At 36.0% G+C, this 144,179-nt stretch overlaps 3 protein-coding genes across 5 annotated transcripts; 2 read left to right on the top strand and 1 right to left on the bottom strand.

Moving 5' to 3' along the window:
- The first annotated feature begins 35,946 nt into the window (after window positions 1-35,946).
- On the top strand, window positions 35,947-66,364 carry GNPDA2 (glucosamine-6-phosphate deaminase 2). Its single transcript, XM_047091429.1, has 7 exons — window positions 35,947-36,024; window positions 39,086-39,247; window positions 45,698-45,799; window positions 47,291-47,473; window positions 53,350-53,534; window positions 59,464-59,638; window positions 65,349-66,364. Exons 2-7 carry the CDS (start codon window positions 39,124-39,126, stop codon window positions 65,408-65,410), a joined length of 831 nt encoding a protein of 276 aa, XP_046947385.1. The 5' UTR covers window positions 35,947-36,024; window positions 39,086-39,123; the 3' UTR covers window positions 65,411-66,364.
- Window positions 66,365-69,483: 3,119 nt separating this feature from the next.
- Window positions 69,484-91,424, bottom strand: GUF1 (GTP binding elongation factor GUF1). Of its 3 annotated transcripts, none has more exons than XM_047091961.1 (17): window positions 91,113-91,424; window positions 89,536-89,647; window positions 89,046-89,194; window positions 88,694-88,774; window positions 87,749-87,826; window positions 86,623-86,706; window positions 84,732-84,796; window positions 83,510-83,713; window positions 81,301-81,440; window positions 79,645-79,768; window positions 79,158-79,290; window positions 78,181-78,324; window positions 76,921-77,054; window positions 73,820-73,921; window positions 72,296-72,415; window positions 70,667-70,703; window positions 69,484-69,661 (listed from the first exon to the last, which is right to left on the bottom strand). In XM_047091961.1, exons 1-17 carry the CDS (start codon window positions 91,275-91,277, stop codon window positions 69,524-69,526), a joined length of 2,010 nt encoding a protein of 669 aa, XP_046947917.1. In that variant the 5' UTR covers window positions 91,278-91,424; the 3' UTR covers window positions 69,484-69,523. The 3 variants fall into 3 exon arrangements, with proteins under 3 accessions (XP_046947917.1, XP_046947919.1, XP_046947918.1); XM_047091963.1 differs by lacking the exon at window positions 91,113-91,424 and adding an exon at window positions 90,971-91,088; XM_047091962.1 differs by lacking the exon at window positions 91,113-91,424 and adding an exon at window positions 90,890-90,978.
- A 21,798-nt stretch (window positions 91,425-113,222) lies between these two features.
- Window positions 113,223-139,181, top strand: YIPF7 (Yip1 domain family member 7). The gene is made up of 5 exons (XM_047090489.1): window positions 113,223-113,338; window positions 123,270-123,428; window positions 131,189-131,336; window positions 135,698-135,879; window positions 139,019-139,181. Exons 1-5 carry the CDS (start codon window positions 113,223-113,225, stop codon window positions 139,179-139,181), a joined length of 768 nt encoding a protein of 255 aa, XP_046946445.1.
- Window positions 139,182-144,179: the final 4,998 nt, after the last annotated feature.

The raw sequence follows: 144,179 nt of genomic DNA, 5'->3' as shown, positions 1-144,179 counted from the left end.
CAAGGTCTACAATGGGCTAGTTGACTTATACTCAATAGAAGAAAGTATAACATGTCTAGAACATAGAATTACAAGTTTTCACAAGTTATGGCAAGTACTAGTTCCATGTGCTGAGACATGGCTTCCAAAAGGATTTTGACAGAAAGGGGGGTGTAGGTACTTCAGGCAAACAATAGGTATCAGAGATCTATTAGGTTTGTTAACAGAGTAAGGGAGGAAAAAAACCAAAGGTTTTTGCCAAGAATGTCTTGGCAGGTAACTGGATTTTATCCGATGCAGTTCAGGACTATGACTGGATCCAATAAAATAGTCTATGGGGGAGGGGGAACCTAACTTCCACTATTATATTATATTATATTATATTATATTATATTATATTATGTTATATATATAGCATATTACATATTACATATATATATAGCATATAATATAATATAGCATATGCTATACATATATTTATGTATATATACATATATATTCAAATATATATACATATATATTATTTAATCATATCATTTGAGACAACATGATGGACCTCAAGGGCATTATGATAAGGGAAATAAATCAGACAGAGAAAGACAAACACATGATCTCTCTTATATATCAAATCTAAAAACAACAAAAACAAGCTTATAGATACAGAAAACAGATTGGTGGTTATAAGAGATGGGGGGTGGAGGATGGGAGAAATGTGTGAAATATTTTTTTTTTAGTTTAAATAAAATGAATACTTTTTTTTAAGTTTTTTAACGTTTATTTATTTTTGAGACAGAGAGAGACAGAGCATGAACAGGGGAGGGTCAGAGAGAGGGAGACACAGAATCTGAAACAGGCTCCAGGCTCTGAGCTGTCAGCACAGAGCCCGATGCGGAGCTTGAACTCACAAACTGTGAGATCATGACCTGAGCCAAAGTCGGCCGCTTAACCAACTGAGCCACCCAGGCGCCCCTAAAGTGAATACTTTTTTTAAAACATCTCCTTCTCAGTACTCCCATGATTCTCTGTGCATCTCCTATGAAAGCTCAGCACATCCACCTTACAATATTAGCTGTTTACTTCGCTCTCCCCCCAGATCACCACTATAAGTACACATAACACTAGACTATGAGGGCCTTGAAAACATGGACTATACTTTTTATGTATGTATCCCAAAAATCAACACAGTGCTGGATACTAAGTCATTGTGGACAATGGATAGATGGATGGATGGATGGATGGATGGATGGATGGTATCCTAATCAGCTAGGGCCCCTATAACAAAATACCACTGTCTGGGTGGCTGAAACAATAGAACTTAATTTTCTCACCATTTTAGAGGCTAGAAATCCAAGTTAAGGTGTCAGCAGGTTTGTTTTCTTCTCAGACCTTTTTCCTTGGCTTGCAGGTGGTCACTTTCTCTCTTTGTCCTCACTTAGTTTGTCCCCTGTGCATGAACATTTAGACATGTGCCCAAATTTCCTCTTCCTATAAAGAAACCAGGCAAATTGGGTTAGGGCTTATCCTAATAGACTCATTTTAACTTAATCATCTGTTTAAGAGCCTCATCTATAAATACAGTCACATTTTAAGGTACTGAGGGTTCAGGCTTTAACACATGAATTTTGTGGACACACACTTCAGCCCATAATGAATGGCACAGAAAGATGGTCTACTTGTCCAGAGTCTCAAAAACAAAGAAACATGCCAGAACAGAGAGCTGTGAACTGAACTTTAGTATAAAAGAGAATCTGGGTCTCGAAAAAGAAAGAAAAGGGAATATGAAATTCGGAAACTAAAGATCTGGGTTCAAGTAGGAGTTAGCTTACAAACTGGACAAATCATATGGATAAATTATCTATTGCTTCTGGATCCTGATTTCCTGACCTTGGGGTTCAGGGGTTGGTAATACTACTTGCTTCATTTCACAGGGTTGTTATGAAAATAAAATGTGTGAAATTCTTTATAGAATGTACCACAAACACTAGTTATTTTTTGTATTATTAAAAGATCTGAGGCACAAGATCAGGGGATACCTGGCTTAGAACTAAGGCTAGACACTGAAACAACACCAAGCCTGAAGATGACAGGTAAAGGGTCAGTGAATTTGAGAGTGAATCTTCCGCCAAAGGCTGGAAAAGAAAAAGAATCCAGCAGCTCCTGAGCCAGGAATCTCTATTCCTTTGGATCAATAAGTTGGAAAAATAGGCATTAATAACATAAATGCATTCATTAAGCAAAACTGATCAAAAGCATGTTAACCTGACCAAAAACGTGATAAAACTTTCCAGGGTGTAGCTTCCCCTTTGTACTTTACAGTGATCTGAAAGAAGAACTTCTAGAAACATTTAATTCATCCTGCTGTCATAAAATGTTTGATACAACAACAAAAAAAATCACACTTTTTTTGGTTGTTGCTCTCTTTGTCTATCATGGAGATAAAAGAGTAAAAATAGTTTAATTCCCTTTTGTCCAAAAACTTTAAAATCAGACAGATACTGACAAGTATTCTTAAAAAGACAGGACCAGGGGTGTCTGGGTGGCTCAGTCACCTAAGCATCTGACTTCAGCTCAGGTCATGATCTCACAGTTTGTGAGTTCTGCCAGGCATTAGGCTCTCTGCTATCAGCACAAAGCTTCAGATCCTCTGTCTCCCTCTCCCTGCCTTGCCCCCACTTGAGCTCTCTCTCAATCTTTCTCTCTTAAAAATAAATAAACATCAAAAAGACAGGACCAGGAGGGACTACGGAAATCATGGACACTGTCACCCTCACATTACAAAGGAAAAAACTGAGAGACTGGACCAGGTCCCTAGGGAGGGAGGGACAGGGCCAGAGTGGAACCTTGGCCTTCCTTCCTAAGTCCTCAGGCACATTTGTCCATTTCCTTGTACCATGTCTACTCCATTATTCTCGGGGGCCTTGGAAAGCATCCAGTCCAAAACTGCCTCAAATTGGCAAAGCCTTTTTAACTCACCTAAAATACATATATGGCTACTTTGAACATAATTACTATTTAGTTATCTCTGAATAAAATTTTTAGAAAAATCATTGGCTTGGTGGAATCACTTAATTTATCAAGGATGCTAGTTTAATCTGTAGGAAACTGTCTAAATTTAGACTTCCTGCAGAGATGTTTCTTTAAAATGTAAACCACGAACTGTAAGTTATTCAGTTACATCACTTTACCTTTAAGCAACTGATTTTGCAAAATATAGATAAATACTGACCCCCAGTGGCAAAACTTGTTAGTACCTACAAGCTGAAGAACTGAAATAAAATGAGATGCTATTCATAAGAAAGTTGATTAATAGTCACATGGTAGTATCCAGTAAACCCATAACTTAATTAAAATACAAAAGAGACCAAAAGGTTTTCTCTTGAATTTTAATGACCTATCTCTAATAAGAAGTGGGATGTTCTTGTTTCATTATTGTGCTATTAAACAGTGTCATTTAATTCTAATGTGACATATTTTCACTTTGACTATATTCTAAAAAATAATCAAATTGAAAATTGACTTAAAGTTTTGGCTATGAACATAAAGTTTTAAACTATGAATATAGATTGTTTTAAGAATAGCTGACTGTAAACTATATTTTAATGTTAGTGCTACTTCAGTAAAACCCAGGCAAAACACAATCCATGTTGTAAGCATTCAGTGAGCAAGAGACCAATAGTGACTTGTAAGCATTTTGACTTGTAAGCATTCAGTGAGCAAGAGACCAATAGTGAGTGCAATGATTGTATCTTTGCTAAATAAATATTGCCATGTAGGCTGGGGCTATGAAGACTCCTCAAATTCTTAAATATAACACCTATATTTTCCTTCATAATGTATGATAAATAATTATAAACATCTAGCGTCTTTTCACCCTTCGGGATTTTATAAAATAGCTCTAATTTTTTTCACTTACAAAGCTATAGAAATTAATTCTCCCTGGAGCACTTACTGAAATAATATCATGATTCACATTTTCACATTTCTATATAAAACATGTGGTGGACTTGCTCATGACATAACAGCCAAGCCACCACCGAATTTGACTACCTTGTCTTAATTTATACCAAGTTTCTATTTTCTAAGAAGTCATTTTGTAAGATTCTTTACTTGGTCATTATTGTCATCATTAACAAAAACCTTCATTTCCTTTTCAGGTCTATTTTCAATGTAATAGAAATCCATTAAATCTTTGTGTGTGTGTGTGTGTCTGTGTGTGTTGGGGGGGCGGTGCACATGCATGCATAAAGATGGATCATTTGCAAATATCAAGGATCTTCTGTAATCCATAAAACTTTGAATTAGTGCTGGGATTTAAAATATACATCAAAACATACACCTTCACATTCTACATGAAAAGCAAACTGCACACATGGCCAACAACTATTAACTGTCATGTAGAGTAACAGGTTATCAATACACTTTGAAAGGGAACTGTTGGTAATATAAACAAAGTGATTCAGAGAAAAGCAAGCTAACATCAATTGAAGTCGAATGTTTAAAATATTTACTCCGAGGTCTATACAACAAAGAAAAACTAACTTTGACTTTGACTGTAATTTGTTTACTCTGTTTAACTTACAAGAACTCTTCAATTGTCCAAAATATTTGCTGTGTGTGGGAAGGGACAGATCATTCACATGTGAGGACATATTTACAAATTAACAGAACTTTTTGTTTTGGAAAATCTGGCAAACTGCTACTTGGGCTTTTTAGTTTGGGGACTTCTGTTTCCAACTAAATGGTTTATTTATTGAGCTAATTATCATTAGGGTCACTTAGTTTCCCTGAGATGTTAGCATAACAAACGGATGAATAAAACACATTATGGTTGATTTAACTCTAAGAATATATCCAGAATAAATTATCTCAGTTGTGATGTTCTAATTTCCCCTACAGGACCAATACCCAATAAACAAGTCATTTGATTTTATAACTGGCAAACAGAACCAGAATATAAAAATTTGTTATTTTTCCACTTAATCTGAGACTATAAATACTATACACTGTTGAAGTAGGTATATTAAATGTCTGTCATGGCAGTATTATATCAACTATAACTTTTTATTCAGGAGCATTTCCATGGTTAGCAATAACTAAAATCCATATAAGTAACCTTGAGGCCCTGAAACATTCCTCTATATGATCAATGAAAGATTAATTACAATGTCTATTAGTTTTCTGTTAACTAGATAACAAAAAAAACAGTAACACTGATACTAATAATAGCAGCAACAATAGTTCCATTTATTGAGCACTATGTGCTAGCTATTGTTCTAAAGTCTTTATATTAATTATCTTGGCTAACACAATCCTATGAGGTAAAGAAGAGAAAAATCTGCTTAGCAAGGTTATAGACCAATATCATATAGGTGTTAAGTACTAAAGAGTAGAAGTCAAAGGTCACAAAGGTATTTATGTGGTAGATGTCATGAGTCTAAGTCATGGAGAGTCAGTGGTAAAGATTATGTGCCCAAAGTCACATATGTAATAAATGATAGAGGTTAGGTATTCAAGGTCAGATGGATGGTAAGTAGTAAAGGGTATATGTCAAAGATGACATAGATGGGGAATGACAATGTCTCTCCAGCTTCCCTTCTCTCATTGGTAACTGAGGGCTTTGGTCTGGGTGACTGTGGAGGACACTGATAGTTACCTGAAATTTATTTTTCCTTTTCTGCATAGTAAGAGAGCTATACCTGACATGGCTGCCTAACCAGGACTCCATTTCCCAATGGCCCTTTTACATAGATGTGGCTTAGTGACAGAGTTTCACCAAGGGAACGTTAGTAAAAGTGACACTTCTTCCAGGTCTGACCTAAAACAAAAAACTTGCACTGAGGAAAACATATTAGATTTTTATTTTCTTTAAGCCACTAAACTATTTATTGTTAGTTCTCTATGTCACAGCAGACAAACCTTAGCTTAATTAACACAGCGAACATTTAAAGACCTTAAATTCTGAAATTCTGAAGTTTAACCAGAAAATTTAAGTGGTGATGAATGTTATGTTCATAAATTTAAAAAACAAAGTACGGTTTAATAAAACTAGAATCCCCAGCACTAGACTTCTCTTACTAAGATGATTTATAATGTACATCACCTGATATCCATTTCCCTGGATTCTAATCATTTAGTCTTTCTTTATATCATGGCATTGCTAAATATAACCTTAACATCATATTTCCTTAGGCTTTTAATCCATGCCATAATGTTAAGTGAAAACTGTAATAAAGAGATCATGCTATTTTCTACGGATAAGAAATTCTGTCAGATCAATTTTCTAGCATTTGAAAAACTTTATGCTCAGAAGCCATGACTAAATTGAAAGAGATTTTCTCTCTGTAAATCACCTGAATTTTAATGAATATAAAAGAGGACAAAACATTGGGAGAATAAGTCAATTCATTCTTTACCAGAATAGCAGCTTCCAGTAAGTAGTACATGGAATAATTTATATAATGAAGAAGTGTTTTGATATTTTCTTGTTAAAATTAGTTCTGTGGAAATTATTTTAGGTCTAGCAAGATGGGAGCAAGTCTCCTAGCATGTTGCACATTACATAATAGTAGCAGTTTTATCATTAAATCCACAAGTATTTTGAGGTAAGTTTTGAGGTAAGTGCTGTTAAGTGCTCCCATGGATCAGGATGTCATAAAAATGTATCAGACACTTAGAACAAAGCTGGAGGACTTATACTTCTTGATTTCAAGATATATTACAAAGCTACCATAATCAAAACAGTGTGGTCCTTGCATAATGACAGACTTACAGAACAATGGAAGAGATAGAGAGCCCAAAAATAAACCCTTGCATATATACTCAAATGATTTTCAACAAGGGGGCCATGGCCATTCAATGGGGACGGGTCACTCTTTTCAACAAATTGTTCTGAGGAAACTGGATATCCACATGCAAAACAATGAAGTTGGACCTTCACCTAATAGCATCTACAATAAATAAATAAATAAAAACTCAAAACAGACCTAAACATAAGATCTTAAACTACAAAACCCTCAGGAAAAAATAAATAAAACATAGGGCAAAAGATACACAGCATTGAATTTGGCAATAATTTCTTGGATATAATGCCAAAGGCACTGACAATAAAAGAAAAAAACAGACAGACTGAACTTCATTAATTTTTTTTTATTTTTGTTCATCGAAAGACACTATCAACAGAGTAAAAGGGCAACCCACAGAATAGGAGATAATATTAGTAAATCATATATCTGAAAAGGGATTAATATCCAGAATAGAGAACTCCTAAAACTAACAATTAAAAATAAACAATTCAAAAAAGGACAATAGACCTCAATAGATATTTCTCCAAAAACATACAAACGGCAATAAGCACATGAATATATACTCAAAATCACCAAGCACTAGGTAAACGCAAATCAAAATTACATTGAAATTCTACCTTGTACATACCACAATGAGACATGACTTCACATGTCTATTGGCTATTAAAACAAACAAGTAAACAAACAAACACCAGTGTTGAGGATATGGAGAAGTTAGAACCCTTGAACATTTTTGGCAGGAATATAAAATGGCACAACTGCTGTGGAAATGGTACGGTGAAAAGCTAAAAATATCATTACCATAGGACCTAGCAATTCCATTTCTGGGTATCTAACCAAAAGAAGCAAAAGTAGACTCACAAAGAGTATTTGTATACTCATGTTTATAGCAGCATTATTCATGATAGCTAAAATGTAGATGCAACCCAAGTGTCTATTGGTGGATAAATGGATAAACAAAATGTTTTATATACACACAATGGAACATGATCAAGCTCTATTAGAAAGGAAGGAAAGTCTGACATATGCCACAACATGGATGAAACTTGAAGACGTAAGTTAAGTCAAACAAACCAATCACATAGAGGCAGATAGTATATGCTTCCACTTACATGAGGCATTTGTAGTGGTCAAAATCAGAGACATAAAGTAGAATGATGGTTTTCAGTTGTGGGAGGAGTTACGGGGGGTTATTGTGTAATTGATAGAGAGTTCCACCTTTCTCCACTGAGATATATGATATTTGGTTTCATGAACAGTGAATCTATTAGAGTGCTTTTTTTAATCATTGGAAATCACAATCTTGGATCAATAAATCCAGGAATAATTAACTTCATCTAATATTTCCCATCCGAACATTCCTGAGACTGTTCTTCAGCATATATGTATCCCATCCCTCCTTCCAGCATTTGGAACATTCACAAGAAGAGAAAAATACTAACGAAAAATATATAACAAGCATAAAGTTAGCACACACTAAAGTTATTTTACTGTAAAAGATTCCAAGTTTTAAATTGTATTTGTATTCATTCATAGTGGCTAATGTGGTAGGAACCCTTCTATTCTGACCAAACTGGGTAATTTCTACATGCCTTTAGTGTTGCCATGTTCTTGGACTCCCAACTTCTTAGGGTTTTAGTATTATGATCACTTTCCAAGTTCTTCAAGTTCCGTATGGATCTACAGTGTTACTCACATGAGCCCTACCTCCACCCTCTTGACTCTATTCAGCACGACCCCACTGGCCTCTTTGCTTACAGTTATGTGCAGTCATCCCAAGAGCACTCATGGCTTTGGCATTTGGGAAACAGAAAATTAGCGCCTGATCAATTTCTTCTTAACTACTTCTTTTGTCTCTTTAAAATGTCCTAAATTCATAACCAGCATTTATAAAGTACACAATATGTGTCAGAAAATGTTCTAAGTGATGGAGAAATAAGAACAAATAGGACACAGTTTCTTCCCAAAAGTAACCAACAGTCTGGAGTGCATAAGCCAATACATGCAGTGCAAGAAAAATGAGCAGGATACTACAGGGGCATAAATCAGGGCATGACTGATTATACCAGCAGAGTCTAGAAAAGAGTTTATTAAGATGGTACTACTTAAGGAAAATACTGGAAGAGAAGTAATCATATGGCAGAGAGGGGGACTGCAGGCAGGAGATAAGAGAGGCAGGGACCAAGTACTGAAAAACTGAAGCAATACGAATAAAAATATGGAGACTTTAAACACACGGTACACACTGGAAGAACTGAGGGCTTTGGCTTGCATTATAAAGAAGTCATAGTGAAATATGACTTTAGGGAGAAAATAAAAGAGCCAGTTCACCCTAGGGAGTAAAATCTGTAGTATATATATTTGAGGAATTATGATATGCCAGTTCTATTCTAGACTTACTTGCATAACCTCATTTGATTCTCTCTCTCTCTCTCTCTCTCTCTCTCTGTCTGTCTCTGTCTCTCTGTCTCTCTGTCTCTCTCTCTCTCACACACACACACACACACACACACACACACAAACATCAGTTTGATAGTGTTCTTATTCCACCTTAAGCATGAGGAAACTGAAGCACAGAATAGTTTAGTTACTTGCCCAAGGTCACATAGCTAGAAAGTAGAAAAGCCAGGATTCTGACATAAAAAATTGGGCTCTTAGCAATTAGGATGACTCCCCTCAGCAGTGTGTACTACATTACATTGAAAATGATAAGCCATTAAAGGGTTTTAAGTAGAAGATTATCACTATCTTAATAGTAGAATGATACAGAATTAAAACTGAGATAGAAGGCAGTAAAGAAGGAGAAAATGAAATGCAGAGAAATTATATTAAGGAAATAGAGCTATGATACTCAGAGACTGATTAAATAAAGGAGGCAGTATCCATTAGCTTTTATCACATAATTAACCACTCCAAAATTTAGTGGCTTAATATAACAAGCATTTATTTAATATTAAGTTTATGGATTAGCTAGGGCCAAGAAAGTTTAGAAGAGCCTTGCTTATGTGCCTAAGTCAACTGGTAGGTGAGCTGTAAGATAGCTATGCTGATCTTGGCTGGGTTTCCATATCAGGAGCCTCAGCTGTGACGAATCACTGGATTCAGCTCTGTTCTACATGATCCTTTGCGTCCAACAGGCTAGCCCTGGCCTGTTCTCAAGGCAGTAGGACAGAGGTCTAGGTGAGAACAGGAGAAGTATGCAAGGTTGCTTGATGACTAGGCTTGGAAATAGCTCCAACATCTATTAATCAAAATAAGTTACAAGACATCTCTCCAGGGAAGATGTTCAAATGGCCAATAAGAACAAGGAAACATGTTGGTATCATTAGTCATAAGGGAAATTCAAACCAAAACCATAATGAGATCCACCTCAAATCTACTAGGATGGCTATAATAAATAAGTCATAGAATACCATGTGTTGGTGAAGATGTGGAGAAAGTGGAACCCTCATACACTGCTAGTGGGAATCTAAAATGGTAACCACTTTAGAAAACAGTTTGGCAGCTCGTCAAAAATTAAACAGATTTACTATCTGACCCAGTAATTCTACTTCTAAGCATAAACTAAAGGCATAAATGCATATGTCCATGCAAAAACCTGTACATGAATATTCATAGCAGCATTATTCATAGTGGCCAAAAAAGTGGAAAAACTCAAATGTCTACCAACTTATGAGCAGATAAATAAAAAGTAGTGTATATATATGCACACACACACACACACACACACACACACACAATGGAATATTGTTTGGCAACTAAAAAAATAAATAAAATCCTAAGATATCATTGATAACCTTGAAAACAGTGTGCCAAATTAAAGAAGTCAGACACAAAAAACCACGTTACATGAGTCCATTTATATGAAATGTACAGAATCAACAAACTGTAAAGATAAAAGATAGATTAGTGGTTGCCTTGGATCCAGGGATTGAAGGGCTATGGAGAGTGGCTGTTAACTCACAGTTAACAGGGTTTCTTTGGGGGGTGATGAAAATGTTCCAAAACTGGTTATAATGATAGTCACATGGCTCTGTGATTATATTAAAACTTATTTGATTCTACATTTTGAATGGCTGAATTTTATAATGTGAATTGTATCTCAATAAAGTTGGTAGGTTAAAGGAAGATTTATTGGGCTAAAGATAAAAGGAAACTGGGATGACCTTGGAACTAAAGATTTGCAAATATGGCTATTATACTTGATACTGGAAAAAAAATTTCCACATTTAAGGTGTAAATATTTGGAACAAGGAAAAATATAAATATATTGTTATGTATATTATATAATAAAACACACACACACACACACACACACACACACACACAGATATACTGAACCACCCAGGTGCCCCAAAGTTAATCCATCTTAATCCATCTCTTGATGGGAGGATCTGTAAAGTCATCTCCTAAAGGGTGTAGAGACAGAGAAGAGTAGATAATTGTCACCATTTTTTGAAACAGAACTGATGGATAAGAGGAAAAGAAAATATCAATAATGACTCCCTTGTTCCTGCCTAAGAAATTGAGATGATAATAGTGCCATTTACATAGAGGAAGCCAGTAGGACCCCTCACTGGTTTTTCCCAGAAAGTGAATAAAATTTCCATGCGTGTTTCCAGTAGTCCAAAAGATAAATCCACACAAACAACACAGTGATAGCAACTGAAAGAACTATGGTAGAATATTCAACATAAGACTCAATTTTTTTTTAAGTTGTTATTGAAAACTATATGTCGCAAGATGCGGCAGTGTAATCTACTGAATTTTATAGCAAACAGTGACAGAATGTGTGAAAACAAGCTATGATTTCCTTTGAGGTCTGAGGCAATATAAAGTCCACTCACATCTGCCAAATCAACCTTCTTGTGGGAATTCACCAAAATGAAACCATTGTCAAGGATGCTATATAAATAGGCTTTATATTCACTGAGCTCTGCTGTTCAAATCAAGTTAAAGGCCCTTCTAGGAATAGGAAAATTTCACATGATTATTATAGAAAAGAGCAGAGTGGTTTGTGAGAGAGAAAGTCTTTGGGGTCAGGGAAAGTGACAGAGAGCATTCACTGTCATGAACTAGGACACGCTATTGCAAGACAGAAAGGATGTCACAGTAGCTGCCATGGTCCCTAAACACACATTCTTTGCTTAGTTCAAAGGAGACTGTCATACCATCAACTGGTTTTATAAATGAGGTTCACTTTTGTAATTCAATCTGCTTCTCATTCCTGACTCCTATGTTTACTGCAAGTTTACCAGGAATAAATAAAAGAAACCCAGTTTTATCACCCTGATATTTGAAGGCTTTCCCCAGTCTTCCCCATTTCATATCCTGACCCATATTTCTCAACCCTCTCTTAAATTTAGCCTGTGCTGGTATCCAAGTGATCTCTGTGCTGTCCACAAACATACTCTGTCCTCCTTTGTTTCTTCACTCTCATTCACCTCTTTGCTGTCTGCCTGTGCTTCTTCCTCATAATCTTGACTCTTCCAAAATCTTACCGGTCCTCCAAGTCATGACTCCTGTATCCAACAACTCCAGAAACTTACTATGATTTTTCTTTTTCTTAAATTTCCTCTCCACATTGTACCTCACTCTTGTCACTTATTCCACTGTGCCTTCTACTGAAGTTTTCATCTGTTGCCAAAGGTGGGGAGTGGTGACCCGGGGACAGGGGAAATAGGTAAAGATGGTCAAAGGGTACAAATTTTGAGTTATGAGGTGAATAAGTACTGGGGATGTTATGTACAGCATGGTGAGTTAACAATATTGTATTGTATATTTTGAAGTTGCTATAAGAGTAGTTTTAAAAAGTTCTGACCACAAAGAGCAAAAATTATAACTCCGTGAGGTGACAGATGTATTAACTAATCTCATTATGGTAACCGTTTTGCAGATGATATAAATATATCATCATTACATTGCACATCTTAAACTTATACAATGTTATATGTCAATTATAATCTGAATAAAGTTGAGGAAAACATATTTTAATAAAAAATAAAAGGTTTTATTTGTTTTATCCCTAACTTCCTTATACACTTCCTGAGGATACATGAATTTACTCTTTTTCAATATAGAGTCACCAAGAGTAGGAAGTGTACCGGATGAGTGAGATTAGAGCTTTGCCTCTGCCAATAAAAAGTTCAGTTTTTATCTGTTTCACTTAACAGTCTATACACTTCCACAGAATACATCATTTGAAGGAAATGTTCTGTCAATTTAAAAAATGTTCAAAAATTTTACTTACTTTTTCATCCTCCCCATTCCAAACACAATCCCTATCCCTTGGTGGTGGGTAGAAATATATATGAGCTAAAATTAGTAAGATGATTAAAATTGTTCTCTACCTGCCAGAATGTAACAATAAAAGGATATCAAGTATGAGAAAGCTCATATCAAATCAACAGACATATATTATGGATTGCAAAATCATTTGCTGAAAAAACAGAAGTGGCAACTCAGCAGAAAAGCAAGTACTTAAGGTGATTGCCAGTGATGAGTTCCACTTGGATCAAACAGTTATAGAGAAGCATATCAGAACTTACTAAAATGATTAGAACTTCTTAAAATAAGTAGTGAACTGAGATGTGAGCAAGTATTAAATTGTAGTGCATATTCACCCCTGAGCTCTTTACCTAAACAAATAACCATAACTATATGGTATAATTGTATACCACTTATGTCCTCTATCTTTGCTTTACCCACTATGGCAGGCAAAATAATGTGTCCCCAAAGATGTCCATACCCTGATCTCTAGGACCTGTGAATATGTTATGTTACATGACAAGTGGGTTACAGTTGCAGATGGATTGAAGATTGCTAATCAGCCAAAATTACAATAAGAAAATTATCCTGGATTATCCAGGTGGGTCAATGTAATCATAAGGGCCCCTCAAATGGGAAAGAGGGAAGCACTGGGGTCAGAACCAAAGACATAGCATCATGAGAGAGACTCTGCCGGCTGTGAAGGTTGAAGGAGGCCATGAGCCAAGGAATCCAGGAAATCTGGAGAAGCTGGGAAAGACAAGAAAATGGATTCTCCTGTGGAACCTCCAAGGAAGAAATGTAGCCCTGCCAATACTTCAATTTTAACTCCGTGAGACCCCACTTCATACTTTGAACTCCCAAACCTATAAGATAATACATCTGTGTTGTTTTAAGCTATTAAGTTTGTTTTAAGCTGTGTTATTTTTAACAGCAGCAATAGGAAACTAATATTCCCGTGAAAATTATTCTAACCTTACCCAAAGTGCAGAAATCCTCCCTTATCAAATATCTTTTCCTATTTCAATCACTTGTCAGTACTCCCAAACTATCTTTATTTGGAAGATGATAATTATAATCTGATAAGATAGTGACGTTTTCTATAAATTGCTTTGTCAAAACAATTACTAGGAAAGATATTGCCGAAGACTTAATGAATATTTAAGTCATAATTATACACTTACTTTAATTAATGTCATTCAGACACAAATTTAGAATCAAAATATATTTTTAGACCCTCAAATAGCACACAACTTTTATTAGATATTTTATTTTTGAGACAACAAACCTGGTGTTTTTTGTTGTGAGTTTATCTCTTCTCTAAAAACAAACTATTTAAGAAAATTAGGCATTGTGTGTTTGATCTTCCAATAATAGGTATGTAAGTGAAGCATAAAAGAAGAAGGAGAATAAAGGTGTTATCTCACTTCTAACACAATTTCACCAAGATAGTAAAAATGTGTTTAGGTGTCTATGAAAGTCAAACACAGTTGGGAACCGGCAGAACTCAAAGTAATATTCATGGGTATACAGATTGCTTTTATTTCAAAAATTCTCTCATTTCAGTAACTTTTAAAAAAGTATGAGACTCTTTTTATCTAAACAATGAAAAATTCATCACCAGATAAGATCTGGCAATGTACTATGAGTCCCTCTAAACCTCAGTTTTTCTATATGAGTTTACCAGGCCACCCCCCACATGGATAAGTTCTGAGGATCAAATGAGATAATGTATTTAAAGCAACTTGTAATGTGCCAAATCACTTTTCCCCCCTCAGTTCCTACTACAGATCAAACACCAAGACAGGCACACAAACAAGAATTAGACAATAACTGAACAATTAATATACAATATAAGACACAGAATGCTATGAGGATCCATGGCTAACACAAATTGGAAGGGGGATGGTGAGGTATTTCCATTCCTGGGAAATCAGAGTGCCTGCTGTTTGCCAGGTACTATGCATACTGTTTCATGCATATTATATCATTTAATCTTCACGATAAACCAATGAGGTAGTGCTATTTTCTCTTTTAACTGATGAGAAAGATAAGGGTTATGTAAAAATATGCTAACTAATTTTTCCAAGGCCCAAGAAAAATGAAGGATAAGCCATAGGTCATTCATTGTTTTCATGGATTTATCATTGAGCACCTACTGTGTATGAGACATGTTCCAGATCCTGAGGTTACAGTAGTGAAGACAAAAGATAAAAATACCTACCTTTGAGAAACTTATATTATAGAAAGGGAAACAGAAAATGAACAAGATAAAAAGTACATATATACACATATATATGTACATATATATACTTTTTATCTTGTTCATTTTGTTTTATATTATTATATTATGTATTACACTATATATATATATAATAGATCATGATAAATGCCAATGAAAATAAATGAAACATGGAAATAAAATAGAAGAAAGTGAGATTGAAATTTTGATTAAGATAATCAACAAATTCCTCATGTTGAACATGTTAAATTTGACATACTTGTTAGGCATCCAAGTATATATATTAGGCATCCAAGTATATATATTGTTAGGCATCCAAGTATATATATTATACATATAATATATATACTTGTTAGGCATCCAAGTATATTTGTTGAGTAGGCAGTGAATATACAAGAGAAGGCAACACTGGAGTAATTGCCTAAAGGCAGTGAAGGAATTTGACTTGCAGACATTGAAGGGAAAAGTATCTAAGGAAGAATAAACAGCAAACAGAAAGGTGCTGAGATGGCAGGTTGGTGTGGCTAAAGCCAAGTGGGAGGAGGGAAGAACAACAGTAGATGAAATCTGGATGGTAATGGTGGAGAGGGGCAGCTCCTATACTTCATAGTCAGGTCTTTGGCATTTGTTCCTGATTACAAAAATTGGGTTTTGATCCTGGGAAGACATGTTTTAACAGGATCACTCTGGAGAAGTCAAACACAATCTGAAGAGAGGAAGGAGAGAGGCAGGTGAGAACATGTCTTCCATAGCCTAGGCATCAGAATGTAAAGCCTTGTGTTAGCAACACAGAAGTGGCAAGATATCTCAACATAGTATTTCAAAATAGAGCCAACAGGATTTGCAGATGGACTGAATATGGGGTACAGGAAAAAGAGAAGAATCAAAAATAGCAGCAAGATTTGAAGCTTGAGCAACCAGAAAGATAAGTTGCCATTAGTCTTTGGGAGAAAGAGGTTTGGTGGGAAATACCAGGAGCTTAGATTTGGATATGGTAAATTTGATATTATATGTACTTGTCAAGTAGGAAGTTGTATATGCCAGATTGGAGTTTAGCGGAAAGACTCTGGGCTGGACAAATAGATTTGGAAGCCACTGACATTCAAATTTAATTCTAGATCAGTTTGATTCCTAAACCCGGCTCCTAACTGTTGAAAGCAATTTTCCATTGCATTTCTACATGTCTCATATTACCTTTTTAAGGATGTTTACACACCCTACGTCCTTAGAAACTGGAGAGAGTGTCTCTCTTCAGGTTGAAAGGCTGATTTGTTTCCTGATCAAGATAATTAAAGTAATGTCTCCCTTGGAAGCAAAGATTGAACAGATTGGCCTGCAGCTTGGAACTCCCTTGTAACTGGTTTCCTAAACTCAGTGTTCCTCAGCTGTGACACAAACCCATTGCATGCACGATGTCTACCAAGACCTGTTTTGCATCACCCACAGGTGATTAAGGGAGCACAGGAGGGACCAATGCAGTCATGAAGTTTGTGCTGCCTGATGCCCCATGAGTAATAAACTGTCTTGATCCACTTAACCTCAGTGTTTCTTTACTGACCAAATTTATGGAAATGTAGGAACCAGGTCAGTCTATCAACTGAAGTAGTGGCTGCTGCCTAAGGGCTGTCTGACCACTTAACCATAACTATTAAGTAAGAAAAATCATTGAAAATTTTTGTAACAAGAGCAGAACCATGATCTGGCTTGAAGTTTGAAATTAAAATCCCTCTTGTACTGGAGAGAAAATTGGACTGGAAAAGACGAAACAAGAGTGGAAGAAGATAAATCAGTCAGACTGCTGTTGCAGCAATCCAAATAAAAAATTATAAAGGCTCAAATAAAGGTATTAACAAATGGATCTGAGAGAAAGGCACAGATTTAACAGACATTTTGGAACTAAAATCAATTGACATTCAAGTCATATTTTTACATCTTTGAGTTAGAATAATTTTAACTTTTTTTTTTTTAAGAATAAAATATTTTATTTTTTTTTTTAGTTTTTTTTTTTATATGAAGTTTATTGACAAATTGGTTTCCATACAACACCCAGTGCTCATCCCAAAAGGTGCCCTCCTCAATACCCATCACCCACCCGCCCCTCCCTCCCACCCCCCATCAACCCTCAGTTTGTTCTCAGTTTTTAACAGTCTCTTATGCTTTGGCTCTCTCCCACTCTAACGTCCTTTTTTTTTTTTTTTTTTTTTTCCTTCCCCTCCCCCATGGGTTCCTGTTAAGTTTCTCAGGATCCACATAAGAGTGAAACCATATGGTATCTGTCTTTCTCTGTATGGCTTATTTCACTTAGCATCACACTCTCCAGTTCCATCCACGTTGCTACAAAAGGCCATATTTCATTTTTTCTCATTGCCACGTAGTATTCCATTGTGTATATAAACCACAATTTCTTTATCCATTCATCAGTTGATGGACATTTAGGCTCTTTCCATAATTTGGCTATTGTTGAGAGTGCTGCTATGAACATTGGGGTACAAGTGCCCCTATGCATCAGTACTCCTGTATCCCTTGGGTAGATTCCTAGCAGTGCTATTGCTGGGTCATAGGGTAGGTCTATTTTTAATTTTCTGAGGAACCTCCACACTGCTTTCCAGAGCGGCTGCACCAATTTGCATTCCCACCAACAGTGCAAGAGGGTTCCCGTTTCTCCACATCCTCTCCAGCATCTATAGTCTCCTGATTTGTTCATTTTGGCCACTCTGACTGGCGTGAGGTGATACCTGAGTGTGGTTTTGATTTGTATTTCCCTGATAAGGAGCGACGCTGAACATCTTTTCATGTGCCTGTTGGCCATCTGGATGTCTTCTTTAGAGAAGTGTCTATTCATGTTTTCTGCCCATTTCTTCACTGGGTTATTTGTTTCTCGGGTGTGGAGTTTGGAGAGCTCTTTATAGATTTTAGATACTAGACCTTTGTCCGATATGTCATTTGCAAATATCTTTTCCCATTCCGTTGGTTGCCTTTTAGTTTTGTTGGTTGTTTCCTTGGCTGTGCAGAAGCTTTTTATCTTCATAAGGTCCCAGTAATTCACTTTTGCTTTTAATTCCCTTGCCTTTGGGGATGTGTCGAGTAAGAGATTGCTACGGCTGAGGTCAGAGAGGTCTTTTCCTGCTTTCTCCTCTAAGGTTCTGATGGTTTCCTGTCTCACATTTAGGTCCTTTATCCATTTTGAGTTTATTTTTGTAAATGGTGTGAGAAAGTGGTCTAGTTTCAACCTTCTGCATGTTGCTGTCCAGTTCTCCCAGCACCATTTGTTAAAGAGGCTGTCTTTTTTCCATTGGATGTTCTTTCCTGCTTTGTCAAAGATGAGTTGGCCATATGTTTGTGGGTCTAGTTCTGGGGTTTCTATTCTATTCCATTGGTCTGTGTGTCTGTTTTTGTGCCAATACCATGCTGTCTTGATGATGACAGCTTTGTAGTAGAGGCTGAAGTCTGGGATTGTGATGCCTCCTGCTTTGGTCTTCTTCTTCAAAATTCCTTTGGCTATTCGGGGCCTTTTGTGGTTCCATATGAATTTTAGGATTGCTTGTTCTAGTTTCGAGAAGAATGCTGGTGCAATTTTGATTGGGATTGCATTGAATGTGTAGATAGCTTTGGGTAGTATTGACATTTTGACAATATTTATTTTTCCAATCCATGAGCAGGGAATGTCTTTCCATTTCTTTAAATCTTCTTCAATTACCTTCATAAGCTTTCTATAGTTTTCAGCATACAGATCCTTTACATCTTTGGTTAGATTTATTCCTAGGTATTTTATGCTTCTTGGTGCAATTGTGAATGGGATCAGTTTCTTTATTTGTCTTTCTGTTGCTTCATTGTTAGTGTATAAGAATGCAACTGATTTCTGTACATTGATTTTGTATCCTGCAACTTTGCTGAATTCATGTATCAGTTCTAGCAGACTTTTGGTGGAGTCTATCGGATTTTCCATGTATAATATCATGTCATCTGCAAAAAGCGAAAGCTTGACTTCATCTTTGCCAATTTTGATGCCTTTGATTTCCTTTTGTTGTCTGATTGCTGATGCTAGCACTTCCAGCACTATGTTAAACAACAACGGTGAGAGTGGGCATCCCTGTCGTGTTCCTGATCTCAGGGAAAAAGCTCTCAGTTTTCCCCGTTGAGGATGATGTGAGCTGTGGGCTTTTCATAAATGGCTTTTATGATGTGTAAGTATGTTCCTTCTATCCCGACTTTCTCAAGGGTTTTTATTAAGAAAGGGTGCTGGATTTTGTCAAAGGCCTTTTCTGCATCGATTGACAGGATCATATGGTTCTTCTCTTTTTTTTTGTTAATGTGATGTATCACGTTGATTGATTTGCGAATGTTGAACCAGCCCTGCATCCCAGGAATGAATCCCACTTGATCATGGTGAATAATTCTTTTTATATGCTGTTGGATTCGATTTGCTAGTATCTTATTGAGAATTTTGGCATCCATATTCATCAGGGATATTGGCCTGTAGTTCTCTTTTTTTACTGGGTCTCTGTCTGGTTTAGGAATCAAAGTAATACTGGCTTCATAGAATGAGTCTGGAAGTTTTCCTTCCCTTTCTATTTCTTGGAATAGCTTGAGAAGGATAGGTATTATCTCTGCTTTAAACGTCTGGTAGAACTCCCCTGGGAAGCCATCTGGTCCTGGACTCTTATTTGTTGGGAGATTTTTGATAACCGATTCAATTTCTTCGCTGGTTATGGGTCTGTTCAAGCTTTCTATTTCCTCCTGATTGAGTTTTGGAAGCGTGTGGGTGTTCAGGAATTTGTCCATTTCTTCCAGGTTGTCCAATTTGTTGGCATATAATTTTTCATAGTATTCCCTGATAATTGTTTGTATCTCTGAGGGATTGGTTGTAATAATTCCATTTTCATTCATGATTTTATCTATTTGGGTCATCTCCCGTTTCTTTTTGAGAAGCCTGGCTAGAGGTTTGTCAATTTTGTTTATTTTTTCAAAAAACCAACTCTTGGTTTCGTTGATCTGCTCTACAGTTTTTTTAGATTCTATATTGTTTATTTCTGCTCTGATCTTTATTATTTCTCTTCTTCTGCTGGGTTTAGGCTGCCTTTGCTGTTCTGCTTCTATTTCCTTTAGGTGTGCTGTTAGATTTTGTATTTGGGATTTTTCTTGTTTCTTGAGGTAGGCCTGGATTGCAATGTATTTTCCTCTCAGGACTGCCTTCGCTGCGTCCCAAAGCGTTTGGATTGTTGTATTTTCATTTTCGTTTGTTTCCATATATTTTTTGATTTCTTCTCTAATTGCCTGGTTGACCCACTCATTCGTTAGTAGGGTGTTCTTTAACCTCCATGCTTTTGGAGGTTTTCCAGACTTTTTCCTGTGGTTGATTTCAAGCTTCATAGCATTGTGGTCTGAAAGTATGCATGGTATAATTTCAATTCTTGTAAACTTATGAAGGGCTGTTTTGTGACCCAGTATATGATCTATCTTGGAGAATGTTCCATGTGCACTCGAGAAGAAAGTATATTCTGTTGCTTTGGGATGCAGAGTTCTAAATATATCTGTCAAGTCCATCTGATCCAGTGTCTCATTCAGGGCCCTTGTTTCTTTATTGACCGTGTGTCTAGATGATCTATCCATTTCTGTAAGTGGGGTGTTAAAGTCCCCAGCAATTACCACATTCTTATCAATAAGGTTGCTTCTGTTTATGAGTAATTGTTTTATATATTTGGGGGCTCCGGTATTCGGCGCATAGACATTTATAATTGTTAGCTCTTCCTGATGGATAGACCCTGTAACTATTATATAATGTCCTTCTTCATCTCTTGTTACAGCCTTTAATTTAAAGTCTAGTTTGTCTGATATAAGTATGGCTACTCCAGCTTTCTTCTGGCTTCCAGTAGCATGATAAATAGTTCTCCATCCCCTCACTCTGAATCTAAAGGTGTCCTCAGGTCTAAAATGAGTCTCTTGTAGACAGCAAATAGATGGGTCTTGTTTTTTTTATCCATTCTGATACCCTATGTCTTTTGGTTGGCGCATTTAATCCATTTACATTCAGTGTTATTATAGAAAGATACGGGTTTAGAGTCATTGTGATGTCTGTATGTTTTATGCTTGTAGTGATGTCTCTGGTACTTTGTCTCACAGGGTCCCCCTTAGGATCTCTTGTAGGGCTGGTTTAGTGGTGACAAATTCCTTCAGTTTTTGTTTGTTTGGGAAGACCTTTATCTCTCCTTCTATTCTAAATGACAGACTTGCTGGATAAAGGATTCTTGGCTGCATATTTTTGCTGTCTAGCACCCTGAAAATCTCGTGCCAATTCTTTCTGGCCTGCCAAGTTTCAAAAGAGAGATCAGTCACGAGTCTTATAGGTCTCCCTTTATATGTGAGGGCACGTTTACCCCTTGCTGCTTTCAGAATTTTCTCTTTATCCTTGTATTTTGCCAGTTTCACTATGATATGTCGTGCAGAAGATCGATTCAAGTTACGTCTGAAGGGAGTTCTCTGTGCCTCTTGGATTTCAATGCCTTTTTCCTTCCCCAGTTCAGGGAAGTTCTCAGCTATGATTTCTTCAAGTACCCCTTCAGCACCTTTCCCTCTCTCTTCCTCCTCTGGGATACCAATTATGCGTATATTATTTCTTTTTAGTGTATCACTTAGTTCTCTAATTTTCCCCTCATACTCCTGGATTTTTTTATCTCTCTTTTTCTCAGCTTCCTCTTTTTCCATAACTTTATCTTCTAGTTCACCTATTCTCTCCTCTGCCTCTTCCATCCGAGCCGTGGTGGTTTGCATTTTGTTTTCCATTTCCTTTAAAGCGTTTTTCAGCTCCTCGTGACTGTTCCTTAGTCCCCTGATGTCTGTAGCAAGAGATTCTCTGCTGTCCTGTATGCTGTTTTCCAGCCCAGCGATTAATTTTATGACTATTATTCTAAATTCACTTTCTGTTATATTATTTAAATCCTTTTTGATCAGCTCATTAGCTGTTGTTATTTCCTGGAGATTCTTCTGAGGGGAATTCTTCCGCTTGGTCATTTTGGATAGTCCCTGGTGTGGTGAGGGCCTGCAGGGCACTTCCCCTGTGCTGTGGTGTATAACTGGAGTTGGTGGGCGGGGCCGCAGTCCGACCTGATGTCTGCCCCCAGCCCACCGCTGGGGCCACAGTCAGACTGGTGTGTGCCTTCTCTTCCCCTCTCCTAGGGGCGGGATTCACTGTGGGGTGGCGTGGCCTGTCTGGGCTACTTGCACACTGCCAGGCTTGTGATGCTGGGGATCTGGCGTATTAGCTGGGGTGGGAAGGCAAGGTGCACGGCGGCAGGGGGGGCAGGCTTAGCTCGCTTCTCCTTAGGTGATCCACTTCAGTAGGGGCCCTGTGGCAGCCGGAGGGAGTCAGATCGCTGCCGGAGGTTTGGCTCCTCTTCCGTGGGCCTCTCGTCTGCACTTGGGTCCGGTGACTCTGTTCTGCTAATCCTCTGGCGGTTTTTTGGGTTATTTAGGCAGGTGTAGGTGGAATCTAAGTGATCAGCAGGACGCGTGGTGAGCCCAGCGTCCTCCTACGCCGCCATCTTCCCAGAATCTCCTTCCTTTTCCTTTCTCCCTAATTTTAACTTTAAGTAAGAGAAAAATTAGGGATACCTCACTTCTATAAAAAGAATGGAGATAGGCACAGTTGCTACATCCCTGTCAGAACTCTATTGACTTCTATATGCCTTGCTCAAGCAGCAGCTTGGAACATCACATCCTCAAACAGTAATGCCCATAACAGGAAGGAGAGAAAGGTCTTTCCCAGAAGCCTTAAAGTAGGTTTCCCCTCATGTTGCATTAACCAGATTGGGCCAAATGTCCATGCCTTAAATGCAAGTAAAGTTGAGAAAATGAAATCTGGCCCTTTTAGCCTCTATAATGGTAGGAAGGTTCTAATAGCAGTGAAAAGAAGCCTGGGATTGGCTATGGAGACACAACCAATAACGTCTTCCAGAGTGGCTGATTAGATATGGAGGCTGAGAAAGAAGAAATTAAAATAACTGCTTAGACACCTGGCTTGGACCATTGTCCAGATGGTACTGCCATTCACTGAGCTAAGCAATGCAAGAGGAACAGGTTTGGGGCAGGGAACACATTCTTTGAAGAACACATTTGAACACATTCAAATTTCTAGTTAGAAAGCCCCTAGCTCAGTTTCATAAGGGTCTAGAATTCAAGATTGAGAGTTAAGCTAGAGTTATAAGTTTGAAACAATATAACCGAAGTCACAGAGAAAAAGTGTTTGTCCAGAGACAGTGTGTGAATCAGTTAGAGAAGAGAGCCAAAGAGGAAATCTTGGAAAGAGAATCCCATTTGAGAGACTGAAAAGGAAGGTCCATAAAAGTAATAAAGAAAGCAGGAGAGATAAATATTTTAAGATAGAAGAGAGTTTGATGGTACTAAGTGCTTCCCAGAAATCAAGTAACATGAAGAGTGCCTACCAATATGAGCAACAAATATGTCACAGTAACCTTTGCCAAGAAAGAAAAACACATAGTGGGGTAGTTAGAAAGAAATAGGATTTTTAAAAGTTATTTCTTATGCTGTTATTTGTTTGTGAGGGCAATGTAAGCCCACAGGAAGGAGCTGGAAGACAGGAGAGTATGAATGATCAATAATGGTAATACAATTGTAACATACAACAGCCAGGAAGTGTCTGTGCCTTGAATCACTGTAGAACCAGCACAGTCACCTGCCAAAAACCTGGGATGGTCAGTAGAGCTCTCTCCTTCTCCCCACATATAAAATATTGAGAGTCACTTCTCAGTTCTACCTTTTGCTTTTTATCACTATTTTATATTATGAAGAATGCATATTTATTTATTAAGGTTAATTTTCTTACATTAATTTCCTTCAGTTCACTACTCCCAAAAATGGAGAAAAATGAAATTTAAGGAATATGCTAACCAAATAAAAGCCAATTCCTGTGGCAGTGATCTGAGACAGAGTCCCAGCTCATGTGGAAGAGTTGCTATTCACAAAACAAGATCCTAAAATTTTATATCACTCTATTTTACGTTTTTCTTTTTCTGTTCTCTGGTAAATCTTTAAAATATTATACATGAAAGTAGATACTAAGTTTTATATTATAGTAAATTTCAGTTTAATGGACTTTTTTATAGTCTCTATTTTCTGTTATGGCTATGCTTTAGAAGGTCAGCCAGAATGAGCTGCTATCTATAAAGAACAGCTGGAAAAAAACAAAACCCACACTATAAGAAAATGCTATCAGCACAGCCTATTGGATATCAGGTTCAATCATGCCCTCTTGTGTATAAGTGGAGCATAGCAGCTCCCATTTTAAATTGAAAAATGATGAAAACTAACACCCACTACGTTGCAGGTTCTATGCTGGGTCCTATGTTGAGGATACACCTGTGGATAAGACCTACAAAGTCCTTATTTTCAAGGAGATTATTTAGGACGTATTTTAATTATTACAGAAGTGTAAATTCTATATGAAAATCTGTGTATGAAGGTTAAATATTTCATTATATGGTACAAATAGTTGTACCAGTTACAAAAGAAATATTGTCAATAATTTCTTAAGCCTACAATGTTGAATTATTGATTCAGTTTGGCCCTAAACTTTTCTCCTTAACTTCTAGTGATAAAAATTTCATAACACACTGACTTAGCATTATAGCTATTATTTACAAAGATACAATCTTCAATAAAGTACGTTGTGATGTTTAATTCTAAAGCTGTTATTTAATCTCAGCGTTAGTTGTCATTGAGAAGTCTCTCAGGCTATAATTTCACAGTTTATAATCCCAGGAAGACTTTCTTTATTATATTACCAACAAGAGACAATACTTTAGTCTATGTTATTAAAACTAAAATTCCCTAAATCTCATTATATGTTCTTACCATCTGCATTTTTATGAATCTTATCTAAAAAAATAAGAAAAATCTCAGTGCTGATATAAATTCCTCAAATCTTATTACCTGGTTTTTGTGGCTTTCAAAAACAAAAGTCCTTGCTTTTATTAAAGGAATGGCCAATCAATTGTGATGGCTACATATTGATGACATATTATGTAGCCCAGAATTAACCTTCCTATAATGAATACAAATATAAGATACAAACCATGGCAGGCATATTTGGGAGAATTTGACTTTAATGAAGCATTTAAATCAATACTCATCCATTCTAGCTTTTGATTACACAAAGACTATTTTTTCACACTTAGCAGTTAAATCAGGAGATTGTGCTGTCATTCCTAAGTGGGAAGACCCACTGGGCATTTCTCATTTAATCAATTGCTCAATTCCTCTTACTCTTACTGTAAGAGTGTTGTCTTATTCTATTGCAATGTTTTGGGGGAGTATCTAGTTAAGGCTAGTCCTATGAGTGGTGACTTTAATGCTTCTTCGTGTATCAAAGCCCAAATGACCCCACATAAACTTAAATTCTAATTTAAAACAATGAGCCTGCTATGGAAACATAGCTTTAAATCAAGTTCCCCAGTCTCTCTTTACAACTAAATGACTGACTAAAACTCCCATTTACATTAAAATATCTAAATGTCCCCACTGCCCTCTCAGACCTTGTAAATTTTCTTTAAGAAATGAATGATATGAGCATTTTCCATTTTCCCTTAGGAATGCTTTTGCCCATCTTACTGTTTATATTTAAATATCTTACTAAAATCATGAATGAAATCTTGTCAACTTTTAATGCTCCTGCAATGCCTGCTTTCTCTTTGGAGGTCTAAGTCTTGAACCAAAGAACTTAATTTGTGGAACATTTACTCCTGTGTGATGCAAAAGGGAAGACAACATCTCTGCTTGGAAGTCATGAAACCCACTTCAGCAGGTATTTCCAACAACTGTACAAGTTTTGTCATCATGTTTGAGTGTGGAGGGATCCATACATGATCACATTCTTTCTCCAATGCATTGCAACAGATGTATATCAGTTAGCAATTGCTATAACAATGATGTGAAATAAGCCACCACCATGCCCAATCATATTAGAAAAGGTGCAGATATAAGGGAAGATAGAGAATTGAAGCCATTTCTGCAATCAGTATGCCACAAGATATCCAGTAATAATGACCATAAAATTATCTCCTTTATGAATCAAATCAGACCTTACTTTTGCTTTAATTATAAACTCTAAAATTAAAACACACATGCATGCACACATAAACTTTCTGGGTGCCCCCACCAACACTCATGAGCTCAATCATGCTAATTCCTATCTCTCCAGTTGCTACTTACAGCAAAAGATCATTCAGGATTTAGACTCACTTTCCATGTAAGAGCTTACAAATGTTTTCATGTAATAGGATACATTAAAAAAGATCATACACATACAGCACACTGAAGTAAACTAGAGGAGTTTTGAAGACATTTATGACAAACTACTGGAAAATTGTATTAACTTCTTTATATTACATAATTCAGAAAAGAAAAATGGCATATATATAGCATTAAAAAAGATACTAAATTTTAATTTTGTATAAAACTTTCAAATAAAATCTTTTTTATTTTTATTGGCTGAGGAATTTGAACTTGATTCCATGAACATAACATGTTTTTTATTGATTTTTATGTTTAGCTATAAATAATCCCTGATAATGACTTTCTAATGAAGATGTCTCTGAAAGTTTAATAGTCACTTCTATAGGAAACAAATAGGTTGTAACACTGACAGAAGAAAATGTATTACTTTTCCACTAGCCACAGCAACTCACTTCTCAGCATTAGACAGAATTGGAGTAATAAAATTTCATTAAATGGTATTTCAAGGATCCAACCATTCTTTAGAACTAGCTGAGATGGATTCAGAGAGATCTGATTCACCTTTCTGATTTACACAAAAAAAATGGACAAAATGTATGAAATAACAGCTCTCAAAACACTGCACATTAGTCAATGAAGGACAGTAATCCTGGAGTAATGGGAAACAGTGAGCCCTGAGATTGTCCCAGCTTAATGCCTGGAGAAAATTCCCACAATGTAACACAAGGAAACAGAACTCAGGCGGAGACTCATGGTCTCTTTGTGTTCAGGAGAGAGAGTTGGGAGTCCAAGAAAGCCATTGTAGCCACAGTTGGTAAGGCAGAGTACCAAAGAACAGCAAAATGCACAGAGAACTCAAAAGATCTCTGGAATGTTCCCAGAATATTTAGTTCAGTACCAATCAGTACAAACTTGTGAGGAAACTACCCGAGGCTGAGAACCACCTGAAAGGATTAGTGGGAACCAGGTCTGAAGCATACATAGGAACAGACATAGTTCCTGTTTCCACAACTAGAATAGAAATATCATAATTCATGAGGTAAGGTTATAATACTAATAAGGTTCTTGCTTTACAAGTAGGGGAAATTAACTTTAGTAAAACCCCTGCTCTATTCCTACCTTAGAAAGCTTAAAAGCAAGACCCAAAGGGAGGAAACTATTTCTAAGTAGCTTAGCCATGTCCCAGAACAAATCTCAAAGATAGTTTTAGACAATAGTAATAACCAGCACACAAGAAGGTAAAATTCATGATGTGCAAGTCAAATAAAAATTACCAAGAATGCAAATAAACAGGAAAATAGGAACCATAATAAGGAGAAAAATCAATCAATTGAAAGAGAACCAGATATAACACAAGTGATAAACTTAGACCAGGAAATTAAAGCAGTTATTAGACTTATATTCCACATGTTCAAGAAACTAAAGATTGAAGATGTTAAGTAGAAACATGGACAATATAAAAAAACCCTCAAACCAAATGTTTAGATATAAAATCTACAATGTCCAAATTGGAAAATACCCTGCATTTTGTTAGTTCACAATACATGTCATAACAGACTTAAGAAGTTGAAAACATACCAAGTATCTTCTCCAACCATAATGGACTAAAACTAGAAATCATAACAGAAGGAAAATTCACAAACATTTGGACATTAAACAATACCTTCCTGAATAATAACGAGACCAAAGAAGAAATAAAGAGAAGTCAAAAAATATCTTGAGACAAATGAAAATGAAAACACAACATACCAAAATACATGGGATGCAACACAAGGAGTTCTAAGAAGGATGTATATAGTCAAAAATGCCTATATTAGAAAAGAAAAAAGTTCTCAAATTTACAACCTAACTTTACACCCCAAAAGATCTGGAAAAAGAAGAATAAATCGAGCACAAAGTTAGCAGAAGGAATGAAATAATAAGCTCAGGTATTTACCTGAACATAATAAAGGCCATATACGATAAACCACATGCTAACATCATATTTAATGGTAAAAAACTGAAAGCTTTTTTTCTAAGATCAGAAACAACACAAGGATGCCTACTCTCACTACTTCTAAACATAATACTGGAAGTCCTAGCAAGAGCAATTAGGCAAGAAAAAGAAATAAAAGGCTTCCAAATTTTAAAGGAAAAAGGAAATTATCTCTGTTTGCAGATGACCTCATTTTATATGCAGAAAACTCTAAAGATACCACAAACTGTCAAAACTAATAAATGAATTCAGTGAAGTTATAGGATATAACACCAATATATAAAAATTAGTTGCATATCTTTACATTAATAAAGAACTATCCAAAAAGGGAAATTAACAATCCCATTCTCAATATTATCAAAAAGAATAAAATAATTAGGAATAAATTTAACCAAGCAGGTGAAAGACATACATTTTAAACTACAACAGACTGATGAAAGAAGACAAAAACAAATGGAAAGACATCTCACGTTAATGGACTGGAAGACGTAGTATTGTTAAAATGTCCAGACAACCTGGGGTACCTGGGTGGCTCAGTTGGTTAAGTGGCTGAATTTGGCTCAGGTCATGATCTCATGGTTCCTGAGTTCCAGCCCCACTTTGGAGATGGCCATGTGGAGCCTGCTTGGGATTCTCCTTCTCTTCTTTCTCTGCCCCACCACCATTTACGCTTTCTATCTTTCTCAAAATAAACTTAAAAAAAAATCCATACAACCCAAAGCAATGTATAGATTCAATGCTATACTCATCCAAATCCCAATGGCATTTTTTATAGAAATAGAAAAAAAAAAAAACAATCCTGGGGTGTCTGGGTGGCTCAGTCAGTTGAGTGTTGGACCACACTCAAGTCATGATCTTGCAGTTTGTGAGTTCCAGCCCCAGTCTGAGCTGAGAGCTCAGAGTTTGGAGCCTGCATCAGTTTCTGTGTTTCCCTCTTTCTCTGCCCCGCCCCCTCTCAAAAATAAATAAACATTAAAAAAATAAAAATAAAGCAAAACAAACAAAAACAATCCTAAAATTCATATTAGACCACAATGTCTCCAAATAGCCAGAGCAATAAGAAAAAGAACAATCCTGGAGGCATCACACCTCCCAATTTCAAAATGTAATACAAAATTATAGTAATTAAAATAGTTTGGAACTGGTATAAGATAGTTATATAGGTAAATGAAACAGAATAGAGAGCCAGGAAAAAAGGCTATGCATACATCACACAGTCAACTGATCTTTAATAAAGGAACCAAGAATCAACAATGGGGAAAGAATAGTCTTTTCAACAAATGATGCTGGGAAAACTGGATATCCACATGCAAAATCGAAATTTGACACAAAAATCAACTCCAAATAGATTCAAGACTTAAACTTAAAATTTAAAATTGTAAAACTCCTGTAAGAAAACACATAGGAAAAGCTTCTTGACATTGGTTTGGCGATGATTTCTTGGATATACCAAAAACACAGGCAAAAAAACAAAACAAGCAGGACTCTATAAGCCCCAGAATTTCTAGACAGAAAAGGAAATAATCAACAGAATAAAAAGACAGTCTAAAGAATGGGGGGAAATATCTGCAAACCAATTATCTGATAAGAAGCTAATATGCAAAATATATAAGGAACTCTAACAACTCTATAATTAGATAACAAATAACTCACTTAAATAATGAGCAATAGATTTGCATAGACATTTCTCCAAAGAAGACACAAAAACGGGCAATGTGAAAATGTGCTCAATATCACTAATCATGAGGAAAATGCATATCAAAACCATAATGTGATATCATGTTATACCAGTTAGGATGGCTTTATCCACAAACAGACAATATAACAAATGTTAGTAAGAGTGTAGAGAAATTGGAACTTTTGGACACTGTTGGTGTGAAGTAAAATAGTCCAGCCACTATGGAAACAGTATGCAGATTCTTCAAAAACTTGAAATATAACTACCATCTGATCCAACGATCTCACTTCTGGATATATATCCAAAAGAACAGAGATCAGAATCTCTAAGAGATAGCTGCAGTCCCAAGTTCATTGCAGCACTATTCAGAATACCTCAAATAAAAAACTAACCTAAAGGTTCATCAACAGATGAATGGATTAAAAATGTGATATATACATACAATGGAATAGCACTGAGTCTTGCAATGAAGGAAATTCTGCCTATGCAATGACATGAATGAACCTGAGGCACATAATGCTAAAAAAGTTAAGCCAGTAACAGAAGGGCAAACACTGCCTGGCTCTACTTTATATGAGGTGTCTAAAATAGCCAAACTCATAGAAGCTGCCTACCAAAGGCTGGGGACAAGAGGAAATGGCAACTTTTTTTTGTTTAATGTTAAGATTTCAGTTATACAAGATAAATAGGTTCTAGAGATGCACTGTGTAATATACTGTGTATAATATTAAAAAAAATTATTAAGAGGGTAGAATTCACATTAACTGTTCTAACCACACAAAAAACTAGGGAGCAGGAAAGAAAACTTTTAAAGGTGATGGAATGTTTATTTCCTTGATGGTGATGATGGTTTCATGGGTGTATGCATATACCCAGACGTATCAAATTGTATACATTAGATATGTGCAGTTTTTGTATATCACTCATACCTCAATCAATGTAGTTCTTTTTTAAAGAAACAAAACATAAATACATGGATAGGTTAAAAGTAAAAGAATGGAAAATACTTACCATTTGAACACTAATGAAAAGAAAGTTAGAATGGTGATACTAATGTCAAAGAGATAGGAGAGCAAAGAGTACCACTGTGGATAAAGAAGATCCTTTCATAATGACAAAGTGGCCTATTCACACATTCTAGGTAGTTTCACTATAAGCATTTTCACCACATAACTAATTGGACATAAGGCAATTTTGCTGTAAAAGATAAAATCATAAAAAAATAAAAAGTCATTCATTAAAAAAGACATAATGAAACACAAAAAGTAACAAAATTAAAAAGACTTGTGAAATATGAAATATTTGAATATACTTAAATGTGTGTAGATTCATGTCAATGTTGTGCAAATAAGCACCGATTTTATTTTGGTGCATTGTAACTAAGCACTTTTCTTCAAAGTCTTTCATTCATAGTACTATACATTTTTTTTTTTTTTGCTGGTTAATTTGTCTTCTTTTTCAGCATCACATTTTTTTTTAGCTCAAATTTCTTCCTTCATTAAGAGAGGTATCAGTTTCCAGATACTAGGATGCATATTTGTAACTTGAGTGTTGTATTGTGCTGTGAAAGTCTTCAATGCTATTGTTTGCTCTTGGCATATTGTCATATGTCCATTAATGGGTGTTGCAAAGGTCTATGGAAAATGTGAGTTCACAGGGTGCCTGGGTGATGTGGTCAGTTAAGCAACTAACTCTTGATTTTGCCTCAGGTCATTATCTCACGATTTGTGAATTCGAGCCCCATTTCAGGCTCTCTCTCTCTCAAAAATAAATAAACAGTAAAAAAAAAAAAGTGAGATCGACACTCTATTCTACTATACAGATCATTATAAGGGTTCAGATTTTTATCATACAAAAATGGGAGTTGTGTGCTAATAGAGAAATGAAATGAAACCAGACTTCAACCAGTTGATGAAACCAAACTGTCAACCAGTTCTTTTTTTTTTTATCTTTTATGGAAAAATTTCCTTATGGCCAATTCACTGCAATTATTAGTTATGCAGTGAAAATGTGTGGGCATGCCTATGGAAAAGATGCTTACTGTGGAAATACTGGACATGCCTTGAAAAAAGCCACTGTAAGTCCTGTCTGTATCTTGTCAAACTCAGAATTCTCCTCTAGGGCTACAGCTAGTCCTGGGGGGAAAGAGCATTTGTCAAAAACTTCACAGCCAAGTGTTTAGTAGCTTCTGGTTGAAAGACCATGACCAAGAAAAACCATGCCCAAGCCAGGTTTGTCTCAGCAATGCAAGGTATATTTAAAATTCAAAAATCAATCACTATGATTCATCAACAGACTAAAAGGGAAAACCACACCATTGTTTCAATAGATACAGGGAGTATTTGGTAAAAACCTAATGTCCATTCTTGATTTAAAAAAAATAATAAAAACTATCAGCCTTAGTGAAATGCCTGATACTAGAGCTGGGGCAGGTAAAATACAAAATGAGCCTGATCTTTCTATGTCTGGATCTTTGTTTCCACAATACAATCCTTGCCATTCTACCTCTTCCTAAAACCCAATCTGTTAGTCTCTTACCACATTCATAAAGTTTACATGGCTCCCCACTGACTACAGTATAAAGTCTAAGTCCTATGCATAGTCTACGAGGTACTTCATTTCATCTCCATCTCTCTCTCGAGATTCAATTTCTGCTAGTTAATGAAGTCATTCAGAATTCCCTATGCATCCTTTTTCCTTTTCTGTATGCATACCTTGTGCAAGCTATTTCCTGGGCTTAAAAAGTCCTCCTCTGTATTCTCTTTCTGAAAAAATCCAGCTTACCCTGATCTACTCCTGACCCAACTTCAACCTATATTTTACAGGCATATAGGACAATTTTTGTTTTACATACAAATTTGATCATGGTATACCCTACTAAAACATCCTGTAGCATACAGAAATCTCATAAGCTATAAATTCCAATATGCCAGTCTGACTTTTAATATATCTATGTAACCTACGTCTTTAATAAAACTTTTACTTAAAGCTTTCCCTCAAGCCCCATTCTCATGACAACAGGAAACTTAATTATTTTCAGGTTCACTAAATTGTCTTAGTATTTACTTAGTCATTTCAAATATAAATGTTGTCCTTTCTGAGTATCCCTCGTCCCTACCTTTGATATAGGATGACATCTAAGGTAGAGAGACCACTGGTGTTTACATCCATGGAGGCATCTGTAACTGGTGTCATTTTCTCTTCTCTGCTATCCACTAAAATGATAGTCATCTCTACCTGTGTATTTTTAGTCTCTTAGTATATATCCCAATTGATACCTGCTGAAACATTTTTTGTCCGTTGGTCTCCATTGGCATGATCCATGTTAACTAAAATACCACTTCAGGCTCTATGTCAGCTAACCTCAGCTATACATCAGTTACTCAGGATTACAGGTATGACTGTTGCCTGATGCTTTTCTCAGTGCCCTGTAGTAGACCAGTGTTGTCAAAAGGCACATTTTCCTATCACTTACATAGCCACCTCTACTATAATGCTCCTATACTACTATAAATCTGTCACTTTCTTTGGGTGACAGCCTATTAAATTTTTTCTTCTAAACTCTTCATCCAAAGCCTTGGTTCAGGAGACCTTTCTGTTAATCCTGCCATCCCTTGGGGGCTTTATTTGGAGAAGACACAGATCCTTTCTATGCCCAGGTCATCCCCAAACATAAAGGAATACCTTAATTATAGTCTCATGACCGAGAATACTTGGCCTTTTTAGGATTTACTGGGTGATTTCTATATTCCCACAAGACTTAGTTTACAGCAAGGACTGTGGTCTGTTTTACTCATATTGGTGTCTGGCACATAATAGGGGGTTGGCAAGTATTTATTGAATGAACAAATAAATAATTCAAATGTCCCTGCCCTTGTCATAAGTAACTTTTCGATTTAGTATTAGGTACTTTTCTTTTAATGGAAGTAACTTCTTGCTTTGATCTTGGTAAAAAGAGAATGGCATATGGGTTGCAAGAGGTAAGAAACACCAACTTGAGAGAAAAGGAAGACAGGATATGATATAGGACAAATAAAGCACATTAATCATAGTCAGTACTTAGAGACAGAACTTATTTTTCTAGTGTCAGAAACACATAAAGAAGTAAAACCATTGGGAAAGAATACATTACACAAATATCTTTCTATGTTCCAATAATATTCCCTGAAAAGCTCTTTTTTATTAATTGAAGGTCTTTTTTGACCACAATAGATGTACAATAGATTTTGTTAGATGACAAGTAGAGTACTGGGAAGGTGTTAAAATTTGCTTCTGTAAAACAAACTCAAGGCTCTAGTACTAAGAAATCTTGTCTTCTGATCAGTTCAGGAAAATCAGTTTCCTGATACCATTGAGAATGCAACACCCACTCTCACCTAAAGAATTTAAGCAAGGGGACATCATTTGACTCAGAGAAACAGGCTGGATTAACAACCCATGTGCAGAACTTCAGATAAGTAGTTTAGGGACAATTCATTTATCCTAATTTTGTCATGTCCAAGGAAACAGTACCTTGAGTCTACCTGTCACCCCATGATTGTAGTCAGATTGTATTATTCCTAACAGAACCCTAAGCAGTGTTTCTAACGGGACATTAATAAGGCCACCCAACCTTCTTTTGAGTGATTGCTGTCTTAACAACAACTTCCCTATCCGTGCTTCCATCATTCCCCATCCTGAACAAAGAACTATGATAGCCAGTTCATAGCTGATTCCACTTCCTCTACCCCTCTTAGAATGATTCAGCACAAGTCCATATCCTATTACAGTCTTGTAGGAGCCCAGGACAAGCCGCCTGGAAATGTACCACAATGGTATATTAATTATTTTGAATTGAAGCTACTTGGGGAAAAATCTAGTGCAAGGATACTGAGACCCTCGTGTAACACCCCCAAACCAGGAAACCACTCTGCCATACTCCTCCCTGTACTAAGAAATAAAAAGACACCTTTATCCCCAAAGATAGGGACTTTAAAGTAGAGAAAGCTGCAGAAATAATCCTTGTTACATTTTGACCAATCTACTACCTCAGCCCCTTAGTAAGCTCCCAAACACCTGTTTTCCTTATTCTGTAAATTCCTGACAATTTTATTGTGTTTGTCTAAAATGTATAAAAACTGCCTGACTTGGTCATTTCTTTGGGTCCCAATTTCTGTGCATGGGTAATAAAACTTTTATTTTTCCTCCTGTTATTCTTTGTCACAAAAATTGAATTCTTAAGCCAGCTAGCTGAAAGACTGTGAAGGGTAGAGGAAGAATTCTGCCCTACAGTGTCCTACAGCTTATTCCTATTGAGCCACTCCAAGACTTCCCAAGGTATACGCTTCGCTTTTCTGCAACATGTAACAAACTTAACTTTGATGAGCTTATTGATAAAAGGCTCTTAGTTGTGCGTGCACAGTAAACATTCAATAGCTTAGAGATGAATTCATATTGCCATTATAAGCGACAACTTAAGTAATGCTTATGTATGAGCACTGCAGCCCTACATACTAAGTTTCATAAACCCAAAGAATCTACCTCAATTCAACCTCTGAGAGTTGATAAAAAGAATAGCGGCAAGGTGATGGCCCAGGAACCGGAGAGTCCCAAGTAGGATGGGGCTCCTGCCTCACGGAATTCGTCAGGACCTCAGCACAGCTCATCCCTAGAGAACTAGAGGCACGCGCATGCGCAGCACCCTCAAGCTGCGCGGCCGTTCCTTCAGCGCCTTGGGTTACATCCGGGTCTTTGGGCTTCGCGCTACTCTAGCCGGCTGGGGTCGCTCAGGGTTGCTGGGTGTTGGTTGTTTCCGCTGTTCCAACGTCGGAAGTGCGGGTGGGTGGGCAGACAGGTGAGTCGGGGCGGGGAGGGGGGGCAAGAAGGGGAGTCGGGGCGGTGGGGGGACCGGGTGGGTCGTTGCTCCCCCGAGTGGGATTTGTGCCGAGACGGGGACGCGCGGCCCGGCTGATTGGGGTCCCGGGAGCGTTGAGGCGGGGCGGAGGGTGGGCCGAGGCTGTTGGTGCTCTCCGAAATTGGGCCTCCGGGAGGGGCTTCCTATCTTTGTTTCTCTGGCGGCTTTCTCCTGACACTTGTTAAAAATCAGTAACAGCCACCCTCATTTTAGTTTGCGGACAGATAGGGCCCAGCAGCCATGCAGTTGAGGTGGGTTTGCAGCCCTGGCCTTCCGGACAGGGACCTCAGCCTTCTCTGCTGCTTCTCCCCCATCAGGGATGCGGCTTCCGCGTCCTGCACTTCAGCGACCTTTTCAGGTCAGGTTGTAGGAAACAAGCACAGAGCAGGGATTTTGTAAATTTAGATGCTAGTGTAGATTCTAGACTAACTGTGCAGCCTAAGTCGTGTGGAAGTTCCCATCCAGCTCTGAAGTTCTGAGATTTGTATTCAGCTGCCCAGTCCCCAAGTTAATGCACATTCAGAATGAATCAGCACCAGAGGAAAATGAGGGAATGGAGGGGGGTGCCTTGTCATTTTTTGCGTGTTATCTGGATTTGATGTCGGAGAATTGCCCAGAGCCACAGCAGTTTGGATTGATGAGGATTGTCAAAAACTGGCAAAAACACATTTTTTAATCTGCATTAATGTGGCAAAAACATTCTGATTTCCTCTGCTTGGGAGGTTTTATTTGAGACTTTTGTAATGAACTCGGAGCTGTCTGAGGAGTTTAAAACAAACAAAACTTGCCTGTACCCGATCTAAGAGACTTAAGAACTTCTTTTAATGAGGTCGATTCCTGTGGTGTTTTTTTTTTGAAATTTAGCCTGATTTTAATAATCAACCTGTGAGATTTCTAAAAGTGCAGATTCCCTTGATCTCATTTCACATCTGTTGAAACACTGTGTCCAGGGAGAGGAGCCTGGGAAATCTAGATCTTTAAGGAGCATCCTAAGTGATTCTTACATAGCACATCTGGAGCATGGATCTTTCCGTCAGAAAGACCCTCTACCATTAATAGCTTTATAACTTAAGCAATAAATTTCTGAGTTGCAGTTTTCTGTATCTGAGAAAAGAGGATGATAATTTCTATCTCAGAGACTATTCAGTGATCCAAGCCCTTTAATAATAGGGCCCATATCTTAATCATTTTTGTGACTACAGAACTTGGTGGTTGGCGTTTAATAGGCCCTCACTAGTATGTTGAACTGAGAAAAAGAGATCGTATTCCCAGAAGACAGAAAACACTTGGAAAACTCTAATGCCCTCCCTCCGTACCTTACAGTTTTTTTCCTTTTTATGAATAATGAGTATGCTGAATATTATTAGAAGTAAGTGTATCTCTTGATGGTCATACTTGTTAGAAGTAAGTATACCTCTTTATGGCCAGAAAATATTTCTGATTCTTGGTGTAACTTTGAAATTGTTTCTAGCATTAGATCATTAATGAATTTAAATACAGGCGGAGTCCATTTGTTGAAGTGAATTTCTGACTTACTATGTACATTATTGTCTGTAAATGCTATTTGTCTCTTGTTACTGTGCCAGAATTCTATACCATAGTGATCATAATTTCTTGTTACTATTCCAGAATTCTGAATCATTTTGTTCTCAAGAATTTCATTCAGATTTCATATATTCACTGTATATGAGTTGTATATTCATATGAATTGTATTTTCATATGAATTGTATATTGTATATTCACCTACTATTCCCATTAATTTCAGGAATTTGATTTATTATCGTATGGAAAGTGTATGGGAACTCAGGATTGCTGAAGCCATTTGTAAAAGGATTGGTGTGGGTGACAGATCCATTTAAATATGAAACTAAGAATTAAATTCTGGAAACTATGGTTATAGAACACAGTGTAAATATTACAAATCTTGTCAATGTAAAAATAATACATTTTACAGAAATCAGGGGTTGTGAGGAAGTGTAAGAGTACAATTTTCATATCTCTCATGGTAGTAGGTCAGTCTTCATTGTCTGAAGTGGAATCATAGTTTTTAAATGACTCTGATCTTTAATATTTGTGCAGTATTTTGTCTTAACCTTAGAGTACTCTCTAAGGAACTAAAATTGCTTTTTTGTTTTTAAGGAACTAAAATTGCTTTTTATGAAGAATTTCTTTTTTCTTCAGAGATCAGCAGTTTTAGTTCACTTTTTCTTTTGTTTAAATTCAGAAACAATGAAATGTTATGCTTTTTATTAAAAATGGCATGTCTATTATGATCTCATTATTAAAAATTATTTCTATACATTCTATTTATATGTGTGCATTAAATAGACATCTGGAATGTTATATATGTAATAATAATAGTTTTTTATTTCTGAGTTAGGATTTGGGTTGATTTTTTTCTTCCTCTTGTACCTTTCTATATTGAAAGAAATTTTTAAGAAGTGCAGGCATAATTTTTATAAAAACATTTAACACAGAGAGGTTTGGTTATTATGGTATTTATAGAGAAAGTTCTGGATTTTAGTAAGTAACCTAAAGGTTGCTGAGTAATCATTATTAACATTAACTTGCCTTTTAAAAACGAGAACTGCTTTGTTTGCCTTTAGGTTTGTTTCATGTTGCTTTATATAATATCTGTCAGGACAGTGTGCTATGCTATCTTACAAAGACTTAAATTTGCCTTGATATGAATTCTTTGTCATTTAGTATCTATGTGACCTCAGTTAAATTGTGTGAGCCCTTCTTCTCATCTAAAACTGGGTGTTGTAAATATTTACTTTAGAAGATTGTTGTATGGATTTAAATTATCTAGCCCACTGCCCAGAACCAATGTCTGTTCAAAAGAGAGCAGCTATTATTGCTATTTTGAAAGTACATATTGTATTTATATATATATACGCATGTCTTTCTTAAGTAATGTTCTTAAAGTCATTAGTATATTACATTTCTGTTTGAATATCTGCAAATTACTTAAAGTGTTCTACAATGGAATTTTCTCAGGTTAGAACTACTTGTCCTGGAAACTGTTCATCACCATAATGAGGCTCGTAATTCTTGATAACTATGACTTGGCTAGTGAATGGGCAGCCAAATACATCTGTAATCGCATCATTCAGTTCAAACCTGGACAGGACAGATATTTTACACTGGGTTTACCAACAGGTAATACACCATTTTTTCCATTTTAGATACTGAAGGTCATGGGATTGAAGGGTTTCCTTTAGTAAAATATGTTTCCCCTTTATTTCTTGCCATATCACTGATTGAACATGTTAGTGTATACAGCCAGAAATGTGTATATCTATCTAGTATCTATGTTTCATTATTGTTTCTTGTATGAAAATTGTGTATCACTTACCACTCTAAAATGCAAAAGGAAATTTCTTGTATTAAAATTATACATCACTTGCATCTCCAAAATGCAAAAGGAAATATCCTAACTTAAGTGATGGTCATAGTATTTTTTGTACCTTTTTCTAGTAGTCTTTTGTTTTTAGGGATTTTTTTTTTTTAATTCTCAAGTTAGTTAACATACGTACATACATGTAGTCTTGGCTTCAGGTAGTGATTGATCTCTTAAATATGACACCCAGTACTCATCCTGAAGAGTGTCCTCCTTAATGCCCGTTACCCATCAACCCTCAGTTCTCTGTTTTCAAGGGTCTCTTATGGTTTGCTTCCCTCTCTGTTTTTATCTTATTTTCCCTTCCGTTCCCCTATGTTCATCTCTGAAGTTTCTCAAATTTCACATATGAGTGAAAACATATTAGTCTTTCTCTGACCGACTTATTTCATTTAGCATAATACCCTCCTGACCCATTCACATTGTTGCATGTGGCAAGATTTCATTTGTTTTCATCGCCAAGTAGTATTCCATTCATCAGTTGATGGATATTTGTCCATCAGTGTATCCATTCATCAGTTGATGGATATTTGGGCTCTTTCCATAATTTGGCTGTAGTTGATAGCACCGCTCTAAACATGGAGGAGTATATGCCCCTTCAAGTCAGCATTTTTGTATCCTTTGGATAAATTCCTAGTAGTGCAATTGTTGGGTCTTAGGGTAGTTCTAGTTTTAATTTTTTAAGGAACCTCTACACTATTTTCCACCGTGGTTGCACCAGTTTGCGTTCCCACCAACAACAGTGCGAGAGGGTTCCCCTTTCTGCACTTCCTTGCAACATCTGTTGTTTCCTGCGTTGTTAATTTTAGACATTCTGACAGGTATGAAATGATTTCTCACTGTGGTTTTGATTTGTATTTCCCTGATGATAAGTAATGTTGAGCATCTTTTCATGTGTCTGTTTGCCATCTGGATGTCTTTAGCAAAGTGTCAACTCATGTCTTCTGCCCATTTCTTGACTGGATTATTTGTTTTTTTGGGTGTTGAGTTTGGTAAGTTCTTTATAGATTTTGGATACTAATCCTTTATGCGATATGTCATTTGCAAATGTCTTCTCCCTCTCTGTCAGTTGCCTTTTGGTTTTGCTGATTGTTTCCTTTGTTGTGCAGAAGTCTTAATGAGGTCCCAATAGTTCATTTTTGCTTGTATTCCCCTTGTGTCTGGAGACATGTCTAGTAAGAAGTTGCTGTGGCCGATGTTGAATGAGGTTTTTGCCTGTTTTCTCCTCTAGGAGTTTGATGGTTTCCTGTCTCACAGGTCTATCATCCATTTTGATTTATTTTTGTGTATGGTGTAAGAAAGTGGTCCAGCTTCATTCTTCTGCATGTCACTGTCCAGTTCTCCCAGCACCTTTTGCTAAAGACACTGTTTTTTTCCATTGGATGCTCTTTCCTGCTTTGTCAAAAATTAGTTGGCCGTATATTTGTGGGCCCATTTCTGGTCTCTCTATTCTATTCCATTTATCTGTGTCTGTGTTTGTGCCAGCACCATACTGTCTTAATGATTACAGCTTTGTAATACAGGTTAAAGTCTGGGATTGTGATGCTTCCTGCTTTGGTTTTCTTTTTCAAAATTACTTTGGCTATTCAGGGTCTTTTGTAGTTCCATACAAATTTTAGGATTGTTTGTTGTAGCTCTGTGAAGAATGCTGTTTTTACTTTGATAGGGATTGCATTGAATGTGTAGATTGCTTTGGGTAGTTTTGACATTTTAACAATATTCTTGTGATCCAAGAGCATGGAATGTTTTTCCATTTCTTTGTGTCCTTTTCAGTTTCTTTTACAAGCTTTCTATAGTTTTCAATGTACAGATCTTTTACCACTTTGGTTAGGTTTATTCCTAGGTATTGTATGGTTTTTGAGGGATATTGCTTTTCCTATTCATATAATTAGTAGAATTAGTCTTTTCAGTAATCATTAAGAGGTACCAAAAGTATGTACTATTGTCTCTTCATTTCATCTTCTCTGCCTCATATACTTTTACTATCTTATTAGCCCTTTACTATTTCTGTGTGTATTTTCTTTTTATTATAGAAGTATTAAGAGTGAAAAATTGAAGACTGATATGTTTTCATGACAATAAACATTAAGTATTAATTTCATGTTTTATTGTATTTAGTTCACTATTTAGGTTTTTCTTAAAAATTAACGAAGTAGTGTTATTGATCTCATGATCTCACTTAATTTGATATTGTTGACTTCCACAGCAAAGGGTATTGGACCTGGAATCAGAGCTGCTACTTTCTTGGTGACTGCAAGGCATATATTCCTCACCCCTGATCTTTGGTTTCCTTACCTTTAAGAAAGATGAGGCTATTAATACTTGATAATGCTGTTTGAGGCACAGATAAGGTGGTGCTCGTTCCACTCCTTTGTGTACTTTAATATTATGTGAATTTAAGGTTCCCATAAGTGTGTCTTATTTAAAACAGTATTTTTTTCCTTCTGCTCCTTCCCGCATATGTGCTAACTACATAAAAGCTACAATCATAATTTTTTCCATTTGTATAATTTTCATGAAAGGTATTGTTTAGCTCATTCATTTCTTATTTTGCTTTTTGTCTTTGGTCCAGGCAAAGGAGGGTTTGTAAAAATTGTACACACCAGACTGGCCCCCTCAGCACCCACATTTTTGATACATGAGCCCCAGTGGTTGAATATGGCCTCTGTATCTGTTTGCTTACTGCAAACCAGGGCTACACTCAGGCTAGTTGCTTTGATTATTCTGTTTTAAATACGATGTATAACTAAACAGTAATTTTAGCTTGGGGGCAGGAAATCTTCAAAGTCATAAATGCAAGCAGTCCTAAACATGCTTTTGTGTGTTTAGATCTACAACTTTTGCTTTAGTTTTAGATAGTCTAACTGCCTAGTAGTGCACTTGCCAAGGAGTATTTTGGAAAACCTTTGTGGATGTTTTTGACTTTCCTCCTTCATTGACCATTGTCAATGTTAATCATGCTCTCTTCTCCTCCTTGCTTTTGAAGTTTGAATATACATTTCTCTTTTTCTTTCTTTTTTTTTTTTTTGAAAGAGAGGGTATGAGTGGGGTAGGGGCAGGGAGAGACTAGAGAGAGAGAATCCAAAGCAGGCTCTGCATTGTTAGAATAGACACTGATGCAGGGCTCAAACTCACAAACCATGAGATCGTGACCCGAGCTGAAGTCAGACGCTTGACCAGCTGAGCCACCCGGGCGGCCCTGAGTATACATTTCTGTAATTGCAGACAGCAGTATTGTAATTCTCCCTCCACAAAGCACAGTTTCTGGGGAATATCTACTTAGTATTTATTGATGTGATCTTAACAAGCTTCACATGTAAGGGCCTGCATGCTTCCTGCCTCTCAAACTTATTCCCTGATTCTCTTACTCTGAATCATGATAGGATAATTAGACTGCTTATAGTTCAAAGAATAGACCTGAACTTGCTGGCTTTACTTTCACTCACGTTGCTAGTATATTAAGTAATGAAAACTATGTGCGCCTTGGAATCAGACAGAATCTCTTGAACCTCTGGCCTCACTGCCATGTGATATTTGGCAAATTCCTTAATCTTTATGACCCAATTCTTCAGTCCTCAAAATGGGAAAGATCATGCCAATTTCCCAAGGTTGTGTGATTTACATGAGCTGATGTGTAAAAATACCAGTATAGCTAAGGGGTGTTTGGGTGGCTTAGTCAGTTAAACGTTCAACTTAGGCTCAAGTCATGATCTCATGGTTCGTGAGTTTGAGCCCTGCATCAGGCTCTGTGCTGACAGCTCAGAACCTGGAGCTTGCTTCAGATTCTGTATCTTTCTCTCTCTCTGCCCTTCTCCCACTTATGCTCTGTGCCCCTCTCTCAAAAAATGAATAAACACTAAAAGAAAATTTAAAAAAAATACTAGTATAGCTATCATAAGGTAAGCATACAAATGTTATCTCTCAACTTCCTCCCTCTTTTTTCTGTTCTCAATTACAATTCAACCCTATCTTTGACTGTTGGAATTCTACCCCTTCTTCAAGACTGATGAAATGTCATCTTGTTTAATCCTTCCTCTAACAAACAAAACTGTAATCTTTTCTTCTTTGATTTACAACAGTTCTGCAAACTTCTTATAGGTTATTTACAACATTTTTATTTGTTATGGTTTTTGTATTTGCCTAATCTTATCTTGTGAGGTTTTTTTAGGATAGAAACAGTTTTAATCTTTGTTTTATCTGAATCATAGTAAACACTTGATAATAATTATGTTAGTAAATTTTGCAAAGTGGACACTAAAATGAAGTTTCTTTAACCAGTTCACTATGTACCGTATATTTCATTATTTTTTTCTTCAGCCACTTTGATTAAAAACTAGAAAGTGAACGTGTTATTTTTTTGTCATCACCATTGTGACTTTTTTTTTTTTTAGTTTTTTTTAACGTTTATTTATTATTGAGAGACAGAGACAAAGAGTGAGCAGGGGAGGAGCAGAGAGAGAGGGAGACACAGAATCTGAAGCAGGTTCCAGGCTCTGAGCTCTCAGCACAGAGCCCAACACAGTACTTGAACTCACAAACCACGAGGAGATCATGACCTGAGCCGAAGTCGGAGGCTTAACTGACTGAGCCACCCAGGCGCTTCCCTTTTTTTTTTTTTTTTTAATTAAAAAATTTTTTAATGTTTATTTTTGAGAGAGAGGAAGAGTTGAGTGAGAGAGGGACAGAGAGAGAGAGGGAGACACAGAATCCGAAGCAGGTTCCAGGCTCTGAGCTGTCAGCACAGAGCCCCAGGTGGGGCTCAAACGGAAAACCCTGAGATCATGACCTAAACAGAAGTCGGACACTCAACCGACTGAGCCATCCAGGTGCCCCAACTTCTTACTTTTTTTATTCATATATTCTTAAATTAAGGAAGGAATCCTATAATTATTCTCCTGACACCGAAACAAACACAGATTTGTTTATGCTTCTAGAAAGGAAGAAAAAAAAGCAATTTATCCATCTGTTAGATAAGTTTTATATTAGAGGGCCATAGTTCTTAGAGATGGAATTATAAAATTTGACCATTAAATTATTAATTAGAGTTGAAAACAGTATGTTTTCTTTAGTTTTAAGAAATTCTTTTAGACTTCTGTTCTCTGAACCTATATGATGTATTATTTGCAGCCACTTGTATTATTCTTTCATCTCAAGTGAAAGAATAGGCAGTCTTTTTACTACTCTAGAATTCACTTTGTATTTTTTTTTGTTGAAGACTGATTACTTCTGTCATATTCTGTCTGCCACTTTAGCAGAAATTTTGTGTGCATGCTGGTTTTTGTTTTGTTTTTTGTATAATTTGTTTTATGATGATGAATAGATTAGGAATCAATACTCCAGCTAGGATTGGGAGGGCCAGGTCACTTGTTAAGGATGCAGTCAATCTACCCTTCCAATTTGTAGTTAAAATGAAAAAATACAGCAATTTTAAAAACAGAGGCTGTCTTCAAGTGGCTTAATTTATTTTTCTTTATTGTCCATGTCATGTAGCACTATCAAACTCATTTCAATTTTATAAAACCTGTAAAAGAATCACATTTATAAAACAATAAAATCAAGACTCAGATGAAGTATCCAAAGCCAAGATCCCATTTCCCAGAAGTCATTTTACTTTATACATTTTAGCTAATACATGCTGAAGATAACACAAAATAAGACACAGAACCTCCAGTTAAAATCATAAAGGCTAAGGTTCCTCAATGAGTCCTTGCCAAGTTCTGAGTCTATTTTGAAAGTGGAGGCAATACTTAAATTTAGCTCTGGTTTCCCTTTTGATTTCATTAAATGGTCAACTTGACCTATTTATGTATCATTCATGCTACAAATCCTTCTCTAAAAAAGCTTTTTCTCAAAAGGTGGGGTGTTTATTTTTCTTTTAATTCACATATGCTTCCTAGAAGTTTCTAATCTTGGGAGTATCCATTATTTCCAAATATTCAACAACTCTAGAATCATTTTCCAAACTATAATTTCTTTTGACAGATTTCTAGTTTTCTTTAGCAAATTCTACTTTACTAAGCCTTAAGGTACTTTGCAAATGTGTGTATAATTCAAAAAATATTTGTTAATTGAATATGTATTTAAATGAATAATGGTTTCCCTAGTAAATGAGAAATAGAGAATATCATTAACAGAATAAAGTTAATATAAATATTTTAAAAATATATTTTTCATGTTAAGTTAGAAAATGGAATCTTTGTCTGTTTTAGGGAGTACACCATTAGGATGTTATAAAAAACTAATAGAATATCACAAGAATGGAGACCTTTCTTTTAAATATGTGAAGACCTTTAACATGGATGAATATGTAGGTAAGCTGTGTTTGAATATATTATTTGAATATGTTAAATAAAAAGAATATAGTTTGAGAATTAATACATTATTTGAATTTATGTTTTGAATGTAATATGACTATTTCTAGAAGATAACGTACTGCCTTTTGGTGCGGTTGGGGGTTTATATTAAAAACATCTATATTTTTTGGGGAGGCGCCTGGGTGGCCCATTCGGTTAAGCATCCAGCTTCGGCTCGGGTCATGATCTCATGGTTCGTGAGTATGAGCCTGAAGTCAGGCTCTGTGCTGACAGCTCAGAGCCTGGAACTTGCTTCTGATTCTGTGTCTCCCTCTCTCTCGGCCCCTCCCTTGCTTGTGCTCAGTCAGTCTCTCTCTCAAATATAAATAAAAACATTAAAAAAATCTGTATTTTTGTGATGCCAGCATGGTATAGCAGAAGGAATATGGGACTAGAAATCAGAAGATCTGTATTCATCTTGGGCTCTGCCACTCATCAGCCATGCAGCTTTGAGCCAGTCCCTTCACAGTTCTTACTCTTTTTTTTTCTTTTTCATATTTTATTATTTATTTATGAAAGAGAGTACAAGCAGGGGAGGTGCAGAGAGAGGGGGACAGAGGATCCAAAGCGGACTCCGTGCTGACAGCAGAGATCCCAGTGCAGGGGATCTCTGAAACTCATGAGAAACTCATGAACCATGAGATCATGACCTGAGCTGAAGTCGGATGCTTAACCCACTGAGCCACCCAGGGTTGCCTCCCCCCGCCCCTCTTTGTTTTTTCCTTAAGGCAGAGTTAAAACTGGTTTTGTGGAGATGGATTGAGTACCATGTATGTAAAAGTAATTAGTAAAATAAAGATTTTTCAGATATAAATGTATTTATATTTATGGCTGTGAAGATTTTATGATTCATTGTTAACAGGGAACACAAGAATACATTTTTAATGGTAGCCCAAGTGATAGTCAAAGAACTGTTAGGATTCAGTATACTTTGCATGCATGCAGGAAGAATAGATTAGAAACATAGACCAACATTTCAGAGGTATGGCAGATTAATTTCTGTGGAGCTATGGCAGATTAATTTCTGTGGAGCTTAACACAAATCAGTTCCATTGGTAAAATTTTCTGTGTTTGAGAAGTGAAGTACGGTGATTAAATGCATGTGAACTAGACTTCTGTGTTTGAATTCCAGCCTCTCTGTGAGCTGTGTGACCTTGGGAAAGTTTACTTAATTTTTCTGTGCTTTTGATGTTCATCTATAAAATAGGAATGATAACAGTATTTCCATAGATGTTGTACAAATTATTTGAACTGATACATACATGTAAGGTGGTTAATACAATGTCTGGAATATAATGACCATATATTCCACATAAAAATGCCTTTAAATTGAATATGGTTGTAGAAAAGTTATATATTTTAAATAGCATCTGTGGCTTAATCAGAAAAGCAAACTTTGGATTTATTCCTAGAAATACTTACATTTTTATATATTAACTTTTAATTTAGGACTTCCCAGAAATCATCCTGAAAGCTACCATTCTTATATGTGGAATAACTTTTTTAAGCATATTGATATAGATCCTAATAATGCTCATATCCTTGATGGGAATGCTGCAGATTTACAAGCAGAATGTGATGCTTTTGAAAAAAAAATAAAAGAAGCTGGAGGAATTGACCTTTTTGTTGGAGGTATGTAAAACATTTTGTCATTACTCTTACCTTTGTGTGATGCGGGGAACACCTGTAACTGTCTATAATATCCGTACTGATTTTTATTTTTTATTTTCATCAACAGTAATCTTAAGGTTCTAAGTTAGAATTGTTTAAATTATGTCTTGAGAAATAAGTCCCAATGCCTGCTAAACTTTTCTATTATCTGTTTAGAATTCACAATTAATCACATCTTACAAAATGCATGCTGTTTCTTTAACTAAATACTATTCTTACCTCTTATAATTTCTTTACAATTCCAGCCCAGCTTTCTTACCAAATTACAGGGTTGAGTCTCTAAAAGTTTGCATGTGGAACAGATAGATTTTAGCATTTCTGTACTGATAACTTAAATGGCTTCATCTCACTTAAAAAGTCAGTTAAGAATGATATAAGACTTTATCATCACCCTTTAGTTAATATGAACTAAGCTGTATAATTATCTTTATAAACTCCAAATAAATAAATGTTTAATTGGCTAAACTCCACTTAAAATATGTATATATGTATGTATACATATATGTGTATATACATATATATACACACATACATATATAATATATACACATGCGCATGTGTGCACATGTGTATACATGACGTACCATTGAAAATAGGAGGAATTTTTCTTTAATGTTTATTTATTTTGAGAGAGAGAAAGTGTGCCCACTCGCGTTCATGCGAGTAGGGAAGGGAGAGGGGCAGAGAGAGGGTGAGCGAGAATTCTAAGTGGTGGAGCCTGATGTGGGCCTGGATCTCATGACTGCAAGATAATGACCTGAGCCAAGCCAATATCAAGTGTTGGACGCTCAGCCAACTGAGCCACCAAGGTGCTCCAGAAGTGTCTTTCTTTGTAATGACAACATGGTTTTCTGTAATTATTATGAAGCCTCTGGGACAGCTAATTAATTACCATAAGAAGAACATCAACTAAACTGGAGCTAAAATTGATTTGTGCCAGAGTTTTTATTATGCAATTAAACATGCCAAAGCTCTAAGCTAACATTAAGTTCTCTGGATATATCTTATATTTAATTTACTAGAAGATTGCTTAAAAGTACATGAATTAGATCTTTAGTAGAGCTGTACGTTGACGTTAATTTATGGTTGAGGTGGCCAAGTATGGTTGAGGTTGTTGATTGCCCTTGGGGAAAATTTGGGTATTACAGTCAGGCATAAATTTGCATTCTGTTTTGGCCACTTATTATCTATATGACTTTGAGAAATTTATTGAAGTTCAGTATAATTAAGTCATTTGTAAAACAGGAATTAATATTAACCATTCCAAAACTTGTGAGAACTAACTATGTTATAACATGTAAAACGTCTTGCATAGTGGTTGGTACATCAGTCTTCTCTTTCTGAACTGTAGGTGCTGAAATAATTGTTCTGTAGTTTATTGAATTTCCTGCTTTTTTACTGGGTTACTTCTAAGCGTATTGAGTGAGATTGAAATTTTCTCTTTGAGGAAATTTTTATCTCCACATAGCAGAGCCGGTATCATTTACTTTCTTTTATAGATGGGATGGTTGTTCTCTGAGCAAGAATCCAAGCTAGGCTGTTTTGCTTTTCAAAATTGAAAGTTATCTATGTTTTAATAAAATTTGCTAATATTTCAGTATTCCTGGAAAGCATTTGCATTCCAGTTTTGTCCATATGGCTTAATTCTGAGATAATTACCATTTGTACTTGTCAGTATCAAGACTAAGGCAGTTTGTATTGGGGAATGTTGAAGGAATGCATTCCCCATGCATTCTTCATATTTTCTAAACTACATACCAAAATCAAGTAGAATTACTATAATGTATACCTAATTACTGTAATATAATTATACATAATGTGTCTATATTTTAGTTCTATCAAGACATATTTGCACTTATTTACCATCATACAAAAAGGCATGGTAGTTATTAGAGGTTCATTATTAAACATGGCTTAATGAAAAATATCTTGTTTACTTTTTCATTTGAATATCTTTTTTCCTGTTAATTTATTTGCCTTACATAAGGATCCATGTGACAAATCCCTTGGGGATTTAATGCTAGGAAATAGAATTTACTGGGGTTGGGGGGAGAACATAAGAACTAAACTCCATTTTCTTTTTCTGTCCGCTTCTCAGAAAGCATTTATAACTTAAAGTGATGTGTAAGGTTGAATGTCCCTTGTCAAAGATTTTTATTTTTGGGGGTTTATTTATTTTGAGAGAGAGAGAGAGAGTGGGGGAGGGGCAGAGAGAGAGGGAGAGAGAATCCCAGGCAGGCTCTGTGCTGTCAGCTCAGAGTCCGACGTGGGGCTCAATCCCACGGCCCATGAGATCATGACCTGAGCTGAAACCAGGAGCGGATGCTTAACCGACTGAGCCACCCAGGTGCTCGTATCAAAGATTTCTAGTAGGACTTTCTTCTTTCCCCATAGCTTTAAGTCATTTCTCATTTCTTTTTAGATTCTGGTATATTACCTTACTATAAGTCACCTTAGTTTTCCATTTGGAACAGATAGAGTATAAATTATAGTTATTTATGTTTATGACTGACTCTTACTTCTAGAAAGAACCTGTTTTCTAACCAATTTTTGTTCTTAAGCTTCCTGTAGTCATTCTCCCCTGACACACACACACACACACACACATATATATATATATATATATATATATATATATATGTATATAAAAAGATGATTTCCTTCCTCTTACATTAACATCTTCACTGTAGTCATGTCATGGTCCATTCAAAGGACATAATTACTCTGTGTATACAGGGAGGAGGGTTAGCTTATTGCATTTTCTTTGAACTTTTTCCTATTTGGGGGTACCCTATTATTGGATGTATACTCATGAAAGAATCTCATTTGATTCTTTGCTTTTGTTGATCTAGGTTTGTTATTGGATTTTCAAGATGAGGCTTGGTATCTGGGTCTTATCACTTACCCTTCTTTTGTTCCAGGGTTTGTTGGTTAATAAAAACACTAAGAACTGAGCCAAATGGGATCAAAATAACAGCCTTAATAAAGGTAAAGTTGGATTAGAGATTTCAGGTTGGGCTTGAGGCCAAAATGGGTTTTCCTATTCCTTACACCTGAATTTGAAATAGTAGGATAAGAAGAGCTTAAGACTATCAACACATCATTTCTTACTCCTGGTAAATAGAATAGGAATTCCCTTTCCTCAGTAGAAAGGAAAAAAGGAAAATGTATAATCTCTGAAGTTCTCATTCTTTCTGTGACGACAGATTTGTTAAGAGAAAGAGCAAAGTGTGTCGTGCAATCCCTTACCTACCCCCAGCAATAAAATATACAAATATGAAATTTTATAAATAAACTAAGGTATTACTAACTTTAAAATTATTTTAAGGTACTGTTTTTAAAAAAATAAAAATAAGACAGTGGGGAAAACTTTAACCTTCTTCTTTGGTTACATGATTAGATTCTTTGGTTTGAAAGTAACTGTGAAACTGTGACTTATTTTGGGACCAAAAGTGAATTAATTGGAATGATTCTAGGCTAACTCACAGAATTTGGAGACGGGTTGAAACAGCCAAGTCTTTGGAAGAACAAGAATGAAGGAGCCTGAGATCTCCAAAGTAGGAACTCATGGACCCTCTCCTGCAGTGCTATCATCAAATACCTCAGCTCTAGATACCTTTTTTCTTTTCTGCATCCTTGCTCAATTTTCAGAATTTCCTGAGAGAAATTCTGATTGTTTCAGCTGGGGACAAGTATTTATCACTAGACCACAATCATCCTCCCTCAGAGAGATATAGAGTAGATTAAGGTCCCCTCCATTGTGAGGGAAGCAGAGCAGTGTAGGAGGAGGAGGGAGAATGTATACTGAGCATACCAAAGAATAGCAACCATCTGTTCATCTCTTCAGCCATTATTTATTGAGGGCCTCCTATGTGTCCTGTATTGTTCTAAGAGGTAAGGATACAGTAATTAAGTAAGGTTATAGAGAGAGAGTCCTTACTCCAGTGAAATTTACATTCTACCCCACAGAACTTTAGGGACATAGGAAAGGCATGTAATCTAGATCCTGAGGTTTTAGAGATATTTCATAAAGGTGCTAATGTATTAGGTTGACTTAAATACTGAGAATTTGCCATGGTTGTTACATTTCATGATTATTTTAAAGAAAGTTTTGTAAAGCTTTATGAAACATTCTGAACACTTTTAAAATATATCAGGAAGCTCAATTTCTGATAGTTACTCTTGGTTAGTAAGGGGCTGTATTGACACTACTGATAATTTCAGCCGTACTGTACACTTTTGTATGACCCACATCACCACTGACAACACTGGTGTTGATCCTTGAGGACTTCCTATTTTTTCTGGAACTTTTATTTTCATGGTTCTATCCTTTCTTCTTTATACATAAATAGAAAAATGTAAATATTTGCACCGATGTACAGTTAAGAGGAGAAACAGAACAATTTTACCAATCTAGAGAGAAATTCATATTTTTAATTTAAAAATTTTATTAACAAGCAGATATACACTAATGGAAAAAGTCCATACATATTAACCACATGTAGGTCAGACTTTAGGTCACCACATTAAAAATTTCTAGAATGTAGTGCTTTGGTAGCTTATATCTGCTCCCTTAGATTTCATTTCTTCCATCAAAACCAGGTTATTTGTTGTCATTTTTGCTTTGTTGTAATCTGGGAGAAATTGGTTAGACTTGTAGGTTAAGAGTCAGTAAAATACACATATCTATCATTAAAGTTAATATGAAGAATATAAATGTAACAGATATTTTGACTCAGAACGTATGAGTTTATTTTTTCATTGAGGTTGTCAGAAATCTATTAGAGTACCCATGTGTAAAACTTGATTTATTCATGCTATAGAGATTCTTCATTTTACAAAAAGATTCGCTTCCAATTTCATTCAAATAAGGAATGTCATGTTCCCATCTATTATTTAGAGGCAATCCTAGAATATTAGAACTGTCAGTATGTCTGTTTAAAGCAGTGTTTTCAAGTTTTAGTTGTCACCCATTATTAAGTCATGAAATCAATATAGTCATTCACATTTAGCATTTCCCTTTTGTGTGTTTTGCTAATGAAATAGAATTAAATAGAATGGCTCCTAGCAGGGGTAAGTATTGTTTCATGCGTTCTTGTTTTTAATTACTTTGGTTTGTGTTTATGTGTTTACATGTGTACTACTAGATTGCAGTGTCAAATATATTTCTAGTCAAAAAAGTCTGAAGCAAACTACTGCCCAGTATTATCCGTTCTAGACATTTTTGTAAGTGAGGAAACTGCTACAGGGAGGTCCAGTAGTTAATTGCCCCATCTAGACTAGAACCAAGCCAAGTTAAAGTATTAAACACCACTGTGTTAGGCATCAGAAGATTTAGATTTCAGTTTTGTCTCAGTATTTACTAAAGTGTTATCTTGAATAAGTCATGTATTACCCTTGAATGCCAGAGTTTCTTTGTTTATTTTTGAGAGAGTGCAAGCGGGAGAAGCTTGCACTCAAAACAAAGCGTTGAGCTCAAAAACAGGTGGGGAGATGAGGCAAATAGATAGGCCTAATAAGACTATCTTAAAGATTTTTAAATATGTGTTGTTGAGATGCAAAAATGCTTTATAAACTGTGAAGTGTTATGCTGATATAAGGTAATACTTAATTTTACTGCTATTACAATCGTTCTTGCTCAGTGCTAAGCATGTGGAAAACATTGAAATACTTGTTGAATCAAATACAGGAACAAATATTTTCATGCAGCATTAGATATTCGGCTATCAAATAAAACAAGGTGAGCGTGTTTATGACTTTGCTCTTTAAAACAACTTGAACTTTGGGAAACCTTATTTACTTTATGTGTATATGTGTATGTATACTTCTTTTAAAAGGAATTGGTCCAGATGGCCATATCGCTTTCAATGAGCCAGGATCCAGTTTAGTGTCAAGGACAAGATTAAAGACTCTAGCGATGGACACCATTTTGGCAAATGCTAAATATTTTGATGGAGATTTATCGAAGGTGCCAACTATGGCTCTAACAGTTGGCGTGGGGACAGTGATGGATGCAAGAGAAGTAAGAATTAAATATTCTTTGATGTCTATAGATTTTGGAGGAAATACAGCACCAAATAAGTGATATTTTGGTTACATCCTATTCACAATGTAAATTGTTACCTAGCTTTCAGTAGCTTCTGTAAGTCTCATTGCAGTGTTTAAAATTTAACTAAATTAAGTTTTTGTAGCTTATGTAAACTAAGAATTAGGTACCATCCCTTTTGGAGTACTGCTTCATGTGCCTATTCCTTGCGTTACAGTTTGGGTTTCTAAAATTATACTGATCAAATGGTCTGTTTCTAAGTGAAATAATCTGGTGAAAGGACTATGAGGCTAGTTACAGCCCTAGGCTGTAGATAATTTTGGAGGCTTGGGATAATTCAGTGTAAAGTACATCTTGACTGTAGGAGGATAGCCAGTTAGTTTCCAACAGAAAAAGAACCCGTCTAAGGCTGGATCTGTTCTAAATTTGGTATACTTAAAAAGACAAAAACTCTGCACAGACCTTCCCTCCTTTTTAATTTTTTTTTAAAGAACCATCATGTTTTTTAAAGTTTATTTATTTATTTTGAGAGAGAGAATCCTAAGCAGCCTCTGTACTGTCTACACAGAGCCTGACATGGGCTTGCACCCACAAACTGCAAGATCATGACCTGAGCCAAAATCAAGAGTCAGACACTTAACCAACTGAGCCACCAGGCGCCCCCTAATTTTTTAATTTTTAATTGGGCTTTCATTTCCTTCCCTGAGAATAAGAGAAAAAATTATAGTCAGTTCATGATTCTAAGTGGCTACATTATATGGAAATTCCTTTCTTTTGTGGCAACAAGATGGGATAGGTTTTGAGTAAAGTGTACAGAAAAGTTATGATGAGTAAGTAAATGATCTTAATGTAAATATGTCTAGACTTTAACGTACACCTAGCAACTGTCATTCAAAATGTAGTTTTTCATGTGGAAGTTATCACTTCCACTATATGAAGAAAGGCCTTTCAAGGATTGAAATTTTCTAAGTTGAAACAAGATTTTAGAGCAATTGTATTTCTAAAATATGGAAGTTATACAAATAGATTTCTTCCATTTAATCAGATTAAAGTTATAACGTACTTACATTAATTCTTAGAATGACCAGAGGGTTGTTTAAGTATTGATTTTCTTTTGGTCAGTTTTTCCAACAAGATTTTATGATGCCACTCACTCACCTCACAATTTTCACTCCTAGCATGATTATAAATCATTATGGCAGAACTATTGTAGGACTCTTATTTTCCCAGGGGCCTTAGTACTTTGATTTTTATAGCATTCTTTTGAAATAAATATCATGTCATGGTACTTAATGATTTTCTTATGTTTAATTTTAAGGAGCTTAATGTACAGATTTTCATTTGCCAGTGGTATTAGCTGTGATGTAAGCTGCTCTTCAATTTCAGTTTCATTAAGAACAAATACATTTAAGGAGTGCCTGACTGGCTTGGTCAGTAGAGCATGCGACTCTAGTCTCAAGGTTGTGAGTGCAAGCCCCACGTTGGGTGTAGAGATTACTTAAAAATAAAATATTTAAAAAAATACACTTAAGGGCGCCTGGGTGGCTCAATCGGTTAAGCGTCCGACTTCGGCTCGGGTCAGGATCTCGCAGTTTGTGAGTTAGAGCCCTGTGTCAGGCTCTGTGCTGACAGCTCAGAGCCTGGAGCCTGCTTCTAATTCTGTGTCTCCTTCTCTCTGCCCATCTCCCGCTTTGTGCTCTTTCTCTGTCTCTCAAAAATAAATAAATAAATAAATAAATAAATAAATAAATAAATGTAAAAAAAAAAAATTTAAAAAATTAAAAAATACACTTAATAGAACTTTGAATCAATGTATGGGGCAGATGCTACTGTTAAATGGAAAGTACATTTGAATAGGAAAGTAAATTCCTAAGTGGTTAATTAGTTCATCACTAAGCAGCGTCATTTTGGCAACTTGGTTAATGAAGACCTCTGTACACACCCTGGAGGTGACACCCTGGAAGTTATTACAGGTTTCTTTAAGATTGGGAATTGTCAACTAGATAAGGAACCACACCCACCCGTCACTACTTTATCACTCTTTCCTTGGCTTGAGGCCTTCACCCTAATGGTGTGTGTGAAATGCTCTACTTTTCTGGACCTTGCTTAGGTGAAATGGCACCTTGCAGTTTTCAACATTCAGAAACCCCTTTCTTAACCATAATCCTCATAATCAGAGTTACTTTTTTCTATTTTCTCTCAGACCATTTTTCTTTTCCTTTATTTGCACTTTTCACAATTTCTGATTGTTCTTGTATGTTTACTGGTTTAATATCTTTTTTCTTAACAACTTACAATCCTGTGAGTTTATAGGTCATATATATCTAGTACCTTACAATGCCTGCAATATAATAAGTATTTAATAACTTTGGGGAATAGTTTTAATGCATTATGTTCATGATTCATGTTAGACAAAGTTAGTTCTATCCACAGCTTGGTTATTTACTTGAACCATCAGATCTGATTTTTATTGACTTTTGGCTCTATGTCAAAAGCTAAATCTGCCTTCAAAGGATTCAAATTTGTTTTTACTGAGGTATATTTAAAGATATTGTCATATGTTCTAAAGGTAATTTCAAAAGAAAAGATAAATTTTTTTCACTGTTGTAACATTTATATTTGTTATATATTATTGTAATGCTTTAGATATTTATTCTTAAGATGACATAAGAAAAACTAATAAAACTTAAAAATCTGCTTTTGATTTTGTTGCTTTACTGGAAATCACTGACGTCACCAATGATTTCTTCATTGCTAAAACTGGCATCTTCTCTGCAGTTCTGGTCCAACTGGGTGTCTTTTCATCATCTACGACTGTTGACCATTCCTTCCATCATAAAACTCTAGCATTCTTCTTTCTTTCTGAGCATTCCTTCTCAGTCCGCTTCCCAGGCTGTTCTTCCTTCATCTGTGTCTTGAATATTGTTGTTCCCTAGGGTTTCATCCTGGAACTGTATATCCACTCTGCATGCTTTAGAGCATGACTTTTTTTTTTTTTTTAAATAAGTCAACAGCAGTAACTTTTTGTAACATTCTTTCTGTAGTTTTATTACTATTCCAAAAAGATAAAGTACTCTCAGTACAGTAATAATAATACATATCTTTATCTTAACTTTCTGAAGGTTCAAGTTTCATATTTCCAACTTCTAGCTGACATCGAGATGTTTAAAGACTCCTTATATACTTACACTGTCCAAAATTTAAATTTATCTTTCTACCAAATTTGCCTTTCTCTTCTGAATATTCCCTCTCTTGGTGAATAACAGCACTCACAATGAAGATTATCTGAGCTTGAAACATGGGTCATTCTCAGCATCTTCTCTACATCTAATGAGTCACCAAATTCCAACTATTTAATAAACTACTTAAAGGTAAATAAGGATCCTGCCCTCCCTCCATCACCACTGCCTATTAAGCCTATATCAGTTTTTTCAAGAATTATTGCAAACCCATTTTAAATCATGGCTATATCCATTCTTTATCACGTTCTATGTGTTACAGTCTGAATTATTTTTTTCAAAACCATAGTTCAGTTTATTACTTAACCTATGTAATTAAGAGTCTCTGATGCCCTATTATTCTATCAAAAAATGAAGCCTAGCCTCTCTGCCATAAAAAGATTCTGTATTATCAGATCTCCACCAGTGTTCAAGCATTTCCTTTCATTTTCCTATACTCCGGCCTTATCAAATTTCTAGCTTTTTACTGACCACCCCATAACTGTCTGACATGCCCCCTGTGTGGAGCTTTCCTGCTTATCTTTAAAGACTTGGTTTCAGATAGGAGCTACTCTAAAGCTTTTTCATGTGAGAAATACTTTCCTTGAGAATACTGGAGTGCGTAGAGTAAAACTAATCACATATCACCATCAAATTACATTCCGGGAGCAACATTTTTTTCATTTCTTCTAGATATATCTTCTTAATTCTCAGTTAAAGGTTATGTATGTCTTAGGCTTGCACACACACTAATGAGTAATTCTTCATCCCACACCGGACTTTCAGCAGCTTCCTTTCATTTCACTCTTTTCATAATACTGTGTATTTACCCTTACTCATTGGTAAATGTTTGTCTTTGTTTTTTCACAGTATATATTCAACATAGAAATTTGTTGCCACTTCTCCCATTACTATTTTACATTATTTGCTTCAGTAATGACAGTTAGCTCATATTGTCTAATTGGCAGACCTTTTAACAGTTTCCTTATTTCTCAAGAGACAATCTAATGTAGTTAAGGATATAGACCCTGGAATAAGACTTGTTTATATCTTAGTCTTACAGGAATATTGGGCAAGTTACAGAATATCTGTGCTTCTATTTCATTTTCTGTAAAATGTGAATAAGAACAGTATCTCATGCTGTTGTTTTGAGGAGATAAATGAGGTAATTCAAGGAAAGTGCTAAGTTCAGTGTTTGAACTTTGTAACCACCAAATCATATTTTGACGGTGTCTTAAAATAAAACTTGAGAAAGTATCCTTTATGCCGTAATCACTAGATTTAAGAAAGCATGAAAGAAACTTGGTAGAGACTTCTCAGGTGTTAGTCTAAGGACTTCTGCCAGATTGCTTAATAATCACTTAGGGGACCCTGGTTCCTGGGTCCTAACTCCAAACATTATAAATTGAAAGACAGGATGAAACAAAGAACCTGTATTTTTTTTTTTAATGCCTCTATAACACATATATTACTCTTAAGAAACAAAACAATATAAAACACTGGTTAATAATATCCAGCAGGGAAAACTAATTAACAAATCTGTTAATCTGTGTTATGCTTACCTTATTATATCAAATACAGTTTTTTAAAAAAACAAAAGCTTTTATGTGATGATGCTATAATGAATTTTCCACTAGCCTAGATCTTTATACTTAAGAACAAGAAATCTCAATAAGAACATTTGTAGAAATTCATACATATCTCTCAGTTCATGGGCTCTAATAGTAATGAGTATGTATAGCTTCAAAATGAAAAGTATTAAATCTTGATAAAATAAGTATAGTATCTGTTTCATTAATCTTTAATTTCTTCCTAGTTTAGAAGTGTGGTTTTAAAATAGGCAAAGCAGAATTTTTATGTTACAATATTTTTGAATTAAAACCACCTTAATATTCATTTTTTAGTTAACCATTACAATGAAAAAAAAATCATGTTTGAAAGATTACGTATATGGTTTAGATTAACTTATAAAATAGAATTGATTTAGTGCTAAAAATGGTAGGGATTCATTCTGATGCATAGCCACTTTCATTTGCACATGTTCTTTGAATTATAGGTTGTAGGAATTGGGGACCAAGAGCTTGGATTTTCTATAGTTCATAAGGGTATTCTCAGTCATGTGTGCTTGAAGGGCAGTTCTTGCATTTAAGTAGATCCCTAATCCTTTTTTTAAATCTAGTTTTTGTTTCAAGACAACTTTAGATAGCACATGTTCAATGAAATAGTCTTTAGGCTTCTTTCTCTTACTTTCAAAGTAATATCTACTGTATTGCTTGTCTGGACTAGAGCAATTGGTATATCATTCTTGGTTATATAAATTCTTTGCTGACTTGTAATTCTGCTTTTGCAAAACAGCCCTTTTCTTTCTTCTTCATTCTCCCAGGGCTCTTCTGCACGTCAGTATTTAATATATTAATAACTATATGCATTATGGTATATTCAGTAATACTCATTATAGAGATACTATTTTACTTTCATAAACCAGAAGAGAGATATAGTTTATGCTTTCCTTTTATCTTGAACAGAAATAAAACTCTTGAACTGTGAAGAAATATGTAGCTATTTATTTTTGTTTTGCCTTCAGAAGAATATTGGTGCTAGCATCTTTGTTTCTTAAAAAAAAAAAAGCTTTTTCGTCATTTGAAACATGTTTTAAGAATTAATATGTAATGGTCATGATTTTCCAGGTAATGATCCTCATAACAGGTGCACACAAGGCATTTGCTCTCTACAAAGCAATAGAAGAAGGAGTAAATCACATGTGGACTGTTTCCGCTTTCCAGCAGCATCCCCGAACTATTTTTGTGTGTGATGAAGATGCTACTTTAGAATTAAGAGTTAAAACTGTGAAATACTTTAAAGGTGAGCATTGAAATTTCAGAAGCAGATTGTGAGGACGTTCCATTATAGATGAGAGTTAAAACTTAATGAGACTGTGGAGTTACATCCTGCACTGTGCCTATTGAAAACTGGCTTTTTACCAACACACTAGCCAGTTTTTTGTTTTTTTTTGTTTTTTTTTTTTAAGGAAAATAGAAAAGTCTCACTGCAGATAATAGTTGCTTTCAGAATATTTTCCTATTTTTTTCATGAAGAGAATCTCTTCAATCTGTATTTTCAGTGAACAATATTTTTCTTGAATCCAAATTTAATAAAATATTTACTTTGATAATTGTATATGCAAAATTAAATAACCCAAAAGGAAATGTATATATGTTCTGATTTTTCCATTGTTTCCCTGTTCCATCTCCCTCACCAAGCTATGTTTAAAATAGAACCTAATCAGCAGATAGGTTGGGTCACCCACTATCTCATCTAATCTTCACAAATTCAAATTATTCCCATGTAGTTATAATGGTTCTGTGTCAACAGTATGGAATAAACTCTGCAAGTAAGCAGGGTTTGACTGCCCAGACTTCTGCATGTAGATTTTCCTTTTGACTCTTCCTGCAGTCTAGTTCAGTAATTCTTAAACCTTGCTGTACCAGGTTTTATATATGAAACCACAAGTGCTTGATGTAATGGGTGATTTAACAGGTTTTCAAGGACTATACTGTTTAGAACCTGTTCTCTGCTTAAGAGTGAATTCCACATATACACGTAAAAAGCTGAATAAATAGGTGCTCTTTATAAAGTACCTGTAGCTGATACGAAAATATAACTGGTCATATATATAGAGACACACACGTCAGTAATTCACAAAGTATGTAGTTATGTGTAATACTGTTATTACATGAATGAATATGTATTTTTAATTTTCTTACTCTAGTAACTAGGTATTTATTTAACATGTATTAGAAAAAATATACTGAACCAATCAAACCTATATTTCATGAATATAATTGCTTGACAGGGCTAAAGAAGTTACCATATTTTATTGCCTCTAAGACACATCTTTTTTCATCTGTTTTGTCTGAAACTGGGATGTGTATAAAATTCGTGTCACTGTCAGTTACCTGGTAGCATTTTTTTTCTTAATGGTACATAAAATAATGTGTGTCTTACAGTCTTCAGTGTCTCATTCATGAAATATAGTATGTAACTTAAATTATGTCAATTTAAAGGAAATTTTTAAATTAACTCCATAGTTCATGTAAATGTGTGAATGTGGCAGAAATCTTGAATGTGATGCACAAATGATGGAAGTTGGATGAACAGTAAACAAACACAATTTTGATGTTTATATGGTTTGTATTTGTACTTAACTGTTGTGAGCATTTTCCTATTTTACTAAATATTTTTCAAAAGTAAATTTAATGACTATATAATAGTCAAGTAGATGTATCATAATTCACTTAAACATTTCCTTATTATTTCCAGTATTTATATTTTCATCAAAATTATTTTTTTTTTTTGCCAAGCCACACAGATATCAAATTAAACTGAAAAATTTCTGTTTAATAAGTTGAGAGGTAAAAGCAGAAATATCTGTCATGAGTTGTGAATATGACAGAGCTCTTGGATGGAGTTTTACCCATGTATGTAGTCTTTTGGATTTCATTACAAATACTAGACTCCTTGAAAAAATTAACAGGAGGAATCCCCATTATCCACATATTTAATGCCGGTTTTAAGGAGATTCTTTTTAACATTCTCATATTTTAATATACCAGCAATCCTCAAACCCCTGTGCTTATCAGACTTTGTCCATTTGTTTTTTATAGAAAAAGTTTACATTTTATGTGAAGTAAATATTTAATAAAATACTCAATAGCCTATAATAATTAAATGACCAGTCACTATTCTAAATGGATTATACTTGATTTACTTAATTCGCACAATTCTATGAAGTGGATACTCTTATATAATCCCATTTATAGATGAGTTAACAGGCTTAATAGAGGTATTGTCACCCAAAGTCAGTTTGTATGTGGGTAGAGCAGGTTAAGTGATACCACGCTTATCTGGAGTCTAGGCTTTTGTCCACTCTTATACTGCCTCATAGAATAGGTATAAATTGGCTATCTAAACCATATTTCTGTTTGTTTGGGTTGTTTTCATACTATAACAACTGCTTCCAAAAGCAATTTTAGTTTTTCATACTAAAATAATTGCTTCCGACCTATTTTAAAGGTAATTTAAAACAGACAGGAGGTAGGTGATTATATATATTTTGTTCTTTTAATTCATCTATCAGATTGTAAGCTCTTCTGAAACATCTTGAAGTGTAGACTATGAGAAAATCACCGCACTGCTCTTTTGAAGACACTGTATTTTGTACCTCAGGGGAGCTGCATATATTTCTGAAGAGGTTTAGGGTATCAGCCTCAGTCAGGGTGCCTCCAATATGGAGAAAAATGGAATTGAGATCTTGTTCATGTTATATCAGACCTCATTTCATAGTACGGTATTTTAATACAGGGTAGAACTGAATATTCATAGATTTATGCATATTCAAATGTAGTTTTATATATTTTCCATATCTTCATTGAGTTATTCTATCACTTCAAGATGTACTGGAGAATATGAATCTTGTGGTTACCATCTATAATTCTTCGTATTGTGTTCACATCCCTACTCTTTCTTCTACCATCACTAAAAAGTGCCTAAAAGGGTTCTAATTATTTAGCTCTCTATGAAAATCTAGGTTAACTGCATCTAAAATAAAAATCATTAGTTAATGGAAGTTTATTTCAGTATACAGGTATACCTTTTAAAAGATAGCAGTAAATCACAGGAAAATATAGTTTAACATTGAATGTTTTCTGATTTGTTTTTGCTAATTTTATATAAAACTTATTTTATGTTAAGAGAATATATTTTCAAGACATCATCATCATAGTGAACATTTTTTTGGCTTCATCCTTTGTAGGCCCTGCTCCAATAGATTGACAGAGGTCGAATGAGTTCAGATTGAGCCAAAACCATAAAACTGACATTTAGAATCTATGACATTTCACTTCTTCTGGCAACATGTCAGGAAGTCTATACGTTTTAGTATTCAATTTATTTTTGTCTGTTAGTGATTTAAATAGCAATGATTTGTTTCTATCAAATTCTTGTATTGAAAGTTGTCAGTTTAACCTTAGGTCATAGTAAATTCTTTGTGTCCTCCAAAATGCAAGTAATAAAATTTTCAAAATAATTTCTAGTTTGGAAACAGCCTTAAATTTAAAAGTTACAGCCAATATATAGTTAAATCTTATAGAGTTGAACTTTTGTTTATTTTGTTTTGTTTTAAATCTCTAATGTATTATCTCCATCATCAAAGCTGTAAGTAAATGATAGATGAATTGTATCAAGTAGAATGAACCTTATTATAGCTACTTCTCCATAAGAGAATACATCTTCTAAACAAAGTGGCTAAAATTACCTTTGTCTTTATTGTTCCCTCTCCTCCTGGCTTTCTCTAGTCCCCATTTTACTGCTCTGTACATATTGGTTGTTGAATTAAACTTTTCAGTTAAATCCTATTTTAAATAGGAGATATCATCTGATAGTTTTTATTAGCAAATATTTCTTCTGCACTATACACATTACCTTTTAGTGTATATTTTTGGTAAACATAAAGTATATTTACCAATTAGTGTCATCAGCCAAGGGGCTTAAGTGCCTTCAAATACATAGTCTCCCATAGTGTTAGCAAAAAGAAATGTAACAAGTATCCCTATCTGCAAGTAGGTGACTCAGTATCATAACAAGTTGGCTCATTAAGTGATTTGAGAAAATAAAATGTATTTCATTAAAATAAAAGCTCCATATGGGGCGCCTGGGTGGCGCAGTCGGTTAAGCGTCCGACTTCAGCCAGGTCACGACCTCGCGGTCCGTGAGTTCGAGCCCCGCGTCAGGCTCTGGGCTGATGGCTCGGAGCCTGGAGCCTGTTTCCGATTCTGTGTCTCCCTCTCTCTCTGACCCTCCCCCGTTCATGCTCTGTCTCTCTCTGTCCCAGAAATAAATAAAAACGTTGAAAAAAAAATAAAAAAAAAAAAAGCTCCATAGAGGTGGGGACTTAAGTTTTGTTCACTGCATTATTTCACGGTCTAGAAGTTTGCTTGGTATACTGGAGGCATTTGATAAATGGTGGATAGTCGGATAGGTAGATAGATGGGAGAACACAAGACTATGAAACCATCTAAGCACTGAATTCTATAAATAACCCCATGAAGTCCAAAGGATGTTAAATAAGGAGAAAGAGTTAAATAGCATGGTTTAACTTCTAACTTGATAGGATTCAAAGCCCCAGAAAATGAATAGTAGCATTTAGATTGGGAGGAAATGGCAAAAGCAATAGCACAAATGTAAGGAAGAGCTAACAAAGCAGCAGAAAAAGTTCCTGTTAATAGAACAGAGAACCATTAAAGTGTATTGATAAAATAGGGCTAGATTATACTTTTTTTTTTTTTTTTTTAATCTCTACACCCAACGTATGGCTTGAACTAAACCCTGAAATCAATACTCACCTGCTCTTCCCAACTGAGCCAGCCAGGCAGATTATACTCCAAAAATTTTAAAGCAAAATGGAAGGTAGGGGTTAAGAGCAAAAAGAAAAACCAGCGTTCATGTCATGGCTCTTCACTTTCTGGGTCATGGGCCACTTTGAAAATATGGTGAAGAGACTGTCCTCAGAAAAAAATGCACACATGCTCACACACATTCGTATATTAATGTGGGAGATTCAAAGACTCCTTGAACCGTCTCTAGCTCTGTTACATCCTAAGAGTTGGGGCTGTACTTGATTTCTGCCAGGTGGGCAGCTTCCAGTTCTCAGCACTTGGGAGTCAGAGACGGCTCAGTACTGACTGCTCTATTTTTTCTTGTATTCTAAGTTTAACTCTTTTGTTAACGTTTAAATATGGATTGTCCAACTTTTTTTTTTAATGTTTATTTATTTTTGAGACACAGAGAGACAGAGTGCAAGTGGGGAAGGGGCAGAAAGAGAGGGAGACACAGAATCTGAAACAGGCTCCAGGCTCTGAGCTGTCAGCACAGAGCCCGACGCGGGGCTCAAACCCACAAACCGTGAGATCATGACCTGAGCCGAAGTCGGACGCTTAACCGACTGAGCCACCTAGGCGCCCCTGGATTGTCCAACTTTTTAATAGTACCTTGGATTTTTTTTTCACTAACTTCCTTCAGTGTGGCTTATTACTATAAACACACACGCCAAAATAATGGAAAATAATTTGCCAGATGAATGAATAGGGTAATACTATCCTAGTGTAACAACAGTTCTGTCCCTAGCTGGAGTCTGGTAGAGGAAATGCCAGAGGATCAAATTCAACACACTTACAGATATAATTAAAGTGTATTCATCAAGTCACTATTCACATTTGTTATTTTTGTCATACTGAAGCTCTGAAGACAAGAACTGCTTCTACTTCTGGTTACTCCCAAAGAATCTGTACACATCCTAGATCTACAGCTCCATAAATACTGTAAATTGCTGTTTGCTAGGTAGTTACAACTAACCATTATAGAACATTTCTATTTTCATTTTTCAATAAAACTTTATTCTGTATCAGACAGGAAATGATATACTTATTGTGTCTTATAAACTCTTCTTTTTTCTAAAGTAAATGAGATATAATTCAAAATTAAAAATAAAACTAGAACTGTGCTTTTTTTCTTTAAGGTTTAATGCATGTGCACAATAAACTTGTGGATCCACTATACAGTATGAAAGAAGGAAATTGAAGGAGATTGGAGCAAAATTCTGCTTGAATGAACAGAACACTTTTATAAGTAGATGAATTTTCAGCTATGCAATATGATAAAACATGGGGATTTTTTGAAGACTGTCATTTTTGAAGTCCAATACCTATATGTTAAACATTCCATATTTACAATGTGTCCATTTTATACTAAGGTTTAGGAGAAGTAGTTGGCTCTCACAAGTAGCTGTTATTGTAAAGTACAGAAGCCACACAGCCACTCTATAAAACAGTGCAGAAATGAAATGTCTGTTTAAAAATTTCAAGTCATTTTAAATGTGAAGAATATACATCAAGTATCATTCATATGAATCTGGTGGCATTCTCAAGAATTTTATTTTTTAATCACATAAAGACACTCCACCTTTCAGATCTCAAAAAATCATTGCAAACCTTTAGTTTTGGAATGTAATCTTTGTATTTTCTGTGCATTACACACAAGCTTTTCTGCACGTGGTTGCCTTAGCCCCTTCCTGCAGTGGCATCTGGACGTGAAAAGTCCTGCTGTATATTGTTGGAACAGAAAATCTGAAGAAATGACAGTGCCTAAAAGTACAGTTTACGTCCTTTTGGAAAGTATGTATAAGTGCATGATTTTTGTGCACCACCTTCTACAGCACTTTTTTTACAAATGTGCTCTTATTTTTATTTAATGACTTGGGTTCATGCTTTTAATAAGTATTTTGGCAATTATGAACTTTATACCTAGCAACACTCTTAAGGAAATCCTTTTGAAGACAATTTTCTGATTATTGTTAAACTTCATAAATGATTAGCTTTATTCCTTACTTATATGTCTAAAAAGATAACATGATAAAGTATATATAAAAGGAATTACTGTAAACTATTTTAGATTGCCATTAACAACTTGCATCATTAAACTGCAAATAAAACTATATTGTTTTCTATCTTTAATTCAAATAAAGCTTATAATAAACAAATGCTATCTAAATTTTATTTCCAGAAGTGAAACTGAATACACACATCTGAGAGATTCCAACATTAATAGTTGTATTGAGCCTGCATTTATTTTTGTTTGTTGCCATCATGCATTTGGGGAGATCTAAGTGAAAAGGCAATGATTCTACCTATAATTTCTTAGTCACTCCTTGGGGAATAAAAAACACTCCCTTCTGCATATTTTGCACCTAGAAGAACATTATTTAACATACTTAATTAAGCATACCTTAATTGAAATGTGATTGAAATGTATTAACAATAAAAATTAAACAAAAATAAATATAACATTTAAAATAAAATACGCTCCTTTAATTACAGGTAATGCAGTTATAATAACCTTAAGTGTTACAAATGGTCTTTAAATGACTAGTATGTCAGTATAATCTTCCAGTCACACACCTGGTAATAAAATTGTACCGTTTACTACAAACAATCTTAACTAAGAATGTCCTAGTATTATAGTGAAATAGCTAAAGATACCTGTTTTAGTACATGGTTCAGTAGTTAACTTTTGTGCTTTAAATGGCATAGCTGAAACACAGTTTAGAAGATCTTACCATCACTGTCCCTGATGTTAGGTGCTGGTTTTAGGTTCAGGTCCTCAAGCAAACTGATTTCTGGTGACTCTAGCTCCCTAGCTCAGAGGCCAAGCTGCTGCTAAGTAAAGAACTAAGAAGGCTAATAGATATTTCCACAAGGCAATAAAATATGGTAGCTAAGAACTGGTGGGGTTTGGATAAAGAAACCACTGTTTAAATCCTAGCTCTGTCAATGACACTGGCAATGTGGGAGTCTGAGCTTCTTGCCCTGTAAGATAGGATAGTAATAGTATCTGTATCTTGACTGTGTGTAGACTGAATGACGCAATGCCTATGGAGCTCAGCTCAGTGGCTGTCACGTATTAAAATCAATAAATGGTGGCTATTCTAATACTCATTTACATTATTGTAGTATCTGCAAAAATCTTAGTATAGCAAGGTCCTATCAGGGATACACTTAGAAGGCACACAACTCTAAACCATGAAAATGCTCTGTTTGGTAGAGTGACCAGAGGAGAGAACTTAAGCTTATATTTAAAAATTTGAAAAATATATTTTATTACTTTAAGTAAAATTGCTTCCTAAAAAGTCAGAGCTTAAAGGAAGAAAATTAAATGTGTCCAAATTCTATGCCTACTAATAAAACACAAATATTACATAGTACACACATGGTGTATACTTCATGTCAGGTACCAACTTCTTTCTCCTGAAAGTAATGGTAGAACAGAACACTCTGTATTAGAAATTATATGTAAATGCTCTTCTAGTTTCAAATATACTGCCATTTTCCAAAATACTGTTACAGAATTTCATATTTCATCTGTTCTAATACAGCTAGAAGAGATAGGAAAGATATCTAAGGTTATATAAGGATGAGATCACAGGTAATTAACTTCTATACACAATTTTAATAAATCCTATCTTTTGTAGAATTACTTCATAATGTAATAACCTTAGTATAACATGTATCAATAGTCTTATCCCCAAAAGACATTTACATCATTCAGTACATTCAAGGTAGAGGACAAAATTAAATAGCTAAGTTATTTCTCTTACTGTAATACCATCTGCCCTCTCATTTGTTCATTAACTTGGTATACATGGTAGTTAAAAGGACATATTTTATTATTATTATTTTTTTTTAATTTTTTTAACGTTTATTTATTTTTGAGACCGAGAGAGAGCATGAATGGGGGAGAGTCAGAGAGAGGGAGACACAGAATCGGAAGCAGGCTCCAGGCTCTGAGCCATCAGCCCAGAGCCCGACGCGGGGCTCGAACTCACGGACCGCGAGATCGTGACCTGAGCTGAAGTCGGATGCTTAGCCGACTGAGCCACCCAGGCACCCCAAAAGGACATATTTTAAAGCATGACAACCATTTACTGCCTGTGTGACTTCAACTAAATTAACTAAAGCTCAAATTTTCAATTATGAAATCTAGCAATTAATAATATTAATACTGCTGCTAATACCAAATACCCATCATTTTGCACCAAATGCATTTTAATTATAAAATTAAGACAGCTCCTACCCTTAATTTTAATTTAGATGTGTATATAAATTGTCTAGTTCCAAATATTTATAAAGATTTTAACAAAAACTAAACAGCGCATGTCCAGCTAGTATGCTATTTGACTTTATTTAATAACTCCTATAAATCTAAATTTATCCAGCTAACAATAAATTGATAAGGTGATTTTGAGAATATCTTGGGGTTGAACTAGAGAGAATCTTAAGTATGGGGCCTTTCAGTGTAAGAAAAATACTCATGGGGCCTCTGGGGGGCTGAGTCAGTTAAGCGTCCAACTCTTGATTTCAGCTCAGGTTATGATCTCAGTTTGGTTCGTGAGATGGGGCCCCATGTGAGGCTCTGCCCCAACAATAAGGATCCTGCTCAGGATTTTCTCCCTCCCTTTCTCTCTGTCCCTTCCCTGCTCATGTGTGCTTGCTCTCTCAAAATAAACTTAAAAAAAATATGCGTGAAAACAAAATAGTTAAGATTCACTAAGTACATACTATTGTGTCATACACTCTTCTGAATATTCTAAGCATACTATCTGATATAATCTTTCCAACAACCTATGGAGGTAAATAATAGTATAATCCTGGTTTTACTAAAGAGTAAACAGAGATTAAGTAACAATCTACCTTGCCAGTGAGTGGTGGAACAGAAGTTTGAAACCAGACAATATGGCTTCAGAATCCAAGCTCTTATCCACCTACTACTTCCTTTTCAATGAAAAGCTAATAGGTTATTTTTGTTTATTTTTGAGGGGGCGGGGGTGGGGAATGAGTGGGGAAGGGGCAGAGAGAGAAAGAGAATCCCAAGCAGGTTTTGAGTCGCTAGCACAGAGCCCGATGTGGGGCTCGAACTCACAAACCGTGGGATCATGACCTGAACCGAAATCAAGAGTAGGACACTTAACCGACTGAGTTACCCAGGTGCCCCTGCTAATAGGTTATTTAAACCCAAAAACCCTGAAAGCAACAAGCAAGTTTTATAATTTTCACTCTGTTGTCAACATATACAGTTACTAAGAAAAAAAGATACACAAATTTTAATTTATGAAAATTCATTATATTTTTTTTCCAACAATTACTTATCAGATTGTGTCTTTAGAACTTTTATAAAAGCATCTCTTCGAACTTCAATGTTGCCAACTTTCCTCAGTTTTTTCTTTCCTTCTGCTTGTCTCTTCAAAAGTTTCATTTTTCGGGTAATATCACCACCATACTGAAAAATATTTTTAAAAATTTGAAGTCCAACAAATTACTCCAAAGAAAATTAATCATACAATTACATATAGACATCAACACAACTACAATAACCTTATAATTATTACCCATGAAATACACATCTGCAGTTACCTTTCTAATCCTTTCATAGATCTTAATTTAACATCTTCTCAAAGAATGATAAAGGCTTTATTTATATTTTGGATGAGATGAAACTCACCAATGAAATCTAGTACTATGTTATGCATGTCAGAGAAGAATTATCAATCCTCTTACTGATTCAAGTCTTGAAATTTTGCATCATTTATCTATAGTCCAATAAACTCACATAGGCACAAATGTGCCAGTCCCTACGCTAAGGATTTAGAAAAGGCATTTACTGGTTAATTCTCATAACTGAGTTAAGAAAACGTTTTAACAGAAAAGACACCTCAACAAAGCAATGTAAGAGAGGTGGATTTCAAACTGCCATACTCTTCCCACAGTCATTGTCTTCAAAATCTCTCCTTGGAAATTAGGTCAATAATGTTATCCTGATCTTAACTGTTACAAAATACTATCTTACACAGTACTTAATACAAGGAAATTTTTATAAATAAGATGGAATAAGAATGTTATCAAAATGAATATGTTAGTCAACCTGAGATTTACCTATTTAAAAAGAAAACTAGGGGACCCTGTGTGGCTTAGTCGGTTAAGCGCCCAACTTCGGCTCAGGTTATGATCTCATGGTTGGTGGGTTTGAGCCCCACGTCCAGCTCTGGGCTGAAAGCTCAGAGCCTGGAGCCTGCTTCAAATTTTGTCTCCTTCTCTCTCTGCCCCTCCCCTGCTCACACTCTTTCTCTCAAAAATAAATAAACATTAAAAAAATAAAACCAAAAACCTAGAGATGAAATAAAAAGTTATTGTAAAAACAATGGAAACCAATATATTTATACTGCTTTTGACTTTAAACCCATAAAATAGATCTATTATTCAAAGTAGAATACAGGTCGATACGTACACATTTTGCCAAAACATTTTTCCTATAGGCTTTCACACTGTAAAAGAGGAAATTTTATATAAGAATTACATAATTTCATTACACTCTTTAAAAGTACTTTATTTTCAAAAACAATCTCTCCTTTACTAAAGATTTAAATGATCATGTTATACGTAACTAAAATTAGCTCAAATGCTCTTGTATCTATTTGGGTGTATTTGACATAAAATAGAAAATGAATTCAGCATGAACATCAACATAAATTTTATTAAGAATAAAAAAAGGTCAAGGCTTGTGTGTAGTCTTGATTAGGCCAAGTTCAAGCCTTAATTATATGACCTTAATTATAAGAATTATACAAAATAATTTCTGGCTCAACCTAAAACTACTACTAAGCACTACTACCAAAAAATTTAAAAATGGTTATCATCGCATCACTAACTCTACAAAATGTGGGTTAAGAGTGACTAGGAATATAAAGAATATATTATTTTTATAAAACTCTTTTCTGGGAAAACTAAATTTTAATATATCCACTCAAGCAGTTATAAACTAATCTTTCTATAGGGCTTCTAAAAGGATAAGAATTAAGAAATTTCTATAGCATTTGGTGGAAGACAGGAAATTTGAAAAAAGCTCCATTTATATATATTCGTAGGATATAAAAATCTATTTTTTTCCTTTAAGGTATTCTACTTCAACACACTTACATTAGAATTATTTGATATTTTAAATTGCACTTTCCAGGATGTTCCCTGGTTATCAATTCCTGACCAATCTCCGGGTATTCATGAAACTCGAAACAATTAACTAAAGCAAAATTGCGTTAGGGAAGAAAAATTCGTTACAAATACAGGCATAAAATTTATCCAAAGACTATATAAAAATGGTGGTTGTCACTTCATCACTACTGACACATGCAAGTTTGGGTTTAAACTACAACTGAATAGCAATTTCCAGCTAAGGAAAGACTTCTGATTTCCCAGAAGTCAAGGAAAGAAATATGCTACCAGATAGTTCTTGCACTTACTGTTACTAGTAGAACAGCTTATTCCATGTCCCAATTTATAGACCACATATCATAAAAAAGACCAGTTTCCTACATAAATTAGCCTATTTTCCATGTCTACTGAATCACACAATCAATCTACAATGCAAAGCTTAATACATTAGCATTCTTCTCTCATCTTTCTGATTTATAATTCTGCTAACTCTGAGGAAGTAATATTAAGTGCTTTAAGTAAGAATCATAATTTAATTTTGTCTTTTGGAAGAATATCTCCAACAATTCTTTTTTTTCAAAACTTCTTCAAAAGTTTCAGTTGCTAGTAGCTTATACACTAGTCCTAACTCAGGAAATTCAGTAGTCATTCAGTAAAATGAGTGGAAATAAAGCAATTCCTCAAACCAATGTCCATTATGTTAATAATTATACATAATATAGCTTAAAATGTTAAATTTAAGTAAATCATTATAACAGTCATCACTTAATTAAATGGAATTAAAAACCAGTTTAGTATTTCCCCGAGTAGGAATAAAGCTTAGGCCAATGAGAAGTTAAATTTTTCAGTATTATTTCATTCTTAAGTCATAGCATTTCCAACCATTTATCATTTCTAAAACAGGGAACAAAAATGAATTTCAACTCACGTTTCTCTTGCAATAATTTTACTTCCAATAGCAGCTTGAATTGCTATCTCAAACAGTTGCCTAGGAAGAGAATCCTTCAGACGTTCACATATGGCTTTGCCAACAGAGTGTGCTTTGTCTCTGAGAGAGAAAATGCAACTATTTACACATCCTAAATACAAACATTTAAAGTAGCTTTCTAGGGGTGCCTGGGTGGCTCAGTAGGTTAAGGGTCCAGTGTCAGCTCAAGTCATGATCTCATGGTTCACGGGTTCAAGCCCCGAGCCCTGCATCGGGTTTTGCGCAGTGTGGATCCTGCTTCAGATTCTTTGTCTCCCTCTCTCTCTGCCCCTCCCCAGCTCATGCTCGCTCTCTCAAAACGAAAAATAATAACAAAGTAGCTTTCTAGCCTATATGTATAATAAACATAATGGTGATTTCTTTCTTTTTTTTTGGATTAATCCATTTCTTGTTTTAAGTAGACGCCACGCCCAGTGTGGAGACCAATACGGGGCTTGAACTCACAACCTGAGCTGAGGAGATCAAGAGTTAAGAGACTGACCTTGGGGCACCTGGGTGTCTCAGTCGGTTGAGCTTCCAACTTTGGCTCAGGTCATGATCTTGCGGTTCACAAGTTTGAGCCCCACATTGGGCTCTGGGCTGACAGCTCAGAGCTTGGAGCCTGCTTCGAATTCTCTGTCTCCCTCTCTCTGTCCCTCCCCTGCTTGCACTCTCTCTCTCAAAAAATAAATAAATAAATAAAAATAAAAAAGAGAGAGACTGAGCCACCCAGGTGCCCAATAAAGGTGATTTCTTCAGGAGGTTCAAATGGAACTCATCTGTCATAAACATCGCTTCTCTCTGAATGATAGGACTTCTCTGATTGCAAAAATAACATGACCTATTACAGAAAATCTAGAAAAACATACATAAAAACCATTCCCCTCACCCATAGAAAACCAATGTTAAACATTTTAGAATCTCTGTGTTAAACATATATCCATCCAGCTATTTTTCTGCATACATATTATATTTGTTATTTTACAGTTTGGAACATATATGTTTGGCTTTTTATTTAGTAGGCATTTTTGTCACTTAACAGTACTCCACAATATAGTTTTAGAATGGTTTAACATAACATGATTATTAAACAAGTGCTCCATTATTTTTATCAATCTATTTGTTCAATGTGTAAGGTATTTCATTTTTCACTATTAAAAATTTTTTATGAAGATAAAAACTTGTTCTCAATTTTAAACCTATCATGAAGTTTAAAAATCATTTATTTTGTCCTATTTTGGTAAGGAAAACATTTCTTTCCATGACACTATCCTTTTTTACTATAATTCTCTTCTTTCATATTTAATAGCTTGGAAAAAAGAAGCATGGAAAAAGAATGGAAGGAGAAACTAGTACAAGGAAATTTAATTAATTACTTTTAAGTTTTCAAAATGTCATTGTCAAATAAAAATGATCAATAATTTAAAAACATGTCAAAAGTGGTAACTTTCACATTCCATGAATGCTAATTTCTATTCAACTTACTTGTGAACAATAGTTACCAGCTCCTCTACAATATTTCCGTTCAGCAGAATATCCATTTTTACAAGTTCTGCAGTCTGGTAGCCTGCATCTTCATAATCAAAACTATGAAGGAAAAATATCCAAGTGGTAGATAAACATTATACTTCCCAACAGATTATTTCTCTTTGCAAAACATCTTTTTTCTTCCCCTATCCTCCACCCAACTTTCTATCAAAATATTAAACATACATTTCACATAAACAAATCTAAATGACCAGAGTGAGAAACAAACTCCCTCATCTTTTCACATTTATGAAATGAGAGGCAAAAGCAAGGGGAACATGCTTTATGGGGGAAAGGAAAATAAATTGGTAAGCCAGTCTAGGAAAATGGGACAATGAAGGCAAATGTCACATTCTTCCCAATGTTTCCTCCCAACAGCTGCTTGTTGGCTGTAGACAATAGTATATATTAATTCTCAGAATTTCACTAAGTTTGGGTTTCTGTTTAGTTTTCTGTTGCCAGTTAAATAAATGTTATGGCTTTGATAAAGAGTCATCATAAATAAGACTTCCGGACTTCATATATTGTTATTCAGTTTGAGTCTCCTTTTTTAGGGATGAAATGAATTAATACATATAAAGCATTTGAACAGTACCTAATACAAAAAAAAAAAAAAAAAAAAAAAGCTATTTAGAACAGAGCCTAGCTTAGCACATAGAAGCACTTGGTTGGCATCAGCTGTCTACTATTAAACAATATGGTCAAAGCTTATCATGCCAATTAAAACAGTGTTAACTTACAAAACTGAGGTCTAATGAGAAAGAAAACTTTAATTATGCTTGCATGTTTTTTCAGTTATGGATAAGAACGTGGATAGTCCTAAACTGTCTTAACTGGAAAACGAACTCATGCCTAGAGTTGCAAATGTCTGGTTTCTAAAGCTTTTAGCAGGAAGGTGACAAGTTGATACTCATACTCTCTAAAACCAGATTATTATCAAGTTTTGCTAAATCCTTTTTCTTCAACAAACATTATTAAGCATTTATTATGTACCATCATAAGTACTATGCAGAACACAAACAGAGGTAAGAAGACCTAGACATAGTCCCTAGATATCACCTGTTTACAACTTTAAAAATGTTCTGTGCTCCAAAAATTTACAATTTCTTCACTCATTTTTTCAAAAGAAGCCATTATACAAATGTCTGTATTTCTAAGCCAGCCCAATGGAAACCTAACCTCTATTCAAAATTTTCATTCAAGTGTACCACTGGAATGAAGGAAACACATTTAGAATTCCAAAAGGTTACTTGGGGTTTGAGGGCAAACAGGTCTATCAAAGTAAGTGTCAGAAGCAGCTTCAATATAGTCTTTATATAAGAAAGGAATTTCCTCTTCTGACCCAGCTGCAGAAGATTCTTGCCACTTGGTTTAAGAGAAATTGTTCCTAATCTCAATCCACGAGAAGCCGATAACCTAGGCTATGATGGATTTTTTTTTAAGTAAGGAATTGACTGCATATAAAAAAGATACATTTTGAACATAAGAATTACCTCAATTCTGGAAGCTGGCATTATTTTATTTTTACATAGTTCAAAATTAAACATGTTCTCTCATTTAATCTGAAATTTAAGTTTCTAAACTAAAAGATTTTAAGATCACTTAATTCACACAGTGGTATCCAAATGCAAACTACAATTGACAGGCTTTTGTTTAAAATGTTATTTATAACCACTTAGCTTAGTGATCTTTTAATTACAGTAATTGTTTAATAACATGCTGCCTCAATTCATTTTAGTTTAAATCCCATTGCCACTTATTTAAGTTCTTGTCTGAAAGAAGACAAAGAAGAAAAATATTGGGTGACAAAGCAGAAAAAATAATTTCTCAATACAAACGCACCCAAAGAATACTCTTTTGTATCAAGGGTTATAATGACTTTTTCATTAAAAAGCTCCTTTCATAAAGCTAAATTTCCAGGTCACTGTAGCATGTTCTTTGAGTATTGTAATTTTTCTTTGAATGTGTTTTTTACAGATGTGAATATTCATTTTCCCTTCTACTCCCCCAGCATATTCTATATATTTTTTTGTATTCCAATATATTTATATTCCAGTAATTTATATATTTATAATTAAGTTAAATATATTAAATTTATTTTATATTTAAATAATTTATAATTTAAATAATTAAATTAAATATATACAAATTAAACGTATATATATTTATAAAAATATATTTATAATCCAGTAATTTAAGATTTCAGGATACTCAGGGCATCTAGAGTTATTTACCCCAATATAAACTATTCCCAAAATGCTATGCATTGAGTTGTTACTTAGTATTAAATCTTCCTTCACTTCTAGAGGGCTGTTCCTCCATGTACTCCTGGGGATGAGACCATGGTTTTCACAATGTGGACCACTTATTCCAGGGAAGAACAAGTTATTAAAGTGTTCACAGATACAAGGGCACACCGACCATTTTTTATAGACTAAATATGTACTTCTGTTTTCCAAATGTATAGAGGTGCTCTTAGAATTACATAACTACAAATACATATTAAATGTGCCACTGAGATCACAGTAGCTTTTTTTTTTAATGTTTTATTTCTTTTTGAGAGAGAGAAACTGAGTATGAGCAGGGGAGGGGCAGAGAGAGAATGAAACACAGAATCTGAAGCAGGCTCCAGGCTCCGAGCTGTCAGCAAAGAGCCCGACACGGGGCTCAAATTTACGAACCTCATGACCTGAGCCAAAGTTGGACGCTTAACTGAGCCACCCGGGCACTCCATCATAGTAGCTTCTTGAAATTACATATAATTCTAAGGGACTGGGGGAGTACACTCTTTTTATCAAGGGGATACTACAATATTTTTTTTTTTTCCTAAAAGCAGGGTAATAGCTTGATGAATCAAAGGAACTCATTCTTCCACAAGCAAATTATGAGTACTCCCTAACACTTACAAGGTTGCTCCAAGACTTTCTATCCTTAGAGTGGTTTCTCAACTATCCTCAAGAGAGCAGAGATTATTAAATAAATAGAGTATTAGAATACTCAGGCTGGTCAATATTTCAAACGAATTGTCCAGGTATCTCAATTTCTCATTAAATTTTTACCTAGCATATCCAGAAGACAGGGATTTCAAAGAATCATAAAAATCCACCACAATTTCATTCAAAGGGAAAAGATATTTAAGCATAACTCTATTTTGATCAATAAATATCATATTCTTCTGAACTGCTCTTCGAGCCTAAAAAAGAAAAAAAATGTGTTTAATGATAACCTATTTAAATGGTTTAAAATGAATATAGAAAGAGGTTGATTACCAATTTAAAAATTTCCTTACAAATCCTAATAAAGAGTGGCAAAATGAAGGAATATTTCTTTAATGGTCTACTAGAATTCTGAAAACAATACTTATAATACAGAGGACTATTTTGTATATAACATATTTATTACTAAAGCTTTTAATCGTTTGTCTTTATCTAAGAATTTTATCTTTTTAAAATTACATAGTATGCAAAAATAAACCAAATGTAATTATAAGTAAGGTAAAAGTTCTAATTTCTTGGTTTACAAATAAAAAAACTTAGGCCCAAAGAAATTAAGTGACCAAAGTTTTCTAGTTTGTGAATACAGAATTAAAGTGCAAGTCCACTAGTAATCATTTTAGAATTCTTTCCAATACAGGTCAGAGTATTTCAATAGGTTTGTTTTGAGGACTGTGATTTGGGGATTAAGTCATTTATTACAATGTGGCAAAAACTTGAGTCAAAAGTCTCAAATATTATAGTTATCCTTCAAACTATCCTCAATTTCAAGTACTAAAAAGGCTAAATTATTCTTTCAGCTAGTCAGTAAAAATAAGCATCAAGTTTCTTTCCTTTGCTAAACTATCAACTCAGTAAATTAAGACAGATGATCAAAATTGCAATTCTATTTTCTCTTACTTAAAATCACTGATTTTAAATTTTTTTTTTTCAACATTTATTTATTTTTGGGACAGAGAGAGACAGAGCATGAACAGGGGAGGGGCAGAGAGAGAGGGAGACACAGAATCGGAAACAGGCTCCAGGCTCTGAGCCATCAGCCCAGAGCCCAACGCGGGGCTCGAACTCACGGACCGCGAGATCGTGACCTGGCTGAAGTCGGACGCTTAACCGACTGCGCCACCCAGGCGCCCCTAAAATCACTGATTTTAAAAGTATAGATATCTATACACCTCTCTCTTTATATATACACATGTAGATAAGACCTTTGTGAAAATTTCTTATAAATTCAATGTGCTCTGCAGAAGGAAACCTTTCAAAACCTGAGCAGGAACCAGTTAGGGAGGACTAAATTTACTTTTATATTAAATTGTATTACATTTATACCTGGCAAAGCATCATTACTTTCCCAGTATATTCATCTGGTGTGATAATGGTACCCAAAACAACTGGCTCCAAATATTCTGTTACTTTTGATTTTTCAGGGAATTGTGCAGGATTGATGATTGTAATTTCCTTTTCTCTGTATTCCTAAAAATAAGAAAACCACCAATAGCTAAGCAAGATCTTAATAATTACATTTGAAAATTTTCAATTTTTACAGTATATGCTAGCATTTATTTTGTTATTGCACTTGTTGAATAAAAACAAAATAATTCCTCAAGGTTAGACTATTACCTTAACATGCTTTATATTTTAAAACTATCGAATTATAACCACTTAGTTTTTCATAAGTAATATATTGTGTTCATCGACATTTACTAAACACATCTCATGTACCACTTAGAAATAGTATGATGTAAAAGTACATTTTAATCTGCCCATTATAAGGCATTAGCTTCCTAAGTTAATTTTGTTGGAAGATATTTACAGATGCCAATGTTAAAATTTGTTTAGAATGAATATATTGCCACTTAGATGGAATACAGTATTGTCTCTATCATTAACCTGAAATCTAAAATTTCCTACAGCCAGAGAGCAATAAATGCTTCACTTTTCATAAGATAAACTACTTATGACCAAAATTATATTCTTCATTTTTGTGCTAGATTTTGAACAGTATTTAAATTACTAATTCTACTTTTTACTCTCAGTAACAGGCTAATATTGACAATATACAGATTTTTATCAGGTTAAGAAAAATACTGCATGGATTAGTTAAGCGGCTTCTTTATCATTAGTCATAAGGTAATTCAATTTTTAATGTCTACTAATCAAGAAATAGCTCACATAATAGCTACTCAGCTAATGGTGTACTAAAAAGTTTCTCTTGCATTCCGCATACACACACACACACACACACACACACACACACACACACACACGTATTTAGTTTTCCCATGTATGCTGGTTCACAACAGTACCTTTATCAATTTTGCTGATGAAAGAACAGCTTTATATGGAACAGTAGGGGTTGTCAAAATTACAGAAGCATTATATTCTTGTTCTAGTCGCTGATTGAAAACTTCCATGTGCAAAAGTCCAAGAAATCCCAACCTGGGGGAGAAAAAGCCAAGCTCCAAATATCTATGTCTCAGGGGTCTAGCTCCTTTGATGAGCATAGTCTTACTTTGTGGAGGAAGGGTAGAATCAAAAGTCATTCAAGCAATTCACATCATAATTAAATGCTGTTATTAAATAGGACTCAAAATTTCCATTGGGATTCTATTTAAAATTGCTATAAAATTTACCCACAGGACATGAATACAGGGTGAAATAGGCAGATGGTTGTTTTAGTTAGCTTTACACTAACAAGAACTTATCCTCAGTAACCAAATGTACAGGAGCAATAAACCACTTAAACTTCATTTTTCAATAAAAATCTGACACTACGGTGTAATAGAATCTTACCTCCAGCCAGCACCTAAGGCAAGGCTACTATCTCGATGAACCGTCACACTGGAATCATTTATAGTCAGTTTTTCTATAGCACTCTTCAGATTATTATATTCAGATTGGTCTATAGGGTACATTCCTGAGGACACAATGATTTCTAATTATCACATGTGAAAATATGCCTAAAAGCTAAATATACAATGCTTCCAAGATCAAAATTAATCATTTACCTTTTAAATTACTTCCCTCCCTATATTTCACTGACCACAAGAACTGGCATGCTAAAAAAAACTGAATGTTGAGTTACATTGGCTTTAAATATCTTTAAGTTTCAAAGCCTTATGAATTTACAACTGGATTCACACTCCAAGTGATTTTTTTATGTGTTTGCACAAATATAATTAAAATAAAGAAGAACCATGAAAATTAAACCTATTGTAAGAAAAATATATTTCAAGAAACAAAAGTTAAAGACATTCCACAGCTACAAATGAAACTCTATTAGTAGATAAAAAAACAAGCAAAAATAAAAACTACACCAAATCCTTAATTCTTCAGGGCAGATAATCTATTAAAACCAAAGATATGATTGACTTTGCCTAAAAGTGGGCATAAACAAACTTCCTACTTCCCAGTGCAAGATCCTAAATGGAGAAAACCAAACGCTAGATACCCAGCATAGAGTAACTTAATGACGTTCAATCAGGTGTTTCTTTTTCAAACGTCTGTAATACCACACAGTAGTAAAAGGTTGTGAAGTTATACACAGGAGGGGTAACACTATCCCCACTATCCACTATCTACACTAGCACTGTACAATATATTTTTTTTAAGTTTATGTATTTTGAGGTGGGGAAGGGGCAGACAGAGAAGGAGACAGAATCCCAAGCAGGCTATACGCTCAGCATGAAGCCTGATAAGGGGCTTGATCTCATAAACAAGGAAATCAGGACCTGAGTGGACATCAAGAGTCAGATGCTCAACCAACTGAGCCACCCAAGCACCCTCAGCACTGCACAGTATTAAAGAAAGTCCAACTAACAGGAAGGCACTCAGTAAATGTCCACTGATAATTAGTGATAAAAACATCCTAATTAGAAAAATATTCCAGGGGCTCATGGATGGTTCAGTTAGTTAAGCATCCCACTGCTGATTTTGGCTCAGGTCATGATCTCCCAGTTTGCGAGTCCAAGCCCCGTGTCAGACTCAGCACTGGCAGGCAAAGCCGCACTCACTCACTCTCTGACCCTCCCCTCACTAACTCTCACTCTCTGACCCTCCCCTACTCATGTTCTCTCTCTCCCACTGCCACCAGCAAAAAGTAAATAAATACACTTAAAAAAAAAAAGAGAGAGAAATATTCCAAATGTAATGACTTACTCTCTAGGAAAACAAGAAGGAGATTCATATTACTATGCTCTTTCATACATCAGGTAGCTTATTTCTTAAGCGCTTGTATTTTTTAAGTTCTAAAAGTTTAGGAAATGATTTCCTACATAAAGTTTCACTACACATATGAAATTAACTAATACACATGAATAGGACACAAAAAATCTAAAAGAAGCAGAGAATTCTAGTTTAGCTGTTATTTAAAATGAGTATTTCTAGTAATTTTTATTTCAGTTTACACAACAAATTGGCCCTCATCCTTTGAATTTGTGAGCTCCTCACCTGCAAATACCATTGGTTTCGCTGATTTAAACCCAGGCAAGGGCTCCACTGGTTGTTTATGTAAATACAATGTATCTCCTATTTGTGCTTCAGTGACATCTTTCATCCCAGCAATCAGATAGCCCACCTGTCCTGCATATCTAAATAAAATTATTATATGGAAATATTGACTGCTTTAGTGTTTCAAATGCAAACTCATAATTAGCTCTACCTTTCCAGGAAATTATTACACTTTCCAAACAAAACCTTGTCTAATTCAAAGTAAGTATTACATATCACAATTCTCAATGCTAAGGATTGTCAGCAAAAAAAACATACCATGCTTTACAATCCATTATCAAGGACCTCTGCAACACAACAAGTCTATGGTCTTCTTCATGACTCTGCCCACCTTTGCAAATTAAACAACAGCTTCTAAAATATAATGTAAACACAGTAAAACTAAGTGCAAAAACACCAAATGCTTCCTATAGTGTAAAACACTATTTTATTAGTGAATTGTGTCACAAATGTACTTAAAAAAAAAAAATAGATTTTTAACCAAGCAGAAAAATGTGAACTCTTAAATAAATCTGACGTCAATTTGACGTTCCTCTTATAGGAAAAGAGCAGATCCCAAAATTTCAGAGTTTTTACCTTAGTTCTAGTTCTTTTTTTTTTTTTTAAGAAAATTTCCTACATGATAAAAAACTAATTTACATTTAGGATAAAGTACCAAAATCTTTAGTGAAGATACAGTAATAGTCAATGTTATGATCTATATGATGTAACTGAGACCTCAATTTGAGTAAAATTAAAATAGATTTTATGACTAGGGGGGTCATGGGTGGCTCAGTCAGCTGAGTGTCCGACTTTGGCTCAGGTCATTATCTCATGGCTCGGGGGTTCGAGTTCTGCGTCTGGCTCTGTCTGAGTCTGACAACTCAGAACCTGAAGCCTGCTCCCAATTCTGTCTCCCTCACTCTCTGCCCTTCCCCCGCTCATGTCCTGTCTTGCTCTCTCTCTCAAAAATTAATAAACATTAAAAAGAAACTTAAGGGGTGCCTGGGTGGCTCAGTAGGTTAAACATCCAACTTCAGCTCAGGTCATGATCTCACAGCTCGTGAGTTCGAGCCCTGCGTCGGGCTCTGTGCTGACAGCTTGGAGCCTGGAGCCTGCTTTGGATTCTGTGTCTCCCTCTCTCTACCCCTCTTCTGCTCATGCTCTGTCTCTATCTCAAAAATAAATAAACATTAAAAAAAAAAAGAAACTTAAAAAGAATAAAAATAAAATAGATTTTATGACTCAATTAAAAAATGTAACGAGCAAAATAGTGCTAGTTTTAGACATACAAGATTAAAGTTTTTTTTTTTTTTTTTCAACGTTTATTTATTTTTGGGACAGAGAGAGACAGAGCATGAACGGGGGAGGGGCAGAGAGAGAGGGAGACACAGAATCAGAAACAGGCTCCAGGCTCTGAGCCATCAGCCCAGAGCCCGACGCGGGGCTCGAACTCACGGACCGCAAGATCGTGACCTGGCTGAAGTCGGACGCTTAACCGACTGCGCCACCCAGGCGCCCCTAGACATACAAGATTAAACGATCAAGTGTGACTATATACCCACTTAATTTACTACCTTAATTTTTACAGATGAGGAAACAAAGACCTTAGAATGCTCCAAGTATGTACCAGGTGATTTATCCCATCAGTACCCAGAATACTGATGGAGTAGGCAGGCAAATATTTGTAAGTGAACTCAGAACTCAGTTTTTCGCTAAACCCCACATGCCATGGATCCCAATCAAAGTTTTAGCATGAATTCCATACTAAAAGAATTACCAAATTTTCTTCACTACTTTTATGTTGAAAAATCTAATTATAAAAAATTAAGTATCAAAACTGATACCCAGTATAATGTGGATATATATGGGTGACAGAACCATCTCTTTCACTGTCTCATCAAATATATCAATATAGGACCCAATGTGCACTAGGATCATAAAATTTGTCACAACTAGTCAAAAGGAATAAAAATACATCAAATTTATACTGTCCTTCACACATGAAATTCCTTTTGCAAAAGCATTTAATATTTAATTGCATTTAATGGTAAGTTTTTTGTTTTTTTTTTGTCTGAGTTATGAAATTGGGACTAAGGATACCAATCTAAGAAAGGCAGAGATAGAAACACATACAAATGTATTTTAATTACTATTGCAGATTACTTACAGTTTATGTGCTGGCTGCTCATTAGGATTCAGAACTCCTACTTCATTAACTTCATGTATCTTTTTAGTATGTGCAGATACAATTTTATCTCCTTTGGAAACCACTCCATCAAATAACGCTACATTGGCTATCACGCCCCTATACTGGTCAAAGGTGGAGTCAAATACCAAAGCTCTCAGGGGGTTTTTGCGATGTACTTTGGGACTATTAAAAATAAGGAAAAACACACACACATAACAAATTTAAAATCTTAATAAAATGTCTATTTTCAACTCAAATATTATGCTTAATTTACTCTTATACCTGAGAAAGGCTGATAACTGTCAAGATAAAAACATCTTCCCATTAAGTACAATGCCTATTTTTAAATCAGTTTTAATTCAACCTTAACTTTTAAATGAATGCCTGTTTTAAAATGATTTATGAGGGGATGCCTGGTGGGCTCAGTTGGTTAAGTGCCTGACCCTTGAGTTCAGCTCAGGTCATGATATCACAGTTAGTGGGGCTCATGGGATTGAGCCCTGAGTCAGGCTCACAGCATGAAACATGCTTGGGATTCTCTATCCTTCTTTTTCTGCCCTTCCCTAGCTGGCATGCACCCTCTCTCTCAAAATAAATAAATATGTCTAAAAAAATAGGGGCACCTAGGTGGTTTAGTCGGTTAAGTGTCCAACTTTGGCGCAGGTCAAGATCTCACAGCTCAGGAGTTCGAGCCCCAGGTCGGGCTCTGTGCTGAAAGCTCAAAGCCTGGGGCCTGCTTTGGATTCTGTGTCTCCCTCTCTCTCTGTTCCTCCCCTGTTTGTGCTGTCTCAAAAATAAATAACATTAAAAAAATGGTAATAAAATTAAATAAATAATAAATAAATAAATAACTTATCTTCTCCAACCACAAGAATGGGCTAATCTAAAATAACACATGGGTGGCACCTGGGTGGCACCTGGGTGGCTCAGTCGGTTAAGCGTCCGACTTCGGCTCAGGTCATGATCTCGCGGTCCGGAGTTCGAGCCCTGCGTCGGCCTCTGTGCTGACCACTCAGAGCCTGGAGCCTGTTTCAGATTCTGTGTCTACCTCTCTCTCTGACCCTCCCCCGTTCATGCTCTGTCTCTCTCTGTCTCAAAAATAAATAAACGTTAAAAAAAAAAATTTAAAAGAACACATCAGGCTGACAGTCTTTATACCATTAAAGACAAACAAACTATAGAAAAATAGCAAAATACTTACGGAGGTATTCTTTCAATGACTGCCTGAAGAACTCTTTCAACATTTGTTCCAAGTTTAGCAGAAATCTAAATTTTAAAAAAAAGCATTTAAAGACTATTTTTCTACCTGGTGACTGAGTTTTATGATCAGAAAAAAGAAAGAATTCTAACAGTTATCAATTTAAAGAAAGTAGTAAAAGGAAGCACAAAACTTATATGTCAAGTATCCTTCCATTACAGTTGGGTGACTCTATATAGTTCTTTAATTAAATTACAAAAGCATTCTGATTATGGTATTGAAAGAACAGTGGTCTAAGAGTTTTAAAAAATCTGAGTAGTTATGACTCTGTATGGAATGCATGACTTTGACCAATATGTATTTCTTTGAGCTGCAAGTTCCTCATCTAATAAATGATTATTTATATTTTTCCTAAATCTCAAGATTGTCACATGAAGAGAATAAACAATATATGTGGATAAGTATGGCATTCCACCTAAAACACCACAATTTGTTAAACGAATATCCATGACAACACCTGTCTTATTCAATTATTCACTATGCTTACTTCTTTCTTTACTTATTAAATGACTGTCTCCCCAAGGAGAATGTAAATACAATGAGACATTTTTCTCAGAGAGATGCTATGATGCAAAGTAACTTAAGGAGGCCTCTCTGATGAACTGAGACAGGGGTCTTGTCTATTCTGCTCACTGCTGTGCTCCTAGCTGACACCTACCAAATAAGTACCTGAATAAATTTTGTAAAGATGCATTAAAATCAGAATAGTTGATTACACTTTAATAAAACATAACCCAAGTTATGAAACCATAATTCCAGGACTGCTTTATGAGGTCCCTCTTTATAATAAAAAACATTAAATTCTGTGTATGTGTATCTGTCTCTAAGGAAAAAAAAATACTGCTTTTCAGTTATTACAATGTTGTATGTAATCAACCACTGTGTTAAGGTTAAATAGATAAAAAACAGTTATCACCTGAAATATGCCTTTTCAAAAATCAAACAAGAGTGAAAGTGGGAGCTAAACATTACATTGTTGCACTAACATAGTTACTACACAGGCACTAGCACAGCAGTTTGGTTGTGGCTATTCAACACTTAAATCATCATTTGAAAATGAAAATTCAAATTGAAACTAGTATCAACTTGGGGCACCTGGGTGGCTCAGTCGGTTAAGCATACAACTTCGGATTTCGGTTCAGGTCATGATCTCGCTGTTGGGGAGACAGAGCCCCAGGTTGGGCTCCACAGAGCATAAAGCCTGTGTCTCTCTCTGCCTCTCCCCGACTTGTAACACATACAAATGTCTTAAAATTGGTTTGAACCTGCTCATCAAAGGAAGTATTTCCATAGGGACAAAATGGCTAACAAGAAATACTACTGCAATCAATTGCAGAAGGCCTACATTTTAGTCCTGGCACATTAGCTCTCTAGATCTTACTCTTAAGAATGGGATAAAATCTTTGACCCTTAGTTCTTTCAACTGTATCTCAAGTGGGACGCCTGGGTGGCTCAGTCGGTTAAGCATCTGACTTTGGCTCAGGTCATGATCTCACAGCTTGTTAGAGCCCCACACTGGGCACTGTGCTGTCAGCTCAGAGCCTGAAGCCTGCTTCAGATTCTGTCTCCCTCTCTCTCTCTGCCCCTCCCCCCCAAAAAATAAACATTAAAAAAACATTCTTACAACTGTATCACAAGAAAATTCCTATCTGTCATAACCATGTAACAAGGATTTCTGGGAGGATCAAATGAAATATGAAGAACTTTGTAAAACTATGGAAACTTTATATAATGATGGACTCTCAAATACTATGAAATTTCACTAGGCCAATACCTGAGATTTTTAAAAGTATAACTATGTCTTCACAAAAAAAAAAGGGGGGGGGTATCTTACCTTAATACATTCATCACTTGGAATATCAAACACTTTTTCAATTTGTTTTTCAACCCTTTCAGGATCAGCATTCTTCAGATCGATCTTAAAAAAAAAAATCATTATGCCTTACTTAATGCAGTAAAAATAAAATGTATTACATATTAATAGTATTTGGAAATATTTAAAAGCATACTTATAAGCTAATTGATCCCTCTATTTTTCTTTTCAAAAGGGTTAAAATAACCTAGATACAGGCAATACAATTTTAACAAGTATAGCCATTGAAAAACAAAGGGCAGATAGCAGGGAGTGCAAAAAATTTAGGCAGCTGGCAACTCAAGGCAGGAGAAGTGTTCAGTAACAATTTGTCAACCAAACTGTAAACTGACTTTATAAGTTAGATATAACTTATGGCAACAAACTGTCTTACCTGTAAGGCAACTTTGCCTCTTTTAAATTTAACTCCAATATCAAAAAATTCAACTAAATGCAATGCAGATTTTTAAATTAAGATTCTTTATTAGTTTTAAAACATAAAAGTTAAGGTTTAACAACAGTGCTCAGTTTAGCACTTGTTATGTTTCATGTATTACATTATTTCCCCGAAGATTATAAGTGCCTTTTCTTTTCCTATCCATGCTTTATTTTTTTTACATTTATTTTTGACAGAGACAGCATGAGTCAAGGAGAGTCAAAAAGAGGGGTAAACACAGAATCCAAAGTAGGCTCTAGGCTCTGAGCTGTCAGCACAGAGCCCGACAGAGGGCTCAAACTCACAAACCATGAGATCATGACCTGAGTGGAAGTGGGAAACTTAACTGACTGAGCCACCCAGGCACCCTTCCTATCTATGCTTTAGTGTAACAGACATATTTTGGCTGCCCTGCCTATATTCCTTTCCTGCAGAAATAGCCCTCAATCCCTCCATGTAATTCAGGGAGACTGTCTTCTAAACTACATGTAAGGATACAGGACTTTGAGCTGCAATTCTATTCTGTGCAAATTCAAAGAAGTAAATCCTACCAATATATTTAATATAGAGTTGAAGATCCCTCATATAAAAATAGTATACCAAATAATCAAACACTAAATTTACTTTTAGAAGGTAAAATAGTAAACAGCATTGTTGTCTCATTGGAATTACCTTGTTTATAACTGGAATTACCGATAGCTGTGCTTCAAAGGCAAGAAAGAAGTTTGCTACAGTTTGGGCTTGAATACCCTAGAAATATCAAGACACAAGATACTGATATGACCATCTACCAACTATCATAAAACTTGTAATATAATACCATCCCACACATTTTCCCCAAAAGCAGAGGTATGAACTATGGTATCTATACTTCCATGCATCTGGATGATTCCTTGTGAAAATTCCTTTCATTTCAGGAAACGTTTATTGGAGGACACTGTTAGGACTAGGGACAAAAACGTGAAACATGAACCCTAAAAGCTTACCAAAGAACACATTCATGCAGTGCAGTTTATAAAACCCAGTACTATACATATAAGGTAGGCCTTGACCTTCCCTGAAAAGATCAAGAAAGGTCTAACACAACAAATACCTTCGGGTTTAGAATGAAAAGTTTATGAGAAGCTGAAATACATCAAAAGCTTACTTTAGTATATCACAACTCTTACATCATTACTCAATATGTTTTTATGTTTATCTTTATACCACAAAAGAACTTAGTAATGTTATTGGCATGTTTCTTTAAACCTAACATTTCCCAAATTATTACCTTAAAATTATCCAAAATGACTTCTAAAATAAATTCATTTTCAAGGTCTGCTAAAAATTAGTATTAAAACCCCAAATTAAGAACTACTACAAACTGAGTTTTTGGAAGGATAAATCTCTTAACAGTTCTGATCAGCATAGAATGTTTAAAATATGGACTAGTCCATTCCAGACTGCTTTAGTGCAATAAAACTTCAAATTAACAGGACCAAAGCATATGATTTTGGTTAACTAATACAATAAATCTTATTTTCAAGCGTAAACATTCTATTTCCAAAATATATTTTAAGGAAAATCTCTTGAACAACCAAGGAGCACGTCACACCACATAAAATTAAAAGCACCTACCTCATTTGCATCAACCACAAGTAAAACACCCTGGCATGCAGAGAGGGACCTGGATACTTCATAACTAAAATCCACATGGCCCTGAGGAACAAAAATCATTGATACTTCTGAAGTTAGCCATAATTATTTTTTTATGCCAAACCTACTGACTCCTCTTGATAGAAAGTTAATAGGTTTCTTTTTTTAGTGGATGCTTGTGAAACAAGTTACTCAAACATAAGAATACTGAGAAAACAAAAAGCAAAGTTAAGTGTTTATTTAATGTTCAGTTCAAAAATTGAACAAGGATTTGTTTGCACTCTTAATACAAGGCTGACTTTAGTAATAAAGACAAAATTAATTCTCAACTTACCGGTGTATCAATGAGATTTAAAAGGTACTGCTTCCCTTCCCAATTATAGAAAAGAGATGCTGTCTGTGCTTTAACAGTGATTCCTCTTTCTCGCTCCACTTGCAATTTGTCAAGAACCTGCTTATTATTTTTTGTTTTATCAATTGTGCCTATAAATAGAAATAGTTATTGATACTTCTAAGAGCTTTTAAAAAAACACAATACTGGATACAAAATTAAACCAGTTGGGGCACTTGGGTGGCTTAGTCAGTTAAATATCCAACTCTTCTTTTCAGCTCAGGTCATGATCTCACAGTTTGTGAATCCCCACTTGGGATTCTCTCTCTCTCCCTCTCTCTGCCCCTCCCCTGCTCAAGCTCTTTCTTTCTTTCAAAACAAATAAACACTAAAAGTTTTTTTTTTTTAATAAAAATTAAATTAAAATAAAACTTCAAAAAGCATGGTAAAAATAATGATTAATCACTCATGGCCATTTATAAAATGAAAATACCTGTTAGTTCCAGGAGCCTGTCAGCTAAAGTACTTTTGCCATGATCCACATGTGCAATGATACTGAAATTTCTAATATTTTCAACAGAGAATCTAGACATGTCAATTTTTTCCTAGAAAGAGAGAAATGAAACATTTATGAGTATACATTTTGCATGATAGAAAACAAACATACTAATTCAAAAATGTTCCTTTTGTCTTCTTTGAACAATTTCATTTATAACATTTATATTATTCCTCTGACAATAAAGATATATACAGCTAAACTCTTATTACAAACAATTGATTAACATAGCACTCATCAAATACATGAGTTTCACTGTTAAGGTGATAACTTAGCTAATTAAGAGTCCCTTATAAATATTCCCACCACTGAGAAAAGGATTTTCATGAATGAAGAACCCAAGACACCTAGAGCTCCTGAAAAAGCTTAGAGCAAGCACCTTGTCTAACAAAACCTCTTGAGGCCAAAAACAAAAACATACAAACAAAAGCTACAGAAATGTTTTAAGGAGAGAAAAAAAAAAAAAAAGGAAATTCTTTGCCCCCATAATACATTTAACCAGCAATCATATCTAGTTAAAAACCTGTGCTCCTAATATTATCTTCAAAAGTTTTATTTAAATAAATTGTTGTTGTTGTTGTTTGGCAACTTATTTGGACAGAGAAAAAAGTTTTAACATCCGCAAAAAAATCTCAAAAAACAAACAATAAAAACTCTTATCACTTAAAATTTAAAAACATTTTAGAATGTGACTCCTGAGTTTTAGTTGCATACATCATCTTTAATGCTTTAGGAAGACTCACTGCAACCTGCTAAAAGTGGGTATACAAGTAGAGTATGTCTGGTTTTTTGTACCCTAAATATTTTATTTTTCCAATCAAATCTGTATTTCATAACCAGCATTAAAAATAGGAAAATTACAATGAAATCCACAATACTCGTAACCTTTATAAATGTTCTAATACAAAGCAGACAACGAAGGTGCAACTTACATGTGAAAGAAATTCTAAGAAAAAAACTAAACCTAATTTTTTTGCCCAGTGGATTCCTCCTCCCCCTCATCTTTCAACTGGCATTCAATTAAAAAGATATACAGGGCAATACCACTTTTAAGAACTTGAAATTGCAACATAAATTCATTTTACATTCCCCAGGCATTTTAGAAAAGGGCAATTAATCATATTTAAGTCTTATTTTTTCCAATTACTCATAACTTGCATCCAGTTACTCTACTTCTCTGCCTACACTGTATGTCTTCATAGTTATCAAACAGTGCCTTCTCCACCACAAGAACAAAGGCTCAGAAAACAAGTTTGTTTGGGGTCACATAAAATAAACAATAGTTACCCACATTACAAACTAGGAAAGTCAGAACGTGACTTGTCCAAGGTCACATTGGGGAGTGGTGGAGGATTCAGAACCCAGAGCGCACCTGGAGCTCTCAGCTTTGCCGCCTTTAAAGAATCGCAACCTGCGTCCACATGTAGTTTAGGAAGCCCTTCACGCTTCCAAATCCGCCAGGAGCGCCCTCCCAAGTTTTAAAACAGAGTTAATTAGAGCCGAATGGCGGTCACCTTGCGCTCAGCCGAGGTGTAGAGCCTGTCCCAAGCCCTGAACTCGGCAGGGGCCCCACGGGTCGGCGTGGGAAGAGGCTCCAGGCGCCCCCGCTGTGCGGTCCCTGCGGCCCACACTGCCAGCGCGCGGCCGTGCGACCAGCCCCGACCCACAAGAGTCCACATCCCTTCGCGCGACGGAGGCGTCAGGTCTGCACCTCGAGACAGTTCTGCGCCATCGCCGGTAGCGCGATTTCCTACAAGATGCCCCCGGCTAAGATCCGACGAAAAAGACCTAAACCGTTTCACACCGGCGGAGAAGAAAAGCTGCCGGGGACAACTCCGCCCAACTAGTGACTCCGGTGCGACACAGGGGACGCAGCGCCGCCATTCGGCGCCTGCACGTCTCCCGACGTCGTGACGCCGGCGTGCCTCCGCGCGGGGCTGTAAGGGAGTCACGTGAGGGGAAGCGCTCTCCAGCAGTGTCAGTCTGGAGCTCGAAACAGCGTTGACATTTAGCTTCCTATCAAATGGCAAATAATATTGCAACTGTTTTTGAAAGTCTGAAAGTCGAAATAGAGTCCCCGTGTTGTTAGTAATATTGCTAATATTTTAGTGCACCTGTAAGGAAACGGGTGGTAGAATTGATTGCAATAATGTATCCTGGGAAAGTTTGGGACAGGAGAGAAGGTGAAAAAAAGTTACACACTGAACTCCCAGAAGTCTCCATCATCTTCAAGTTACGATGTCAACAAATACTGACCTTGCAGAGGGCAGAGCTCTGGCTAAGTAAGGTGGGTGGTAATGATAAGAGATAATGAGACCAGTGTCTGTCCCCCACTATCACCTTTGAGCTTTTTTGGACTATCTAGTGTTCGATACAGAGGAATGGTAACAGCAGCTGTGTTGAGTTCACCGTTGTATTGGTTCTAGTTTGTTCTTGGACTCCTATTAATTAACCAGAACAGTACTTGTTACAACACTAGTTACTACTGTCACCTTTGTTAGAGAATAAACTTTACAGGTACCTTGAAGTACAATGAACATGATAATTGGTGGTACTTTACAGAAATCAGTGTTGCCCAAACAGCAGTAATTTGAATATTATTCTTATCGATTTCACCATATCTTTATACTCCTTTTATATACTTAATATTTTTCTTTAAATCAAATTACCTTTCATACTTAATTTATTTTAAAAGAAAAATTTGTATCATTACTATAAATAGAAAAAGCAGAATGACCTGTCATAAATTAAAACAGTAAAAATAAGTGTAATTAATTTTTTAAAAAATGTGATTCAATGCTAACATCTTACCTGTGAAAGGCTCTGAATCTCTCTTGATTGAAAACATGGATTAGCAGGCATTACAGAAGACTTTAGAAACATAGCACTAAACAAAGATTTTTCTCCTTGACTTAATTAGCAGTATTGAAATAAAATTGGAAGAATTTTCTTTGTATGATTCAGTGTTCTGGATGCCATGTCTGTCTCACCTAAAGTCATCTTGGTACCTCCATTAGTCCCACATTCTGGGAACACTGCAATATCTTATGGGGTTGATGCTACATTCCCAAACCCACGGATGTATATTCATTAGAAAAATACTCACTGAGCATTTGTTGTGTCAGGTACTGGACTTGATATGGGAACTCGAAGAAATTAAGCAAACTGTCTGAAATCACATAATAGGTAAATGGAAAAATCTGTATTTGAAACCAGAGCTCATCCCTCTGCAATATCTTTGACAGCACAAGTTTATTTAGTTTTCTTTTTTTTTTTTAATTTTTTTAACGTTTATTTATTTTTGAGACAGAGAGAGATAGAGCATGAATGGGGGAGGGTCAGAGAGAGGGAGACACAGAATCTGAAACAGGCTCCAGGCTCTGAGCTGTCAGCACAGAGCCCGACGTGGAGCTCAAACTCACGGACCGCGAGATCATGACCTGAGCCGAAGTCGGCCGCCCAACCGACTGAGCCACCCAGGTGCCCCGGGTTTATTTAGTTTTCAATCTGGGGAGAAAGGGAAGGTTGAGTCAATAAAGTTTCAAAGTGGAGGTATATTATCCTCTGAGCCTGGAAGGATAAAAAGTTTTACTATAGTTTAACCAAGCAGAGGGATTGTGGACAGCATAATTGTACCCACTATGTTCCCAGTACTACTCTACACAACTTTGTTTTTATCAACTTGTTTAAGCCTTACAGGGCCCTGGAATGCAGGTATTCTTGTGACTATTTTTTACAGACATCTGAGAAAAATGTGGCTTTTTAAGAAACTTCTCACAGTTACACAGTTAGTGATGAAGTGGGCTGTGACCCCAAACAGTCTAACTCCAGAGTCTGCACCCTTAACCATTCCATTAAAGTCTGTTGAGCAAGGGAAAATAAGTAAAAACATATGAACTATTGAATTCATGGTCGGTAGAGGGAAATGAGCAAGACTTGGGACAGTGGCATTTTGAGGCAAGGACTTCTGAAGAACTCACATAATTAAAATCTGACATAAATCAAGAATCCTCTCCCCCATGAATAACTATATAATAGGGAGATTACATCCTTAGTATTACATCAGTTGGTTACATTGGATTGGTTACATCAATCCACAACTATTGTATTTATGTATATTGTATACATGTATTTTAAAACATGTTTAAAGGGCTTCTCAGTGTGCTAGGGCTGCAATAACAAAGTACCACGGACTGGTTGGCTTAAACAATAGAAATGCATTTTCTCATAGCTCTGGAGTCTAGAAGTCAGAGATCAAGGTGTCAGCAGGGATGGTTTCTCCTGAGGCCTCCTCTCTCCTTGGATAATAGGTGATTGTCTTCTCCTTGTTTCTACATGGCCTTCCCTCTGTACCTCTTTGTGTCCTTATCTCCTCTTATAAGCACACCAGTCATTTTAGATTTGGACCAGCCCTAAAAACCTCATTCTAAATTACCTCTTTAAAGATCTTATCCTCAAATAGAGTCACATTCTGAGGTGTACTGGGGTTAGAACATCAACATATGAATTTGGAGGTGGGGGAGGGGCAATTTAGCCCATAATAAAGGGAATAATAAATAAAATCCTAATACGTAAATAATTCTAGCACCTCTAAATTTGCTTCAAAGTTACTGTGAAGCATTTTAACCCTAGCATACTGTTAATAATGTTTAGGATGACATCACAGCAGTCCTCACAAGCACATGCACAACTTTAAAAGCGTATTTAGGGGACGTTAACAAAGGACCTCCAATACTGTTAGGCAGCTAAAATGGTGCCACCGTGTGTCTCCAGTGAAAACTACAGCTTAGAATTCATTTTTTAAGTCAGTTTTTAAAATCTGTGATAATTTTTAGAGTTTCGTGTATTTTCGAATTAGGGCTTTATAAATACTTTCATATTACAAAATCGAAGTTATTTGAGGAAAAAGGGAGAAAAGTGGCAGGAGTTATGTGTGGAAAAAACAATTTCAGTCAAGTTGGTGAAGAACTTTGAAAAAGGTCTTGCTAGTTAGCATTTCACCATTTTCCTGCCCAGAAGCTATTGTATTGTATGCAAGGAAGTAACACATCAGGTTTTTGTTTTCAGAAGCCTATTGTAACAATGGTGTGTAAGTAGACTGAAGAGGAAAGCAAATGAAGTGATGAGAGAGAAATGGAGACAGAGAGAGGGGAGGCTCCGATTTTTATAGTCTAAGTGAGACACGCTAAAGGCCTGAATGAGTCACTGGCAGAGAACAGGGATGAAAGAGTAATTGGTGGGTATTTTGGAGACAGAATTAACAGGGTTAATTTGATGTAGAAAGAGGTAGGAGTCCAGGATGACTTCACACTTTCTAGCTTTGGTATATTGGAAAATGAATTGATGTTTACTAGAATGTGACACTTAGATATTCAGTATCTAACAGGTGCTTGGGAAAAAAGTTCAGGGCTAGAATTTTGCAAACCATACATAAAAAGATGATGACAACCACTGTGGGAGTTTTTGAAGTCAGAGGGTAGTAAACTAGTTGAGAAAATAACTTGACACACTAGGATACTCTTTTGTTAAATGAGAGAGAAACAGTTCACAGTCATGGAATAGTATGTGAGGTGCGCATTTACATTTTTTTTAGAAATTCCGGTAAGTATCCAAAAGCACAGTATTAATTCAGGGTTGCAAAAATGAAATACATGTGGTTATGGTACTGAAAGGATTCACCATCAAGGGAAGAAAGTCATTATATGAAAGATAATTGTATTACAATATTGTAATTGCTATGATAGAAATGTAGATAGGTTGTTGCAGGAGAACGGAAGGGAGGCACCTTTCATAGTCAGGGAGTGGAGGTCTCAGAAGAGTTGTAATGCCCGAAGTTCCGAAACCTCCCACAAAAGTCCACCAAAGTCCTAAGTCAAAGCCAAGCGGCAAGGGTCGTTTATTGCAGGTTCGAACCTGGTCCTCTGCGCACTCGTCGCCGGTGACGCAAGAGGCCACGATCAGGGTTGGTACAGCGTTTTTATAGACAGAGACAAATGGCACAGGGGAGGTTTCAAATTATGAGGGGCCTGATTAGTTGATTTTAAAGTAAGGACATTTGTTGTTCTCTGATTGGGCGTCCTTTGTCTGTCCTTTGGCGGGAAGGCTTTGTCCGTTACTTGTGGCGGTAGAAAAAAAGGGGGAAGGGGAAAGGGGGTAGGGTAGGTGAGGAATGTGCTAAGCAAGCAGGTTTACAGAAGCGAGAAATGCCGGTTAGTTTATGTACAATCACTCATTCCATTACATATCAGACTACATTTAGGAAGGTTTACAACCCATTCTACTACACAGCGGGTTACATTCAGGAAAGGCCTCACAATCCTCGTAGCAAACAGCAAGCAAAACAGACTTCTCAGCAATTGTATTTCTTATCAAAGATCCATAATAAGCAGAAAAGAGAACTTTAGCTTTAAACTAAGGCAGGGCTGTCATTTGGATTTAAAGCTGTTCTTTTCAGAGTCTTCATGTGAAAGTGAATTTATACACACTTATAAGGACTTAGTATGTGCCACATATTCCTCTAAGAATTTTATAAATACTCTCTCAATTAATCTTCAATACAACTCTATAATCAGTATTATATCCCCTATATTAGAGATGGGGAAACTGAGGCTTTAGCAGGTTAAATAGTTTGTTTGAATCCACATACATAGTATGTAACAAAGGGACATTCAAACACTACTCTGATAGATTTCAAAATCATTCCATCGGCCACAAAATTATGCCACCTAAGTTGGTGTTCCGATCTTAGCTAGGCTGATAATTCAAAGTGGAGCTTGGCATTCCAGATCCTATGTGAGGAAAGGCATGATACATGTAGGAAGCTTCTAGCACTTTTAGGTTGCAGGAGTTTAGAATTCAGAAAGAGATGAAGCTTGAAAAGAAATCAGAAGCCAGACCATGGAAGGAGGAGTGTGGCCTTCATGTTGTAGGTGGTTACAGCCACTGCTGGTTTGGAAACGTTTTAGGCAAGGGGAGTAACATGGCTAGATAGTGTTTCATGTAGGTCAATCTGACAGCTGCTTGAAGGCAGGTTAGAAGTTAGGTTTGAGAGATAAATGATGATGGCTTATTAGGGCAGTGGTAGGGTAGGGATGGAGAAGAAATAAATTTGACTAAAAGATAAAATTGGCCTGCCTTGAAAAGAGAATTGAATATGAAAAAGGCAACTTTTAGAACACCAAAGTAAAAAAAAAAAAAAAAAAAAAAAAAGATTTTCCTATTTCACACTTGAAATGTATCACCTAGCCTGTGGTTTTCATTCATCACAGATATCATCTATTGGTTTAGAAGATTAAATAAGAATACAAGGGAAGAGGCACCATTTTGTTTTGTTTTGCCCCAGTGAGACTCTTGTGACTGCCTTTATAATTCAACTACTTCATGGTGTATTAGTCTTTATGATTTAAAAAAAAAAAGTTGGGAGTGGGGCGCCTGGGTGGCTCAGTCGGTTAAGCATCCAAGTCTTGATTTCAGCTCAAGTCATGGTCTCAGAGCTCATGGGTTTGAGCCCCACGTACCACTCCATGTTGACAGTGCAGAGCTTGCTTGGGATTCTTTCTTGCTTTCTCTCTGCCCTCCCTCCCCTGCTTGCACTCTCTCTCCCAAAATAAATAAACTTATAAGAGAAAAAAAAACACCTTAAAAGCAAAGCTTCTGGTTCACAAATTCCTCCATGAAACTTATTGATTCAGGGATTTAGAAATAACTGAAATGACTTGTCTTTGGATTCCTATATTTATTGTTTGGGTATACAAAAACCTGTTTGATGACCTAGCCTAATGTCTTGACCTGCTGGAATGATATAGTACTCATGCACCAAATTATGTCACACATGAATAGCCTGGCTGCTGTGTCCTTCAGGCATGTAGCTTTCATAACTACAAGGGAATGCTCAACAATGGCTGTACTCTTTGGAATATCATATATTTGGGAGCACAGATCTTCACTAGTAAAACTATGAAAGCTATGTTTTTTCCCAAAAGCTATATCAGTGAACATTTGTATTTTACTTAAAGAAAATACTGAATTAAACATTTTAATCGATTTTGTTATAAAAAGTTAAATTCCTAAATAAGTAATTTATTATGGATGTTAATGTGTAATTTTTATCCTCCTAAAATATGGGGAGGCATAAGGTTGGAAGTGCAAGTGTTATGCCCAGAATTCGTGATCTCCAAAGACCACCAGGGAACTGAGTCTGATGCAAAAGCAAAGAGCCTTTATTCGAGCTAGCACGAGCTCAACCCCTACCTGCACCGACGCAGCGGTGGATGCCGGGGAGAGAGAGCAAGTTTCAAAAGCACAAAGGTCTTATTGGGGCCTAGGGGCAGTTGGTGAGGTAATGGCTGTGGCCTCAGCCGATTAGCTGGGGAAGGGTCGGAGTCCTGTTACGCAGGTCGCCAGGCGTGTTTTGATCCGGAAGTTTGAAAGGGTGAGCAGGAGGTTACTCAAGTGGAGGAGGCGTGGTCAAGGTGAGGGACACAGAACAAGGTGGAGTCGGCCAGTGTAGGCCCACCGTTTCACAAGCACCATGCTCAACGTGTGGCTTGAACTCACGACCTTGAAATTAAGACTCATGTGCTCTGTGCCCCAAGATTAGAAGTGTTTAAGAGAGTATCAGAACCCAAACTGTACAGCAATAGCTAAGTGAAGGTTATTGCAGTGTTTCTCCCAGAGAATGTTCTGTCATTCTGGTCAGAACCACGTGGCCCTCAAACCTCAGCAGGGTGTTCTCCCAAAGAAAAACTAGGTGCTGAGAGTAAATGAAACAATGGTGGATATTGGTGTTAATAAATGTCTCTATAGGTATTAAAGGATTAGTAAACAATCCTGGAGAGTGCACGTCTACGAGCAAGAATGCCAAGGAAAAATAGATTTTTATTCCTTAAGGGAATTAATTTTTTGTGACTTCATTTGTCTTTTAGAAAATCACTTTAGCATCTGCGTCTTACCTATGTTATTTTTTGCTTCTCTGATTTCTTTTGTAAATTATTATTTGTACAGTGCTGATTATTTTTCCTCTTCTAATTTCTCTGACTTTTATCATTAGTTTTAGATTCATTAAACACCTCATAAATATTCATTTATTTCAAAGTGCATTACCATAGGGAGTATCATTCAGTTTTGTGCTTATTTCTCTTTGGCAGTTGTGGAATTTTTTTTTAATCTTTATTTGTTTATTTGAGAGAGAGAGAGGGAGGGAGAGGGAGGGGCAGAGAGAGAGGAGAGAGAGAACCCCAAGCAGGCTCCACACTATCAGCCCATGACCCAACTCAATGCTCAATCCCATGAACTGTGAGATCATGACCTGAGCCGTAATAAAGAGTCAGATGCTTGAGTGACTGAGCTGAGCCACCGAGGTGCCCCTGTTGTGGAACATTTTTTTATTTCTTTCTTGCTCTGAAGGAAAGGAATTGTCACTTCTAGAGTAACGAATATGAGGAATAATTACTTTTTTTTTTTTACTAGTTTTATTTATTTATTTATATTTGAATTTACATCCAAATTAGTTAGGATATAGTGCAACAATGATTTCAGGAGTAGATTCCTTAGTGCCCCTTACCCATTTAGCCCATCCCCCCTTGAACAACCCCTCCCATAACCCTCAGTTTATTCTCCATATTTATGTGTCTCTTCTGCTTTTTCCCCCTCCCTGTTTTTATATTATTTTTGTTTCCCTTCCCTTATGTTCATCTGTTTTGTCTCTTAACGGCCTCATGTGAGTGAAGTCATATGATTTTTGTCTTTCTCTGACTAATTTCACTTAGCATAATACCCTCCAGTTCCATCCACATAGTTGCAAATGGCAAGATTTCATTCTTTTTGATTGCCAAGTAATACTCCATTGTATGTATATATATATATATATATATATATATATATATATATATATATACCACATCTTCTTTATGCATTCATCCAGCGATGGACATTTGAGCTCTTTCCATACTTTGGCTATTGTTGATAGTGCTGCTATAAACATGGGGGTGCATGTGTCCCTTCGAAATAGCACACCTGTATCCTTTCGATAAATGCCTAGTAATGCAGTTGCTGGGTCATAGGGTAGTTCTATTTTTAGTTTTTTGAGGAACCTCCATACTGTTTTCCAGAGTGGCTGCACCAGCTTGCATCCCCACTAACAATGCAAAAGAGATCCTCTTTTTCACATCCTCACCAACATCTGTTGTTGCCTGAGTTGTTAATGTGAGCCACTCTGACAGGTGTAAGGTGGTAACTCACTGATGATGAGTGATGTTGAGCATTTTTTTATGTGTCAGTTGGCCATCTGGATGTCTTCTTTGGAGAAATGTCTATTCATGTCTTTTGCCCATTTCTTCACTGGATTCTTTGTTTTTTGGGTGTTGAGTTTGATAAGTTCTTTATAGATTTAGGATACTAACCCTTTATCTGATATGTCATTTGCAAATATCTTCTCCCATTCTGTCGGTTGCCTTTTAGTTTTTCTGATTGTTTCCTTCACTGTGCAGAAGCTTTTTATTTTGATGAGGTCCCAGTAGTTAATTTTTGCTTTTGTTCCCCTTGCCTCTGGAGACATGTTGAATAAGAAGTTGCTGCGGCCAAGATCGAAGAGGTTTTTGCCTGCTTTCTCCTCGAGGATGTTGATGGCTTCCTGTCTTACATTGAGGTCTTTCATCCATTTTGAGTTTATTTTTGTGTATGGTGTAAGAAAGTGGTCCAGGTTCATTCTTCTGCATGTTCCTGTCCAGTTTTCCCAGCACCACTTGCTGAAGAGACTGTCTTTATTCCGTTGGATATTCTTTCCTGCTTGGTCAAAGATTAGTTAGCCATATGTTTGTGGGTCCGTTTCTGGGTTCTCTATTCTGTTCCATTGATCCGAGTGTCTGTTCTTGTGCCGGTACCATACTGTCTTGATGATTACAGCTTTGTAGTATACCTTGAAGTCTGGGGTTGTGATGCCTCCTGCTTTTGGTTTTCAAGATTGGTTTGGCTATTTGGGGTCTTTTCTGGTTCCATACAAATTTTAGGATTATTTGTTCTGGCTCTGTGAAGAATGCTGGTGTTATTTTGATAGGGATTGCATTGAATATGTAGATTGCTTTGGGTATTATTGACATTTTAACAATATTTGTTCTTCCTATCCAGGAGCATGGAATCTCTTTCCATTTTTTTGTGTCTTCTTCAATTTCTTTCATAAGCTTTCTATAGTTTTCAGTGTATAGATTTTTCACCTCTTTGGTTAGATTTATTCCTAGGTATTTTATGGTTTTTTGTGTGAGGAATAAATACTTTTAAAGTTGAACTAGGAATATGAAAAAAACAAGTGTCCAAAAAAAAAAAAAAAAAGCCTAGAGGCTCTACTCGAAAGAGTCTCTGTGGATTGCAGAGGATTTAAGTTTGCAATAAAATGTGTGAGCAGAAATTGTTGGCACATTCAGGCTGTACATCCAACAACTTTGCATTAAAGATTATAGTCTCTTATCAGAAGCTTCTGGAGTGGCCACATCAAGAATGTAGCATCTTTTTAGATGCACTTATTTGCAATATTTTAGTAGTTATGGGAGGTGTTTTTATACATCATCATATAATCCAAAAACTTCATTTTATTGATAAAAAAATGGAGATCCAGGGAAGCTAAGTAAATTGCCTGAGGTCAAATGGGGGAAGAAGCCATCTTACATTATTGTATATATGCCTGTGTGTCTGAAGGAAATGATGACTAGGGAAATCTCTGAGACAAAACTCTGTGGTGGTCTTAGTGAAGGAATTTGATACTGTCCTTCCCTCTAGAAAAAGGTGAGCTGTAGGTCCTCTGCTATCATGTAAGTTTTGTTGGATGAATCTCATATCTCCCATTTCCCTTCTTCATCATAACAGATGATTTAGGGAGAAATAGCATGAGTGTCTGACATCTAGAAGACACATTATAGTAGATACTGTTTTGCTTGCCAGATGAATTATATGACTTTCTTAGAAAAGAAGAGTTTCATAAAATTGGCATGATTTTTATGAAGATGAGTTTTGTTCATTTAATTAGTTGTTTTTTGTTTTTTTTTAAGAACTTACATAAAAGCAGTTTTACTGAAAAGGATCTTTTATTATCTATTGTTACAGAGCAACACACATTCATTATCTCATAGTTTCTGGGTCAAGAAACCTCACATGGCTTATTTGGGTCCCCTGTTTTCACAGCCTATGACAAGGCTGCAATGAAAGTGTTTGAACTAGGAATCTCATCTGAACTAGCATCTCATCTGAAGTTGCAGCCAGAGAAGGGTCTGTCACCAGGCTCACTCAGTGACTGTTGGCAGCATTCAGATTGGGTTGACTGAGATCCTCACTTCTTACCTATTTACTGGAGCCCTCCCAGTTACATGCCTCCTGGGCCTCTCCCACAATGCAGCTCATATCATCAAAGTGTGCAAGCCATGCAGACAATAGATAGAGTCTCCCAATAAGACAGAAGTCACAATCATTTGTAACTTAATCGTGGCCATTACACCCCATGACCATTGTCATGTTTTACTGATTAGAACCAAGCTACTTGTCCAGATTACACTCAAGGAAAGGTATTATACAAAACATGAACACCAGGATGCTGGTATCAATCAGAACCATATAAGATGCTTCCTACAACAACTGTAAAGCAACCTTTCCAATAAGATCTCTCAATATCACTATTATTCTGTGAGAACTATAGTATGATATCCACAGCCTAAAATTCACAGCTTTAACAGTTGCTTGGCAGGATATTTCCATATAAAAACACTGTCCTATGGGGCGCCTGGGTGGCGCAGTTGGTTAAGCGTCCGACTTCAGCCAGGTCACGATCTCGCGGTCTGTGAGTTCGAGCCCCGCCTCAGGCTCTGGGCTGATGGCTCAGAGCCTGGAGCCTGTTTCCGATTCTGTGTCTCCCTCTCTCTCTGCCCCTCCCCAATTCATGCTCTGTCTCTCTCTGTCCCAAAAATAAATAAAAACGTTGGGAAAAAAAAAAAAAACACTGTCCTGCAACCCTTGGAGATCACTGGTCTTTAATGTGTTCATAGTTTTGCTTTTTCTAAATATCATATGGTTGGAATTATAGAGTATATAACCTTTCCAGATTAGCTTCTTTCACCACGTAATATATATTTAAGTTTCCTGCATATCTTTTCATGACTTGATAACTCCTTTCTCTTTAGTGCTGCATATTTCATTGTATGGATGTATCACAGTTTATTTATCCATTTGCCTACTGAAGAACCTGTTGGTTGCTTCCAAGTTTTGGCAGTTAAGTTGCTATAAACAACGTGTAGCTTTGTTATAGACATACATTTTTCAATTCCTTTGTGTAAATGCCAAGGAGTGTGATACGTCTATTTCTTAATAGAAATGTTTGTCATTAATATTTGCTAAGCAATTAATTTATCACTATGTTATCCTAATTACTGTGAGCTATTACTGTTTCTAACTTCATGTATATGGGAACATATATGTAAAACATATATAACACTATAATATATGTATTTAACTAAAACGAACTCATGTAAGTTCTAAAGGCTATTACATGATTTGAGGAATATATGTAAAATGGTCAGTCCTGAAAATCAATTCTGCCAAATGAATTTGAGAGTATATTTCTTTTTTTAAATGTTTGTTTATTTATTTATTTATTTATTTATTTATTTATTTATTTAGAGACAATGAGTGGGGGAGGGGCAGAAAGAGGAAGAGAATCTTAAGCAGGCTCCACACTCAGCATGGAGCCTGACACGGGTCTTGATTCCATGACTCTGGGATCTTGACCTGAGCCAAAATCAAGAGTCAACTGCTCAACCAACTGAGCCACCCAGGTGCCATCTTCCTCACTAATTTACTACCCTAAGCCCAGACTTCCTTGTCTCATCAATTCTTCACAAATTTATTTTTTTTTGGCTTATGTCAATTTAATTATTAGACCAACCAAAGCATCTGGAAGGAAGAAGAGAATTTTCTGCCCCTATACCAATTCCACACACCAAATCATGTTCTACTTATTTATTGCTGTATTACAAACCACTCCAAAATGTAGTGGCTTAAAATAAGAACCATTCCTTTTGCTTATCTATCTGCAGTTTGGGCAGGACTTGGCAGGGATGAGCTCTTTCTGTTTCCTGATAACTGTGGCCTCAACTGGGACGACTGGAAAAGCTGGAGACTTAAAATGCCCAACATCTCTTTTTCTTTTGGTTACAGGACCTCTCCATGTGGTGTCCTCACACAGCCTCTCCAGCATGACAGCCTCAGGATAGCTGGTCTTATTATATGGCAAGTAGTCCAAGAACGAGTGTTGCAAGAGACCCGAGCAGAAGCTGAATAGCTTCTTCTTTATTACCCAACTCTGAGAATCTGAGAACACCACTTCTACCACATTTTATTGGTTAAGCAAGTCACTAAGGCCAGCCCATATCCAAGGTGAACAGAAATAGATCCCACTTCTTAATAAAAGGAGTGTCAAAGAATTTGCAGTTATCTTTAATGGGCCTCAAACCACAAAGTGTTCAGTTGCAGAGGTGTATCATGATTTATTTAACTAGTCCCTTAGACATTCAGGCCAGTAGGAGATTTTACTTTATGTGTGTCCCTGATTACATTCTTAGGATAAATTCTTTCCATTGGATTTGATAAGTCAGGTAACATACAAGTTTTATAATGTGTTTCAATGCCTAATTACCTGCTATGGATTTTTAAATACAATGTACAGTAAAATAAAGTCTAAGAGAGTTCTGATTGCCTTCATATTTACTAAAACTAGATGTTTTCACTTAATTTTGTCTATGTTAATTTGATGGGTCAAAGTTAATTCTAATTTTAGTTTAAAATTATTAATACTTTAAATTTTTGCCTGTTATTAATTGCTCATTTATTTGCTATTCTTTTCTCTTTCATTTTAATCTCTTTGTCCTTTTCTTCTGAATTAGAAGGTAATATCTTAAGTGTATTCTCTACAGCCCTGATTAAAATTTCTGAACTATCATTTATACTCTATCATTTCCATTGAGGATTTAAATTATTCTGTTTTACTAAATGGCTTCTTTACATGCTTCCTAAATAACCCAACTCCTTTTTGGTATCAGCTTCCTCCTCTTATGTTTTGTTCTAATTTGTTGTCTTCTCATTTAATCTGTTCTCTGACTTTGACTTTGAAGACATGTGTGATCTTGTGAGGAAAATTTAAGTTAAACACAAATCCAGTCCATTACTCTATTTAGTGGGCATTTATAAACCACAATATGTTGCTGTCCTGCAAAAGGGAAGGGATGAAAATGGGCACTCCTGTCAACCCCTCTAAGCTGTGGGCTCCGACTCTTCCCTCAAAACCTCACTAACACTGCAGATGAGCCCTGGAAAAGAAGGAGGGTACAGTATAGATTTGTATACAAAATACTGGTAAAGCTTAATGTTTGTTTTTCATTGGACAAGAATAAATACAAATGGTAGTTCTTCTGTTGGATTTTTATAGTAGGCTGGATCATCAGATTATTCAGCGAAAGTACTGTGTGACATGAAAAGCTCTATTCCCCCAATATAAATTGTCACTAAATACCTCTTATCTTTGACACTACCAATAGCCGCATAGAGGGGAGACGGTAGTTCCAGGATGCATCAACCTTCACAATCAACAACTTCCACCCCAGTGCTACTGCTGCAACTCCTCTTCATGGTATTCCCCAACACCGAGCCTCCTTCTCACTAGAAGAAGCCTTCTTTAAGTATGTATCAGCATACAAGCAGGTGGCCAGATTTTGCCACTGGCACTCAAGCAGAATCCTGGGGTCCCTGGGGCGGCTCAGTCAGTTAAGTGTCAGACTCTTGATTTTTGGCTCACAGTTGATGAGATCTGGCACCGCATCAGGCTCTGCACTGATAGTGTGGATCCTGCTTGGAATTCTCTCCCCCTCTCCCCCCCGTGTATTCTCTCCCCCCTTCCTCACTCTCTCAAAAATAAATAGACATTGGGAAAAAAAAAAAAAAAGCAGAATCCTTACCATAATGGCATGGCTGCTTTTTCTTCTAATATGTATAAAGCCGATGACTCCAAGGATCTCAGGAATCTACCTCCTTCTTTTCATATGAATGACTGTTGTCCTGCGTGATGCAAAGAATGTGATAGAAGTCATTTTTCTCACTGCAGACTCATCAAGTTTATCATAGAAATTCTACCCAGATGCTGGCAGTAGGCTGATTCCAAACATCACTTTTTCTAAACCCCCATGAGCATCTTGTTTAGAAATTGTGGGGCAACTTTCTAGCCTAGTGCCATTTTAAACCAAAGACCCAAAATATTTTTTAAAAAGAAACAAAATTGTATTAAAGATATTGTTTTGTCATTAAGTAAACTAATTTGCCTAGCTCAAGTTTGTGAATGAAAATATAAATACTTCAAAGTACAGAGTTGTTTGTAAAAGGACACCTATATATTAAGGCAATGCTTGACTAAATGTCCACTAAATTAAAAATTTAAGCTGTAGGTAATGAGTGATATCCTAGTGCCAAAAAGTGGAGCTACTGTTTTATGAAATAGAATTTCTATGTTAAGAATTACATTTAAATATATATATGTATATATACATATATATGTATATATACGTACACACATATACATATATTTATATATATATATATAAAATATTTGGTCAATTTTTCAAACTGCTGACTCCTTTTACCCACTCAGTGTGATGGAATACCTTGAAAAAATTTAATGCTACAATTGCAAAGGTAGAATTATGGCAGAGCATGGGATAGATTTTGCCTTTCATTGCTGAAAGAAATATAGATAAAATATGCTTGCATCATTACTGATTGGTATCTGAGAGAGTTTAATCAAAATAATAAGTGGTATACTGGCAAGAAAGTCCATTCTTAGTCTGTCATTAAAATCTTTATTTCTTTCTAAAAAATAAGAGATAAAAGTTGAAGTAATCTTTCATGTGTAATCACTATTTGTGTACATAAGATACCCATCACCTTCTTTTAGTGAGATGGATTTTTTCATGTAGATTTATGTAATAGCAAAGAAGAATTCATTAATAAATATTTATGTGGTGAATTACTATAAATATTGGACAGAGAGTGAATATAGTTACCTATTATTCTCCAACTTTATTTCCACCTAGAAGCATAATCATAACAGATAATATTACTGAGCATTTACTATTTGCTCCACATTGTGTTAATTATTCCTGTTACAAAAGCCTGTATAATTTAACTCATGTTTTATACACAAATTTATTTATACTCACACATATATACTAATGTGTGTTACATATGTGTATTCATTTTAATAACTTAGGTATATTATAAAACATGGAAAAATAAAATGAATTTGATAAGATAAAATAAATAGTCCTTAACAGGTAGGTATAAATTCTATTCATTTTTTTTTTTTTTGAGAGAGAGAGAGAGAGAGAGAGGCAGATAAGGGGACAGGGGACAGAGGATTTGACTCGGGCTTCTTGCTGACAGCAGTGAGCCCAGTGTGGGGCTTGAGCTCACAAACTGTGAGATCATGACCTGAGCCGAAGTCAAACGCTCAACTGACTGAGCCACCTAGGTGTCCCTAATTGTATTCTTATTTTTCAGATGAGAGAACTAAAGATCCATGTGGTTAGATACCTTGTGGAGGAATTTACGTAATTAGTAGGAAAGATTTCCTATAAAAATTAATTTTATTGGTCTGCTAAATGTATATAAATTGGATTTTGTTATTACATTTTAAAAAGATTTCATAATAATATGGTTACTAAGAATGTATAATTCAACTACTACTCACATCAACTTTCATAATTTCAGATGCAAATTATCTTTTTGCTAGTGTTTAATTATTACCAAACTAAAAACCTCATGCGTTCAGTAATAATTCTGCTCGATTCCATTTTTTTCTCAGACAAAAGTGGAAGCTAACAAGAAATAGCCAAATTGGAACACAACAATAAATTATGACAACGTTAATGAGGGAAAACCTTGTAGTTCTATCTTCTTGCATAGAACACATTGAGCTCTTTAAAATTCATGCATTGGAACAGAATTTTATGCCTATTTTCATTTGACTATGTAATATTCAGGGCTGTGGTTTCAGACTTATAAAATAGAAGCAGCATGGTTTCTAATGGGAACATGATCAGAAACAGATCTTAGGTGGTATTAACAAAAGGAGCATGTAGAGAATACTGACCAAAATATAGTTTTTAAAAGAGTAATGGAAATAAACTAAAAAAACAAAAACAAAAACAGGAGTCTGCTGGGTGCCTCAGTCTTTATGATGTAAACTTATTACAATCTACCAATGTGATATTTTAAAAGGGACATCTCACTTTTTTGTGTTTTTTTTAATGTTTATTTATTTTTGGGAGAGAGAGCAGGAGCAGGGAAGGGGTAGAGAGAAAAGGAGTCACAGAATCCGAAGCAGCCTCCAGGATCTGAGCACAGATCTGTCTTCCAGATCTGTCTGCACAGAATCTGACATCAGGCTCCAACTCACAAACTGCGAGATCATGACCTGAGCCAAAGTCGGACATTCAACCGACTGAGCCATCCGGATGCCCCATCACTTTTTCAAGTAATTACAAACAGAAGTCTAAGTGGGAGAACATGGTGGCTTAACCTATAGTGATAGTGGAGATGGAGAGAATTGGTTAGTGGAAGATATATTTTAGAGGTAGAATCTGTAGCATTCATTGAAGAATTAGATGATTTCAGAGTTAAGTGAGTAAATGGTTTGCAATTCCATTTCTTGGAATGGAGGAGAGAGTATTCAGTTGGGGAGTGTAGAGATTTTTAAAAACGAGTTTGGCTAAAATTGGTTATGGCTATGAGATAACAAATGGTCTGGGGCTGTGAAGAAAGGTGAGCGCTGTGTATGACTTCAGGAACTGTCTATACAGAAATGATGTATAGGGCCAAGGAAATTGATAAGATCACCTTAGGAGAGAGTTTAGAGAGAGAAGAGAGGAAAGGGAGGGAAGGATGGAGGGAGAGAGAATGGGAAAAGAGGAAAGGAAAGGAAAATAATTGCAAGCAGAACATAGTGCTCTTTGCATCAGGTAAGAACTTTTTTCATATTATCCCATTTTTTTGATCACTCAGAACCCAGAAATAATTACTTAAGTAGTTGAATTAAAATAATTAACTGATGAAACTGTGACTATTTATAATATTGATTTAAATGTTCTCTCTGGGCATCTGGATGGCTCAGTCAGTTAAGCATATGACTTTGGCTTAGGTCATGATCTCACAGTTTGTGAGTTCGAGCCCCATATTGGGCTCTCTGCTGTCAACACAGAGCTCATTTTGGATTCTCTGTCTCTCTCTCTCTCTCTCCCTGTCTCTCTCAAAAATAAATAAACATTAAAAAATAAATAAAAAATAAAATAAGCTCTCTCTCTCTGTATTGGAGATATGTATGTATATATACAAATACTCTATATATTAGATGATTCATTAATGGAAAAAAATTTAAATGCATATTTTATGCACATACAATGTTACATTTATAAGAGTAGCTTCACAGTATTCTGGCATATGTATTAATGGTTCATTAATGCAGTTACCAGGAGAATGAAGTCATTTGGTTTATAAATGTTTCATGGCTTATAGTTCACTTGAGGCTTAGATTAATTTCATTTTTATATGCCATTTTTGGTCTATGTATTTCTGCAGTTCATTTAATCAAGCTGGTTTTTCATGAAGGAAAACTAACTTGAAAAGCACAAAATCACAAAATAAGTTTAAAATTTAAATGGACTAAAATTGAAAATGTTATCTTTGGTAAACTTGTCAGTGAATTTGTATGTCAGAAAAAAGAATACACTCTGAGTCCTTGCTGTTACAGGAGGGAACTTGCGTTCTCACACAAAGAACTTTGAAAGAAGGAATAGAAAGCATGATGATCTAAATTTGGCTACTATATAACAATTGGGCCTTTTCCTATGACATTAATACATTAGTACGAGGAAGCTGTCAGAATTCTGATGTCAGAAATCATCTTCAACAATTGTCCCTCTCTTTCCCCTCCTTTTCAGTAGAAGTTGAACCCTAACAAATCTTTCCACATCTTTTCAACCTGTTCAGTCCTAGCTCCCTGGGACCTTATCCACTTAGAACAGCTTATCATTTCCCCAGAATGAACTTACTTACATGCCTGCTTCACCCTTGGCCCCTCCAATTCATCCTTCCCTCAGCTGCCAAGAATCTTCTATCAGTTTCTCCCGTGCCCACTGCTGTCCTAGTCCAAGCCACCTGTGCCTCATGCCTGTGTTACTGCCACAACATCCTCCTAAACAATTTCTGCAAAAACAGATCATATCATCCCATTGCCTAAAATCCTTCAGTGGCATTCCACTTCAAGTTTAATGCAATCTAGACTCCTTACCATGTCCTCTATGATCTGGCCTCTGCCTATGCCACTGACTTCGTTCCATCTCCTTCAGCTTTTCTCTAATTCAAAATGACTACCACCTGGCACACTTTCTAAGCCACAAACTGCAAAATTCCTTGCCACCTCAGAGAATTTGCTTTAAATCCTCTTCACATAGTCTTTCAAATGGCTTCTTTCTTAACAACCAAGTCTCAATCCAAATGACCTTTTCAAGATGCCTTCACTGAACACCGAATCCCTCTCCCCTTTGCACTTTCCATCTTAATGGCATATGCTAACTTCTTGATAGAGTTCAGTTGATTCCTGAAATTATCTTGGATAATAATGTGGGCTCTGAGCTTAGCATAACAGGTTTCAAACATTGGCTCTTCCACCTGCTAGCTTCCACCCAGGAAAGGTATTTAATGTCTATTTCTTTTCCTCTAAAATGGGATAATAATACTTCATAAGCTCGTTGCAAGACCTAAATGATTTAAACCTAAAGTTCATAGAACAATGCCTTGCTAGTCATTTTTATGTATTGCAGATACAGTAGAATCTATACTAAACTATATCTCTTTAAAATACAGAGTCTATTCTGTCCACTTCTGTATGACATCTGGAACACAGTCTGGCATTAAAGAGTAGATCCTCAATAAATGTGTGAGCTACTGTTACCTAAGTAGAGACCTAGTAAAGGGCAGCTCTGATCAGAGAAATTCAAACTCCAAATGTTTTAAAATAGTGTAGGGAAAAATTATTTATTTACCATTCTTGCCTTTGGCTCTAGTTGAAAATTTCTAACTGCCAAATATATTTATCCTTGAACACCAGATTTCAGTTACTGAGGTCTGGATACATGTGAAGTCTCAGTCCTAAAAAGAGAAATCAGCATGAAGCAGATCATAAACGAACTTGACCTCCAGCCATGAAGTTGATATTAGAAACAAAACCACCAGGTCCAGATAGAATTGGGGAGTATTAGCCAGGTTACCTGGGTCAGAACTAGGGAGAAGGTTCCTGGATATGACCTGCAGATATAGAGGGAACCAACCCAGGTAGCTTCTCGGGATGGAAATGGGTCTGATGCTTTCCGGTGGTCAGGATTGGCTCAGAAATGGTCAGGATTGGCTCAGAACATGCCCTGCAAATAAGCACTAGTGGATCACATTAGTGTATCCATGATGGACTCTGCTGGAGAAGTAAGAGAGAGGGAAGAAATCAGATTACAGGGAGTTTTCCTAAATGTTGCTTATATAAATTGGTTCAGATGTGGATAAAATTGACAACACCCCATTTTCCGATTGTTGCTAAGATTGCTAGTTAAGGTATGTAGCATGTATTGATTTGTACTGCTTATCATTAGGAAATCGTGACTAGGTTAAACGTGTTATATAGGCCATGAAGCAGGAGGATTATTACAGCCTCTTGTTTGCCTCAAATTAATGATCTTAAATCAGAGTTTGATGGCACATGTACACAGGAAAATTGAATCTACCTTTTCACTTTATCAAATTGTATGTCCCTATACCATTCACTGTGTTTGTAAACTTTAACAAGTTCTATAAGATACTGGATACTGTGTTTGGCCTTGGCAGGCTTTTTTTTTTTTTCTTTTTTCTTTTTTTTTTTTTTTGGCTGTAGCACCTGCTCAGAGAGTCAGAGTACAAATTTAGAAACCTATAGAGAGCCAGAGGGTCATCATTTCACGAACTGATTTGTTACAAATTTCTCAAGTGAAACTACGTTCCCTGGAAGACCTCTTGACATAAACAATACAAAGGTATGTGTCTAATCCTTCTGAAAAACTTGGCATTTAAACAAAACACGAAGCTGAGTTACATAAGGACTCTAATACCAATAGTCATGTTACATAAAGTGTTGCATGTTAGGAAACCTTAGTGTATTTTCCTATGAAATTACTCTCTATGCTGCATAATAACTTGTTTTCATGGACTGAGAAAGTTATGCTATTAAATTTTAAGACCTTTAAATTATAAGTTGTTAAAAGATTTAATATTCTTCTAGTCTCAATTTTGGTTTACATAATTCATAGCTACTTTTATACACATTACTAATGAAAAATTTTGATATATGAAGTCAGATGTATGAATTGCTACATCTAATTTTAGAAAAGCTTTCTGTATTTCTACCAAACTGAAAACAATTTGATGTATTTGACAATTACTTGAATATTTGTGAGTAATGAAGCCCTTTAGAGCTAAGGCTGTTTATACAATTTCATTCAAAACTTATTAATAGCAGTATTCTATAAGTTATTATATTGTGTGGATTGCTCCTCATGATATTTAAATTCACTCCTTGAAATAAAATGTTTTTCAAAGAAAAATAAAGATTAAAATGTTGAGTTGAATAACCCTATCTGTCCACTGGAAAAGATTCTTCATTCTGTAGTTTTTATCCAAAGAGCCACTATTACTTTGCTATTGCTTTCTTCCCCACCTTTTTCTCCTTTCAAGTCTATCTTCCTCCCTCTGGTATTTCTAGCCATTCGGTCTAAATCAAGATCACACACTCTACTTTGCTCCCTAAGTGAGTGGAAACTATATAGAAAGTGTGTATAGAAAGATAGACTCCTCCCTTAGCAGAACTGAGCCTTTCTCCCTTTTGCTCAGCCAGAAGCCTAGGAGTAGCAGGAAAGGCAGAAGAAAAAGAAAAAAATGTTCCAAATACATTTAAGGAATTGGAAAGCAGAACTAGGAAACTGGTTTGTAGGATTTGGGTGTTTTGTTGTTTGTTTGTTTGTTTGTTTGTTTGGCAGTTGGGTTGGGAAGGCTATTAACACACTTCAAAACTCTAAGGAAAATGAAACTCAAATAGAATTATCAGTCATTTGTTTTCTGGCTTTACAACATGGTTGCATGCATTTAAAATGAGGAACTAACATTGTTTAAGAGAAAATCTAGATGTATACCAATTTTAAAACTTTTTCTTTTAAATTGCTAAGAATGAAGAATTTGATGAAAAATGCTAGTTCTTTCACATCAAAGTCAGTTTGGTCAAAGTCAGAGTCCTAGTGAGTGGAAAAAAAAAAATTCAGAAAAGTTCATTGAAGATACACATTTTTAAATGACTTTCTAAATACATTTCTACCCCCTTCCCCAATACTTAATTTAACCCATCCAAAGAATACGTTAATCTCTAATAGGAATCCAGCCATAATAACATCATCAGTTAATCCTTGCTAAATATCTCAAAAGAAATTTTGCAGACTCAAAATTCCCTGTAAAAAACATTCTTATTTTTCAGGATGTCAAACTTGGGACAATTTGACTCTGATTTTTACCAATCTAATTATACTATTGATAATCAGGACCAGAGTTCTGAAGATTCTAATGCCTGTGGAAATCTTTATGGATCTAGACAGTAAGTATGCTTTCACTTTAAGAAGTCATAATATTTTAACAAGGGAGGGCTTCCTTGGGGAAAGCCAAAGCTCTCTCCAGCATATCTTGGTAAAATACCCGAGAAGAAATGCCAGGAAAGGTCAGGGAAATTAATTCACTTCACTGCAGGCCCATTTATAGGTGGGTGGCTTGTCTCCTGTTTTCAAAATATCACTTAACAGGGAGCCTGAATACAGACCCTGGACAGAACAGAAAACAATTTTCATTTTACATGATATATTCTGGGACACTGATCAAGAAGTAGATTTTATTTAATTAATAAACATGTATCAAGTGCCTGCTTGTGTGTTAGGAATTAAGAAGGATGCTACGGACCCAAAGATAAAAAAAAAAAAAAAAAGTCCATAATCTTTTCCCTCATAAAATTTAGGAATTTATGTTGGAGAGAGGGCAATTAAATATGCAATTATAATACAGTGTGAAAGCTCTTAAATGGAATTAAAATACACATATTTCAGAATGTGTTAGTTATTTGAGTTGACGGTTTAACTTGAGTTGAAAATTAAAAAGACTAAGAATTTAGTATTTACCCTCACTAAGGTAAATAGGGCAAAAGCATTTAGAGTAAGAAGAATTTGTTTCAAGTTTTGGCTCTATCCTTTGTTCTTTGTGATATTGGGAAACACTTTAACTTCCCTGAGTATCTTAAACTGAGAAATAAGGGCATTAATAATACCTATTTCATGAAATTATCATGAAGAAGAGTTGTGATAATATGTAGGAAATTGTGTTGTATGGTAGAACCATAAAATAAATATTAGTTTTTTCTGTGACTATAGCTTGTCACATCAATGGACACTTTATTGTCTAAAGTCATTTAATCTTATTGTATTTGTTTTTACAGTTGCTTCTTTGGATGTTCTTTTGTGAGTCTAGGGAATTGTGAGAGGCGTCAGACCTTTCAACTTTCAAGATATCTAAAAGTTATTGAACTCTTACTGTGTGTTAGGTACTGTTGTGAACTGTACATGAGTTAGCTTATTGGATCTCCAAACAATCCTGAGATGAGTGCTTTTATTTTTCCCCACTTTACTTATTTTTCCCCTGTTTTACTTATGAGAAAACAAGGACCCAGAGAAATCCAGGAACTTTTCCAAGTTCACACAACTAGTAAGAAATAGGGTTTGGATTTTAGTCCAAGGTTATTGATTAGACCCATAACTAAGGTGGGCACACAATTTATTATAAAATCAAGACATTTTTAAGAGTAAAATGCATGCCATTAATAATAATTGTGGTACAATGGGATTAAAACTGGACCATCTTAGGTGAACTGGGATATGTGGTCACTGTTTCATTCCAGCAAGTTTAGGCCAAATATAACCTCATAAGAAATATTTTTAGTTTATTAATTCTTGAGTGTATTTTTCTTTTTTTTATAAATTTTTTTTTCAACGTTTTATTTTTATTTTTGGGACAGAGAGAGACAGAGCATGAACGGGGGAGGGGCAGAGAGAGAGGGAGACACAGAATCGGAAACAGGCTCCAGGCTCTGAGCCATCAGCCCAGAGCCTGACGCGGGGCTCGAACTCCCGGACCGCGAGATCGTGACCTGGCTGAAGTCGGACGCTTAACCGACTGCGCCACCCAGGCGCCCCATTGAGTGTATTTTTCTAAAAGCAGATAAGTATCATGAAAGATCCAGATGAAGGAGGAAAAGATAGAATAAATACAACAGACAGTGGGTATGCCCAGAACAACTTAGAAATTGTTTCCACTGGATGATCAGTCCTGAAGACAGACAGATAGGTGCTGTTTTCTACCTACTCCTGCTGAACCACTTCTCTAAGGCAATAGGGAAAGGTATTGGTATAAAATGTTTTTAAAACTGTTGAAGTTTAATATCTGGAGTTTTATCTCATTCACATCCCTATTCTATGTCATCCAGCTTCAGTCAGGTTACCATAAGCATTCCTTAAAATGAAAACCAATCTATACCACTCCCTCCCTCCTTCTCTCTCTGTGAATATTATCATTAGGCAAATTAGGATATTTAAAAAATATTTATAAGAAAAAAAGGACAAAAGGATAAAGCTATAGAATTGGCTCTATCATTGCAGAATCTACAAAAAATAACTTGATTTTATTTAATTTATGATTTACACTTTGGAAGGCCAAGAAAAAGTGTTTGGTGTCAGAAAAGTGTTAATCAGGCAGAGGGAGTAGCTTGAACATTAAAGTATTATAGGATGGTAACTCAAAATACATAATCCACAGTGAGAGCCATCTGATAGGATTTTTCTGCTGTGTTCTCCTATTTTAGTGACAGAAACGAGTCACCTTCTGTTTATTTTCTCCTTTCTCTTCTCCAGTTGGAATAAAAAACACCTGGGTAGTATCTACAGTCTACATTTTCAGACTAAACTAAAAAGCCCGATAAAAGTGAAACAAAGCTTTCTCCTTATGCAGGGACTCATGGACCACAGCTTTCTTCCCGCCAACACCACCCAATTTTCTTTCTTCATTTGATTACATATGTCAACATTGCCCAGAAATCAAGATGACAAAGAGATGAAAATTAACATAACCACATGAGAAAACTCAAGATTATATTGTATTAGGTTGATGGCCTGGCCTGCTTCAGTTGCTTAGCATTTCAATCCAAGTCTTGATTTGGCTGCCGTAACATTTAAATTCCAGTCCACACTGCAAGTCTCAGGAATTAGAAAAGGGCATATTAGGTATGGTAGTTTTATGAGGTACATAAAATATGGAGTCAAGTCAGCGACTTACTAGTGTACATCAAACTCCAGAGATTTGATCTTTTATTCATACAGTGAATTGTTCAATTAAAATACACCCCAAATCACAGTAAAGATGCTGACCATCCTGGCAAAAGACACAGGAATCCAGGGGATAGCTATAATCAGTTAGTCTCCTTCTCTCTGTCTCTGTTAACCCTTCCCCCATTAATGGAAACTTGTTTTAAAAAGCTTGCTCAGTGGCATACTCATCTGAAAGCTGGTTGACTATGCTTACTAAGACAATAAAGATATTTGTATTTAAAACAAAGTTTCTTATTTGAGAATGAACAAGGAGTTTGCTCATCTTAAAAAACTATTCAGTCAGGGGCGCCTGGGTGGCTCAGTCAGTTAAATTTCCGACTTCGGCTCAGGTCATGATCTCAAGGTTCGTGAGTTCAAGCCCCACATTGGGCTCTGTGCTGACAGCTCAGAGTCTGGAGCCTGCTTCAGATTCTGTGTCTCCCCTTCTCTCTGCCTCTTCCACACTCATGCTCTCTCTCTCAAAAATAAGTAAACATTGGGGCGCCTGGGTGGCGCAGTCGGTTAAGCGTCCGACTTCAGCCAGGTCACGATCTCGCAGTCCGTGAGTTCGAGCCCCGCGTCAGGCTCTGGGCTGATGGCTCAGAGCCTGGAGCCTGTTTCCGATTCTGTGTCTCCCTCTCTCTCTGCCCCTCCCCCGTTCATGCTCTGTCTCTCTCTGTCCCCAAAATAAATAAACGTTGAAAAAAAAAATTAAAAAAAAAAAAGTAAACATTAAAAAATATATATTTTAAACTATTTAATCATTCAGATAGGCATTATTTCCAATCACCTCTCACCAGTTATCTAGGCCATATTTTCCCACTATATTTTTCTTTTTTTTTTTTTTAATAGAAAATCTATTCAAATTATTTAGAGCAAGAAAGAGCTACTTCTGTGGGAAAGGTGACAACTAGACAACTCCCTCTGAATGTTTTGGTAGGGCTTTAACAGACAGACTGAACCTCAGCTTTTCTGAATCCCCAGACCTGATCTTCCTCTAGTATCTCTAACATAGTTAGTGGTACTGCCAGTGGCACAAAGTCACTGTGCACCCAACAGCTCAGCCAGAATCCGGGAATGTGGTATAAGTCGACTCCCCTGCCCCCATTCCTTAAACCACACCACCATCCAACTGATCCTGTATATTTTGTACTGACCGAGATTATTTGTTTGTTTATTTAGTTAGTTAGTTTATCTATTTTGAGAGAGACAGAAACAGTGCAAGTGGGGGAGGGCTGGAGAGAGAGAATCCCAAGCCGGCTCTACACTGCCAGCAAGAGCCCAATGAGGGGCTCAAACCCACGAGGCCATGAGATCATGACCTGAACCGAAACCAAGAGTTGGACAGTTAACCGACTGAGCCACTCAGGTGCCCCTGTTCTTACCAAGGGTATTTAGAATGCCTCATTTTACTGGCTCAACTGGAGACTTACATAGATAAAATGATTCTGGGAGTACAGACCAATGTTATTTTTTTTTTAAACCAGCAGGGTATTTTCATTGTAGATCTGTCATATTGTTGTCTCAGGCTATTTCAGGTGATAGTATTACAAATTCTGAAACCTTCATTGTCTCAGGTCTTTGGAAGCATGCTGTGTCATCTGGCTCTATGAAATATACCCATACCTGAATATTAGTTAAATGTGCAGTTAGACTTTCAATGAATTGTACTTACCTGTTGATACATTTTTTACCACCTGATTTATACTCTAACTCTCCATATGGCACTGGGAGTTAGCTCAACATCTACATGCCTTCTGGATCAGACTGACAAAGGAAAGCAGCTCAGATGACTGTTGTAATGAAGTCCATACCTACAGTTTTGGAAAAATGAAACTTAGTAAAATACGTAGCTAGTGACTGTGTAACAGGATGCAGAAAACATATTGCTGGAATCACAAGAAATTATTACTGAGTCTTTTTTTTTTTTTTTTAAATTTTATTTTTTCAACGTTTATTTATTTTTGGGACAGAGAGAGACAGAGCATGAACGGGGGAGGGGCAGAGAGAGAGGGAGACACAGAATCGGAAACAGGCTCCAGGCTCTGAGCCATCAGCCCAGAGCCTGACGCGGGGCTCGAACTCACGGACCGCGAGATCGTGACCTGGCTGAAGTCGGACGCTTAACCGACTGCGCCACCCAGGCGCCCCTACTGAGTCTTTTTTTTAATGTATTTTTTTTTGAGAGAGAGAAACAGAGTGTGAGAAGGGGAGGGGTAGAGAGAAAGGAAGACACAGAATCTGAAGCAGGCTCCAGGCTCTGAGCTGTCAGCACAGAGCCTGATGTGGGGCTTGATCCCATGAACCACAAGACCATGTCCTGAGCCGAAACTGGACGTTCAACCGGCTGAGCAACCAAGCACCCCTTACTGAATATTTTACCAATGATCTTCTATTTTTACATTGCAAGGTGAATGTTAAGTCCTGTTTCCTCAGAGGTAAAATATTTTCCCCAGCTGGAGACCATGCCTTAACATGACATCATCCATCTGGAGACTAGTTGGAAGTTTATAAACCCAGGTATGGGTGGTGAAAAAGGAATTACTGAAGAGATGGTGAAGATACAGAGGATTTTTATATAGACCAGGTGTGTGGCCATTGCTTTATTGCTTAGAGACAGATGTCTTGGCATGCATGTAGTGGAGATTCTCCTGGTAGGAAAACACAAGACTGGTGGGGTGTTGGTGAAGTCAGTTTGGGTGTTCCAAGGAAGCCAAAATGGTGAAAAGCTAAAGGTGATTAGCACAGAAAGCCTCCTGGCCTCCTATTAATGTTGTTTTCTTTGAGAAAGACACAACTATTTACAAATAGAGAAGGAGCTGTTCCAGGATGTGTGGAAGGAGTCTAGAATGCTTTAGTGTAAGCCTCAGGAAGAAAACAGCATACAAATACTTAGCTAATGCTTATTGATCATGTTTTGGGTGCCCAATATTATTCTAAGTGCTTTACTTATTTCAGCTAATTTAATTCACAATAACCTTAGGAGTTCCATTATTATTATTATTCTATTATACAGCACTTTTTTTATGGCTTGGGTATATTGGTAGAAGAACATTGAGCCCTGTTCAGCTTTGGTATTGACTAATTTTTTTTTTTAAATTGCTTCTTGGGGTGCCTGGGTGGTGCAGTCGGTTAAGCGTCCGACTTCAGCCAGGTCACAATCTTGCGGTCCGTGAGTTCGAGCCCTGCGTCAGGCTCTGGGCTGATGGCTCAGAGCCTGGAGCCTGTTTCCGATTCTATGTCTCCCTCTCTCTCTGCCCCTCCCCCATTCATGCTCTGTCTCTCTCTGTCCCCAAAAAAATAAATAAATGTTGAAAAAAAATTAAAAAAAAAATAAAATTGCTTCTTAATTGGTTCATACTTTTTGAGGTATAATTGGCATACAATGTTATATTAGTTTGAGGTGTACAATGCAGTGATTAGATAATTCTATACATTAAAGTATGCTCATCAGGATAAGTGTAGTTACCATCTGTTACCATGTGTTCTTACAATGTTAATGAGTATATTCCCCATGCTTTACTTGTCATTCCCGTGACTTATTTATTTTATAACTGGAAGTTTGTAGGTTTGAATCCCCATCACCTATTTTGCCCATCCCCCAACCTCCTCCCCTCTGGTAACCACTACTTTGTACCATGAGTTCTATTATTATGCTCATTTTACAGATGAGAAAACTGAGGCACAGATGTGACGTAATTTTCCTAAGATAAGGAGACTGGGACTTGAACACAGGATTTTACTCCAGAGGCATGTTTGCTAACCACTCTACTTGGTTTGGAATAAATTCTATCATTAGATTATTTCTGCAAGAGAAATGTAATCCCATGCAGTCAGGAAGCAAAAGAAGAGTCATGTGACTAGAATGTTGCCAGTGGTTCTAAAGGGATTTTTTGCAGTCATCTGACAGTTGTTTTAACTTTTTATTTAAGTATTTATTTTTACAGGAAGAAGAGATGCCTGCTAACAAAGTTAATGTTTAAACTCTACCAGCCGGAGTCCAGTGTTTTCTTGGTCTAATTTAGTTGACATTTGTTTCATCTGGAATAATGTGCTGAGTTAGAAATCATCAAAATTTCAATATGCATCTTCTCATAGAGCTAATTAAGATGCTGTGTAATCAAGGAGAAGAGGAATATTTTGTTGATACACTCTGCACAACTCCCATTGCTATATGGACTGTAGATAGGATAGACCCTTACCGTCTTAACTATTGGTTACACTAATTTAACTCATGCAATTGCCTTTAATAGGTTAATAATTCAGTGCTATGGGCTTAATAAAGCAATTAGGAAATTGTCCAGTCCATTCTCCTTGAATGACTTTCATGAAAGGATACTGTAGGCTTCAAAGATGTCACTGAAAATATAAGAGAATTTTGTTAGCATAGCCATCAGAGTTAGCACCATCTAATATAAAAGGATAATGCTAGAAAATGTGGGATTAAGTGTACATTCAATATATATGATTAAGAGTACACTTATGATGAGCACTGAGTAATGTATAGAGTTGTTGAGTCACTGTAGTATACACTATATGGTTACATGAAATTAATATAACACTATGTTAACTATGGAATTAAAATAAAATACTTAATAAAAGAAAAAAGGATGTATGGTTAAATAAAATTAGCAATTTTAAGAAAAAGGGCATGAGAGGGGCGCCTGGGTGGCGCAGTCGGTTAAGCGTCCGACTTCAGCCAGGTCACGATCTCGCGGTCCGTGAGTTCGAGCCCCGCGTCAGGCTCTGGGCTGATGGCTCAGAGCCTGGAGCCTATTTCCGATTCTGTGTCTCCCTCTCTCTCTGCCCCTCCCCCGTTCATGCTCTGTCTCTCTCTGTCCCAAAAATAAATAAACGTTGAAAAAAAAAAAATTTAAAAAAGAAAAAGGGCATGAGAATCGGGTTATGTACAGAGTTTGTTGGGTAGAACTGTGAATTAATAATGCAACTATATTGGTATTGCTTAGATTTTATTGAGATATAGGGTTAAATCCCAGAGTCAACATGTACAACATTATAAAAAGAGAGAATTTTAAATCAGATAGTGATAGGAGGTGACCATGGTAATTTTTGTTAGATAAAAGGTTTTGAGGTTTCCTTTGTAGGACATATTTTGAAATTATACTTTCTTAAACAAGTGGTGGGAAAATTTTAGTATTATGCCAAGGACAACAGAGGCCAAGCTCCTGATGAAGAAATTTTCTGGATGAAGGAGCAGAGAGGGAGGAAAAAAAAAAGGGGATGGGATTTAGCTGGTAATGGGCTCTTTTTTTTTTTTTTTTTTTTTTTTTTTGGCAAAATGTTTTTCTCTTTGCAGGGATTGGGTCAAGGTAGCCAGCCACCTATGCCAAATTTCCCCCCATTCATGGAGATTGCTTTCCAGGGAGTAATTGTAAAAGTTACCTTTCCTCAAGCCTGGTTAATCACACCTGGGTATGGGTTTTAGTGAGGCCAGGACGGTTTGTCAGTGAAATAATCTTGGTTAGATGCTGGTCCATTAAGCCCACTCTATTTTCCCCTTTTATTCTACATTAAAACTATATAGATCAAGGGGGGCTTTCATCAACCAGCATGCCCTTCAGATTATTATAATTCATTTCTACCAGTACTTTAAAAAAAAGTTTCTTTATTTTGAGAGAGCACACATGTGAGCAGGAGAGGGGCAGAGAGAGAGGGAGAGAGAATCCCAAACAGTCTCCATGTGGACACAGCACGGATCTCACAAACCGTGAGATAATGACCTGAGCCAAAATCAGTCGCTGCTTAACCCACTGAGCCAGACAGGCACCCCTTTGGCAGTAATTTTGATAGTGCATCTATTTTGGTGAGAAAAGAAAAAAAAAAAAAAGATTAAGAATATGCCTCATGGCTAAGTGAACAGTAACAGTAATCAACATATGCTGTTGGGGATTCGAGAAGTATTGCACGAGTTCCTGGCCCTAAGGAGCTTACAGCTGAGTTAACGAATGATTAAATGCATGTATCTTTATTTTGGCAGCTTTTTTTTTTTTTTCCCCAGAGAAGGTTATTTTCTCTGTCAGACTTACTCGTATAAGGAAAGTTAAATATGTTATTCTTAGACTTCATATTAAGATTAATGTTGGAAGGAAAGTACCAAAATCCATTCTGTAAATATTTTAACACAAAGAGATCAGGGAGCTGCAAAGTTCAGAATCCTGGGCTGTATTTTTAGCTTAACCTAAGGGGCTCTGATGAAAGAAACTTAAACATGTTAATAAGGACAGCTCTTTATGTGTCTCCCCCTTCCTTCAGGTAAAAACAATTTTAAATGATCAAATAACCTCATATAACTCTTTTTCCCTTCCTTCTTTTCTCTAGCTCTAGTAAGTTATGTACTAAGAGCGTTGTTTTCCAACTTTCTCATACAAATGGTGAAATAAAAAACAAAAGCATGGTCAAAGAAGTATTGAAACATGATGTTTCAACAAAACTAAATTGCACATTTGGAAAGAAGGACATTAACCCAGCCATAGAATCCTTTTAGTGAGTTATTCAAAGATAATTCAGTTGGCAGTAATTGTCTGGGAATGGCCAGAGCTAGAAAGTCAGTTTATATATTTTTTTTTCATATGAATTGACTATACCATTAAAATTGTGAATTTTACCCATTGCTTCCACAGATTTGTAGGAAATGTCATGTTTGGTGATTGCCCCTGAACAAAGTGAAAAAACAACATCGTATCAATGGGCAGAGATGCTGGGACAGTTTCATTTAGGAGTCCAACACCAGCAGTGCTGCTGTGTGACCATGGACAAGTCCTTCAGCCTCCATGAACCTCTATTTCTTTACCCGTAAAATGGGATTAAAGTTACAATTTCTACCTTACAGAGTATTAATTATGTGGGAAAATGTGAGGGAAAGTGTCCAGCACTTGTACATAATCAATAAATATTAGTTGGTATGGGGATCTTTCTTCTAGAACCTTCTCACGACCAGTTACTTCATTTGTTTTTATGAAAGTTAAATTTTAAGCAAGTTGTCTTTCATGGGTAAGTACTCATAAAAATTAGGAGAACTCATAGAAGAAAAATTGTAGCTTCCTTCAGTGATTTGTCATGATACACTCTCTGTATATATATAAATCAGTATTCTCCTTTCTCTAGACAGCAAGCCAGTGAGCAACCCCAGGCTGCCTTTGTCCCACAAGAGATGCTCATGTCATCGGGTTACGAGGGACAGTTTTTTCAGCCAGCATCCAACCCGGATTATTATTCACAATCTTCTTACATTGACAGTTTTGATGAAGAGCCTCCTTTGCTAGAAGATAAGTTAAGGGAATGCTATTAATGTGTGTACAGCTAGAAGAATAATAGCAATAATCAGCACATAATGTGCACTGTCAGCATGCTGTATACTGTGTTTTATGTGTGATTATCCCATGTTTAAACAAAAGTCTGCCAAACAAAGGTCCTTAAACCGTTAAAAGTTTGTCTCGTGTGTGTGTGGAGGGGGAGTGAACTGGAAGTAGATCTGTACTATTGCCACACTATTACTGCTGTTATTAAATGTTTCTTCAGTGTGTTAGAGTGCAGACTCCCTTACCATGTGTAGACAATAGTGAACATGTCTTTTAGCAGAGTGATTATAGCAATGACCCTTTCCATCCAGTTAACTTGTATCTTCTGCTATGATGCCTGGGAGCCAAGGGGGTAGTTTCTCAATATTCTTTTATTGTCATGGATACAACCCATTTTTCTTCTTTCCTGGGTCATATGAGTCCCCTCATCTCAGCTAGGTATGGCTAAGTGGGGAGGAATAGGATTCCAGTAAATAGCACTGTTCATGGCAGGAAACCAGTGGACCCTTGCAGTTGAAGGTCTCAGGGATTTCAAGGGATGTTCCAGCCATTGATTTTTTTTTTTTTTTTTTTTGGTTCAGCCACACTACATCTGCTGCTTTTTGCTCTTGAAGAAAGTCAACATATGCTAGAAGCATAGAGGCTAGAAAACTAAAACTCAAGTAGATTTAAATTTAACCACAGGGAAATACTAATAGGTTAACTATTATGCTCTAACCCCTTTATATGTAGTCAAGTGGAAAGGGATAGATTAAAATTCCCAATATTTTACGTCAAAAGATAAGTGTTTGTCTCGTATAAACACAGCCAATCACTTGGCATTAAAGCATTCCCTCTTTGTCTTCAAAATTCAAAAAGGTTGAAAGATTTAAACCACTTAGAAAAGCATAGGGGCACATAGGTGGCTCAGTCAGTTGGGCATCCGACTTCCACTCAGGTCATGGTCTCGTGGTTCATGGGTTCAGGCCCTGCGTTGGGCTCTATGCTGACGGCTCAGAACCTGGAGCCTGCTTTAGATTCTGTTTCTCCCTCTCGCTCTGCCCCTACCCCACTCGCCTCTGTCTCTCTCTCTCAAAATTAAACATTAAAATAAGAAGTTTTAAAAGAAAAGCACAGAAAATTATGTAATAGTTTTGTTGGCTCTTTAAAAGCCAGTTAGATTTGGGAATCAGTTATGTTTAACCAATTCATTCTAGTTTGCCTCTGAAATAGCAATCAACACATGAAAGTTATAAGCTATCCTCATTACACATTTTCTTTGATTCCACCAACATATCTACTTTAAAAAAAAAACTATCAGTTGTGTTGTTATAAAAGTTATCTATATTCAACATAGAAATTTTAAAAATACAGAAACATATGAATAAAATTATGAGAACCACCTAAAATTTTGTCTGTATGACATAACTACCATTAATGATTTGATGTATTTTCTTCCAGCCTTTATTCTATTTTTCTGAGTGTGTGTGTGTGTATAAAATGCATTTATGTATGGGGCGCCTGGATGGCTCAGTCAGTAGAACGTCCAACTTCGGCTGACGTCATGATCTCACGGCTTGTGAGTTCGAGCCTGGCATTGGGCTCTGTGCTGACAGCTCAGAGCCTGGAGCCTGCTTCTGCTTCTGTGTCCCTCTCTCGCTCTACCCTTCCCCACTTGTGCTTTCTCTCTCTCTCTCTCTCTCTCTCTCTCTCTCTCAAGAATAAATGAAACATTAAAAAAAATTAAAATGCATATATGTAAATATTTTATGTATGTATGTATGTATTTAAGTATATATGCTTAAAGTGAAATGCTATATTTTTGAATATGTATTTATGAATACTCAAAAATGAAAGATCATACAATGGCTATAAAGTTTTGTACTTTTTTAAATGTTTATTTATTTTTGAGAGAGAGACAGAATGCAAACCGATGAGGGGCAGACAGAGAGGGAGACACAGAATCCGAAGCAGGCTCCAGGTTCTGAGCTGTCAGCACAGAGCCTGACACAGGGCTTGAACTCACAAACCGCAAGTTTATAACCTGAGCCAAAGTCGGACACTTAACTGGCTGAGCCACCCAGGTGCCCCATAAAGTTTTGTACTTTTTAAAGTTATCTTATATCAAAAGCATTTCTCTACATGCATTCTTTAAAGTCATTGAATATTACTTCAAAATATGATTTAGAATGGCTTAATAATATTTTGTCATATAAAAGTACTATAATTTAAACTCACCTAAAGGTTGCTCATTATAGTAAATAAGGCTTTGTTGAACACCATAGTGAATAACTTTGACCTCTACAGAGTTGTCCTTGGATTGGTTCCGTAACTGGGATTACTGGATCAAAAGGTACTTACATTGTCAAATTGATCTAGAAAAAGGATGACCTACTACACCATCATCATAGAACATGAGATGTCTTAGTTAATTTGATGGGCAAAAAGGAGTGCTTTGTAGTTCTTGGTTACTAGAAATGTTAGACATGTTTTTCCATGTTTATTGACTGTTCTTCCTGTTTTTCATGTTGTCAGATTTCTTATTGGAATCTTAAGATTTTTCCTTTCCTTGTTTATTTATAGGGATATTTGCATGTTTTTATTATTTTTATTTTTTTATTATTTAAAAACATTTTTTAACATTTATTGTTGAGACAGAGTGAGACCCAGCACGAGTGGGGGAGGGGCGGAGAGAGGCGGGGTGCCAGGGGAGACACAGAATCCAAGGCAGGCTCCAGGCTCTGAGCTGTCAGCACAGAGCCCTAAGCGGGGCTCAAACTCACGGACTGCAAGATCATGACCTGAACCGAAGTTGGATGCTTAACTGACTGAGCCACCCAGGTGCCCCTAGGGATATTTGTATGTTAAGGATATTTAATGATTGCCTGGAATATGTGTTGCAAACATTTTTTTTTTCCTAGATGGTGTTTGCCATCTAATTTGCTAATAGGAAATTAAAGCATATTGGAATTTTAATATTTATGTTTTCAAGTCCACAATATTTTTCTTGGTAAATTTTCTTTCTGATTGCTCTTTTGTTTATAATGTGTTTCTCCAGCTCTGAGTACTGTTTATATCCTCTTGTATATTCTTAATTTTTTAATGATCTTTTTTGTTTTGCACCTAAATTTTTGATTCAATAAAAATTATTTTATGTTTGTATGTGAAGTAGGATTCAGCCTTATTTTTTCTTTAATGATTAACCAATTTTTCCTGTAACATTCATTGAAAATAATCTTTTCTACTTGTCTAAATGTATCTATTGTGGTATTCTAAACTCTAATGCATCCTTCCTTTATGTCTTCTCAAATTAAAATAGGAAATACCCTAGATTTCCCCTCCCACCTTATGCAGCTTAGAGAAAATTCTTAGATTTTTTTTTTTCTTTTTGTGATTATCCCCACCGAATTGCTAGGGTATTAGAAGAGATTGCACCTAATATAATTCGGCATTTTGAATCTGTGAAATTGCTAGACTCTGATTCAATATGTTCCTCAGGCTGGGTGACTGAAAGCTTTCAGCTTCATCTGTCTCAAAGATATGTAAAAACCGTAGGCAGGGTTTCTAGGATAAGGTGATAAATGGTGTTCGCTAGTTTTTATTGAGCATACACCAAAACAGCCTATCACATTATGAAGCTATAATAATTAACAACCCTTGCACAAAATATGTTGTTTGAAAATGTGCTTGTTTATTCCTTAAATACTTTGTTATCTAAAAGACTAATTTGGTGGTTTTATGTAAGAATGATAACTTTTGCAATTTGATAATGTACAATTAATATGTTAACAAATGTATCTCGAAGAGTAATAGTCAATTCAAGTCTGTCAAACCAGAAGAATTACTGTGATATTCGGTACTTATATATATAGCACAGCCTGATGTTTATATTTGAAAGGCCAGTGCCACAATTTGCATACAAAACAAAGATATTAATTCATTTTTATAGCATATATATCATATACTTTACTACCACTAGATGACAGCAAAACAATAAACTTTACATTCAAATTTCACAACAGCTTCATCTTTTATCTGTATAACAAGGTATTATATTAGGATATCTACAATTAATAAATACTTATAATCTCATTTGCATACATTGAAATAAATTTGGAAACAAAATGTTATGGGGAAACAAAATGTTATATTTTGGTAGAAAACACATAAACTCTTTTTTGGTATGACAGAATGTAGCAGGTCTTATGTTCATTCACTGGGTTAATGACTCGATGTTGAAACATGTGCAGAAGTTAATTATGCCATAAAATAAATGTCTAAAATCAGTAATAATGTCTCATAAAACATTTTTCATCGGAGTTTCCTCAGGAATAATTGTTATGCTTTTTGAGGAAAAAAAGGTATTTTGAATTAAAGGGCACTTTGTTGTAAATACTGAAAACATATTGCTAACATAAATGTCTTAATTGAAAATATAGTTTGAAAACAACATAAAGCTTAGATGAAATTAATTTAAACTATAATATTTCTCAAATTTTAAAATCTGCTAATTTAAAAAATCATAGTAGACATTCTAACCTCATTTTAAGCTCATCTTCTCCAAAGTGTATGTTCATTAAGAAATATATAAATAACAGTGTGATAGCAAAAAGGATGCAACATGGAAGTTGAAACGCACATGATTTACTCACCATTAACCAGTCAAATTCTTTTCAAACTAGGGATAGCAACTGTCAACCTGACTGTCAAATGAGTGAAAAAATATCCTTATTATCCCAGTGTAGACCAATGTCTGGCCAACCTTTTGAAAATGTCTAGGTCCCTGTTAGAGCAAGACCCCTCTTATGTCATGGAAGTCATTAAAAGTCCATCTGGTATTCTGTGTATAGAATGTCAGATATGCAAGATGTTAGGTGTTATGTGCTGCTGTAAAAGAAGTTGAACTATGCCCTATATGTGATCAAAGACAGTTACTAAATCCTAGGAAGGGAAGTTGAATGCCATGTACAGATGATTTAGGGAGAGAATCCTTCACATGGGAGAATTGAACTTAATTAAAAAAAATACAGCTATTATGAAATGAGATGCACATTGAGAACCATAGCTATATTATTAAAACTAAAGGGTTTTTTTTTTGGCTTTTGTTTTTTGTTTGTTTGTTTTGTATGTGGTATGTGTGTGTGGGCAGGCATGTGCACTTGCCTTTATACCAGTCTCTTCCTATTTTTCCCACCCTCAGCCCCTAGCAACCACTTTTCTACTCTGTTTCTATGCATTTGACTTCTTTTCTCCTTGATTTTAGAATCCACATATAAGTGATTCTGTACAGTATTTGTCTTTGTCATAATGCCCTCAAGGCCCATCTATGTTGTTGCAAATGGCAGGGTTTCCTTCTTTCTCATAAATGAATATTCCATTGTATGTATGTATCACGTATGATCATATGTATGATAGATCTATCCATTCATCCATTGACGGACACTTAGATTGTGTCCATATCTTGGATATTGTGAAAAATGTTGCATTGATCATGGGAGCATAGATCTCTTTGAGATACTGTTATCATTGCCTTTGGATACATATCCAGAAGTGGGATTGCTGGATCAAATAGTAGTTCTATTTTTTTTTTCTTTTTTCTTTTTTCTTTGTTTAAACTGGCCAGGTTCAGTGTTCAGGTCATAGCCTCTCTCTGCCATGCATTGCTGCCCTGGGGATGTATCCACTGGGCTCCTTGCTGTAGCCACTGCCTCCAGGAGCCCGTGCCCTCCAGCTGTAGGTAGACCTGTGGCCAGCTGGCCTGGTGAGCAGCCACAGTGGGAGCAGTGGAAACGCCAGAGCCCTATTTTCCTTTTTTTTTTTTTTTTTAATTTTTGAGGAAACTCCATACTGTTTTCCACAGTGGCTGCATGAATCTACATTCCCACCAACAATGTAGAAGGGTTCCCTTTTCCCCACATCCTCACAAACACGTGTTATTTCTAATCTTTCTGATAATAGCATTCTATTATCAAATAGATCATAGGTGTTAGGTGATACCTTTTTGTGGCTTTAATTTGAATTTCCCTGGTGGTTAGTGATATTGAGCACCTTGTCATGTACCTGTTGGCCATTTGCATGCATGTCTTCTTGGGAAAAATGTCTATTCAGATCCTCTGCCAAGTTTTTAATTAGATTGCTTGTTTTAGGGAGGAAAGCATGGGGTCTTGAGTCAGATTCTTCACTGTTAAAACCTAGATTTCTGTTACTAGCTCTGTGGCTTTGGACAAATTACTTAATATTTCAAAACCTCAGCTACCTGATGCACAAAATAGGAATAAAATAATAGTACTAGCTTCATTACATATCTGAGAGACCAATGTGTACAAATCTTGTACAGCTCACAGCAAAATTCAGTGAAAGCATTCAATAAAAAAAAAAAAATAACTCTTTTTAGTTGAAATGCATGTTCTTTACTGTATTTTATTTCTAGTTTTTCTGGGTCCCAGCCTTATTCTTATTCAAATTTATAATGATACAAGCAGGGTAACCAGCTTGATTATTGGTTCTTAAATAGTAAAGCCATGTTCTTCTCCTTTTATAATTTTTTTTTTTCTACTCAGGATACATCTTAAAGTTTATAGAGGTGATGAGAAAAGAAACTAATGTGGTGTAAATATTTATTTCTGTATTCAGTGAATGTCGAATGGCTGGGTGGATTTATTTTGTTTTGTTTTTTATTTTTTTTTATTTTTTTTTATATGAAGTTTATTGACAAATTGGTTTCCATACAACACCCAGTGCTCATCCCAAAAGGTGCCCTCCTCAATACCCATCACCCACCCTCCCCTCCCTCCCACCCCCCATCAACCCTCAGTTTGTTCTCAGTTTTTAACAGTCTCTTATGCTTTGGCTCTCTCCCACTCTAACGTCCTTTTTTTTTTTTTTTTTCCTTAAAAATGATGTAAGAGAATCAGGATCTAGCAGAAGTCTGTGAGGTGGCAGTCAGAATTATTTGAAAACAAGGTATTGGGGAAAAATAGATATTTCTAAATGAGTTTGGACTTATGGACACTGAGCCCCACAGATTTTGGATATTTTATTCTACCACCACCACTCATAAAAGGGAAAGGTTAACTTGTCTCAAGAATTTAATCCGTGAGTACAAAAACTCAACCACAATAGCACTGACCTTATTAAAATATGGGTGCAAGAAGGAGTCATTCCACTTTCTCCTCTGTGGAGTTTTAGGCAGTTAGCGTAGAATTACTCTTCTCATCAGGCAGGGCGGAAGTAAAATCCCAGATCTGGGCTAAATATCTTTAGTTTAGATAATGCTGCTAATTGAAAAATTATACCATGTTTGGTGTAAGCATGATATGATTTCAGAAGTATTATCAAGGGAAAATAGGGAAAAAGGAAATATGTAAATAGGCAATAGAATAGGACCTTTGGTCTGTTAGCTACCATTTTATTTTTTTTTACTGTAGAACATCTGTTTCCCAATTTTCAGACTTTAAGCTTATATTTAGTGCATAAGGCAGCGAAATTTTTCTGTGATGTAATTATTTATCTAAAATATATCTTTTAACTCATTGGGAACAAAAAAATCTTTTTTTGTTATTTTTGTTTTTGAATTACTATATAAAGTAATTACTATATAAAGTTCTATTACATAGAACTTTAGATTTTGAAAAGACAACGATCAGATTAAAGTGCTAAGTAAATTAACCAGATATGTTAAATTTAGTTAAATAATATTATTCATATTTATAAAATGTTATAGTACCTCTTTTTTTTTCTTTTTGCAGAACTTGGAATTAATTTTAATCACATATGGCAAAAAACCTTGACCGTGTTAAACCCACTGAAGCCAGCAGATGGCAGCATTATGAATGAAACGGACCTCACTGGGCCCATCCTGTTTTGTGTCACTCTGGGAGCCACCTTGCTTCTGGTAATAGACAGCAGCAAGCGCCAGATTTTAATGTGTGCCCTTCCAAATGTTGTTTTTGAAGAAGTCTTTGTTAATACAGAAGAAAATGTGTTACTTTTTAAAGTGCAAATTGTTTAATTCGTCACTACTTTTTCTTTCTTTTTTTTTTTTTTTTTTGGTGAGAGAGATGTGGTTAATTGAATCATAGTGACAAAGTAAAACTACCCTCAAATATTACAACAGATAACATATAAATGTAAGCAGAATTTCAAAACTCAAATCATTGAGCAAATTTTCAACAAAGCAAGAGATCCTCTATGACTTTCTTGTTACTAAGATTGTCAATCTGAAAACGTTAAAGGAACACATGGATTTGGGAAATACAGGCCCAAATTTTATTTCTTGTTTTCTGTGACATTTCTGTCGTTACACCACAGAGATCCCTTCTCTTTGCTCATAATTTTCTCCGCTGGGGTGTATCTCTAGATTTCAAATAGTCTGTGAGGTATGAGATGAGTCTCCTTGTTTCGGGTTAGGTTATTATGGATATATTAACTTGCAATGATAACCAATAATTTGTTTATTCAATCTGTATATTTCTTTATTATTTTGGTTTTCTGCTTTTTATGAAGGCATTTTTCTCCCCTGACTTTACCATTTGTCTTATGTATCAACCACTTTCATTCTTTAAATCTGGGAGTGATGAAATTGAGTCACCAGAGAAGTAAAGAAAAACGTATTTCCACCTAAATTAAGTTTAGAAGCCATTCTAGCTGATAATTTAGAAAAATGTTTCATTTAAAAAAAAAGGGAAGAAAAAGAGAAAATGAGAAAATGAGAAAAGGCCTATGATTTTAAACAAAGGAGGTAATGACCATAAGTTAAAAAAGGGATGAAAAAGATAGTCATGCCAGTCTGAAAAGTATAGTTTCATTAAGGAGCAAAGAGATAAACTTGGCAGGAGAAAGAATACAGGAAATTAAAGATTCTGGGGAAAGCCCTTAAAATAACGATTTAGTCCACTTCTCCCTCTTACAGCTATACACTTTCCATAATTGGTTTTCCTCACTGTAGCCACAGTTCTCAAAAGTAGATGTAAAATGTATTTGCAACTAAGTAAATTTTTACTTTTTATTTATTAATTGACTTTATACCAATCAAAATACTGATAGAAATCTAGTTTCTAGATTTCTAGAATGACACATGACGATGTGGTCACATCATATTTATCCAATATGCTAGTATTTACTGATAGCATCTTATTTCTTCCTTTGAACTACAGCAACTGAAAGTACTCAAGTACTCTGGAAATCAAACACTAGATCAGCTAGAGTTTTAATTAAGTCTCCAACTTCCCTTCCATCTTTGTCACAGTAATTTGATAATCTTAGCTACACTAGGTAAGACTACATCAATTAATCAAACAGTCAGAAACAATCCATTTAATATATTAACCCATATTTTCTTTTTCAAGTGATTTATAATATAACAGCTGTTTGTTTTCCTGTAGAAAATATTACCATTACCATCTCTCAAAGGAAAGCATTAATTCCATTAAGATCTTTTTGGGGTGCATAATATTAATTAGAATTATTTAAATATCCTCTTTTTTTGTTTTGTTTTAAGTACAAAGCAATATAGGCAAAGAACTCAACTGGAAGTGAGAAAATTGGATCTACCCCTAACTTAGCCTCTAGGTATGATCTTGAACCTTTTGTTCCCTATTTCTAGGCCTTCCTTTCTTCATTTTGAAGGTGAAAAAGGTTTATAAAATATTTCTTAAGGTTCCATTCAGTTCTAAAATTTTGGGAAAATATGTGAAAATGCATATTTCTGAAACTTTTAGGCAGACATTTTCATTTTAATTTTACCATTAGATGTGTTTACTTCAGAACTGGTTCTGATACATGTAGAACCATAATGACCAACAACAACAAAAAATTACCCAAGTGTATATTAATGAAGTCAGATTTCACTCAGAATCCATTTGAGGCTAAGCTAACCCTGCCCTGGATATTTAGTGTTAAAATGTAAAGGAGAATTCTGTGGGCTGGTATATGCATTGTACTAGAGAAAGCAAAACTAAATCCAAAGCAATATTCCACTTGTTCATTCATGGTCACATACTTATCACTTTTATAATGTATGTGGACCTAAGGCATGACACAGTATCTTCTGTGGACTTTCTTCATGTAGAAGGAGGCAAACCAAAAAAGACAGCTTCAAATAGTTATTATAAACTTAGTTTTACTTATTCTTCCTCTCAAAACTATTTCACCCCCCAAACAAGGAAGATGAGTGGCTCATCTATGGCTACATTTAATTTTTCTGGTAGGTCTAAGAGTATGATCTAGAAAAGGACCATGCATGACCAATGTAAAAGCATAATCAGAAGAATAGTATTTCAAATCAAGATACAGTAATGAGGGTGGAAAAGGAGGACCTGAAAAGTTTTGAGGTTAAAAATAAAGGGAACATTTATTTTCCATTTCAGTTACAAGCCCTTTTTAGAGTTTGAAACAAATCTAAAAAATGATAGTGGCCCCTGCCAAATGGAATTACAGCTTAAATTGGATAAACTAACAGGAAAAGAGATGAAGAGAGAAGTCAGCAATTGATATCCAAAGGGGCAATTTTACTATTGATTAGTTTTATCCACCTTCTGTTCACCACCCCCCCCCCACCATTTATAAAACTTCTTGGGGTCAGGAAGGTATACCTCTTGTTCTTTGGATGTGGGGAAGTTGCCTTTCACCATTACAACTTTCCCTACCTCAGCGCTATCTCATCCCAATCAAAATATTAAGTAGAATCTTTCTCTAATACATGAAAGTGATTTGAAATTGTCACTATTTTCCAAGTGAAGCAAAATCACCCAATAGAGCAATGCATAACTGATGGGGTTCTTTAAACATGTCTGCTAGCATTATTAGCATTATTTCACAAAAGAGCCGAAAACACAAAAGGTCCTCAGTAAGAACTTATTACAGCTAATGCAGGAGAGAATTCTGCAAGCATAGCCCCAGGGACATTTTGTGAAAGGACTTACTTGGTAGTGACCAATCTCCCCAACTGTGCTGAGGAAGAAGAACTCAAAATTGCTAGATAGTTTTGAACATTAATATGGTCATAACACTGTCCACTAATTAATTATGAAGTAAATACCTTTTTACTCTGTAAGACATAAAGACTTTATAGATAACAGCCATGGAGAAGAAAACATGACATCTAAAAAGCTCACTCTCTGAACTTACCAGATCCTTCATTGTTTTGCATAATTCCCACGAAAACCAGAGTCAGTCTATTTAATATTTATCTAGAATTTCTAACCAGCTTAATGTAAATATAAAAATTAAATGTGTTTCTTTCCTCGAGCTTTGGCATCCTCAGGTAGCCAACATTAAAATATCCCCTGTTGAATCAGTAGGAGACTGTGACTTTCCCTGGGTGAGTTTAATGGGAATATTTCTGCCCCCAGTCCATAGTGCCTTGTGGGAGATGGCTGTTTTTATGAGTCCTCAGAAAAATCAGTGTTGTATCCTGAACACTACTGACTTTCTTTAACAGTACGTAATTTATGATTCATTGTCAGTTGGTTTAACAAACCAGCTTCTCATGAAGTATGGTCAGTTAAACTGGTAATAGGCCTTATGAAAACAAAGGATTCTGTGGTCAAATAAGTTTGGGATATGCTAGGTTAAATACGGTTAAGCAAGTCCCATTATTTTAAGACTTGTTAGAGCTCCTATAGATATCCAGGATCTACTTTCAGAGCCAGACTTCCTAGGTTCAAAGCCAACTTGTACCACTTAACATTATTTTACTTTGGGCAAGTTACATTACTTTGGTGCATCTTAGTTTCCTCATGTGTAAAATGAGTGTAATAATGGTACCTATCTCATAAAGTTGTTGTAAGAATTAAATAAGCTAATAGACATGATATGCTTAGAATAGGTCCTAACATAGTAAATCCTATAGGTATTAGCTGACATTAATAATTTGCCTTGTAAAATCTTCAAGACTAAATCGGATTTTTTCATTAATTTATTCATTCATTTAATTATTCAACAAATAGGGGAAGAAAATATATTCTTACTTATGTCTGGTACTTCTAATAGATGATCTATGATTTAAAAAAAACAACTAGGAATTTCTCATCTTCTCTGTGGCATGCTTATGCCTCCCCAAGTATAGTCAGGGATGTTTGTTTTCAGGACCTGAATTCATATGACAGCCACCGTTTTCTTCTGGAACTCCCAGTCTCTGATGACATGGAACGGTGTTGAACTGACTGATTCTAAAATGCTCTCTGCTTTGCTGATATTCCAATTTCCACCTGATGTTCCTTGTGTGTTCTAATGGTTTTCTTCCCATCCTTTCAGGCAGGAAAAGTTCAGTTTGGTTATGTGTATGGCATGAGTGCCATAGGTTGCCTAGGGATTCACACGTTACTGAACTTGATGAGCTCTTCAGGGGCGTCTTACGGCTGCGTGGCAAGTGTACTGGGTTACTGCCTGCTCCCCATGGTCATCCTGTCCAGCTGCTCTATCTTCTTTTCACTGCAGTAAGTGCCTGTGTGTGCTGACTGCCCCCACGTGCACAGTCATCTGTGAAGCTTGCCACACCAGTGGAACAGTTAACCTCTTCCGGATCTTTTTGGTAGTGGAATGGGGGAAACTATTAACGGCTACAGACAGACCCAGGAAAGTAGGTCAGTTTGGGCTCAGGCACTGTTCCTATTTGGATGATTTAAATAATAAATTCAACCAAGTTATCTTTGAAACTGGCACTTTGTAAGTTGTCACAGTCTTCAATATGAACTATTGTCCGGGGTGCTCTAACAACTGCAGGAAATTCACTTGTTTGATTTTGGAAGAGTGAGTGCCTGGTGAACACTGACAAATTGCTTCAGTTCCCAAGCACTCTGCCTTCTAGGCAGGAAGCAACTGTTCTTTCTCAGCTGGGCTCCTTGCAGTGGAAAATTCCCAGGAACCCTGATGAGGATATTTATGCTGGAGAACTTTATAGCATATATGTTCAGCCAATAGATTTTTTTCTTTTTTTACTTCCTGGGCAGATAGTATTTGCAATTCAAAACTATTAATGAGGATCCAGTAGGTATTTTTATTTTGGGCACTTTCCCAGGGGATAGCACATCACTACCACTGGTTGGGGAGAGCAAGTAATTACATAGTCCTTTGTCCCCTACATGCCCTGAACCCAATAAATGTTTGCCATCAGTGCTCATTCTTCCATATCCAAAGGAGGCACAATTTGCATTTTTTTCTTGGATGATGCACATTTTAGGTTTAACACTATATTGGATAGTATATTACATGAAGAATTTACCAATGCCAAAGGTAGGCATTTTAGGAGAGCATTTAATAGTTTTGTTTAGATATCTCATATAGTTTTTTTTTTCAGAACATTATTGAGAATGACTGAGTTGGAAATATTTCTTTGTTTTAATATGGTTTTATTTTTAATTTTTGTCAATGTTTGTTTTTGAGAGAGAGAGAAAGAGAAAGAGAGAGATGGAGTGCAAGCAGGGGAGGGGCAAGAGAGAGAGGAAGACACAGAATCCGAAGGAGGCTCCAGGCTCTGAGCTGTCAGCACAGAGCCCGAACTCAGGAACTCCAAGATTATGACCTGAGCTGAAGTCAGATGCACAACTGACTAAGTCAACCAGGCGCCTCAATATGGTCTCATTAAAAAAATATATATTTTTAATGCTGATTTATTTTTGAGAGAGAGAGAGAGAGAGACAGAGTGTGAGTGGGGGAGTGGCAGAGAGAGAGGGAGACAGAATCCAAAGCAGGCTCCAGGCTCCACGCTATCAGTGCAGAGCCTGATGTGGAGCTTGAACCCATGAACCGTGAAATCATGACTTGAGCCGAAGTTGGATGCTTAACCAACTGAGCCACCCAGGCTCTCCAATATGGTTTAATTTTTAAAGTGTCATTCTTGAGAATAGCTTAGAGCAAACAGTTTATCAACAAGTATTCAACATTAAAGAAAGAAATGTAACAGAAAATGGACACCTTGAATGTGTAAATACAATGTGAGTTACAGGTATACTTACTGAGTTTTATCCATGGAAAAATGCCCCTTTTTGTATATCATGTTCTTTAGCAAGCTTTCCCATTTATTAAGTTGTTTGGTTTAGACAGTTGACAAGTTAATACAGAGTTTAGTCCTGCAACTTCTGTTCTGTTTAATGCTTTTACCAAAGAATGCTATAATGATATACCATTTAAAAAATTTAAGTTTAAAACATTATTTCCGGCAAAGTTGAGGTTTGGGGCATCTGACTCCAGATTATTAGGGGAAGAAAATAAAACTGAAATATTTTGATTTTGAGAATCATCAGAAGTCTGGACTTTTTTTCATTAGATTTTCATCCTGAATTATAAAGGACGATTTAGAAATCTTTTAAATTATATTAAAGGAGAGTAAACTCTCTGACCCCGAGGACTGTTAAACTGAATTTTCCCTTTTGGGTATATTACTATATCACTCAAGTCAATCATATATATAATTTTATACTTTTGTTCATAAAAACCTGTATATTAGATCAACCTATAAATTACTCCTAACAGATATTAATTAAACCAAGGGATATAATATTCATTCGAGAGCATTTTAAATGCTTTTGGTTTATTTATAATCTAAGGCATTATAAGCTACATTGTAGTTTTCACTTATTTTTCTTTGGTTCAGTTTTGAAACGTAAGTATTTTTGTCTTTCTTGCAAATAGTAAACAAAATTCTCAACTTCAGCATACCAGGATCGAGTGAGACTGCAGTTCGATGGTGAAAGGAGCTATGTGCCAGTAGGAATTAGGAGATCTTGACCTAATGCCCATTTTACATGCAATTTTCCTCGTGTCACTTCACTTATCTAAAGCTGGGGGCTAGAGATCTCCTGATCTTTCCTAGCTCTTATAGCTTATTTTTCTAAATAACACATTCTGTTTTGCACATATGGAAAGAAATTCACTCTTTACTATCCACACCTCCTCTTTTATCCCCAAGGTGGCTAGACTTAGCCTTATTTGCCCATTTCTTCCTAAAGAGCCAATTGCCTCCACAGTTATTTTTGAAGATACCAACTTGAACAAATCCATTCCAATATTCTAAAAGACCCACAATACACCTACAAAAAGAATCTTCAGAGAAGAGGTGGGAGGCCACATACATATATGTGTTCCCTCCTTGAATTATGTCAGGCTTTGCTGTCTCAGATAGGAACCTGAGAAGTGGACCCGGGAGCAGTGACCGGGCACCCTACTGGAGTGCAAATCCAGTTGTCTTTCTGCTCACACCGGGAATAAATTTGGAAAGAAAGTGTGGGAAAAGGAATCTGTAATTATAAAAGAAGACCCTAAACATAATTTATATAAAAGGTTTTCAGGAACTCGGATTTGAATGTTGACAGATGAGAGTGACTGCAGGTGAATTTTTGTATTTCTATTAGTTTAAGCTTTACCAAAACACAAAATGTTTACCTCCGACGGGGAATTTGACTCACAGATTTTCAAGCTGGGCAAGGCCTTTGAGTTCATACAGTTCCTCATCCTCATTTTACAAATGGAGAAAGTAGTTATAAATATTGTACCAAGGACATTTCAGAAGCAGCTCTGATTCAATAATCTCTTTTTCCTCTTGACATAAGGTAATCATCTCTTTTGTCTTTGCTATAGGGGCACCTTTGGAACTGTGTTGGCACTGGTCATCGTTGGCTGGTGTAGTCTCTCAGCTTCCAAAATCTTCATTTCAGCCTTGAACATGGAAGGACAGCAGCTTCTCATTGCCTACCCTTGTGCCTTACTTTATGGACTTTTTGCCCTCCTCACAGTTTTCTGAGGAGTATTTGAGATGATGTTTCAAGATTCTATTTGTTTCCTGTTCACATTATCCTGGAAATGTGTTAGCATTCATATTTGGTGATGCGATTTCTGCTTTATTACTATTGAGAGAATAATAAGCAAAGTGACAAAACAGCACTTAAGGATGGTGCTCTAATAACTTGTTTGGTTTGAATGATGTTTTTGCTTTTTGCTTTGATACATTAAAACATTTTAAAATACTTTAAAATAAAAGGGGATATTGTTGTTATGGATGGACCCTGCCTTTCTCAACAGATCTATTTTTAAGAAATTTTATGTACATAAAATCATTTAATGACTGCACAAAGCAAATCAATGGTGAGCCTTTTGAGAAACATTCATGACAATTCAAGCTATGTTCACATGGTGAAGGTCATACTGTCCAGTACCTTTGGAGAATTTCAGGGGAGGGTTATATAGGGTTTTATTTACCTGAGAACTCAAAGAACCTCCTGTTTTTCAATTCATTTACTGTAACAACTGTTTTTTTGGTCCCATTTGAACAATCCACTAATTCACCACTTTTCAAGCCCTCGCTTCCTTCTTTCTTGGTTTAGATGCCATGGTCCATTATCATAATTTCTTTCTCTCATGTGTCCTCAGTAACCTTACCATTTGCTCTCTAAGTATATAAATGTGATGAGAAGAAATCCCACTTGTCTCACTTTAATTATATTTCTATATCCTAAATGGCTCCACAGTTCTGCCTTTTGAATCCTACTACATTACCCTGCTGCATTTGTTTTTACACCTTCCGAGATGATTATATCACACCATGTCTTCACTGCTTACCTCTCCAATACTCCTTCCTCATTTCTCACTGTTGGTTGATGACCTTTCTTCACATTTTATTGAAAAATTAAAACATCCAGAAGAAAAGTGCTGCATCTTCTTACCACCAGATCTAACAGCCTACATGCAGCTTTGCATATATATGTATGTGTGTGTGTGTGTGTGTGTGTGTGTGTGTACATACAGAGAGTGTGTACACACACACAAGCGTATTCTACATTCCCTCCTGACACAGTCTCCTCTCTTCACAGCCAGCCTTTCCACCTATGTAACTAATGTTTTCCTCTTGATCTGTTTAAATTCTGACTCCAATTCCAGTGTGTAGGGGTTTATCCCACTCCACCAAGCAATGTTCCAACACCAGCTGGAGCCTTCCAATTTGACTCAGTTCTGACACTATCCACCTGGCGAGAGTGTCAGATCCCATGGGTTATAGGCTCAGTCCCACAAGTCTGCTCTCAGCCCCCATTTCAGATGCCACTTGCAATTCCAGGTTGTCACCTCTGTTTCTGACAAACTGGTTATAGATTAGAGGTTCCAATGATCTCCTCCTTGGGTTTGATTAATTTTGCTGAGCCAGCTCACAGAACCCAGAGAAACATTGTACTTACTAGATTTACCAGTTTATTATAAAAGGATATAACTGAGGAACAGCCAGGAGGAAGAGATGCAAGGAATGAGGAAAGGACACCGAGTCCCGGTGCTCTCTCAAGGGGTGTCATTGTCTCAGTAACTCCACAGGTTCACCAACCCAGAATCCAAAGCAGGCTCCAGGCTCCACGCTATCAGTGCAGAGCCTGATGTGGAGCTTGAACCCATGAGAAATTACAGTTTCATACCTGTCATTCATATCAGAACATAAACATGTCTCATTATCTCTTATCTTTAAATAAAAATCCTTTGAGGGGCGCCTGGGTGGCTCAGTCAGTTGGGTGTCCGACTTTGGCTCGGGTCATGATCTCACACTCCGTGGGTTCGAGCCCCGCTTAGGGCTCTGTGCTGACAGCTCAAAGCCTGGAGCCTGCTTTGGATTCTGTGTCTCCCCCTCTCTCTGCCCCTCCCCTACTCATGCTCTGTCTCTCTCTGTCTCAAAAATAAATAAGAACATTTAAAAATTAAACAATAAATGAATAAAAATCCTTTGATTCACTATCATTTTCCAGTTATGACCCATTTCTGTAATAAAAATCTTTGAAAGAAGTGTCTATTGTCTCTCCCACCATCCATTCTCTTTCTTACAGTCCAGCCAAGATTCAGTACCCTATTCATCAAGGCCACCTTTTTCTTTTTTTTTTTAATTTTTTTTCCAACGTTTTATTTATTTTTGGGACAGAGAGAGACAGAGCATGAACGGGGGAGGGGCAGAGAGAGAGGGAGCCACAGAATCGGAAACAGGCTCCAGGCTCCGAGCCATCAGCCCAGAGCCCGACGCGGGGCTCGAACTCACGGACCGTGAGATCGTGACCTGGCTGAAGTCGGACGCTTAACCGACTGCGCCACCCAGGCGCCCCAAGGCCACCTTTTTCAAATCAGCAATAACCTCCATATCTTGCAAAATCCAGTGGTCAATTCTAATTCATTTTATTTGGACTCTCACAGGTATTTGGGTATCCTCCTCATCAATTTCCTTCTGCCCCTGTGCCAAAGCACTTCTTCACTAGACTTCTGGGGGCATCTGATGTTCTCCTCCCCCCCCACCCTTTATGTCACTGGTGACTCCTTCTCCATCTCTTGGGGCTTTCTTCCTCTTCTGAATCTCAAATCGCTTCTTTATATATACTCACTTACTAGATGAGCTCATTTAATTGCATAGCTTTAAAATCTAATGACTCCCAAACTTCCATCTCCTATCTAGCAGTCTCCCCTAAGCTCTTGACAGGAACCATGAATCACCCAGTTGCTCAGTCTAAAAACTAGTAGTCTGTCTTCATCACCCTGACTTTTACTTCCAACATCCAATCCACCAGAACATCCTGTTGACTCTGTAATCAAAATGTATCACTGCATGCCCTATTTCAAGTCATGATCATCTGTTACCTAACTGAAGCGATCTTCTTATTGGTCTTTAGCTTCCATACTTTCTCCCCAATAGACTTTTCTACAAACAGCAGGCTTCGTGGTCCTTTAAAAAGGTAAATCAGTTGTTTATCCCAACTCCAAGGCCCTTTTATGGCTTTACTTCATATTTACAATAAAATCCAACAGTTTTCTCATAGCTCAGAAGTTTATTATTCAAAGAGAGGTCTTCAGAACAGCAGCATTAGCATCCTTTGAAATATTGTTAGAAATTCAGAATCCCAGCCCTTGCCCCAGACCAACTGAACCAGAGTCTGTGTTTTAACAAGATCCTAGATGATTTGTATGCACCACAAAGTTTGCAAAGCACTACTGGAGAGATGAAGGACTTCACTGCAGGACCTGATTGTGTTTTGCCTTTCTGGCCTCATCTTCTTCCATTTTCTCCCTTGTTCCCTGGTATTATTGCCACTTCTTGGACCACCATGTTTATCCACCTCAAGATCTTTACTGTCCAGTCTACCTGCAATATTTTTCCCTCTAAATCTTCCATCTTAGTCAGGTCTCTGTTCATGTTTTACTTCCTTGGAGAGACCTTTACCGGCAATTCTTTCTGAAACAGTACACTTCCCCACTTTGCTCAGTCTATTCTATTGCCTTACACCCCTACAGTTCTTACAATTACCTGAAATTATGTTATTATTTGCTTGTTTGCTTCCTATCTCTAAACACTTTGAGGCCAGAGACCTTGTCTCTATAAACAACAGTTCCTAACAAGAATAGCAGATTAATATATATATAATGAATGAATGAATGAATGAATGAATGAGACTGGAGTTTGGTATTTATCATCATAGTAAAGAAGACAACCAAGTTTGTTCCAGCCGTAATAGAAATTACAGTGGCAATGGGAGTGCGGTGGGGAATAGGTAATAAACAAGTAAACAATAAATAAACAAGACAATTACAAAGTGTGAGAAAGATACTAAGGTACCTCTTCCTACAAAGAAGGCGGTACTTTAGTAAATGTTGAGCTTTTTTAGTTTATAACCAATTAATGGACCTGTTAGTGAAGTGTGGAATTCTCTTCAGTTCTTGCTCCTTCTATTTGAACTGAGATGGTCCTGCTGACTCTTTGTTTAAGAGACATGAAGTAAGCATGCTGTTTATTTAAATGATTTATTTATAAAATCGACCTATTGCTTAGCGGTGCATTTACATTACAGACTTCAAACTTATTTTTCAAAAGTGCTTTTACTAAAAAAGTTATAGGTAAAAATTGCTCTAAATTCAGGATGTAAGCTAACATTTTTCTAGGCATAGAAACAGTCATACACAGAAAAGGTTTGATGTTTTTACTATGACAAACTATAACCTCCTTATAAATAGCCACAAAATACTAAATATTTCATAACAGCAAGAAATAAGAATAAATTCTATTTAATAGTTCCTAATGGCAAAATTATGAAATACATGAGAATTAATGTTAAAATAAAAATATATGATTTCCATGAAAATAATTACAAAATACAAGATTCACTTTTTAAGAAGACCAGAATCTGCAGATGGATATGCTATAGCCCAGGACAAGATACTGAACTTTGTAAAAGAATGTCCCCAAAATAACTGTATAGACTTAATATAATTCCAACTAAAATTCTTAGAATATTTTTCTTGGAAGTTGGCAAAGTGATTTTAAGGTTAATCTGAAAAAAATAAGCAAATATATAGCCATGAAGAGTTGGAAATAATCCAAAAATGTGTTACAATAGGCAGTGAGTTAAATCAATTATTTTTCATCTCTATGGTTGAATGCTAGGTAACTATATAAAAATAATTTTGAAGAATTGTAACATGAGAAAATATATGTATTAAATTCTTATACTTCTGATATTAACTGAGGACTTACTATGGACTGACTTAGATGCTTGACATTATAAACTCACTTACTCTTTACAGTAATTTTATGAAGTGCTCTTATCATCAGGTCCATTTTACAGATGAGGCTACTGAGCTACTGAAAGGCTAAATCACTTGCTCAGGGTTATTTAACCAGCAAGCAGGATTTGAATCAGGGAAGCCTGACTCCAGAGTGCATAACCACAACACCACAACATAATATTGCCTATTACTGAGGAAAAACCCTCACTGCATCTTCATGGTCACC

This window comes from Lynx rufus, unplaced genomic scaffold, assembly GCF_022079265.1.
Source record: "Lynx rufus isolate CCGP_SWC_20201006 ecotype Redwood Valley unplaced genomic scaffold, mLynRuf1.p SCAF_3, whole genome shotgun sequence".
Taxonomy (NCBI): domain Eukaryota; kingdom Metazoa; phylum Chordata; class Mammalia; order Carnivora; family Felidae; genus Lynx; species Lynx rufus.
This window is presented reverse-complemented; position numbering and strand designations above follow the sequence as displayed.

Bases quoted from the DNA above. Each gene is read 5' to 3' on its own strand.
- YIPF7 (XM_047090489.1), top strand. From the start codon at position 113,223: ATGTCAAACTTGGGACAATTTGACTCTGATTTTTACCAATCTAATTAT. The intron at 113,339-123,269 runs GTAAGTATGCTT...TCCTTTCTCTAG, and splicing joins AATCTTTATGGATCTAGACA to ACAGCAAGCCAGTGAGCAAC. The intron at 123,429-131,188 runs AGATAAGTTAAG...TTTTCTTTTTGC, and splicing joins GAAGAGCCTCCTTTGCTAGA to AGAACTTGGAATTAATTTTA.
- GNPDA2 (XM_047091429.1), top strand. From the start codon at position 39,124: ATGAGGCTCGTAATTCTTGATAACTATGACTTGGCTAGTGAATGGGCA. The intron at 47,474-53,349 runs GTATGTAAAACA...TTCTTTTAAAAG, and splicing joins AATTGACCTTTTTGTTGGAG to GAATTGGTCCAGATGGCCAT. The intron at 59,639-65,348 runs GTGAGCATTGAA...TTTTTCTTTAAG, and splicing joins AACTGTGAAATACTTTAAAG to GTTTAATGCATGTGCACAAT.
- GUF1 (XM_047091961.1), bottom strand. From the start codon at position 91,277: ATGTGGACTCTTGTGGGTCGGGGCTGGTCGCACGGCCGCGCGCTGGCA. The intron at 89,195-89,535 runs GTATTTTCATTT...TTCTATTTATAG, and splicing joins CAGGCTCCTGGAACTAACAG to GCACAATTGATAAAACAAAA. The intron at 86,707-87,748 runs GTAATTCCAATG...TTTTTTTTTAAG, and splicing joins TAATTCCAGTTATAAACAAG to ATCGATCTGAAGAATGCTGA.